This window comes from Pteronotus mesoamericanus, unplaced genomic scaffold (assembly GCF_021234165.1).
Source record: "Pteronotus mesoamericanus isolate MK-2021 breed Mesoamerican mustached bat unplaced genomic scaffold, CSHL_Meso_final scaffold_21, whole genome shotgun sequence".
NCBI lineage: Eukaryota > Metazoa > Chordata > Mammalia > Chiroptera > Mormoopidae > Pteronotus > Pteronotus mesoamericanus.
In genome coordinates, this window is record NW_026555310.1 from 30,568,863 (window position 1) to 30,713,041 (window position 144,179).

Genomic DNA, 144,179 nt, shown 5'->3' on the forward strand with positions numbered 1-144,179 from the left:
GGAATTAATGATACCTGGTACTTTCCATGAGGAGGTATAAGTGACCTGAAAACTGAAAATGTGCTTAAACATCCATGTAAGATACAGGTACCCCTTGCCCTGTACTTTTTCCTCTACTCCATAAAACTGAGTTTCCCTGTCTTATCCACTCTCATACAAGACTTCCTGAGGCAGTACAATGGAGGACTGATCTCCAGAGCAACTAATCAGCTGATAAGAGGGGAAAAAAAACCCTACAAATATTGACAATGGAGTTTTCAGTGAATTACCCCAGTCCATGAAGACTACAATATAATAAGCCCATCACATATACACAGAGGTTTAACAAAATTGATTTGTTATCACACTCTTAAATGGGTACAGGTAACCAAGGATCATCAGATATTTGAAGAAAGCTGACAACATGAAACACTGAGAAAAAAATAAAACACAGATGAGCAATTTAGAAAAAAGCAGAGCTAACATGCTGAGGAAATTTCAAAAGTTCTATAAATATGCTTCCTGGTGGAAGTGTAAATGTGGAAAACAGTTTTGACAATTTCTTATAAAGTTAAACTTACCTCAATCAAATCTATAATTTTATTCCTAGGTAGATATTTACCTAATAAAATTCCTAAAAAAACATGTCTACAGAAAGACATGCACATAAAAGCAGCTTTATTTACACTCGCCCCAAACTGGAAGCAACTAAAATATGTACCTACTGGTGAATGGTTAAATAATGTGGTGTATCCATGCAATGGACTACTACTCAACAATGAAAAGGAATTAAGTACTGATCTGCACAACATGTATGAATCTCAAAAACATTATGCTAATGAGGACTTCCAGCCAAGATAGAGGCATACGTAGATACACTTTGCTTCCTTGTACAACCAAGAGAAAGACAATAACCAATTTAAAAACAAAAAATAACAAAAACTGCCAGAAAATCAAACTGTATGGAAGTCTGACAACCAAGGAGTTAAAGAAGAAATATTCATTCAGACTGCACCACGATACAGTGAAGTGGGTTGCCCTGCTCTGGCAAATACCTAAAGCTCTGCCCCTTACAAAGGAACAGGTATGCCAAGACAAAGAAATATGGCCTAAATAAAAGAACAGATCAAAACTCCAGAAAAAAAACTAAGCAACGAGGAGATAGCCAACTTATCAGATGCAGTGTTCAAAACACTGGTAATTAGGATGGTCACAGAAATGATTGAATATAGATGTAAAATGAAAGAAGAATTGAAGGCTATACAAAGTGAAATAAGGAAAAATATACAGGGAAACAATAGTGAAGGGAAGGAAACCAGGACTGAAATCAACAATTGAAACAAAAGGAAGGTATAAACATTCAATAGGAACAGAATGAAGAAACAAAAATTTTAAAAAATTAGGAGAAGCTTGGAACTTCTGGGACAACCTTAAGCATTCCAACATCTGAGTCAGGGGTACCAGAAGAAGAAGGCGAAGAGCAAGAAACTGAAAGCTTATTTGAAAAAATAATGAAAGAAAACTTCCCTAATCTGTTGAAGGAAATAGACATGCAAGTCCAGGAAGCTCAGGAGTCCCAAACAAGTTGGACCCAAGGAGGAACACACCAAGACACATCATAATTAAATTACCAAAGATTAAAGATAAAGAGAGAATCTTCTAAGCAGCAAGAGAAAAGCAGAGTTACCTACAAAGAAGTTCCCATAAGACTATCAGCTGATTTCTCAAAAGAAACCTTATAGATAAAAAGGGCTGGAAAGAAGTATTCAAAGTCATGAAAAGCAAGGATCTACATCCAAGATTACTCTATCCAGGAAAGTTATCATTTAAAATGAAAGGACAGATGAAGTGCTTCCCAGATGAGGTAAACTTAAAAGAGTTCATCATCACCAAGCCCTTATTATATGAATTGTTAAAGAGACTTATCTAAGAAAAAGAAGAAGATCAAAACTATGAACAGCAAAATAACAACAAACACCACTATCAACAACTGAACCTAAAAAACAAGAACAAACTAAGCAGCCAACTAAAACAGGAACAGAATCACAGAAATGGAGATCGCATGGAGGGTTACTGCAGGGAAGGAGTTGTGAGAAAGGGGGAAAAGGTACAGGGAATTAGGTACAAGAAGTATAATTGGTAGGTACAAAATAGGGGAAGGTTAAGAATAGCACAGAAAATGGAGAAACAAGAAAACTTATATGTATGGCCCATGGACATGAACTAAGGGGGAGAAATGCTGGAAGGAGGAGGGTGCAGGAGGGAGGGGGATAAAGGGGAGGAAAAATATGGGACAACTGTAATAGCATAATCAATAAAATATATTAAAAATTTTTTTTAAAACCAAAAAAATCCCACTATGCTAATGAAAGAAGACAAAGAATGTATATTACTCGAATTCACTTTTATTAAACTCTAGACCAGGCAGAATAGTTCAGGATGACAGAAAGTAGGTTAGTGACTATCTGAAGCTAAGATTGTTGATGTGGTGAGGATAACTTGGAAGGCACACAAGTGTCTTTTGAAGGTGGTAAATATATTGTGTATCTTAATTTTGGTGGTATATAGATATATATTTGTTAAGTACAATAAACCATACAGTAAATGTGAGAATATTATCTTGTATTTAAATTACACTTCAATAAGGTTGACTTGAAAACATAATTTAAAAAAACCATCAGAGAAGATGAGTTTTCTATACACATAAGAATAGAATGTTCTAAAAAAGCCTTTAGAAAAACAAGAATTTGTTGAAATAAAATAATATTAGGAACATGTTTTCTGATAGGAAAATTAAAAGAATTTAAGAAAAATCACCTATAAAATGTAAGAAAAAAGATATAGTGATAAAAATTGGGAGGTTTAATATTTTAAAAATAAGAAAATTCAGAAAAGGATATGAAAACTCTAGGGGTAGATGGAGAAGATAATGAAAAGAGTTGGTTTCCCATAGCTAAAGGACATGAGTTGATCACCTTGTGTTTGCCCTCCTTACTTTGTTTTTCATAATTTTTATATCTTTTATTTTTAAAAGTAATCTCTAATATTTATGCCACAACATCTCCCATAACATCCTTTTTAAATTTCCTCTTGACCCAGTGGCTCTATTTATTCAAATAGTTCTTACTTCTCATGGCTCTGCTTTCTGCCACCACAACTATGCTCTCAGCTGTCTCTGGTTCACTTTCAGCTACACCATTCAGCTCCAATTCTGAAAAATAAAGTATAAAAAATAAAATAAAAAAAACACTCTGTCCTAGTCCTCTTTTTACTTTCTAACTATTCAGATATTCCCAGTATTTCTGACTTGATTTTTATAACAGATTTTTTCTTAATATACAAACTCTTTGTGACCCTTTACAAAAATGAAATTCAAGCAACCTACCCAGATGCATGTAAAACAATAAGAATCTTATTAACAATTAGTAACAATTGTTTATTATTGGGAAATATGTGACTGGACATTAATTGCTTCTCCAGTTTTATAAGCTCCTGAGGTCAGTTGCCTATGATATTAATTGGATGGTGACAATGTGATACCTCTATCCATACAGTTCCTTCATGAAACATCATAGAAAAAATGACTTTATTTGGGAAATTTGTCTCTAAAACATAATGTACTAACCTGATGTCTAAAATTCTGTAATCGGATTTGTATATGTGGACTGCTTTTCCTTCATCATTTGAATATGAAATACTTTGGGGTAAATGAGAAAATTAAAAATTTCACATATTTACAGAAGATGTAATTTTATATTAAAATCAAAAGGACTTAAAAGCAAATTTAAAAACATACAAAAATATTAAAATATGTAAATAAAAAGTTATAAATAAAAAAACCAATCTCAGGAATGCCCAAGAAACCATATATCCCATAGCAATAAAGACATTTCAGTAAATATGATTTTGATGTTTTCAAAAATTATCTTCCTACTGCATCAGTGTGGTATCTAACTTTCTAGGGACTGAATTGCTGAATAAAACAGATCTGCAATTATGTGCTCTGGAGTTATATTATGTTGAAATAAGGAGTCTTATTCCGTCTTAAAAAGAAATAAATGTTTACGACATCACTGAGTAGAGTGTGATGGTCCTATGAATCCCACAGCATATGTCTATTTTATATCTTTTAGCAGTTAAATAAAAACCCTGGAGAATCATTCTCATGTTATTATTGTTTTTTCTTCCCCCAATAGCCTATAATCTCAAAAATATATAAGAAATGCTATTGTGGTAACACCAGGAATCTGAACTTTCAGAGGCTCAGACTACAGTCTTTTTTTATACACTACAATGATCTTACAAACTAAATAAGACAGATAAATTTAGGGTCTTGCAAAGCGACTTTACTATGAACTAGCCCTCCATAACTGAATCCTAGAAGAGTCTAACAGCCTTGAGTTGAAGCCAGGAGAACCCACCAGGATAGTTGAATAGCCTTTTCTTTAGCTTGCTTGATCCTGCATAGAGGACCTTACCTGTTCTCTTGAGGCTGCAGCTTTCCTGGAGTTTCTTTGACTTAGAAGAATTTGGAAATTTGAGAGTAGCATAGGTTACTTCCTCAGACATTACTGAACAAATAGAGCACAATTCAATCACTCTGAGTGCTGTTCGGAGAAGCTGCTGCTGTTGGGTAATTCGCGCATGCAGGGACTAAAGTGTGTGAACTGCCTTTGTAAAAACAAAGCAAGAAAATAGTGTCAAAAACAGAACTGTTACTTCTGCACATGCCTTATCTCCTTTTCCTAACTTCCTCCAGTAAAGCATCAAGTTGAAGAAATGGACTGAAGAGAAAAATGTGGGTTAGAAACAATTTTTTTTTTAATTTGTGGAAAAACCATATGGATATCCAGACTTGAGACAACCCTGAGAAAATACAAATTCAAGTGTATTTATTTCTGTGTATATAAACTTGTTAATCACATTGTGCCTGTGAGAACAGTGTCATAATACTTAACTTACTACTAACTCCCAGAAAACCACAGGTGAGTTAATTCTCAACAAAATGTTTTTGTTTTCCTTTTTTACTTCCTATTTTTCTGAATTGAAGGGAGCCCTGGGAAGTGAAAAACAGTATATTAATGGACAAGAAAAAAAGGCTGATATATTTTAAAGTGACAGTCATTTATTTAAAGTATATCCATCAGGATAGGATATGAATTCTAATTATCTGAATTTTGGGAGGAAGGTAGTATATATATTTATAACAACCTATTTTAAAGATTGCAGAATTGAAATTCAGGGAGACCAAGTGCCTTGCTTGTGCTCTCGTACAATATTAGTCAATGGAGCGCATGCTCACTGTGTCCTGATTATCTAGAATAGTGATATCCATATGATACATCTTCAATCAGTATCTCTAAATGGGTGAATTATTAATTCATTAATAAATAATCACAATATAAAAAAATTGTGAAATATTTTTATTAATAAAGAAACTGTGAAATATTCTTTTTAATAAAGACACCTCTATTGACTTTCAAGAAAGATTAAGCATTGTGCAATAGGCTTACAGAAAAAAATCTCAATAAACAATCTAACCTTACATATAAAGGAACCAGAAAAAGAAAAACAAACACAGCTTGAAGTGAGTAAAAGGAAGGAAATGATAAAGATCAGAGCAGAAATAAATGAAATTGAGACTAGAAAAACAGTAAAAAAGATCGATTAAACCAAGAGCTTTTTTTAAAAAGGATAAACAAAATGGATAACCTTTTAACCAGACACATCAAGAAAAAAAAAAATGAAGAGCCTAACCAAAAAAATGAGAAAAATCCAAGATGGAGGTAGAGTAGGTGGAAGTTACATTTACTTCCTCCAAAGACCTAACTGAAATTGAAACTGAAATATAGAGCAAGTAACCTGAATAACCAACTGAAGACTAGCTCAGGAGAAGTCTTATAACCAAGGATTTACAAAAGAAGACACATTGACACTACTAAGAAGGGCAGAGACATGCAAAGGGCTGGTCCTGCTTCCATGGGCAGTGTGGTTGAGATTCCTGAGGGATGGCTCATCTGCAAATGTTCCCCCTGATAAGTGTGACATCTCAGCTCCAAGCTAGACTCCTCAGCCTGGAGTATCAGAGCTTGGAAGAGGCATCGTCATAACACCTGGCTGTGAAAATGGTTGGGATTCTGTCCAATAGGGAGAGATGTGAGTCTGCTAGAGACCAAGGCACCCCTTTAAAAGGCCAAAGCACAAAGTCTTGTTCACAGCCATGCACCCTGGACCCTCGAAAGGGAGCAGAATGAACTAGAGTCACATGAATGAGGAGAGACTGGGGTTTGAGGCTTTGGGGAGGAAGGTTAAGAGACAGCCATCAGAATCCCTATGCTGAGTCACTCTCCTGCTCCGCAGACACCCTTTCTTGGGTGGAGCACTACCCTCTACAGGGCTTCAGCCTGAGGGAAAGCAATAGCCCCAACCTCTAAACTCCCTCTCATCACACCCTGCAGAGCTAGTGCCCTGCTAGCAAGTCAGCTGCCTGGGTAGGGAATAAAGGTCTGGGCAGATTCAGGGTGTGTCCATGACTGAGTTGTATGGTTTTGGGGTGGAGGGACATCGCCTTACTTTCCCATAAACCTGACTGGCCCCTTCCCCTCATAGGAGATTCACTAGCCCAATTATCCTAGTGTCCCCTTCTCCTGAGTCCTGGTGGCCCCACATGCCAAGATCTGGATGGAATCTGGGACAGACTGAGGTGTGTGGCTCAGGGGCCATCTCCCCTCCCTTCCCCCAAGCCAGACCAGCACCTCCCACTCACAAGAGATTTACTAGATCCAGCCTCCCAAATCCTGGCAGCTCTCTCCTTCTGAGATCAGGTTCCTGGCAAAATTTGGCTCAGACTGATTTGTGTGGCTTTAGGACAGGGATCATTTTTGCCTTGCATGCCCAACCATTGCAGAGCCCTCCCTTCATATGATCAAATTTTGGTCTGTTTGGGCCTGATAAACTCTGCTGGCCTCACCCTGATGACTCCCTGAGACCTTGCCCCACCACAAAAGTGTGGGAGCACTCGATGGGTAGCAGCTAGGTATGGTATCCCTGGGACATTTGAGGAGTGGACTCAAACCAAGCACTAGCACAGAGTTTGAATCTGTATCATTCTGGCGAACACCGCATGCCCTTACTCGGTGACTCACTGAGCACATAAGTCATGCTTCCCAAGTACTGATGAAAGCTCTTTCAGTAACTGAGCTTATGAGACAACTGACAGGTAGAGGCAAGCAGAGGAGGATCTCAAGGTGTTTGGGGAATTTGGCAAGGCCTGGTGCTGGTAAAAGCCAGCTTTTGAAATGCAAATGTAGCTTTGCATTTCAAAATGCGGTATTTTGAAAACTGGGTCATTCATTCTCAAGTGAAAATATTTTCATTCACAACATTGGGGTTGCAATGAAATTCCTTAGAAATTCTTCCACAAAAATACAGAACTCTTTACAGGACTGCAATCACGTACCTGTGGACAGACCAAGGACTACTGTGGGTTGGCAGGCTAAGAAGCCAGCAAGATGAGCTGCATGTGGAGAAGGAGGAGATGATAGAGAACCTGAGGCTGACCATGCACTTCAGCTTTCACCTGTCATTCTATTTGGCTAGAGCAACCTTTCAAAAGTAATGCTCTCTGCTTCAATTTTGCCTTCCAGTAATTCTATGAGTTTCCTTCATTGCCTAATTCCGACCAGTACCTAAAGAGGTCAAAGGATTCTGGGAAATACGTTTCCCGGACTTAGGAATGTTTATTTTAATTTAACCACAGAAAATCCAGGGCATTCCAGATTTTAATAACATTTAGCATTGCCAGACTTTAATTTTAGTCATTCTGGAGGGTACCTCACTATATTTTTACTTTAAATTCTTTTCTGGCTAATAGTGATGTTAAGCAACTTTTATATGTATTTAGGTTATTTGAATATCCTTTTTTAACAAGTACCTCTTTAAGTCTTCCTGCCCATTTTTAATTAGCTATTTTTCATTATTAATTTGTAGGAGTTAATTATATCTTTATGGTAAGTCTTATGTAAATATGGATATGTATATATTAATAGAAAAATGTAGCACATATCAAAAAATTCAGCACATATCTCTTTTAAGGCTATTGTATTTTCATCCTCTAATGGTGTTCTTATTTATAAAATTTAATTTTTTATCTTTTTCATTATTAGTGTTAATTTAGTCCTGTTAAAAAAATCTTGTTCCCTTTCCATTTAGTTGATGTTTCCTTTAGCCATGCAGAAGATTTTTAGTTTGATATAGTCCCATTTGTTTATTCTTTCCTTTATATCCCTTGCCATAGGGGATGGAACTGTGAAAATATTGCTGTGTGGACTCTCTGAAATTTTCCTGCCAATGTTCTCCTCTAGGACTTTTACGGTGTCACAACTTATATTTAAGTCTTTTATCCATCTTGAGTTTTCTTCCGTATGGTGTAAGTTGGTGGTCTAGTTTCATTTTTTTGCATGTAATTATTCAGATCTCTCAACACTATTTTTTGAAGAAGCTATTTTTATGTTCCACTTTATGCTCCCGCTCCCTTTGTCAAATATTAACTGACCATATTGACATGGGTTTATTTCTGGGCTCTCTATTCTGTTCCATTGGTCTATGTGTCTGTTCTCGTGCCAGTACCAGACTCTTTTGATTACAGTGGACTTGTAATCAAAATAATTTGATGTCAGGTATTGTGATCCCTCTAACTTTGTTTTTCTTTACAAAATTGCTGAGGTTATTCAGAGTTGTTTATGATTCCATGTAAATTTTTGAGATATTTGTTCTATATCTGTGAAATGTGTCATTGATATTTTATTTTTCTTCTTGCTATAATAAATGGGATATTTTTTCCTAACTTCTGTTTCTGATATTTCATTGTCGTACAAAATGCTTTCAATTTCTAAATGTTGATTTTGTACCTCCCAGTTTTGTCAAATTCATTTATTACGTTGAGTAGTTTTTTGGTGGAGTCTATAAGATTTTCTATGTATACTTTGATGTAATCTGCAAACAATAACAGTTTTACTTCCTTCCCTCCAATTTGGATGCCTTTTATTTCTTTTTGTCTGACCGCTGTAGCTAGAACTTCCAATACTATGTTGAATAAAAGTGGTAAAAATGGACACCCTTGTCTTGTGCCTGATCTTGGAGGAAAAGCTTTTAGTTTTTGCCCAACTATATGGGAAAACATATTTGCCAATGATACCTTGGACAAGGGTTGATCTCCAAAATATATAAAGAGCTCACATGACTTCACAGCAGGAAGACAAACAATCTAATTAAAAAATGAGCAAAGGACCTAAACAGACCCTTCTCCAAGGAGAACATACAGAGGGCCCAGAGATATATAAAAGGATGTTCAGCATCACTAGCCATCAGAGAGATGCAAATTAAAACCGCAATGAGATACATACCACTTCACACTGTTCAGAATGGCCATCAGTAATAAATCAACAAGCAACTAGTGCTGGTGAGATGGTGGAGAAAAAGGAACCCTAGTGCACTGTTGGTGGGAATGCAAACTGATGCAGCCACGATGGAAAACGGCATGGAATTTCCGCAAAAAACTAAAGATGGAACTGCCTTTTGATCCAGTGGTCCCACTGCTGCAATTATACTCTCAGAATCCAAAATCATCAATTCAAAAGAACCTATGTTCCCCCAATGTTCATAGCACTGTTATTTATAGTAGCCAAGTGCTGGAAACAGCCTAAGTTTCCATCAGTAAATGAGCGGATCAAAAAACCATGCTACATTTATACAATGGAATACTATGCAGCAGAAAGAAAGAAGGAACTCCTACCTTTCACAACAGCATGGATGGACCTGGAGAGTATTATGCTAACTGAAATAAGCCACACAATGAAAGACAAATACCACATGATTTCACCTATAAGTGGAACCTAATCAACAAAACAAACTAGAGCAATGAGCAAACTAGAACCAGAGACATGGAAATAAAGAGCAAACTGACCATGACCAGAGGGGAGGAGTGAGGGAGATAACAGGGGAAGGAAGGGGAAGGGACAACCCAAGGAACACGAACAGAGCACTCATGGGCACAGACAATGGGGGGACTGACTGTGGGGGGGGGGCGAGGCAGGGGAGAGCAATGGGGAAAAAGGCAGGACAACTGTAACTGAACAACAATAAAAAAAAGGAAAAGTATATGTAAAAACTCAAGATTTTCCTTGGGGTATTAATCTGTGTAGTTAAGACTTTTTATTGTTAGTTGTTTCTTTCTCATAGAGGTAGGCAATTAGATATAAAATGAAAGAAAAAATTCCCTACATGACCGCCTTCTGGTCAGCACATGGGACCTGCTGCCATGGAAACATCTCTTTAATCAGAGAAATGATGACAAAGCATAGTTCTGATAAATCAGGTTCTTTGCCCCATGCCTAAGGTTTCACCTCCCCCACCCCCACAATTGTCAACCATGTCAGTTGTACTGGAATGTTTCAAAACATCTGTAAAATACTGATTAAAACAGACACAATGGTACCATAAAAAAATCTTGTTCACTGTAAAGCCATAAAAATATCCTCTTATATTTTATAAAATTTTTATATTTTAAACATTCATATTTAATGTTATAATCCACTTTGACTTAATGTTTATGTATGACATAAGGTAGATATCAAATTTCATTTTTAATTAAGATGTCCAGTTGATTTAGCTCCACTTATTGAAAAGCTATCATTTTCTTTCTCTAAAGGTAGTGATATATTTTTTATATATAAATAAGGTAACTATATGCACATGAGTATGTTTTCATGTTTTTTATCTTGTCTTTTGGATGTATCTCTATCTTAGTATCAAGTCAAAGGTGTTCATTATTGTGGTTTTTGAGAACATCTTGATAGTACTGCAATTTCTCCAAATATTCTTCTTTTTCAATATTGTCTCAGCTATTCTAAATCCCAGACATTTCTATGTTAATTTTAGAAATTTAAAATTTTAGAATTTTAGAATTTTAGAAAAAAGATTCATATGAAATGTTCAGGGATCATTTTGAATCTACAGGTAAATTGGAAAACTTAACATCCCCAAAATACAGGGTGCTCTAAGCCAAGTATACTACAACCCCTCCACTTTTTAAAGTTTTCCTTAATTTTATCAGCAACTGAAAGGCTTTGTTCCCAAGAAGCAGACCATGAAATCAAGGTAGGCATGATGAAGATAGCAGGGAACACCCTTGGTATTGCCACCTGTGGGAGCAAAGCGAAGGAGACAGGATCGGGCAGACGGTTAAATTGGACTGTGATGCATCCTCGGTGAGGCCTTAGTGCAAGGTGGAACTCTGAAGCTAGAATATATCTTTCAAGTTTTCCCCAGTTAGAGCAAGGCAGCCAAGTCTTTACACTCTTACATTGCTAATCATTGAATATAAGCTTCCATGGAAAGGGAACAAGACCTTGAGTGAGTTAATTCTCTTGATCACAGAACACTTGTGTGTTGGCAGCTCTCCCAGCAACTGAGAGACTAAGTCTTACAGTCTTAAAGGAGAATCTGCAGGGGACACATTGAGAGTGCACTACAGTTTATCTTTTTCTCAGTCTAGATCCACTTCTTCATAGAAGAGAAGCAAGTCCAGATTGAAGGTATGTCTCTACTCTTGGGATAAATTTGTAAGAGGAAAGTGTGTAGAATTAAATTACAGTCCTTGGTGCTGTAACTGAGTTCCAAGTCACAACGAATCCTCTTTATCTTCTTCCTTTACTATTCATTCTAGATTTTTCTCACCTCTTTTAACACCTCTGCTGACTTTAGTCACTTACCTGAGGTTTGAGCTCCTGTTACTCATATCATTCTTAAGCTGTGACTCCTGAATTTGTCTATATGCCATCAAAATAATAATGGATTATACAGATCTACTCTCTTCTGGTCAAAATGGTGGTATATGCAAATGCAACACTTGAATCCTCCTACAACTACATCAACATTACAACTTGTTCTAGCCAGGTGACTCAGTTGGTTGGAGTGTCTTCCCATACACCAATAGGTTGTGGGTTTGAGTCTCACCTAAATTGCAGGTTTGATCCCTAGTCAGGGTGCATACAGGAGTCAACCAATGTTTCTCTTTCTCTCTCTTTTCCCCTCTTTCTAAAATCAATGTCCTTAGTGAGGATTAAAAAAATGACAACTAAATTACAAAACAACCATTATTCAAAACTGCCTGAAATCTAGCTGAATGGAAGTACTTCAACTAAGGATTTAAAAAAGAAGCCACCCCTGGCTGCATAGCTCAGGTGGTTTGCACATTGTTCCCATTCACCAAGATTGTGGGTTCAATCCCTGGTCAGGGCACATATAAGAATCAACAGATGAATGCATAAATAAGTGCAATAACAAATCGATGTTTCTTTCTCTTTCTCTCTAAAATCAATTTTAGAAAATTTAAAAAGAAGCCACATCAAGACTGACAGGAGGGATGAAGACCTGGAACAGGCTGGTCCCATACTCGTGTGGCAAATAAAAATTGGTAGGGATATCTCACCTGTGGAGGTTTCCCCTGAGGAGTGAGGGGCCCCAGTCCCATACCAGGCCCCCAGTCCAGGGTTCCAGTGCCAGGAAGAGAAGTCTCTATAACTTCTGACTGTATAAACCAGCGGGGATGTGGCTGAGTGAGATGAAGGGCCTCTGGAGTCCCAGGAGTTCCTCTTCAAGGGCCCCCACACAGACCTACTCATACTTACTCCCTTTGAACTCCAGCACTGGAGCAGCAGCTCAAAAGGCACCAGGGATATACAAGGAGAAACTGAATTATCTGGAATCAGGGTAAGAGCTGAGGGGACAGCTTTCTCCTGGACAAAAGTACTGGTAGAGGCCATTTTCTTTTTCTGAACCTCCCTCTACAACAGAGCCAGAGGAAGGTGCCATATTTGAGTCTCCATCAATCTGACTCCCACTGTTTGCCCTGCCCTGTTGAATCCCTGAGACCCCTACCCCACCCAACCTGTGGGCCCATCCAAGCTGTTTCCAGTGGCTGCATACAAAAGGTCATGCTGTCCATACAAAAGGCTGTCTTGGCTCATGCTTCAGATTTCCTATAATCTCTCAAGTAAGTAGCATTGGGTCTCAGCATGCCCCTTACCTGTTGCAAAGTGGTCTCAGGCTTGCACTAGCAGCAGCCAGGCTTGGTTAGCAGCTTAGCCTCACCTGGCCACCTCCAAGCCTAGCCCAAGTAGCTGCCATCTGCAAATTGATTTGTAGCTCATACCAGGTGGCCCCAGGAAGAACACAGGTGGTGGGTGACCTTGGCCTGTACCTGTTAAGAAGCCCCAGAGCCAGCACACCCAGTACACAGCTTCAGACCACATTGAAATACCATTCAACCACCTCTACAAGTGACATACTTAAGGTGTAGATTCAGTGGTCACCAGAGCCCCACAGAAGTAAGTCCTGTTCTGTAGGGAGGGCCCCTGTACAGCTGATCCTCCACAGTGGTCAGTGGTCGCAGCAAGCCCTTGCAGCTGGGGGGTAAATCCTTTCTGTTAATGTGTCAACAGCAATCAGGGCTCAACTGCAATGAGAAGGTATACACAGCCCACACTGTGGGGTGCATCTGGAGTGCCCAGCTTGGGTGATCAGGGAAGTTGTGCCACTGGAGCCTATAGAATTGCTACTACATAGGGCTGCTCTACCAAACCCAGGAGACATAGCAACCCTACCTAATACATAGAAACAAAAAAAGGGAAGCTGTCAAAATGAGGAGACAAAGAAACATGTACCAAAAGAAGAACAGAACAAAATTCCAGAAAAAGAACTAAGCAAAATGGAGACGAGCAATCTACTAGATGCAGAGTTCAAAACACTAGTTATAAGGATGTTTAATGAACTTAGTGAAAACTTCAACAATATAAAAAAATATGGAAACCATAAAAATAACCAGTCAGAAATGAAGGATACACTAACTGAAATGATGAATAATTTTTTTAGAATATAACAAGTTTTATTCAGGTAGAGAAAAAGAAAGAGGCCAGAGCACATGCATTGTTATGAAGGAAGCTATTAGTACATGTTTGAGTAGACACGTGCCAACTTGAGAGTGAATTGAACCAAATGAAGATTAATTTACAGAAATCAACAGTAGGGTAATGAAGCCAAGAAGTAAATCAGTGATGTGGAATATAAGGAAGGAAAAAACACCCAATCAGAGCAGCAATAAGAAAACATAATTAAAAAAAATAAAGATAGTGCAAGGAGTCTCTGAGATAACTTCAAGTATACCAACATTTACATCAACAGGATGGTGAAAGGAGGGGAGAGCAAAAAAATGAAAACCTATTTGAAAAAAAGGACAGAAAATTTCCCTAACCTGGTGAAGAAAATAGACATACAAGTCAAAGGAAGCACGGAGTCCCAAAAAGATTAATCCAAACAGGGCCACACCAAGAAATATCATAATTAAAATGCAAAAAGTTAAAGACAGAGAATCTTAAAAGAACAAGAAAAAAGCAGTTAGTTACCTGCAAGGGAGCTCCTATAAGATTGTCAGCTGATTTCTCAACAGAAACTTTGCAGGTCAGAAAGAAGTGGCAAGAAATACTCAAAGTGATGAAAAGCAATGACCTGCTACCAAGATTACTCTACCCAGCAAAGCCATCATTTAGAGTTGAACAAGTGAAAAGGTCTGTCAGAAAAAGTCCAGCTATTGTTAATATAATGAGAATGGTTTGCATGATATTGATGTAACCTGGAAGTGAAGGAGAGTGGACTGGAATGTGCATGTGTAAACAATGATGAATTCACTGTACTAGTCAGTGGGGGCAAAGACGCAGTTAGGTGAGCATGTGTACTATGTGGCCATCACATTCAAATGAGTGAACAAGTAAAGCAATGAATCTCTGTCAAATTTTGCATTAAGCTTAAACATTCCTCTGCAGAAACTATTCAGATGACTCAGAAGGCTGCAGCTATGGGTGACTGGTTATTGGCAACCTTATCACAAAACATGCCTACTCATGCATCACATCTCATGCAGAGTTTTTTTTTAGCAAAGCATCAAATCACCCAGGGGACTCAGCTTCCCTAAATCACAGATTTGGCAACCTGCGACTTCTAGGTTTTCCCAAAACTAAAATCACCTTTGAAAGGGACGAGATTTCAGACCCTTGATGAGATTCAGGAAAACATGACAGGGCAGCTGATGGCAATTGGGAGAACTGTGTGAGGTCCCAAGGTGCCTGCTTTGAAGGGGACGTAGTCATCATTGTCTTATGTGCAGTGTTTCTTGTATCTTCTTCAATAAATGTCTCTATTTTTCATTGTTTGTGGCTGGATATTTTCTGGACAGACCTTCAAATAAAGAGCTTCCCAGAGAACAATAAGTTAAAGGAGTTCATTACCACTAAACCAGCACTACATGAAATATTAAAGGATTTTTTTAAAAATAAGGAAAAGAATACTAGAAATATGAACAATAAAATGGCAATAAATACATATCTATCAGCAATTGAATTTATAAAACAAAATAGAACTGAAACAGATTCATAGATACGGAGAACTTTTTGATGGCTGCCAGATGGAAAATGGTTGGGGATGGGTGAAAAAGGTGAAAAGATTTAGAAGTACAAATTGGTTGTTATAGAATAGTCATGAGGGTGTAAAGCATCACATAAGAAATATAGTCAATAATATTCTAATAACTATGTATGGTGTCAGATGCATACAAATTTATTGAGATGATTGCTTAATAAGTTATGTAATGTCTAATCACTGGGGTGTACACCTGAAACTAATGTAATATTGTATGTCAATGTAATTAAAAAATACAAAATGATAAAAGATAATAATGTACTCAAATGGGTCAACTGTGTGTCAAACTATTTCTTCTTGTCCTTATTGTGTAACAGAAGTCCTACCTTCTCCTGTTGATCAGTCATTTGCTCATTCCACGGCAGTTATTCATCCTAAGAGATGTGTCCCCGGTGAAAGGACTTGTGTTTTAGGGACCAGGTTCTCTAAACCCATAGAATTCAGTTAGTCTGACCGAAGGCTCTCGTTTCTTGAGTTAATGGAAATGATGGTAAGCAGGGTCACTCCTGCTTCTGCTCTTTGTTCCCAGACCCATGTATTCCACCTCCTGAAGACAAAGCACCGCGTAACGGTTATCGATTTAAAGCAAACACACTGTCTCAGAAGATGGCATCTAGTTCTCATAAATATTTACTCAGAGCTGACTTTACATATGTGCTTTCAAATAACCCTTAGTTTTTTCCATTGTTCTATCTGCTTCAGCTTTATTTTGCTTTCGTTCATGATATGACAAGTGGATTCCATGGTCAGTTGTCCATTCCCCTACATCCATGCTCGAATGTGTGTCCCTTGGTCAGACATGAGGTTTCGTAAGGTTTTATTCATGTTGATCAAATATTCTCTAAGCTCATGGATATCCATTCTGGCTGAGGCCCTGTGGGCAGGACAAGCAATTCCATTTTCTATCTTTCTTCTTACCCTCAAAATGTAAATCAATCTGTATTACTAGAATAAACCTCAATTGATCATGATTTATTATGTTTCTATACATTCCTAGATTCAGGTTATTTCTGATTCAACATAAGGTTGGTATTTACCTTGTTTATGTCTGGAAAAACAGGGAAAAATTACTTTCATTTTCAGTATTCTCACCCAAAACTCTGTATCAATGATTAATATTATCTGGACTATATCTAAATTATATGATTTGACTTTAGGTCTCACTTTAGGTTTCTTTTACTTACAAAATGAGGGGAAAGAATAGATTTGAAAATGTAAATTGTTAGGCAAGAGATAGAAGTTTAGGTTCATAGCATTTTTGTTCCATTCTTGTGGTCCACAAGATGTATGTCTTTTAAAGCTGCCTTTGCTTGCAGGACATCTGAGGCAAAATAGTTACACTAACTACATGCTTCCATCTGGTTCTTCATTCATTAGTGTACTCTCAATCTTCACTGGATTAGCTAACTTCTCACATACAGTATCTTTTGAGGAAGTGCAGGAAGCATAAAAAACATACTTTGTATTTCTTGTATAGCCACAAAACATTCCATCATTTAATTCATTTGTGTTTCTTGTAAACCTGAAAGAGAAAATAAAGAATTATACTTAGCTAGTCAAACATTTGAAACATATTCACACACACAAAAATTACTTTTTCAATATATCATTGTTCCTAGGCTCTGCATTGCCTAAAATAAATTTTAATTATCATTCAGAATATCAAGAGTGTCCAAGTTACTCATTTTTCTTGACACATACAATGGCAAACACTGCTTTATTTTTCTCTGCCTTTTTCTCTTTCTCACATATGGAGTATTTGCTGTTCTTTCAGGCAGTACCTCCCTTCCTTAATACCTAATATGATTTAGAATAATGCAATTCCATGAGATTCTCTAGTGTAGCTGACTCAGTAGTAAATATTTGACACTGTCCTACTCCAGTGTTTTTCATAATCACCAAAATTAGGAAGTAACCTAACGTATGGTACCTTAAGTTTGACATCAGTTATGAGTAATGTATCCCTCAAGCTATTTTTTAGAGATTCTACTCAAGTTCTGATTTTTACCAGCCCCTTACCCAAGGTTATTGGTTAGGGATTATGCATTGACAAATTTCTAAATTGAAAATATTATTTTTTGGAAAAAATGTAGTATTAACACTAGAGTTTATAAATAATGATCATTAATCAATAAATAAGTTCATCAATTAAGTTGTCAAAAATGAAAATTCCTATTTGAGGTGACATAATACAAATGTCATTGATCAGACCCCTTTTCAGAAACAACCTCAAAAATAACACTGGGAATAAAAAACAAAAAGGAATTATATATACATATATATGTAATTATATGTTATATACAAATATAATGTGTTATATACACATAATTATTATGTAATTTTTATTTTAGTATTCATTATAATTAGAAATATCTATTATGTTTTTAGCCCATCATAGGTTATCTTTCAATTAGCAAAAATTATAAATAAACACATGGAAATTCTTCTTTTTCAAAACAAGATTCCATATACTCTCCTCCCTCACACACACACTACCTTTATCCTTAGTGCTTCAATCCAAAAGAGATTTTTAAACTATATATCCTTTTCTCCTCTGTTTGTACTTATCACCTATTCTGTCCTGTCATTGCAAACTGCCGAAGATAGAGCTGCCTTGCCTTTTCAACCCATATTCCTACACATACTATCTTTATTGGAAGAAAAAAACCAACCAGAACAAAACAAAAAAGCAATCAAAGCTTCTGTCTGCTGCCTGTCCAAGGCCGCGCGTGTGTAGGAATGACAGAGTTCAGATTCAGTGCTGCGGCCCCAGCAGGCCCGCCCCGAGGTCACTCCTGCTTGGTGCGTCCTTGACCAACACAGATGTATAAATTCATGGGCTTGCAACAGTATCCAACAGGTAACACTCTGGTTTCTTTCTTTAATCTAATTTTATCTGCTTCCCAAATGGAATGGATTATAAACTACAAATAAAATTTGACCTTATTTTTCTGTAAGTCTTGTATTTTTCCCATTACAAGCATAACAAAAACAACCTATGAATACATTTATGATCACATTTTTAATATATTACACAACAAAATATTTTCATGTAGTATATATGCAATAATCATGTTCAAGTTCATTTTGTTCTCTTTATCAGAACTGCTATTCTAGTCTATCTCTAAAATTTCCACTCAAAAAATGGCCATTTCAAGTGTCAGTTATAACACAAATTTCAAAGATAATAAATCATGAGCTTATAAATTGAGCTTATAAATAATGATCGTTAATAAAAAGTTCAAAGCTAATATAAAATGTGTTTTTTGTTATTCTGACTGAAGCATTATCATGTTCTATTCTTTTTTATCTATAGATTTTTAAACTTAGTCTGATCATACAATCAATGATTAAGTAACTAAGGGCAGAATCACTCTTTCATTCACCTATGAATCCCAGCACTTAGCATCACTTTATGTTCGAACCCAATAAATTTTGTTGGCTTCCACAGTGCTCTTAGGTAAAAACACTATTCATAGAAATTCCTTCTTGTTTGACTACTATAAATTTGTTAGTGGCTTGTGAATATAATGAGAACACATTTGTGACAACTTCTTGAATTATTAGATACATTAAGGAATACTTACAGAAAAGAATTCTTTACAGATGCAGTTTTAATTGAAGCCAATTTTAATTGTAACCTGCAATGCTCCTAAGGAAAACTCCTTTATTCAGATCAACTAGAAACATTCAAGGAGAACTAAAGACTTACCAATCAGAGGAGATAAATATCTCATCCAAGTTTTTGTACTTTGTGTAAGTTTTTCTGGGAGATAATCCTAGCCAATAGTTATATATGTTCTGGGACTTTATAAATTCCTACAGAAAATAGAGATGGTTTGTTAAAATAACTATCTCCCATTTCTGTATATTACCTCATAACATAAATTCTTACAAATAACTGCGTTATGATAACATTTTTTTCACATTATAATACTAGTTTTCAATATCATTAAAGAAAATCGAGAGTGTTTTTTACTCTAAGATTTCCTCCAGCATTTGCACATCAGTTACTGTCTTATATAGAGAAAGATCTACCAATCCATGCATAACCTTAATTTAGGGTCAATGTAGTTCACAAACTTCAGGATTCAAATATTGACCAGCAAATATTCAGTCTGTGGGCAGAGAGGTGGCTAATTACTATAAATATATATTAATAGAAACAGACAGTAGGAGAAAAATGTAACAAAGTCAGATGAGAGTGGTTATAGAATAGAATTTAAAACCAGTCCAGATTTTTGTAGCCAAAATAATAGTTTTTGAATAAATAACTGTGAATGGATCATCTAAGGACGAGCTATAGATTGATTTTTGCCTTTTTTATAAAGAAGGACAAAGTTGCTTGAGTAGTGAAGCTGAGGTTTTTGAGAAAATGTAATTTTGGTTTTAAAAATAAATATGTGATTATTATCTGAGAGACCAGAAATGTTGAGTAATAAGTAAAATAAGAAGATGCCATTTAGATAGTTTTTAAAAATAAATATATAAATAAATCTTCCAGTGAGCTCACTTCTCCTTGGATTCAGGGACTCCATGCAATGTATCTACCTTTGTCATTCCATCTTAATTCTGTTTTTTAATACATATTTTATCAAAACTATGATCTTATTTTAGTATATGTTGGCTTTTTCTCTTAGTTAAAGAAATGCAAAATGGTGGAAATAAAGATTCTCCTCCTATGTACATTTTATGGAATTGGTAAACCTCAAGAATAATTTCCAGATTTTCTGTTTTTTGATAAATGCTCATAAACTGTGTTCAGCAAGTTGATCCTCACACTTGGAAATGTTTACAGACCTGATTCTGGGTGTCCCATTACTATACATCTGCCCACTGATGCTAAAGTTCTAAGCTTAAAGTTTTATATGCTGTTCCTTGGCTATCCGGCATAAATGTGCTAAGACTCAGTCACTTTATACCCCAACTAGAATAAGCGAGAATCATGCCTGGGTTAATACATGTCCTCCCCAAAATGCATCACTCCTCATATTCTATCTTGAGAAAAGTGACTTCCTTCCTCACAAGCAGAGATCCATAAAACCTTACCAGTACACTTTTACTCTTAATCTTCAACAAGCTGGCATTGTGAGCAGAACATGTCATGTTGCTCTTTTGCCATGTGTCATACTTTTTAAATAGTTTATAACAGTGGTCTTCATGCCATATCCATTCCTTTGGACAAGGTTTACATTTATGCTCTAGAAGAAGAATACAGTTTCATTTGGTGTGTGTTGATAATCTTCATCATTCTCATTATTCTCATTGTCCTCTATGTTAAATTAACCAAATGTACTTGTCTTTATTCTTCTTACAACAAAGACAAAGAAAATGCATTTATATGTTAAGCCCCTATATACCTCCACAGTGTTTCAACATATTGGGTTGGCCAAAAAGTCCATCTAGTTTTTTCCATAAAAGACACATTTTTCATTTTTCCCAATAACTTTATTGATTTGGAAATTTTGAGTATGTCAGCTATCTCACACTATTAGCTTCTAGAGGCCAAGGGTGGCTGCTAAACATCTTCCAATGTGTAAGACAACCCCACGGCAAAGAATTATTTGGCAAAAATGTCAATAGTACCAAGGAACTTTGGAAACCACTTTTGACATGTTCGATCAGTCACAGTACCTTCTCCATATAGTACACAAATCTTTTTTTGCATTTCAGTTAATTTTTACCTTTCTTGAAATAATAAAGCATAATACAGCAATAATGTTGCATATTTTTTCATCTTCAATATTAAAATGGCTGCACAAAAATTCACCAATTTAGATGTTTTATTTTAAAATGCAAGCTGATATGACAGTTGTTACAATACAATCTAAAAAAATTATTTGAATGAAGTTAAAGACAACTAAGCACCACTAGAGCTATTGCACAGAAAAAAAAAACAACTAAATAAATTTTTTAGCCAACCCAATAATTTGAACAACACACTTCAAATTAAACAGTTGGATTCCAGTATATTTTCTTATCTCAGGATCCCTGGATAGATATAGAATTTTGTTCTCTTTTTGCTATTTTTTAAAATTACTACTTAATAATAAAGGCTAATCACAAGAAACATTGGGTGGTGAGAATCAACCCCACAAACCAACATCAATCCTGCCTTTTCCAACTAGACCATTTCTAGCTCTAACTTGTTGAATATTTGGGTGACTTTGCAAGGGCACAAAGAACATACTTTAGTTATTACAGTGATAGAAAGTGTTAGAGATATTAAAAAAAAAATTTCTTCCAATTCCAAGAGTAAGGCTTAACTTTACTTACTCTTGACTCTCATTAAAAATGCACTGAGGTGAGCAGTGGGGGAAAGGGTGAAACAACAGTAATTTAACAATAATAAAATAAAATAAAAATAAATAAAAAACAAAAGTGAAAAATTCACTGAAATTTAAGAATGAGGTCACCTATAAAGAGATAACCTTTTCTCCCTACCTTCTATTGACCTTAGTACCCCACAAATCTAGCAACTGCCACATTAGAGAAACTGCATATTGTTTAATATTTCATTAAGTTATTTTCATCCCCTGTAATTTTGGGGCCTATGTTATTATTACTTTTTCTGTTATTCTTCTAACTGAATGGAAATATCAAATCCTCTGTCAACTACATTTAATTCCTTTTCCCCTAAAATGACTTCCTAGGAAAAGACTGATTCTCAAGTGACACTTAGGTTTAGTTCATTGTCTAATGAATAACAAGAGATGAATATAGGATTACCTGGTTCTTTTCTACATAGCTCGTAACATAATTTGGTGGCCATTTCTTGAAGTGTGATAGAGAGGTTCCTGATCTTCTTGAAACTATCCATATTATATGTCAGTTGTAGAGAAACATTTCTCTGAAGTTCTTCTTTGAGATTTTGTAGATTTTTAAATTTTTCTGTTTCTATCTTTGAAGTTTTATGAACTCCAGATCAGAGAAAGAAAATGATAAAAAAAATCCCTTAGTAGAACCATCACTTCCGTTTTGCTGAAATAGTATTAAGCATATTAGAAGGATCCAAGATGTTGGAGGAATGAGTGGAAGTTACACTAACTTCCTCCCGGAACCAATCTGGAATTACAACTAAATTGTGAAGAAATCATCCACAATAAACAACTGAACAATAGTGGGAGAGTAGCCTTATAACTATGTACAGTAGGAAGAAATAACTTCAACACAATGCGACTGGTAGGGATTGTGGGGGGAGCTGCAAGAGGGCTGGCTGGGCCCCCACAGGTAGTGGCTGAAGTGCTGAAGGGATAGCTCAGTGGTCGGAAGAATCCCCCTGAGAAGTGTAGGGTCTAAACACAAAGCTGGGCTCCCCAGCCTACAGCACCAGAGCCCAAAAAGTGTACAGGTAACATCTAGCTGCAAAAAGCGGCAAGGTTTCTCTCTGCTACAGATGGATGGCTGGAGAAGCAGAGAGGTGTTTAAAGGGCTAATGCATAAACTTTTCATATGCAGCCACTTACCCTGGGCTCTGGCAAGGTGGGAAGCAGAGTGGACTAGAGATGCTTGAAGAGAGCCTGGAAGTGGTAGCTTTGGAGAGAGAACTGAGAGAGCAGCCACCTAGAACCAGTGCTGAGTCATCTCCCAGACTGTAGGAGCCATCACGCTCAGGCATACCACTCTCCTCTGAGTGGCATCAGCCTGAGGGAAAGCCATAGCCCCACCCCTAGGAGATACTCCGCCCCTCATTGTGGTGCTTAAGACTGACTACTGAATTCAGAATGGTTAGATTAACAACTGAAGGAGTCAGTTACAAACAGTAGATTATGGTAGTCTCGAACAGGCTGACTAAGATCACACAGGAACATCATCTGACATCACCAGAGGTGGATCCAGAATTTAAAAACAATGGTAAATACTAGATGCTACCAAGACAAAATCCACCATGGTCTTCTCCATGATGTGCAATATTTTCTTTACTGCATAGTTTTTTTAACATTCATTTCTTGTCCTTCAAGTCACTTCAAGTATGCATATTAAGTCACTAGATTTTATATTATAGTTTGTTTCAATTCTTACATTTTGTTCCTCCCTTCTCTTACCCCATTTTACCTTCTTCTTTCATCTTATTATTTTCATTTTAAATTTTGTTTTTTCTCTTGCTTGCTTCCATTCAACACTCTTACTATTTCTCTCCCATCTAGCCTCTCAAAACCAATTTTCTTGTCAATGGTAATCTCACAGTCTTTTTTCCTGCTCGTAAAATACCTGTGTTCTCTCTCCACCTTTAGCAATCTTTGATTATTGTTTGTGGATAAGGTGGTTGTTGTTACGTTTTTTTCCAGTTTTATCTCTAGATCTTCATTATCCTTGTATTTCAAATCTCAAATTTTATCATTCCCATCTCCTACTCTATTCTGCCTTCATACTGCCTGTTCTTTTTTATCTCAAATTTTAACTTTTTTATCTTAGCCTCTTTTTTCTTCTTTTCTACTTTTTCTTTCACCTCAAATTTTCATGTCAAATTTTAATTTTTCACTGTCTTAGTCTGATTTTCACTCCTCACTTTTAGCATTCCTTCTCCTTCTATTATCTCAAAATCACTTACCTTTCCTCTAAACATCTATTAAGCTTTTTTTTAAAAAAAAGAATTTATCTATTTATTTTTAGAGAGAGAGGAAGGCAGGGAGAAAGAGTGGAAGAGAAACATCAATGGGGTTGCCTCTGGGGACCTGGCCCACAACCCAGGCATATGCTCTGATTAGGGATTGAATCAGCAACCCTTTGGTTTGCAGGCCAGCACTCAATCCACTGAGCCACACTAGCTAGGACTTCCTTAAGCGTTTTTTTTCTTTCTTTTTCCCCATCTTATTCCCATCCCATCTTTATTAATCTTAGCTCATTTGCTGTTGATAGTACTGTGGGGGATCTTTTTTCCAATTTGTTTCCTAATTTTTTATTATTTATTTACTTCTTTCCTTTTCTTTCACTCTCTCATTTCTTTTTTTTTAAATTTTGTTTAAACCTAATACCATACACTTCCTTTCTCTTACTCCATTCCACCTTCTTCATTCTCTTTTTATTTATGATGTCAATTTTACTTTCTTTCTTCATATTGCTCCTATTCCCTACATTTATTAACGCATCTTCCTCTACTCCCTCAAATTCATTTTTCTTTCAGTTAGTCATTTCATATTTGCTTTTCCTTTTTTAGAATAGTCTTAATCTCTTTATACCCTATTAATACTGGTTCATTTGCTGTTGATAATGGGATTCTGTGGGTTTGTTTCCTGGGCTTTGTATTTTTGTTCTGGCAGCACCTGCACAAGAGCATACAAGACATGATGCATGAAGTGACCCTTGGTTAGCCAGCTGGAAGAAAGGACCCACCAAAAATGTCTAAACAGCAATCACAACCCAATTACATCCAAAGAACGAACATAAATGGCATAAAGAGCATCTCAAGAGCATCGAGTTCAGAAGATCAAGGAATCTGCACAATTGAATACCACAGGTCTCTTACCATAGAAGTTCACACCACAAAGACAGGGAGTCAAAACAGATCAATTTGAAAAGTAGAAACAAACAAGAAGAGCCTCCCTTAAGATGGGGAGACAAAGAAACAACCCCTAATCAAAAGGAAAGAAGGAATCCCCAGAAAGAGTGCTAAGTAAAATAGAGGCAAGTAAACTATAAGATATTGAGTTCAAAACAATGGTTATAAGGAAGCTCAATGAAACAGGAAGCTATAAGGATCTTACTGCGAACTACATCAGCATGAAAAAATGACATAGAAACCATCAGTAAGAGCCAGGAGAAAATGAAGAATACAGTTTCTGAATTGAAAAACACTTAGAAGGAATTAAAATCGGGGTAGATGAAGCAAAGGATCGAATCTGTGAGCTGGAGGACAAAGTAGAAAAAATATTCCAGAAAGAGCCAGAAAAGGAAAAAAAAGACTAAAAAAAAAAAAAAATGAAGTGGGATTAAGGAAACTGTAGGACAACATGAAATGTAGTATTATCTGTCTAATAGGCACACCAGAAGGAGAAGAAGAGCAGCAAAGGGTAGGAAACTTATTTCAAAAGGTAATGATAGAAAACTTCCCTAATTTGATAAGAGAAAAAGTCACACAAGTCCAGGAAGCACAGAGGGTCCGAATCAAGGTCAATCCAAAGAGGCACACTCCAAGACACATCATAATTAAAATGGCAAAATTAAAAGACAAAGAGAAAATCTAAAGGCAGCAAGGGAGAAACAGGAAGTAATATACAAGGGAACCCCAATAAGGCTATCAGCTGATTACCCAACAGAAACACTACAAGTCAGTGGGAATGGCAAGAAATATTCCAAGTTATGAAAAGCAAAGGCCTGCAACCACAACTACTCTACCCAGCAAGGCTCTCAGTTAAAATGAAAGGTGAAATAAAGAGTTTCCCAGATAAGAGAAGGCTATGAGAATATTCCTCCACCAAACCAGAATTGCAGGACATGCTGAAGGGACTGCTTTAAAAAGATGAAGAAATAGAGTGTGAAAGTAAGGAACACAGCTACAAAGGGAAAACATGGCAATGAATAAGCACCTGTCAATAATAATCTTAAATGTAAATGGATTAAATGCTCTGATCAAAAGACATAGGGTAGCTAAATGGATAAGAAAACATGACCTGTATATATGCTGCCTTCAAGAGACCCACCTGAGAACAAAAGACCTATTCAGATGGAAAGTGAAGGGTTGAAAGAAAATATATCAAGAAAATGGACAGGAAAAGAAAGCCAGGGTTGCAATACTAATATCAGACAAAATAGACTTCAAAACAAAGGCCGTAAAGAGACACAGAAAGACACTTCCTAATACCCAATGATAGAAGTCATTAAGAAGACATAAACATTGTAAACATATATGCACCCAACATAAGAACACCAAAATATATATAGAAAATCTTGGAGGACTTCAAGAAAGATATAGAGAGCAACACACTTATACTAGGAGATTTTAACACCCCCACTGTCAACAATGGATAGATCTTCTAGAGAAAATCAACAAGAATATTGTGGTGCTGAATGACACACTAGATCAAAGGACTTAATTGATATATACAGAACCTTTCACCCCAAAGAAGCAAAATACACATTCTTGTTAAATACAACTGAAACACTTTCAAAGATAGACCTTACATTATGTCACAAAACAAGCCTCAAAAAATTCAAGAAAATTGAAATCATATCAAGCATTTTCTCAGATCACAATGGCTTGAAACTAGAAACCAACCTAAAGGAAAAAAACTCAAAAACAGTCAAATTCATGGAGACTGAATAACACGTTATTAAACAATAAATGGGTTAACAATGAGATCAAAGAAGATATCAAAAAGCTTCTGGAAACAAATGAAAATGAACACACAAGAACCCAAAACCTGTGGGACACAGTGTAGGCAGTCCTGAGAAAGAACTTCATAGCAATACAGACCTATCTAAGAGAGATAGAAAAACTTCAAATAAACAACCTAGCCATATGTCTACAATAACTGGAGGAACAACAAAAAACAAAGTCCAGAGTGAGTAGAAGAAAGGAAATAATCAACAGCAGAGAGAGAATTAAATGATATAGAGACTAAAAGAACAATTCAAAGGATCAGTAAATACAAGAGCTGATTCTTTGAAAAGATAAACAAAATCAACAAAATCGACAAGCCTTTAACCAGGCCCATCAAAAAAAAAAGAGAGAGGATCCAAATGAATAAAATCAGAAAAGAAAGAGAAGAAATTACAACCAATACCTCAGAAGTACAAAGGATCATAAGAAATTACTATGAATGCTATATGCCAAGAAATTTGAAAACCCAGGTGAAATGTACAAATTTCTAGAAATAAATAATCTTCAAAAACTGAATCAAGAACAAACAGAAAGCCTGAACAGACCAAAAACAACTAGTGAAATTAAAGAAGTAATCAAAAAACTCCCGGCACCCGGAAGGCCTGGTCTAGATGGTTTCACAGGAGAATTTTACAAAACATTTAAGGAAGAGTTAACCCCTGTCCTTCTCAGACTATTCCAAAAAATCCGAGAAGGAGGAAAACTTCCAAACTCTTTTTATGAGGCCAGCATCATCCTAATCCCAAAACCAGATAAGAAAGCTACAGGCCAATAGCACTGATGAACATAGATGCTAAAATCCTCAACAAAATATTGGCAAACCAGATCCAGCAATACACTCAAAAAACCATACACCATGATCAAGTGGGATTCACACCAGGGATGTAAGGATGGTACAATATTTGCAAATCAATAAATGTAATAAGTGTAATACATCAGATAAACAAAAGGAAAGACAAAAATCACATGACCATATCAATAGATGTGGAAAAAGCATTTGATAAGATATAGCACCCATTTATGATAAAAACACTCAGCAAAGTGAGAGTAAGGGGGGCATTCCTAAACATAATAAAGGCCATATATGAGAAACCTACAGCCAACATATGCTCAACAGGAAAAACCTGAAAGCTTTCCCACTAAGATCGGAAACAAGATGTGGTTGTCCACTTTCACCACCTCTATTCAACATAGTATTGGGAATTCTAACTACAGTGATCAGACAATATAAAGAAATAAAAGGCATCCAAATTGGAAAGGAGGAAGTAAAACTGTCATTGTTGCAGATGACATGATAGTGTACATAGAAAACCATACAGACTCCACCAAAAAACTACTCTACATAATTGGTGAATTTGGCAAAACTGCAGAATACAAAGTCAATATTCAGAAATTGAAGGTATTTGTGTATACTAACAATTAAATAGCAGAAAGACAAATTAGGGAAAAAAAATCCCATTTACAATAACAGCAAGAAAAATAAAATGCTTAGCAATAAACCTAACCAAGGAGGTAAAAGACCTAAACTCAGAAAACTACAAAACACTGAAGAAATTAAGAAAGACACAAATAAATGGAAGCATATACCATGTTCATAGATTGGAAGAATTAGCATCATTAAAATGTCCATAAAGGAATTTATAGATTCAATGCAATCTCTATTAAAATACCAATGACATATTTCACAGATATAGAACAAATATTTCAAATGTTTATATGGAACCATAAATGGCCCAAGATAACCTCAACAATTTTGAGAAAAAAGGAACAAAGTAGGAGGGATTACAATACCTGATAGCAAACTATTTTGATTACAAATCCAGTGTAATCAAAACAGCCTGGTACTGGCCTAAGAAGAGACACATAGATCAATGGAACAGAATGGAAAGCCCAGAAATAAACTCATATCTCTATGTTTGATTAATATTCAACAAAGGGGCAGGAGCATTAAATGGAGTAAAAATAGCCTCTTCAAAAGATGGTGTTGGGAGATATGAATAAGTACAGGCAAAAAAGTGAAATTAGACCGCCATCTTATACTATACCAAAAAATAAACTCAAAATGGATAAAAGACTTAAGTACAAGTCATAACACCATAAAAGTCCAAGAAGAAAACATAGGCAGGAATATTTCAGATATTCCATGCAGCAATATTTTCACAGATATGTCCCTTACAGCAAGGGATATAAAGGAAAGGGTTAACAAATGGGACTACATTAAACTATAAAGCTTCTTTCTGCATGACTGAAGAAAACATGAGCAAAATGGAAAGGGAACCAACTGTATGGGAAAATGTATTTGTCAATGATACCTTGGACAAGGCTTTGATCTCTAAAATATATAAAGAATTCATATGACTCCACATCAGGAAGACAAACAATCCAATTAAAAAATGGGCAAAGGACCTGAACAGACACTTCTCCAAGGAGGACATACAGAAGGCCCAGAGATACAAAAGGATGCTCAGCATTACTAACCATCAGAGAAATGCAAATTAAAACCACAATGAGATACCACTGCACACTGGTCAGAATGGCCATCATTAATAAATCAACAATCAACGAGGGCTGGTGAGGTTGTGGAGAAAAGGAAGCCCTAGTGCACTGCTGGTGGGAATGCAGACTGGTATAGTGATTGTGGAAAGCAGTATGGAATTTCCTTAAAAAACTAAAATTGAGGAAAAACTAATTGAACTGCCTTTTGATCCAGTGATCCCTCTGCTGGGATTATACCCTAAGAATCCTAAAACACCAATTTCAAAGAACCTATACACCCCAATATTCAGAGCAGCATTATTTATAGTAGTACAGTAGTCAAGTGCTGGAAACAGCCTAAGTGCCCATCAGTAAATGGGTGGATCAAAAAATTGTGGCACATTTACACAATGGAAAACTCTGAAGCAGAAAGAAGGAACTCCTATCCTTCACAACAGCATGGAGGGAGCTGGAGAGCATTATCTTAAGTGAAACAAGTCAGGAGATGAAAGACAAATACCATAAGATCTCACCTGTAAGTGTAACCTCATCAACAAAACAAACAAATGAGCAAAATAGAACCAGACACGTGTAAATAAAAAACAATCTGACAGTGAGCAGAGGGGAGGCGGGGAGGGGGATAATGAGAGAATGAAGGGCAAGCGTCAAGTCAAGGAACGGGTATAAAGGACCAATGGACCAAGACCACAGAGGGGAGGATTGAATGTGGGAGGGGAGGTTGGGCAGGGGAGAGTGGAGCAATGGGGGAAAATGGGGACAACTATAATGGAACAATAATAAAAATATTTTAAGAAAAGAATATTAAAAGACTAGAGAAGCATTCATTTCATAGGTGTGAGGGAGACTACCATACTGTAAACACTTCGTTATATGTCCTCTTTTTGTTTATATATGACATAATCATTCCAAAGCTTCTATTCAAAGATTGAACTTCCTTATAAAACTCATAGAATTCTAGGTGTCTTTCCTTTCAATCAAAACATTGGTAATACATACATATGCTTCCTAAGACGCCCAATCCAGTCATCAGCAGAAGGCACAGAAGAATAAGAGCCAAGTCTCTTTGATGCCACCCATGGGAAGGAGCAGGAGGTGCTGTGGAAAGCAAAATTGACAAAGAGAACTGGAAATCTTTTACATCTTAATTTGACTGATTCATTCATTCATTCATTCTGTCTGCATATTTTTCTTTCCTAATATATCCCTGTTAAAGGAATGAAACTCAAGGATATTTTAAAATACTTTAAAAAATGTCAAGAAATAGCAAAAAACATTTTGTTAGTTATTTTGCATGCAAACTAGTTCTCAAGGGGAGTTTGTTAATTGGTAAGCTGATTCAGTAAACACAGGCCAAAAAAGATTTTAAAAAAAGAGAAGTGAGTAAACCAATCTGGATACAATATATCTTTTCTGTAAAAATTGGAGGAACTGAGTAGCTGGCAGCTAACAGAAGTCAATTTGAGTATTCTCTTCAGGGGACAATTGTGGGGTGTCAAAGAAAATAATTTCAGTTATTTATGTTTTTCCCTGAAAATCATATCTCTGGAACATAAATGATAGTCTGTCTCCTTGTAATTTCTCTGGATGTCCTTACAAAAACTATATCATTTATTCCTTAAAAGTTTGTATTGTTTTTTAACAACAAACTTTTGTTGATTTATTTTTATTAAAGGGTAAAGTCTTAAGCAATTTCCTTATTTAAAAAATGCAGGGGGAAGTGGTGGTGGGAAGGTGGAGGCAAATGTATTTGAACAAAAAAAACTAAAAAATTAAAAAAAAAATTTAGTTCTCTTAATAAAAAATGATTTATGAACTTTATATGCTAAATTAATTATTGTACTTAAGTAAAATAAAAAAAGGGAAGAGGAAATGTTACAACTGATACCACAGAAATACAAGATCATAAGACACTACTGTGAACAATTAATTATATGCAAACAAAGTAGACTAAAAATATTAATAAATTTTTAAAAGCATACAGTCAACCAAGACTTAATCATAATCAAATGAAAATTTGAACAGACTTAGTACTTATAAGGAGATTGAATCAGTAATAAAAAATCTCTCAACAAACAAAAGTCCAGGACCAGACAACTTTACTAGAATATTTTACCAAATATTCAAAGAAAAATTAACACTAATCCTTCTTAAACTCTTTCAAAAAATAGAACAAGAGGGAACACTTCCAAACTCACTTAAGAGGCCAGCATTACTCTGATACCAAAAGCAGTCAGGGATACTGCTAGAAAAGAAAATTACAGACCAATATTCCTTATGAATATAGATGCAAAAATCCTGAACAAAATGAATTAAACAATCATTTAAAAAGTTATACACCCTGATTAAATGGAGTTTATTCCAGGGACTCAAAGATGGTTCAACTTCCACACATCAGTCAGTGTGATACACCACACTAATAAAAAAAGAACAAAAATCATATGATCATCTCAATAGATGCAAAAAAAGTATATTATAAAATTCAACCTCAATTTATAATAAAATTCAAAGTGGGTATAGAGAGAATATACCTGAACATAATAATGACCATATACAACAAGCCCCTAGCTAACATCACACTTGCTGGTGAAAAGCTAAAAGATTTTCCAGAGCAATTCAAGGATTCCCATTCTTGCCACTTTTATTCAACATGGTATTAGAAGTCCTAGCCATCCAAATTGGAAAGGAAAAAGTACAACTGTCACTTTTTGCAAATGATATGATATTATATATATATAGAAATCCTAAAACATTTTTTAAAAAGTTAGAACTAATAAAAAAATTCAGTAAAGCTGTAGGATACAAATTCAATATGCAAAAATCTGTTGCATTTCTATACACTAAAAATGAACTATCTGAAAGAGATATTAAGATAAAAATCTCATTTACAATGACATCATAAAAGAATAAAATACCTAAAAATAAATTTAAACAAGGATGTGAAAACTTGTATGTTGAAGACTGCAAGACATTAAGGAAAGGACTGATGAGAATATAAATGAATGGAAAGTTATTCTCTGCTCATGGATTGAAATAATTAATATTGCTAAAACATCCATGCTACTCAAGCAATATATAGAATCAGTGTAATTCTTATTAAAATTCTAATTGTATTTTTCTCAGAAATAGATCAAACAATGCTAAAATTTGTATAGAACCACAAAAAGCCACAAATTAGCAAGAGCAATCTTCAGAAAGAAGAACAAAGCTAGAGACAGTACATTCTCTGATTTCAAAGCACAACTGAAGTTTTTCAAGGAAAAAAAACACAGTACAGTGAAGGGATATATTGAAGATAGTAACAGAGGAAAATGTTACATAATATAAAGTTCATGTTATACAATATAGACTTTAAGCTGGATATTGAGAAAAATTGACAAAATTCAGGAGCAAGTAAGACATGAGTTCAAGTTTTCCAGAGTCAAAGAATTTCTAAAGTGGAAATTTAGGATAAGGCAGATTAGTAGAACAAAAGATGAGAATGAATGTAGTAGGGGAAAAAAGATCATTGTTTGTATATTAAATTAATGTTGTATTCATCTTCTTATACCATAAAATGGAGAAATACAAGCAAGGAAATTAAGATAGAAAATATTGCAAAATTTTTAATTGTTCCTTCTTTCAAAGAAATCTGTATTAAAGGAAAATCTTACAAGATTTAGCTATTTTTTTCCCAAATTTTACAATGTTGATGATAAATAGGTCCAAGATCTAACGACAAAGATTGTATTCAGAGTAATATTAGCATTTAAAAGAATGTTACCTTTTTGAGAAAAATAAGAAATAATATATGAGAATTCTTCTATTACTCCCCTCTCAAAATTTCACTATTTCTGTAAACTTCCTGAGTTCTCCATAACTACTGTTCACATTATTTCTAACCTAAATACATTGAGTTCAAGTATGGATATGCTTGGGCAGATTTCATTCAAAAGGCCAGGAGCCAGCAGATAGGAACTGTGTATAATAAGGGGAATATGGGATTACAAGTAGGATGGAAATTAAAGAATATTTTAATGAAATACAAACTGGTAGTCAACACAGGTATTCCATTTATATCATGATTTAAATTAGAATGGAAGAATACAAAGCTTCCAGGTATAGTGTAGTTTTGAATCTTTTATCTTCAAATATTTCTTTGTCTCTCTTTTTCCTTAATCCTTTAATGTGTCCTTTTTTTAATTTAAACTCTTCTATATTTTAGTAACTTGGGAAAAGATTGCCAGAAGAATAGGAGAAGTATTAGGACAATATATGCTTGACTTGGTAGAATATCATATAAAATCAAGTGCCTCTGTCTGTGTCTCTCTCTCGGTAGGCACGTGCACACACAAGCATTTTCCTATAAAAAAGAATATACAAAATTATGACTTGTCTTGGTCTCCTTTCATGGGGAAAAACAAACATTTCACCATCCAGCCATATAAAAATACTATCCTCTTTATTATCTTCAGGGTGATATTAAAAAATAGAAAATTTATAAAAGATTGAATGTTTAAGATGCTGATCAGTGCCTTTAAAAAACCCTTTATCATAACTTTATATGAACACTTTCGGTGCCTTTAATAAAAATGAGAAGCTTAATTAAAATTTCAAGTTGAAAGATCATTGTCAATTTATTACTATCTAAGGTGCCGGGCTACAACACTTACCCTTCTATCACCTTCTACGCTCTACTTCTATCAACTTACAAAACATCCATAGTTCAAAATCTTACCTTTTACACCAACTTGGTCAAAGTTCTGAGTACATTTTATCTTGCTGGAGTCCTGGAATTTTAGATCTGCATAAGTAACTTCAGACATTGATGGCTATGAAAAGAAAGCATGACAAACTGAAAAAAAAAATGAAGGTAAACTAACAGTTGAATGTTAAACAGCAGTTGTGATTTTTGAATTCTGTTTATAAACTGAAATTTAAACTTACAAGTTTAAACTCCTGTTTTTTAAATCCACTGTACCAACCTCCCACAGATGTTCAAATGAGTTGCAGCCCTATTATGGGCTCAGACAAGAACAGGGAGCTCATGCAAAATGGAAATCCTTCCTCTTTTCTCTTCCTTTTTCTTATTTCTCTATATGTACCAGCTACAGAGTAGTTTTCAAAATTGTGTCTGGGTATTATCAGTGTTGTGCAAGGGGTATGACTCTCTAGTGCAAAATGATGAAGATATAACAGAATTTGTTGGAGAGAGTGATAAAAAGGACACAATCCTCAAACACTCGCTACTCTACAGAAATGTCCTGGCACAATGTTCTGGACTTGTGATGGCAAAGGTTCTGATAGAGGGGGTTTGCTGTAGCCAGGAAACTGCACGTACACAAAGAACACTCCTAGAGAAAGGAAGAGTATAAGTTCCATCTTACCACCTTGTTACAGGAGCACAGGTTAAACTAAGAGGAGGCAGGGCACACCTAGTTTCTTAGCATCAAAAAATATACTAAGGGACCCCTGGGCCCAGGAACCACGCTGGGGAGTATGCATATTGATGACCAAAGTGGGAATATCAAAGGCCCTAAAAATAGCTTTGCAGGCCTGGAAAGCTGAGATCAGCCATACTGTCTTTCTGCAGACTGGCTCTATAATTTTGAGCCAGCTCTCAGCTAAGCTACCAAAAGGATGAAGGAAATGAGTTTCCTGGGTTATGCAAGCAGGCGTCCAATAAGTATGATAGAGCATTCTCGAGAGGCAGAGGTTCATTCGTTTCTTGATCAAGTATGTGAGGTGGAGGTGGAGGTTGTAGGATGATTGTTTTTGAGTGTGGTAAGTTCTTTCAAATTTTCATTAATAAATCTAACCTTAAAATTCATATTGGTATTACCACACATAAATACCATATAATAGGTGTTTTGTTTGTTTTTTACTAAAGAGACTGCCTAAAGGTTTTTTAAAATATTTAATAAAAAGTTAATTGTTTTATTATATATTAGGATAGACAGTAAAGATAAAATAAAAAAGGTCTCTTTTACAAGAGCTATTAAGAATAAAAAAAAATAGAGATTCAAGATAATTAAGAATATGCACAACCAAAATAAAGAAAACTTTAAAACTTTCGAACAAAAGAAAAAATTAAAAATAGGAAAACATGTTTCTGGATTATAAGCTCAATATCATAAGAAAAAAGTCACTTTTCCTAAATGTATCTAAACATTCAATATCAACTAAATTAAAATACTAATAGGTTTTTCCCCTCGTACTGGAAAAAATGCTATCAAAATTCATCTGAATATATAAGAGTGAACATCTTGCCAGCAACATTTAAAAGAAAAAAATATGCAAAACATATAATGGTTATCTCATCCTAAGCACTTTACTAGTGCTGGTTTCATCTTTAAAGTTCTGTAAAGTATTATTATTATCACCTTTATTTTACAGATGGGGAAGTGAGCCATACAGAGGTAATATACTTATCTAATATCACACAGATGTGAAGTGCTAGAGTTGAGAAACCTGACCCAAGCATTCTGGCTACCTAGTTCAAATAAAGATCCACGGGCAATAATACCTCACATAAAAAAAAGAAAAAGCTTCTTGTGGAGGAAAGAGACTAGCTCTTCTAGCCCTCCTTGGTGCACCATATATTTGCACATAAAGAATGAAAATATTAACATTTTAGAAGAAAATTCACATTGGTGGATTTATTTATTATTATCTTGAGGTCGGAAAGAATTTTAGAAATGAGAGAAGAAAAGTCATTCAAAAGATTGATACAGTTGACAATATAACACTAAATTTGTTTATATGCCATAGTATAATAAAGTAAAAATACCCATGGCAAGCCAAACAAAATTATATATAATATATTGTCTCTCAGATTATACCACAGCGAGTCTTAAAAAACATGCAAGTCATTCCTCTGCTCTGGTAACCTAGCTGTTTTTGGGTGGTGGGGCATGTCCAGCGAATTGTTTTTCATTGTCCCACTTTCTTTGCCTTGAAATGAATTTCGTTATCAGAAGGCATGTTGTAAGGAATGTCATAGAAATTAATGAACCGGCTTGTAAATCCAAGACTAATGGTGCTCTCAGATGCATTGAAAGAAAGGAAGACAAATCTGTGGCTGGATCAGTACCTCAATTATTTTTTTAAAGCTCACTTTTATCCTGTTTTGCAAATACCACACACACACACACACACACACACACACACACACGCACACCCAATCTCGCCCTAGCTCGGTAGGGTCTCATCATCAACCCAGCCCAAGCTGAATTCTTCTCTTTCATTGAACAAAATGAGTCTAACCAAATTCAACAAAGATGATATTTTCACTACATCCATTAAATATTTCTTGTCTTTTAACTTACAGGTAGGTAGTTTTTCTGGGACATTTACTTGGGGACAGTATCATAGATACAGATGCAACAATATTTGCTTAGCTGCTTTCTCTTAGAAGTATTTGATGCCAATGGCTACTCTTGCCTTCTTAAAAGTATTTATCTCTTGGATTCCATTTTGCTGTCACTTAATCCTTAATGAAATTATGTTCAATTTCAATTATGATTTATCCCAGTTCTAGAACTTTTATTTGACTCTTGAATTATTTCCATGTTGTTGCAATTCTTTATATTTTTCTCTAGTTGAACACAAAAATAGTTTTTATTTTAAATTTCCTTTCTGATATTATCAGTGTCTGAAACATTTGGCTTGTTAATTGGTGTTTTGCCTTTTGGTCTTTTTTTTTTTTTAAGGCTTCCTCATAATTTTTATATTAAATGCCAGGCATTTTATACAAAAACAATAGAGACTATGAATGCAATCGTTCTACAAAGAAGTTACTTTTTTTCTTGCAGGCGGGTAAATTATAAACAGTAAGTCATGACCAATTGGAGTACCTCAAGTTATGTTTTAGTTTCAGTTGTTTTAGAATTTTGTCCAACTTTTATAATAATATCTTTGTAGGGGGTTTCATGCAATATATGTCACAGGTCAATGGTTAAAACTGGAGATCTCCCTATTGCTCCAGTTGCTTTGGAAACTTACAGGAGCTAACCCCGATGCAAAATCAGTTTTGATAAGTTAGTTCTTTCCTCTCATTGCAGCCTTGACTCCAAAATGCGGCTGACATTGACCCCTCTCCAGCTGAGCCACCGCTTCAACGTCGGGGCCTCTGCAGCCCACAGCCACTGGAGAGGAAGACTCGGGTTCACTCGGCATGTAGAAAACTGGAAAGGGCGTCATTCTTTTCACAACAACTACGTAAAGCTAGGTAATTTGAAAACTTAAAACTTCTCTTAAACTCAGAAATCTAAGGCCACAGGGCAGTCAACTGAACTGAAAACTAAGGGAAGAAAGGCCCCTTCAAGGAGATACAGGGCATGAAAATTTGCTTACTTGGGGTAACAAAGAGCAATTCCTATAAACTGTTACAAAAAATTCAGCTGATGTTTTTAACACGTTGCTGAAGGCAGAGCGTGGGTTTCTATGAGCTGTCAGAGCTGCAGATCCAACAGTAAATCTCACCCACTTGAAGGGACTTTACTGGAAGTGAAAGTTGCCCTTCTGCGGCAGGCCTAGGGGTGGTGAAGAGCAGTCCTTGAACAAAAGACGCAAAGCCTGCCCTGGTAATTTCTCCCCTGAGGAACAAAAGCCTGAAGCCACTGGGAGCAAAGCTGCAAACAACCTCTCAGGCCAGCGGAGAAAACATTTTCGCTGGTCGTGAAGTAGAAAGTTTATACCCCTTGGGGAAAGACAGGAAACACACCGTGACAGTATTTACACTGGTTTCTAGAAGACCTCTGCTAAATTCAGCTCTAGCTACTCTTAGTGGTGACTTGCTTGGTATTGCACGCTGTCACAACTCTCCTTTCAGTGGTGTTCACCTTCCAAATAAACTGCTCTCACTGGATTCCTCAGGGCCTGCTTCCAAGCATCTCCTGTTGTCCTTTATTACCTTCTCTTTTTCCAAGTCCTTTCCACTCTCACAGGAGCAACAGTCTACGTTTCCTTTGCTGACTATTCCTTTCCTGCCCCCAGACCCTGGGCTATATCACTAAGGGTTCACAGAGAGGTGTAAGCAGAAAATTGAGTGAAACCCCACACCAAGCCATGGAACACCTAACAATTTAAAAGATAAGAAAGTTTGTTGTTAACTAAGCAGGACTGTCAGGTAAAATAAAATAATCCAGTTAAATTTAAATTTCAGATAAAAACAGTTTTTTTTAGTGTAATTCTCATGCAAAGTTTGTATTTATTGTATTTGCAATGTTTTTTGTTGATCTGAAATTCAAATTTAACTGGAAATTCTGTTTTTTTAACTTGCTAAATCTCTCTACTCTATGCATACATGAGTAAACTCGCTAGAAAAATGAAGACAAGTTTGTATAGGCAGCAAAAATTCTTTTAGTGAGAAGGTTTATTCTGACCACTCAAAAGTGTACTTTCCATACACATATCAGTCAATCTATCCATTACCCAATTCCATGCTTTTCATAGAATTTGCCGTGTATTAAGGTCCAATAAATGCTTTTCAAGTGACTGAAGGAGATCAGAAAATTCATTGTGGTTTGTTTGTTTGTTTATGTGTTTATTTATTTATATTTATATCAGGCTGTGGCCTTCACAAGTCACAGAAACCTTAATAAATGAAACAGGAACACAGCTACTAAGATTTCTGCAGTCGGTTAGCTAGTAAACGAAACTGCATAGCACAAACTTCTAAATCTAGGCTGTTACAACAAGTGGAATGAAATAGTAAAAAAAAGTTAAGGTCTATGTACTTATACAACAGAATGTTTGGTCCAGTCGTGACCATCTCTACCTTTGCTTATATCTAAATGCCACTGGAGATCCGGTGGAGAACAGCACCCCACATGCTCAATGTGTCAGTCACTGGAGGTGAAAGGAATGAAGAAATGTTGCCAGGCAACAACTCAATCCTCGTCCATCAGATCTTGCATGGTAGACACTGCAGGCTGCGATGGCTATCTTCCATACTCTTGCTCACTGCACTTCAGGACAATTGGATTCCAAATTTCACAAAATCTAGCTATCAATAATATTTTTTTTTTCATTTTCTACTCTGGGTCTAAAACATTCAAGTCTTTCTGCAATAGCTCATCTAAAAATCCAGTACCAGAAAACCTGAGCAAAATGCGGCGGGGGGTGGGGGGGGGAAGCAAAAGACTAGATACAGTACTGATTCGAAAGTTTAAAAGAAGTAATACATTCTGACAGACCAGAGGAAACATTTTCTTATGAAACGGTTAATGAAATAAATAGGAGAAATCTTCAAGACAACCATGAGAGTCCCGAACATATTTTATTTATTTAAAAAGTAATTTGCATGATTGGGATATTTCTTAAGGTCCTGCCTCCCCTCCTGCCCACCTATCAGGAACTGACATCACCAAGTTTTTGGTCAAGGAAGGACCATTAACCCACAACCCTCAACCACATAGAAGGAAAGAGTGTGTAGGCAGGCATCAGAGAATGGGGGATGGGGGCGGGGAATGGAAGTGAACCATCAGATGTTTTGAAAGGACTGTAGCTCTGTATGTTCACACAGAAATTAATTTGATTCTTTTGTTGCATTAAACTCACTTTGAGACATTTTCACACATCTGGATAGTTGGGAGTCAATGCCATCATTTTATGGTCCTTTTTAGTAATAAGAACAGTATCCATACAGAAATTTTATGTCTAGCATAATATCAAAACTGAAATCTCCTCTATGAGAACTGATTCTCGAATTTAAAACCTCTTTCCTCCTCTGACCTGAACTATTTCAGGTCTGGAAGCATTCAGAGGACAGAATGTTCTGCTTGCTTCCTGTTTTTTCCTTAGCTTCATTAAATCTTCTATTTAATAGCTACTGTTTCTGATGCCACTTGGGGAGAGAAAGCTGTAGGAAGAAAAGCACAGACGGGTACTGTTGATGGCTTCCTTACTGAATCATTTTGTGTGTTTTTCAGAAATCACCTTATCTGGCTCCTACTTAGTTCCTGTTAGCAATACTTCTTTTCAGCTGATTCCTCCTCAGTTTTGAGGACTGTATTGGCACTCCCTGTATTATTATTTCATTGCCTAGAGTCCCATAGGATACGTTTTCTTTTTTTTAATTGTGGTAAAATATACATAACAAAATTTACCATTTTAATCATTTTTAGAGGTGCAATTCGGTGGTGGTATAGACCTCCAGAATGGTTGTACATCCAATCTCCAGGGCTCTTTTCACATTTTAAAACTGAAACTGTGTACCCATTAAATAGTCCCACTATCCTTGAACCCTGCCAACCGCCATTCTATTTTCTGTCTCTATTAATTTGACTGGCCTAGGTTCCTCATAAAAGTGAGGTCATGTAGCATTTGTCCTTTTGTGACTGGCTTATTTCACTTAGCATATTGTCCTCGAGGTTCATCCATTTTAATGTGTCAGAATTTTTTTCCTTTTTAGGTCTGAATAGTATTCCATTGGATGTATATACCACATTTTGTTTTCCATTCATCAATTGATGGATACATGGGTTACTTTCATTGCTTAGCTATTGTGAACAGAGTTGTTATGAACATAGGTTTACAAATATTTCTTCAAAACTCTGCTTTTAATTCTTTTAAAACTCTGCCTTACAAGTAGATTTGTTAGATCATGTAATAATTCAATGTTTAATTGTTTGAGGAAACACAATACTGTTTTCCATAGCAGCTGTACCATTTTACTTTCTCACCAACAGTGCACAAGACTTGTATTTTACCCACATCCTCATAAAACTTCTTATTTTCTGTATTTTGAAAGTAGACTAATGCTTATCCTAATAGTATTATACCTTATTGTGGTTTTGATTTGTGTTTCCCTAATGATTACTGATGTTGAGCATATTGCCATGTAGTTTTGGTTACATACATGTCTTCTTTGGAGAAATGTCTGTTCAAGTCCTTTGCCCATTTTTTTTTTTAAATCAGGGTTGTTGCTTTTTTATGCTGTTGACATGTAGGAGTTCTTTATATATTCTAAATTTTAATCTCTCATTAGATATATGATTTTCAAATATTCTCTCCCATTCTGTAGGTTGCCTTTTCACTCTATTGGTATGTTGTTTGATGCACAGGATTTTTTTAAATTTTTGATATAATTTTTATTATTGCTATTTATACTTAACTATATTTTACTTTTGTTGCCTGTGGTTTTGGTTGTATATCCAGGAAATCATTGCAAGATCCAGCCTCCTGAAGCTTTCCCCCTAAGTATTTTATAGTTTTAGCTCTTGCTTTAGGTCTTTGATCTATTTTAAATTAATTTTTGTATACAGTATAAGGTAAGGACTCAACTTGCTTTTTTGGCAAATAGTTTCCCCAACACCATTATCGGAAAAGAGCATCCTTTCCATGATGAATGGTCTCGGCCCTCTTGTTGAAAACACTTGAGCATATATTTGAGGATTGATTTCTGGGCCCTCTATCTTATTATATTGGTCTATATATCTGTCTTGATGCCAGTACCACACTATTTTGATTTTGAAATCAAAAAGTATAAACCATCCAACTTTATTATTCTTATTCAAAATTGTTTGTGCTATTTGGGATCTCAAGATTCCATATGAGTTTTAGAATGGATTTTTATATTTCTGCAAAAAACACTGGCACCATTTTAATAAGGACTGCATTAATTCTGTACTAGATACATTTTATAATCACCCTATCCCAGTTTCCCAAAGTGAGATACACACGTGGTTTCCCTTTGTGATTGGTGGAAATAGGTTAGCTCCCTTGCAGTCCTTTATCACTGTTCTCTGTCAGCTTCAGGTTACTCCATAAGTAGCCTTTAGACTTCCGTAGACTTCCATATGGTCACTACTCCATTAAAACTCTGGGGAACACATTTGTGTCCATTGAGTGCCCCCTTCATAACTCTTCTCATTCGTTTGGAGATGAGTGTGGAACATTTTCCCTCCTTCAATGTGGATCATTAAGGTGATACACAGCATAATGACACCTCTTTCCACATACATTTCCCTTTTGTCCTGTTTCACTTAAATATCTGTGTACTCCTAAGGAGAATCACAATTTCATGAAAGTCAACTTAATTTTACACCATCTTAGCTACTTCTGCATAGGTGATAGAGCACCTGGCTTTAAAGATGCTTAGCACTTCTGAATTATTAACCCTTGATACCTCAGCTGAAACTGAACAGGATGGATTTCTCTTCATGACTTTATTATAGTGTGTGTGAGGAGAATTGGTACTATGTCTTTCTTTGTGTCTTGCCATTAGTAAAAAACCACTGGCACAGACACATTTTTTAAAGCTTTTGGCAATAATACCGTATCAGACACTATTGGTTACATATTCCAATACCTTCTTCTCTTCCATATTTTAAATAAAGCCCTATCTTGGGGGTTGGGTGAGTGTGCTGTGTATACTCCCTTCTATTAATTAATATAATAATTGATTTAACTGAATAATAGATATCAATTTAACTCAAATTACATACAGAAACTGTACTTCTCTACCACTTTGCATTCTTGTATTCAAAGTTGCTGTTTTTCATATTGTATATGTATTTACATAAAAGCAGGTACTGCATGATCTCATTTATATATGTAATCTAAAATTGTCAAACTTATAGAAGCAGAAAGAAGAATGGTGTTTCTCAAGGTTTAGGGATAGGAGGAAATGGGGAGATGTCAAAGGGTACAAAGTTTCAGTTATGAAAGATAAATTCTGGAGGTCTAATGTACGGTAACGTGATAATAGTTGACAAAACCATATTGTATACTTGGAATTTGTTAAAAAGGTAAATCTTAAGTGTTATCACCACAAAAATATAAAATAAGATAAAATAGAATGGTAACTATGTAAGCTGATGGATATATTATTACTTGGTTGCAGTGAGTATTCCATAGTATACACAAATATCAAAACATCAAATTGTACTCTTTAAATAGATACAATTTTTATTTGTCAAATTTATCTCAATAAAGCTGGAAAAAAATCTATGTCAAGCAAGTCTTTTTTTCTATTGAATTATCTGTTTGACTGACTTTAAATGTTCCCTAATCTACTCTAATCCACACATTCATTTTTATTATAACAAATGAAAGAAAATACTCCAGCAATAACCTGGCATCATACTTGAAAATTTATCTGTATTTAAATCCTGCTTTTTCCTTTCCTTTTATCATAGATGATCCTACTAGTGAGGTTGTACAGGTGTTTTTGAAAATAAACCAACTCAGATCTCTGAATACTGAGTATAGTGCATACATTATAGTAGTAAGTCTTTAACTTGTCCCAATTACCAGATTGAGTAGAAAAATAAAAATGTAGATAGAATATCCACATACACACACACACATATTACAGGGGCTCTACCTTCATCGCATCATTAAACCTAATTACTGCTCAAAATCCTAATTTTCTAAAACCATCATATTGGGAGGAAGGGTTTCAACAATGAATTTTGAAGTATACATGTACTACATAATATATGTATAAAATAAAATATATATATATTGAATGTATGTTTATATGTGTATATATTTTTAGGTTCATTGGCAAAAGAATGTGTGTATGTGTGGAGGTGTCTGTGAATTGTTTTGTATGCTTCTGATAATGAACAAATTTTATTTACCATGATTAAATTAAATAACACCATTATCCAACTACATGTTTTACATGTACATTTAAATTTCAGTTTACATGTTTGTGTACATTTATATTTACAGTACATTTATTATAAGTAATTATATACTGTAACTTAAACTTCACTGCTAATTTTTAAACTACAAATCATTATATATACACATATATGAGTATATGTATGTATAAATGGGTATATCTATATATATATGGGTATATATGCATATATGTGGGTATAACATATATGAGGTCTGTCCAGAAAGTATCCAGCTGTGTAGTATGAAAAATAGAGACACTTATTGAAGAAGATATAAGATACAAGAAACCTTGTACATAGGACAATGATACTTCAGTCCCCTGCAAAGTAGGCACCTTGGGACCTCACACAGTTCTCCCAGTGCCCATCAACTGCCCTGTTATATTTTCTTGAGTCTCATCAATGGTCTGAAATCTTTTCCCCTTCAAAGATGACTTAAGTTTTGGGAAGAGCCAAAAGTGACGAGGCACCAGATCTGGGCTGTAGGGGGCCTGGGTCACGTGGGTGTTTTGATTGTTCACCAAAATAGTTTCCACAAGTTGTGATGCATGAGCAGGCACGTTGTCATGATGAAGATGTCAGTCACCAGCTGCCCATAGCTTCAGCCTTCTCAATCACCCAAATAGTTTCTGCAGAGGAATGTTCAAGCTTAATGCAAAATTTGCTGCAGATTCGTTGCTCTACCTGCTCAGTCATTTGGAATGCGAAGGCCACATAGTATCCATGCTCACTCAATGACATCTACTGCCTCCACGGACTAGTACAGTAATGTGGTCATTGTTCATGCATGTACATTCCAGTCAACTCTTCTTGGCTTCCAGGTTACATCAATGTTGCACAAACCATTCTAGTTATATTAACAATGGTTGGGCTTTTTCCAGTGTACACACACACACACACACACACACACACTCATTCAGATATACATGGTGATCAATGACCTACCATGTCACTTCTTTCTAAGTCTGTTAATGACTGATTAATGTGCATCTTTTATCAATTAACATATAAACAATTAAGTGTAGTATGTTACCACTTTGTCTTGCAGTGATAAATTTATGTAACACTTTACAAAAATAGATCACCAAAAGGAGGAATTCCTGAACAATAATTAAAATGCAGCAAAGAAACAAAACGTGATAATGCTAAAAGTGAATATCAAATGGAAGGTAAAAGGACTTATAAAAGAAATAGCTCATCAAGGTGGGTACCAACACTCCCACTATGGAAAGACTCTCTCTCTCTCTCTCTCTGCAACCAGGGGAATTTAGTGAAGGCAAACACTGACAAAATTAAGGAAAGTGTTTGCAATGAGAAGCAGGACATATCCCAGAGAAGTTACATCCACAAAAAGTATTTACATCAAAGGAATTCTCAAAGATATTTCATAACATTTCTAAAGCAAAATATCCAATGTTAGAGACCCAAACTTAGAAGTACAAAAGTTTGAGAGAATATAAAAGATGCTTGCCCAATATTGTAAGTTATACAACAAGAAGCCAACCTATTCCAAGTACCCTTGATAAGCCTTTTTTCTTTTTCAAAATAAAATGAAATACTTGAATTCCGAATGTTTCGAATGTTTTAAGTTACAGTGTTCTAAAAAATGTTAGTTGTACTGATTTTCTATACCATATATGTTTTTCATGGAGGGTAAGAGAGTTTTCAATGTTTCAACAAAAATTTTTAAAGGTCAAGGAACAATCAGAATTATTTCCCTTTGATTATTAAAATAACATGCTATAGGTCTAGCTTGTACAGCTATTTTTATCATCCTGCTTTACTGTGCAAAGTGAGAACTCCTTGCATATGATATGAATCTTCTTCATTCAAGTACTGTTGAAACACATTAAGAACAATGAGTTTGTTTCCCCAAATATCCCTAAGCAGTCCACAGGAAAATTAGAACTCAGAAGTTAACAACACAATAATTTATTTTTTAAAAAGTGGGGGGATAGGCAGAGCCACATTGTGGTGCTGGTGAGTCTGCACAGTATACAATCCAATACCCATATGCTGTAAAATTGTCTCGGGTGTGATTTTAGGGAGACTTCATAAAGCACCAGCAATGGAGAATGTGGGCCTATCCATTCTCTGCTTTGAGTAGTTAGCAGGTTGGAGGATGGCAGGAGCCAATCAGAGGTTGAATTCTTAGAGCCCTCACTGTGCTCCAGCCAATCCCAGGCCATGGAGCCACAACCACTGGAACAAAGGAACAGCTGGCTTGCTTGGTAGCCGTTACTGCCCCAGCCTGTTAAAAATGTCAGAGGAAATGGCAGTTGACATGAGGACTGACTGTCCTCAGGGGCATCTGACCCAAGTCCAGTCGCGGGCCTGAGTGGAGGGCTAGATTGATGCGTAATTTTCACTTCAGCCTTGCGACACCACCCCCTGAAAAACTGCTGTCTTGGTTTCTTGCAGCGCGCAACAAATATACTTAGCAATTTGCAATTCAGCCCCAGGATTATCTCTGCGGCTGTGACCACAGATGAACTTCTCCGTTAGCGCAAAGGAGATGGAGAGAACAGGGACCAAAACTCCGGATGGAACGGAAGCTGTGGAGCAGAAGGCCAAGAGGCAAGGTACAGGAGAGACAGAGCTTGGCCATCGAGATAGGAACTAAGCCTCCTATTATCGTCCCAGCAGCCTTTCTTTTGATCCCAGTTTGCACCCTCAGCATTATGTAAAAATATAGATTATTCATAATATGGCCCTTACATACACGTCCCTCACCCCCCCACCCGCCTTTGAAAAAGACAGTCTTTTATTAAAAAGTCCCAGGATGACATTTGGTTTTCTGTTCTGGAAGCAGGGCCGAAGATTAGGGAACACAGTTCTCAGAAAGTGGCACCAAAAAGTGGAGCCAAGGGAATCTGAGGCTGCTGCTGCTGAAAATGTAGACCTTCATACCCTTTCTCACCTTCCTAATATACTAATTACTTGGTTGTGAACAGAACATGGAGAAGACAAAGGAAAACACAAACATTACTTGTGTTTTTTGTTTGTTTGCTTTTCTGTATAAGATAAACAATGACATGTCTTTTCCCTAGGTATAGTATCGAGGAAAATGCTAGTCATGTCAAGTATGATATGTGGAGGCATCGCCTTTCTTCTTTGGGCCATGTTAGGATTTCCTAGAAAATGTAAGTAATCAACTTCTGCTAAAAATATTAATGATATTATTACTGATTCAGTCTTATACCAACAACTAAACTTTCCATCCCTTGCATTGAACAATTGGAACAAAAAGTATTCTCCCAGCCAGAGTGTCTATTTTCTCTTCAAATTTAATTACTTGTTTTGCCTTCTGGAATGACTATTCTTTCAGTAAACACCTATTGAACTTCAGGCAAGTATTATAGTAGGTGGTAATGATACCAAAATGAAAAAAAAAAAAGGGGGGTTTCTGGCCTCAGCGCAATTCACCTATACCTAAGAAACAAGCATATGAGCTAATAGTAGTAACACAATCAAATAATTACAAATAGAAGTATGTCCAAGTTGAAGCAAAAAAGGAGGTTATAAGTTTGCATTTGGTAGCCAGGTAAGCCTTTATGAAAATTTTTGTGCTCAATCTTAAGGTCATGTAGGCATTTTTTCAGAGCACTTCAGATGAGAGAAAAAACATGAGTGTCAGAGGATCATGCCAGGTGCAATTACGGCAATTATGATAGGTTAAAAAGAAGTGGGGTGGAGACTGGCAATTGTATTAGATTTCCCTGGTGCATTAACACTCTCACTCTCATAGATAATTATTTTACACTTTCTCCTTTCTCTTCAAACCTTTAATGCCTCTCTCCTCATCTTCACTCTCAAATCTACATCTTTGCTTCCAATTTCACTTCAGAGATTCTACATTAGTAGAAAACTTTCACACACTTTCATCATCACACCTACTTACTTACCTCCATCTCTGTCTGTTCAGACTCCTGGTACTATTGATGAAGTATTCATGTTCTACACTAAATCCTATAGCCTTTCACCTGATCAGTAATGTTACTTTAGTAATTCTCTTTCTCCTACATCATCAGTTTGTGTGTGTGTATTTAATGAAAACATCCCACCAGCAATACAACCCAGTAGTATATACCCTACTTAAAAAATAATTGCATCTCCTTTAGTTTCCAATATATTTATTTTCTATTCTACAGCAAGTACCTTGACAAATTTTCTTTGCTGTTTTTGTTCCTAATTTCTATCTTTCCTTTTCTTTGTTTGTGTGGTATTTTTTTTTTGAGGGGTTTTTTGATCAGGTTCTCACTTCTTTTTTTTCCCACCCAATTTGTCTTTCATGTTGCTAAATCCAGTGGTCCATTCTCAATCTTCATCTTACTTTATCTATTTTCATCAATCAACACTCTTTCTTCCTGGAAATAATTTGTTCATTTGGCTTCCAGAAAACCATTCGCTTATGGCTTGCTTCCTATCTAACTTGTCACTCATTCCACGTTTCCTTTGCTTGTTCTTTCTTTTCTCCTTGACCTTTTAATGTTGGTGTGCTCCAGGGGTCAATACCTGAAAAAGTTCCCTCTTTATCTCCCCTTACAACTATAAATGTCACATAAACACTGATGACCTCCAAATACTCATCCCCATTCTGGGTCTCGTTCCTGAATTCCAAATTTCTACCTGATGGTCAAATACCTCAAACTTAACGTTGTCCAAGTTGAAATCTTAATCTACCTATTACCCATTACCTCTTTTATCTGTGGTCTACCTCATCTCATAAAATTGCAGCTTTATCCTTCCAATTTTTAAGCCAAAAACCTTATAGTCATGCTTTGATTCTTTTTTACCCCTCTCAAACTTGAATGTAATCAGCAAATTCTGCCTAGTCCTTCAAAATATAACTGGAATCTGAATACTTTTCACTATCTCTATTACCACCCTGTTCCTAACAACATCCTCTCCTTACTAAATGTTTCTCCCTTTTCTTCCCTTGACCTTCTAGAAGAACATTTTCCAGTGAAAATATGTTAGCCACAAATGTCACATTTTCAAAGCCACATTTAAAAAGTAAAAAGAAACTAATGAAAATTGTTTAATTGTATTTTTATTTAACCCAGTGTAGTCAATATAGTATAATTTCAACATGTAACAAATATAAAATGATTAACGGGATTTTACATTTATTTGCGGTACTTAGTTTTTGACATTTAATATGTACTTTATACTTACAGGACATCTAGATTTGAACTAGCCATATTTCAAATGCTCAACAACTGCATGTGGCTAATGGCTATCATACCGGACAGTATGGTTCTAGAGTATATTTCTTAACAAAAATTTTAAACAAATCAGATCTGTTCAACATGTTGCAATTTTTTTTTATTTACTTGGAATAATGCCAAAAGCCTGCAAATAGCCTACAAGGGTCTATTGGATCCAGCCCCCCAATTACCTTTGTGATGCCATCTTCTACTACTCACCCTTCTTCAGTCATATAGGCACCCTCACTATTTTGTGAATAAGCCAGACACATTCACCTTGGTCCTTATCTCTTCTCTTTGCTTGAGAAGATCTTCCCTTGTATGTGCTAATGCCTCACTAGCTCACCTCCTCAAGCCTTCAGTGCATCTCACCTTCCCATTGAACCCTATCCTGACTACTACATTAAAATTGCAACTCTTTCCACCAATAATCCCGCACCTCTTTACTCTGATATATTTTATGACCAACTAATAGTTTACTAGACACATAAGTCCTATAGAGCAAAGATTTTTGTATATACACTGTTGTATTCCTAGAGCTACAAAATCTAACCTGGTAGTTGGTGAATGAATGGGTGAATGAATGAATGAGTGAATGAGAGAGCTTGGCTTTCTGGTAACTCAAGTTCTAAACCAAATACTTGATTTTTGTGCTAGCTGTTAATTTAAACTTGACATTTTTAAATAATTTAAAACGTGTTACTTTTAAATAATGTTGGTAACCGGATTGTTTCACATGGCTTTTGTACCAGCCCCACACTGCTCATTTACTGTCCCATCTGGAGATCTTCCCATCCATAGGCTTAACTATGAACCAGTAATTCATTTCAGCTGTGGACAGGAGGTAAACGTTTTTTTCCTCAGGGTTATACCTTAACAAATAACTTCATTTACCTAGTTGCACTAAGTAGGAGAGTAAAAAGTAGAGAGTAAAAATCTAGTACAATTTCAACATTTTTTCTTCCATTGTTTTGTGTTTAAAGACGAAAAAATAACTTCAGTTTCTGGGGAAATGCAGTTGTTGAAACACAATCAGGTCTCAGTTAAGTCAGCAAAAAGGAGCTATCCGTCTACGGTTATGGAAATAGAATACTGGTTTATTTACAGTGAGACATGTTCCAGATGCCATAGGAAGTTACAAGGAAAGAAAAAGATAAATAGAAAAAATGACAGTAATATGAAGAAACTGGGAAAGTGACTAGAAAAGTTTGAGTTTCTGGAAATATGTTTATTTGTTTATTATTGTTATCTTATGCATAGATATGAATTCTTCAATCATGATTTTTAATGCTTTATTCTTGATCTTTAATTTTTCTGAGTTGATGTTTAAAGTTAAACCATTTGAACTGAATATGGAAAAATACACTTTTTTCAATCTGAAGTATATGATAATCTTTTTCCCTGAAAGTTAAACTTATTTTTCTCTTACACTTCATTCATTTTTTTCCTTATCACTGTGTTAATTTTAGTTAAAAATCCAAGGAACTTTAAAGAAAAGATGTGCACTTGGGATGGAACTACATGTCCACGAGGCTGGAACCAAATCCATAATAAATGCTTCTTTCGATCTGAGCAAGAAAAATCTTGGAGAGATGGCCAGGCAAACTGTATGGCCTATTATGGATCTCTGCTCATATTCAGCTCCCAGAATGAAGTGGTTAGATTTTTCTTCTTTGCAACATAAGTCTCATTTAATTTATTGAGCTACTATATGATAGGTATACTTCAAGGATATGATACCTCGTTCAACAAAACAAAGATCTTTGCATTTATGGAGCTTACATCCCAAGGAAGGACAGGGAATAAAAAAATAATCATAATAAGTCCATAAATTATGTAGTGTATTAGAAGTTAGTAAATTTTATGCAAAAATATATATTTATACATTAAGTGGTATTGTGAGTGTTCCATGTGGGTAGGCTGTAGGAAATATAGTCTTTTCTCATTGAGATGATGACACTTGAGCAAAAATGTAAAGTATATGAGGGAGTTAGTTAAGGGAATCGGGGGATAAACGTCTTAGGAAGAGGAAACACCTAGAACACAGACATTAAGGTAAGTAGATGCCTGGAATATTTAAGAACAGAAAAGAAGCAGCCAGTCAGTGTGCCTAAAATAAGGGAGTGAGTGAGGGATATGGATCATTAAAGGTTTGTACACTATTATAAAGATTGGGTTTTACTCCCAATAAAATAGGGAGATATTGCAAAATTATGAACAGAAGTATGACATGATCTGACTTAAGTTTTTAAAAAGTCATTTTCTTTGCTCTGATGGGCTGGCTAGTCAGTGGCAAATATAAAATCACAGTGTCATTACAAGGCTATTGCAACAACCCTAGCAAGAGAATACTGTGCTCAAAGAAGGACCATAGCACTGGAAATAGTGAGAATGAGAAGATCAGGAGAGATCCATTACAGCATCTCTGTATTTTGTAAAAGGACTTTTTGACTCACTATCTGGGAACCTCTTCGTATTGGATTGGATTGAAAAAACAAAATATAAGTGAACGCTGGATGTGGGCAAATGGAGATGCATTAAGCAATAGGTAAGCCTTAAAACATTTATTTGGTATTAAATATGTTAAGCACGGTAAGGATTCTGACTCTATAATCAGCCACCTCCATAGTTTCCCCCATACCATGTCCTCAAAAGGCCCTCAACAAATAGATGGCAGAGACAACCTGCAGACAAATATATGGTCTTTAGTGAGGGTTTGGCATCAGATAACAATATATACTTCTATGTGGTAAATTAGACTGTACCACATGTGAGCCACAGGTATTCCTTTCATCCTAGACTAAACGAAAATCTAAGTAGTTTGAGCCTTGCCTCTTTCCACTGTATTTTGCCATTTGTTTGTTTGTTGTTACTTTAAACTCTCATTGATAGGGGAGTCTTAGGAAATATACTCAAGTTTACACCTACCTCACCCATTGGTGGCCTGAAATGGAAGAGAATAAGTGAGAAATAGTAAATGTTTGTTCCTCTTGGCTTTTATTTAAAATTCTAGAACTATCCTATGTTTCTTATCTTAAGGAGCTGATTGTATCCTTAGACTGCATTTTTGTTCTTGAAAAACTTCAAATGTTCCCCAACCTCAGGGGGGAGAAAGAAACAAGAAGGGTATTGTGTTCCCTGCAGGGGGGCCACTAGCTGCCCTTTATGGAGCACCTGCTATGGACAGGCACTGTCCTTGGTCTGTGGCAATCTGTGCCAGGTATTGTATAAGGGAGATGGCATAAAAAGAGTAGCAAGGTGTTCTGTGATATTTCCTAGATTATAAACTAGCATAAATTTAGAGAAACTTCTGTTACCATTGTGTTTAGGAGCAATTTGGGGTGAAAATACACAGGATTTGGGGGTAAAATATAGTTGATAGTTATGTTCTCAACTTTGAAAAATGTAAGAAAAAATACAACAAACTTTCTGACTACAAAATCTAATATGGTATTTTCTTGATAGAAAATATTGACAGCTTGACATACTATATATTATATGTAGTTCACTTAAAAGTTGAAAGAGAAGTAAAAGAGCTTTAAGTTGCTTAAAGTTGGTGCATAGTTTGCTTGGGCTACTGTAATACACAGGTATTACAGTACCTTAGACAATAGTTCTGGAGGTTAGGAGCCCCAGACCAAGGTGGCAGTTGTGTTGATTTCTTCCAGTGCATCTCTCCTCGGCTTGTAGATGGCCATCTTTTCCCTTTGTGTGTTCCCATGGCCTTCCCTCTGCATACACTTATGTGTATTGAATTTTCTTTTTCTTATAAGGACACCAGTCGAATTTACATCATTTTAACTTAATCGCCTTTGTAAACACTCCATCTTCTAATACAGTTACATTCTGAGCTACTGGGGCATAGGTCTATAACATAAATTTTGGGGTGGTCATAATTCAGCCCGTAAGAGCTGGCGAGTTCTCAGTTGACACTAAAGAATACATAGGCACAGAAACACACATACAATTTGAAAACAGGAAGGATAAAATTTTGAAGTTAAGAAAGTGTACAGCAAGTGCTACAAAGTTCCCCAAACAGGGAATGCTGAAAACATTTTAATTACCACATAACCAGAAATTCATGACTCACCATTCTATTTTTCTTTTCCTCATTTTGAATATTTAATTTCATATATTTATATATGACTTAAAATAGTTTAGAAATTATTTCTAGATATTTTATTTATAAGTATTTATGTGTATTGTAGGCAGTCAAATACAAAAAACCCTATTTTGCTATGGTGATGGTTACAAAAGGTGAACAAGTGAACACCTGTTTCAGCCTTAACATAGGCCAATATTTTTAATGTGTGAAGGATGGCCAATGAAATATCAGTTACAGTCTCCCTCTACATCACCTCTAAACAGCTAAATAAATTGATTTTTACTTTTCATTTGAAAGTATAAAAAGAAGACTATAATCAACAAAATGATTTACAATGTTTACTACATTATAAAGCAGCATAAAGCTCCAGGACTGCCTAGGTTTTGAAGGCCCTAGAGTTCCCTAGTGCTCATTTCTTCCCACCACACGGTCCGAGTTACAGTTTGAAGGCAGAGCTGAGTAGAGGAGCTGCTCATGTTACTCCCTTTACGCCTCCCCATTGCTCATTTAGAAACATGGTCACCAAAGTTTACACTCTGTATTTTAGGCTGTGCCTAGTTATTTTTCATGAAGTTCAGTGGGAAATCTCTTTGTTTTGTTTCAGATTCACTATTGAAGGAAATGGAAAGTGTGCCTTCATTTTTAAGAAGAGCATAAGTAGTGCCGATTGTGGCGATGCAAAAAAATATATATGCAGCAGAAAAGGCATTTGTCCTTAGATTAAGAGCTTCCCCATAGAAGAAATAAAGTAATTAAAGAAAATTTACCTTTTTATGTATTATAGAGTCATATAGATACATTGTCTTTCCCATCAAACATATGTTTTAAGTTTACTGATACAATTTTAAATGATTTTTATCTTTATTTCAATACATAACTAACAAGCCAAGAAACTAACCTGATATTTGAATCTTTCTAGAATGAGGACAGGGACATCTGCCTGTTTTGTTAATGAATATCTCTCATACACACAGAATAATGTCCAGCACATGTTTCACAGTCTACAGATGGTAAAAGAATCAAGAGATGCATGTATACATACATGTTTTTACAACTTATACTATTCCACATCAATTTGTCCATCTAAGACTATGGGTGTAATGGTGCTCTTGATCATAACTGATAAAGCAGCATGCCTCAGTGGAACAGATTGGATGGTAAAAAGAGGGAAGGAAAGATACCTCTATTTATCCAAAATTCAGTTAAATCCACCTAAAGGAGAAGAAAAAGATGAAACTTGAAGTGAGCATTAATGGTCCACTCAGCTTTGAGTAGAGATGTACCTCAGGATTTGGAAAGGAGGCTCTTGAGAAATATTCAGAGATTAATTAGGGCTTTTTTATTTTGCATCATAATCAAAGTCATAAATTTGGCTTTATTAAAATACTTTTATCATTCTACATAAACTGTGAGAAAAATGAAAAGTTAAGCCACAAGCTGAGAGACAACATTTGTAAAACATGTAGGATGAGGTGATAAGGTATGTCAATATAAAATGCATAATAAACTCTTACAACTAAATAGAGACTAATAATCCAATTAAAAATGGGCAAAGTATTAAACATTTCATCAAAGAAGATATCAAAATGACAAATAAGGACATAAAAGATGCTTAACACAATTAGTCATTAGAAGAATGTAAACTAATATCATAAGAGAGATCAATATACTTCTATTAGAATAGCTAAGAAAAGAGTCTAACAAAAGTCTTGTGGAATTGAGGAGCATCTGAAACTTTACATACATTGCTGATGGGGGCTGAAAATCACATGCCCATTTTGGAAACTAGTTTGGCATACACACACACACACACACACACACACACACACACACACACTTTCCCTTTGATGTAGAAATCCCATTTCTGAGGATTTATCCAAGAGAAATAAAACATGTACACAAAAAGACTTGTCATGAAATGTGCAAAGCAGGTTCATAATAGTCGATAATATGTGATGTAAATACAAAATGAGAATACTACTCAGTAAGAAAATAGAATGAACTACTTACATGGATAACTTGGATGAATTTCAAAAGCATTATTAAAAGTGAAATTAAGCCCAACACAAACAGTATATATTATTCCATTAATATAAAATTCTAGGAAAGACAAAACTATATTGACATAAAGCAAGTGAATTCTTGCCAACAGTCAGGTAAGATATGTTTTACACATACAGAACAACTTGTAGCTCTTAGATATGTGTTATATGAGACATCTTTAAGATACATTGTTAAAAAAAAAAGGTACAAGATGATGTGCATTATATGTTAACATTTATATAATAAAAATATATACACCCCTATGTGAGCATATATATGTGTAAATATATGCTGAAATATATGTGATTATATACATTTATATATATATCTATATATATATCTTCCTTTAAAATTTACAGAGCCTGAAACCAGAAAACAAATTGAGGCTCGCATCACCTGTGTTTAAATATTCTCATTAATAATTAAAGCTAACATAATTTTATACTCTATCCTACATGGATAAATATAACTCCATAATCATGACATTAAAACAGTGTAAAAAGAGCATAGGAGTGATGAAGGGAAATGTCTTGCTTCTGTTTTTATTTTAATTAACCAGGAAATCAAGATATGTTTCCTGTATAAAATAAGAATTAGACTTTTAAGTGCCCTGTTTAAAATTATAGAGGTGACCACTGGGAATATATGTGTGTGTGTGTATGTGTGTGTGTGTGTATTTATATATACATTGTATGGAATTGAATAAGGAGAAGGGTTGGTGTTTCCAGTCATCCTCAGTTACCAATAAGGAATTTTAAGTCAATATATAAAGACTAATATAAGTGAATTGTTACTTTATTAATCACTAGAAAAAACTAAGAATAACCTGACTTCAGTTTTCATTCTAGTTTTGATTTTTTATTTTATTTTAAATGTACTTTATTTCATTGACAATATTTTGAAAAAAAAATTTTTTTTAAAGCAAAACAAATTGCCAGTCTTTCTCTTGGTGCATTTTGTGTTGTAAAAGGTTGGTAGACTTCTTTTCCAGTATGGGCCCATCCCAGATAGCACTGCTTCAGATTATTCATTAACCAATAATAAAGCACAGAGCAAAATACCTACAAAGTCAGCCAAGAAACTCACAAGTAGATATAAGCAAAATTGCATGTTTAGATTATTTAAGAAAAAATAATGTATTTATAAAGAAGTTTTGATATATGTATTAAATCACTGCTTACTGAGAATCTGGAATGTAGAAAATATCAACATCTTTGTTTCTGGACATTCCATGGTTATTCTTCCAGGCCTTTACCATGATTGAGCAAAACTTAAGGGATGTTTGCTGTTCCCCATATATAATTTTACAGAAATAAATGGAGGGATGGCTCTGCACACACAGCAAACACAAAGTATGCACAGAGTTTTGGTTGTCAAATTTGGGCATATTTATATATACTCGAATCCAGAGAGAAATACTGACTCTCACCAGGAAGGTAGATCAGTCATCTAATTTCTGAATTGAAAATATACAATTTTGAAAACATAATACAGCTTCATACACAAAATGTTCTGTGAGGGATACATAGTTCTATTTTAGCCCATATATATGCTGTAATGCATAAGCAGATTTAAAGTGATAAAAGTGTCCTGAATATGTGGATAAATAGATGATAGATAGAAAGATGAACAGATAGATAGACAGATGGAGATACATTTGGCATAAATGCGAGGCATCATATAGTATCTTATTTGATCATTGTAATATTCCTATAAGGGAAGTTTTGCTCTCAACATTGCAGAAAAAAAAAATACCCTTAGTAACAGAGAGTTTAGGTAACTTTTTGAAGGTCACACAAGTAATAAATTCATTTCAACCTGTAAAGGATGAATATGTGTGTGTATAATTATTTATGATTTGTGCATAGATTTTCTATAAAAAATGATAAATTGAAACTGGAAAAGCCAGCTTTCGAGCTGCCTGTCACCTGCCAGACCCAATAAGCAGAGACAGGGATTGAATCTTTATGTGCGATTTATTCAGATGACCGGCTATCTGTGAGAGGACAGCGGGTTTGTACTCTAATGGACCGTCCTGCACTTCTTTGCAAGCCAGACTTTTTATAACAGAAAACAAAGTGTGGTGAGGGGTTTGGAATTCAGGGAAAATTAGATTAAAAAAACTGCAGCATTCTCGCCCTGGGAAGCTGTCTCTCCCTGGAACACGAAGGCTCAGCCATCTCTAGCTGTGCCCCACGCAGTGGGTTGTCTTTAGTTGCCCTACTTTACCCCAGGTGGCCGAATGTCTCTACCTGGAGCACAGTGACTGAACGTGGGCACCTTGATTGCTTATGGTCTCTTGAGAAGCCCAAAGATCAATCGCTGTGATTTCCTGGGTCAGGGTGGACCTTATCTGCAGTTCCTGAAACAACAGTTTTTCACATGCATTTACTACTTAGGCTTATCAATTTCCTAAACTGAAAATTTTCCAACTTTTGAGCCCCCCCATCTAAATGAGATAATTCCAAGAGATAACATGGAGTGCTATAATAATATGAATTCCATAGTCCATGTGGTAGCATGCAATATGCCAAGTAACATGATTTTTCTTGTCTGAAGATAAAAATATTTTGCTAATTTCATGATACTCTTTTTATGGATGAGGCAATTTTTCTTTCGCTTTCCTGAACTAACAAGTCTGTCTAGTTTTAGCTCATACCAAAACAAGTTTACTCATACTCTTTCTGGTTTATCACATTTGCCATCATCATCCCAGAGCTACGTGACAGCAGGCAAGACAGTCTGTTTCACTGGGTGAGTGAGAAAAAAGGGAAAAGAAATAGATGAAACACAGGACAGCTTAAGAATGCCGACTTATTTACTTACAGAAAACTACTAAAGTAATTGAGGAAGTAGCTCTGTAAAGGAATAAAAGATTTAGGAGAAATGTAAAGTATATCTGCAAGAGCGGGAACGAGCTTATGTATATGAGGACACTTGAAGTAAATTATATGGTATGTGTTTTACATCCCAATGTGTTTTTTTTTATAGTACTTTTACAGAAAAGAAAGAAGTTGGTGACCACAGCTGTGCCCCATCCTATAACCAAGAATGTTTTTTTCTGTCTCAACCTGCACAGCCCAAGGATGGGTAGAAATAGCTCACTTCTGGCTTATACGAATAAAGATATTTTTAAGTAATCGAGCACATGTCCTCTCTTTTAGATTTTTTGAAAATGTAGAGTACAAGCAGTAGCTGTTACCGGAGGCTGTGGTTCTTCAGTGGTGTCACAGGAAAAGTATTTTAGGGACACTGGCAAAAGAGATTAGCGGCAGTGGCAAGATTAGAGTGAAGAGCAACAAGTGATACTACCCTCTCGGGAGAGGCAGAGCGCTGGCCGGCTATAGGGTCCTTGCTAAGATTGCATGTATTTCCTTGGGTTTTTGGGAAAGACAAGGCTTTCTTTCAAACTATCTGACCTTCTTCTTGGCTTGTCCTGTGTCGGTGCCCTCCCTCTGTTCAATCTCTTTCCTAGACTTTCCCAGGTTAGTCCCCACCCCCCCCCCCCCCCCCCCCCCGCCCCTTTATTGTGGCCGCCAGTTTGGCTCCTACTGCGCATGCCTCATAGTCTGCATCATCACTTGACTTCCACTGTGCATGCGCTCAGCGTGGGAGGTATTTCAGGTAACTTTTTCTTTCTCTCTCTGTTAATTCCGGGCAGCAATTCCCATTACACCCTAGGTGGCTATAAGGTTGTCTTTCCTGATAAGCTGACTAAGCAGGATGTCATCCAGAGCAACGCCAGTGACTCCCCAAGGTGAGTGTGAAACTGCTGCTTCGCAACACAATTAGGTTTTGTTTGTTCCTTCTTGTGTTGTGAATAACTAACTGCCTACTCTGACATTACCGTTTCAATAACTATAATATTTATTTCAATTTTTTCATTTTTCTCATTAGATACACGGCATTTTATACCTTCCAAAAATCTATTTTCTTTTAGTTTATAAGTATTTTGGTGTTTTAATTTACTAGAACTGCCATAACAAAGCATGACAAACTGGGTAGCTTAAATATCAGATATTTATTGTGCCACAGTTCTGGAAGCCAAATGTCTGAAATTAAGGTGTTGGTGAGATTGATTGCTTGTGAGGGCTGTACAGAATGAAGGATGGGGTCCAGCCACTCTCCTTGGCTTGTAGATGGTCGTTATCACGTTGATGGGGCATTTCTGCGTGTATGTGAATCTGTCTTCAAAATTTTCCCCTTTTTTAACCATCATTTAAACATTTTTTAAATTGTAGTCGACAAATAATATACAATATTATGTTAGTTTCAGGTATACAGCATGATTCAACATATATATGCCTTACAAAGTGATCACCACAATAAGTTTAGTAACCATCTGTCACCGTACATAGTTATTAACGCTATTGATGCAATCCACTGTGCTATACATTATTATTTTGTAACTGAAAGTTTGTACTTTTTAATCTTCTTCCTTTTGACACCCTACCTCCCACCCCTTGGAAAACCATCAGAAATATTTAAAAATTGGAGTGATCACTTCTTGAGGTATATAAATGCCTAATCCCCATGTTGTTAAGGGACCAAAATTCTGCCACGCCAAAGCTGTTTTGGGGGATATTGATTAAGAAACAAAAGACTCAGAAAGAAGCTTTGACCCTTGCTACCTTTTGCCCAAGAGATTCAGACAGAGAAACCTAGTTCAGGAAGGAAAGTTTAGGATGTCATTTTAGCCTAATTTGAATTAAGTATAGTAAACAAGATGGCTTCAGGCAGGTGCCTGTTAAAATGCCTGCCCGTGTCCCATTGCTTCTGAGTTGCCTAGGAAGGGTTTTCCTGCCTTGTGTGTTGTCCTTTCCTCAACTACTTGTAAATAGTCCATTCTCTCTTCTGATATCTAATACCTTCCCTTTCTCCTTTGTCCAAAATGTCTTATATACCCAGTGCTGCCTGCCCCACTATCTAGAACTACCTCACTAATAGGCTTAAAAAGTGAAACCACATGATTACTCAATAAATGTATATAAAGCATTTGGTAACATTCAGTGACTGAGATAAACCCTCTTGGGAAACTAAGAATAAGAGAATACTTCCCTAACTTGCTAATGTTATATGTTAAATTTATACAGCATTTTTATGTTGTTTAGTAATGAAATTTTACAGGTTTTTTTTTAAGATTAACAACAAGCCGTAAACAATTGCTCACTGGTACTGTTTAACATAGTGTAGCATTAGCAGTTATAAGCTATCATACAAGAAAAGTAAAGGAAATAAAGTTGCTTCTGTCGTTATTTCTTCTTATATAATCAAATTGTCTGAAAATATTGCAGATGTATTTCTTCTATTAGAATCCTTTTCACTTTTAGTGTGAGCATGGAACAGAACGAAACCAGAATACATCACCCCAAAGTATGCTTTTTGACATAAAAATTATTTTGAGCTGAAGGTTATTAGTAAGCAGTAAATGTAGGAAAAACTTGCCCTGCCCTTCCCCTCTTGTTCTGTCTAAAGACAGAATATGGATTCTCCCTTTGCTGGAGACAGACTCTTATCAGTCCAGAGACAGTGCATCTTACTCTGTTAGTTCCCTCCTGATTATTTACCTTCCCGGAGTTGCCACCCTTGGAAGCCTGACATTGCTTTTTCTTTGTCCTCTCATTTCTCTGTAGATTTTTTTTTTAATTTTGTTAAAAATGCTATATAAGCCAGAGTTCTAAGCCACTGCTTTGAATTCCTCTTCTTTTAGGTTTCTGTCATGCAATGTGTCCTACACCAGTTAATACAGTGCTTTACTCTTACCAATCTGGGTTTGTTTGTTTGTTTTTTATTGTTTGTTTTTTGTTCATGCCAGCTGAAAACGTAAGAAAGATGGGTAAAGGTAAAATTTATCGCCCTGACAAAACTCAGGTTTCACTCACTAGGCCTGCTCTGCTCTTTTTTATTTTTTTCTTCAAATCTTTTTCTTCTGATATTTAAATATCTTTGTGTGTGTACACATTGTACACACACATTCCTCCCAGATTGTTTCTGCATCTACTAATAATGTATCAGACAAGATTATCTTAATCATTAATAAAATTTTTACTGTTTGTTCGTAATCTCCTAACATTTCCACGAGTACCAAATCCCACCTCCTTTCTAATTCATTCTCCTCACCACAAAATACTGCTTTTATTGACATTGTCTTGCTCAAATGCATTTAACTTCTTCCCCTCATTGCTTACAGGATAAAGAAAACAATTTACCCCGCAGTTATATTCTTCTGTTATATGATCTTATGACTTTCCTTTTTTCCCCATCTTTTGTTTTTATAAATTGATATATCTGTTATAGCCATTTGTCTGGTCATAGTCCTTTTTTAAACAAATTTTTTTTATCCTCACCAGAGGACATTAGTTTTCCACTTTTTATAAAGAGAGAGGAAGGAAAAGAAAGAAACATCAATGGGAGAGAGAAATATCAGTTAGTCGTCTCCCCTGTGCACCCAGACCAGGGATCAGATGCGCTTGGACCAAGGATTGCACATGCCCGGACTGAGGACCAGACCCACAACCCAGGTGTGTGCTCTGATCAGGAATGGAACCCACAACACTTAGGTTACAGGGTGACACTCCGGCCTGTAACCTGTAATGAGCCACACTGGCCAGGGCCAGTCATAGACCTTTTGATGACCCTTATGCTTTCTTGATTACAATCCCCACTCATAATGTTTCCACATTTTGAAATAGCATTGCCTTTCCTCCAGCCTTCCATCATGTCTAAGTGATCTCTCCATCCCCTGCCACCCTTCTGAACAGCGATACCAATCATTGCCACTTAGCCCTGTTAGCACCTTGTACGGCCATTCTATCTTTTATTACTTTAAGAGATAGATTATTTTAATGAGTTTCTTGACTGATTATTATGGAAGAATAAATGAATTATTATGGAAGAATAAATGAATAAATAAATACCCACTCAGAGTTTCTCTGGAAATTTTTTTATAAATGTTTTATTTATTTTGCAGTTCACAAGTCAAAGAGCAACTGGGTGACTCTTACACTCATCACTTTTACTGTTATTTCAGTGGTATTTATAATAATAGGTGAGTGGATTTAATTCATAAGCTTTCTGTGGTTATATATGGTTAGCAAGCCCAAACATACATATCTCAAGCTCTGTGTGCAATCTCTCAGTTCTGGAGTAATAAATAGGTTTGTAGAGATTTTTCCTTGGGTTCCTATCAGTTCTCAGGTTTTACAGTCATCTTCTTGACTTTAGAGGAGTTCTTGATCTTGGAGTAAAATAATCATATATTCTCAGATGATAACAAGATAGCAACATCAATAACTATTTTTTTAATTGAGAGTACTTTGAATTAAAGAGCTAATGTCAAATACATTACTTTTAATATTTATATTTAATTCTTACAAGACTATGAAATAGGTATAATTATGAATTCCATTTACAGACAAAGAAATAGAGGGCAGAGTGAATAAGTTGCCTCTCACAAATAAATTCCGGAGCCAGAATTGTGATTCTTGTATAACTCCTGATATTTTAACCACCATGCAACACTCCCTCTATAATTACAGTATGTCTTTACTCTCATTTCTGTTAGAGCAAAAGTAAGTAATATTACTAAGAGTGGTTCTATGAAGTATTTGTTTATTTCTACCCTATTTTGATGAAGAAAAAACCAAAATAATAACATGTGATATGTTGCAAGATTTCCTCTGTTAGAGTAGATTTGTAAAATGGAAGGTATTTATTTTCTTCTACGTGCTATGGATTCATTTTGTGAAAAGAATTCAAAGCTGGGTTTTAATTACTGAGCTAGGGCCTAATAGTCTTCAGTACTTGATTGTCCATTTGTCCATTGCATGCTTTGCTTAATTTAGCACTTAAATTGGCACTTAAAGTAACACTTTATACTCTTGATTCTTGTTTCCTTTGTCACTTACAAGAGTACTAGATTTACTTTTTGCTCACAGCTTCCTCTGTCACCATAGAATCCTAGGAACTCATTGTTAATCAATATTTAAATATCTGCAATTTAAACATTTGTAGAGAAGGGTTTCTATAAGGGGTATTTACATACATTGATTAATTTGATTTTTGAAAGTGTGGAAACAATATATTTTATTACCCACATGTAGTAGCCTCGATCCGCTCTGAATATTACAAAAATAAACAGTCATTGCAGAGTGAGGAGAGACAGCTTTGGAGTTAGCCCTACATTTGAACATTTACTTGGCTCTTTTTTTTTTTTTTGAAAGATTTTATCTATTTACTTTTAGAGCGGGGGAAGAGAGGGAGAAAAAGAGGAAGAGAAACATCAATGTACGAGAGAAACGTTGGTTGATTGCCTCTCACATGCTCTCAAACCGGGGACCGGGCCCACAAACCAGGCATGTGCCCTGGCCTGGAATCAAATCAGCAGCCTTTCGGATTGCAGGATAAACCTCAACCCGCTGAACCATACCACTCAGGGTTACTTTGCTCTTTCTTAGTCTCATTAAGTTATTCAAACATTTGGAGGGCAGGGACAGTATCTTATTCTCATTATTCAACACCTAACTAAAAACCTGAAATAGTAAATTCTCAAAACAATACACATATATTCATTATTATTCCAGTTCCTTTGGCGCTGAATATTGTTGAAGTAGAAGAGATGTTTCACTAACTCATATTTCAATGACTTGTTTTTAACTTATGGCAAGTTTCACTTCCATAGCTTTTATATCCTCTTTTGTCTATGATCTTCTCATGTCTTCATGGTAAAATGAAGCCTTCATTTGTTACCTTAATCCTTGGGGCTTAAATTATATCCAGGTCTCTAGGTCTCTTCCTTAACTGCTCAATGTTATGCGTTGTTTTCCTAGGGTGTCAGTAGAGACCATGAGAGGCTGGTGGTTCCATTTCTCAAAACGGAAGCCAGGAAAAGAAGCTAAAGTATTGATTACCTGACCACTAAATGTCTTCTTTGCAGACAGAGGAATTGAATTCATTCACTTGTGCATGAATGAAGCTCAAACCATGGGAGTAAAAAGTAAAATTGATTCACTAGAATGAATAGAAATACATTTTAACTTTTTAAAAATTTGACCATTTCTTTCTCTTTTTTCTCAGTATGCATAATACTGTCTTCAAGAAACTCCCAAGCTATAAAAAATCCCCAAACTATAAAATGTCCAGGAAAATGGATTGAAGTAAGATATAAGTGCTTCTATTTTTCTGATGATACCAGAAATTGGACAGGCAGTAAAACATTTTGCAGTTCACAGAGATCAGAACTTGCTTGGATTGATACACATAAAGATCTGGTAAGAAAAGGAATAATTTTCAATTATTTCAGAGTTTAAGTTTGCACAAAAAGGAAGAAAAATGGCAAAAGTTAATACTCAGTAATGGAAGTCAGACTGTTTTAAGCAATGAAACTACAAAAACTTATGTAATCTTCAAACAATGCTTGTGAAGTAAATGTTCAAATATCCCTCTTTAAAAGACAAGGAAAGTAAAGCACAGAGACGGTATGTAACCCAGTGATGTCACACAGCCATAACATGTTGAACTGGGATTTAAACACAAGGAAGTTAGCTTGTGATGGTATGTCCTTAATCACAATGTATATTGTTTATATAGCTAAAGTCTTGTTCAGTGTTCTTAAATTATTAAATAGATTGTTTTTAATACCTTTACAATTGTATTCTCTCAAGAATAGTCTGGGAAAATTGAAATAAACCAAAGATAAGGCTCTTGAAATTTAGAAATGAAAATGCAAACAAAATCCATACAGTTTGAAGAAAATGAGACAATGAATGGAATAAATGAGAGAGGACAAAGAAATAGGGACTTGGACTCCAGAGCTAAAGGTAACAGAGATTGTTTGTAAGGAAAAGCTGACTGTTGATCTGTGGTCCTATAGTGAGGATCCCATAGAGGAGAGACTCTACTCACCACTCAATATTTTGTGTTGCAATAAATGATATTCAGAAGTTAACTAGGTTTCTGATTCTATGAGAAAACACAATAGCAGTGACCTTCTTATTCTGACATTTAGTCAAAATAATTTATTACCGAGTTTTGATATTTTAGCAATACTTATACTTTCAATTAAATCCTCTACCCTCCCCCCAAAAATCCCACTTCCATGATTTTGAGAGCAAAGCTGTGCACAAAACAAAATATAAGCATTAGTTCTCTGTCACCTTTAAGAACATGCTGCATTAGTTCCCATAAAAACTGCTTAGCTCCTGATTTTGCCACCCAGATAGGCATAATATCATACTCATTTATTGTCTGTGTCATTCCCTCTGTGACTTAAACATACTGATAGTTTATGCATAAGAACTAGAATAGGAAGTCAAATGTTTTTCTAATCAATTTCCCAATGGAGACATTATAGTTACCTTTAAAAATAATTCAAGTCAGGGCAGCCCAGAGAGTGTAAGAAATAAAAGAGCAGAGTAAAAATCTTCCAGGTAAAACCAAACTAAACATCTGTGCTGTTTGTTGCTGTAGAGCATTAGGGCATACAAATTAATACATAAAGCATAAAATCTGACTGGGTGAAAATTATGTTCAACAATGCACTCTAAACTACTAAAAAGAACGCACTGTGATTTTTTGAAAGGAATTTTTGAAGAACCACACAGGAACGCTTATGCACTGGATTGGGTTGAGCAGAAAACAAGGAGAGCCTTGGAGATGGACAAATGGCCAAACATTCAATGCCTGGTGAGTTTCAAATTTAGTAGGAAAGATTTATTCTGATTGTGGAAAAAAAATAAATCATTTTGAGTTGCAATATGTGCCCTTTCACACTGAAACATACTCTAGAACAACCCTCTTCCTTCTACCTTGCTAAATGACACAGTGAAATTTTTTATTTTATTTTTATTTGCTTCCCATTTTATTTTTTCATTGTCAAACTTTTGGTAATCAACCCTCCTATTGCTAATTCAAATTTGACTATTTTGCCATTTCCAAGCCAAAGCACAAATATTTTTTGCACCTTTTCTAACTACTTGACTTTATATTATACAAGATCTTTCTTCTTTATTTTTTAAAAGTTTTTATTTACTTTTAGAAAGGAAGGAGAGAGAATGAGAGAAAGAGAAACATCTATGTGCTATTGCTTCTCACATTCCCATTACTGGGGACCTGGCCCTCAACCCAGGAATGTGCCCTGACTGGGAATTGAACTGGCAACCTTTAGTTTGCAGGCTGGTGCTCAATCCACTGAGCCACGCCAGCCAGGGCAAGATCTTTCTACTTTAAATAGAGAACATCTAGTTGTCCTTAACTTTCCAAATGTCCATCACAAGCAATATTATTTATTTAAGAGCTTCTTGAGTGAATGTTGTTTTCTCACTTACACACCATTTACCTGCAAGAACTATAATTCTTTCCTTTTCTACACATCTATTCCTGCCTTAATATTTCATTAAGTGCTAGTTAAAAATTAAATATTGAAATATGTACAGTAGGACTAATTATGTTTATTACAATAAAAGGGGAAATTTCAGTCATCAACAGAATAAATGAATAAATACAATATTGTAAGTAGTCTTTTTTAGTTTTTATCTGAGTATCCTGCAAAAGTACCAAATAAATATAAATCTTACTACTTTCAAAAAGAAACATTGGCTAAAAATAGACCAGGAAACTGCTATTTATTTATTATTTATTTATATTCTTCAATTACAATTTATTTTTAAAATTATTCTATATTAGTTTTAGTTGTACAGCATAGCAGTTAGACAACCATCTACTTTACTGAATGTGCCCACGATATTTCCAGTACCCACTTGACCCCATACATAGTTATTACAATTTTATTGACTATTTTCCCTATGCAGTAATTTATATCTCTGTGACTGTTGTGTAACTACCAGTTTGTATTTTTAATCTTCTCACCTTTTCACCCAGAATTCCGGCCCCTCACCCCTTGTGAATCATCCATCTTTTCTCTGTATCAATGAGTATGAGAAAATTACTTTTTAAAATTATTCCAGACATCTATGGATTTAGCAACAGTAGATAGATAGAGATAGATAAATAGATAAGAGTAGATATAGGTAAATGTATATAGATATGGAGGTATAATTATTTTTTTATTAAAATCATATTTAATATGGTATTTTAAAATACAAAAATAAGTATGACATAGAAAACTAAAAATAATTTTAAATATTTGCCTCTTGAGGATTGTAGTTGGGGAATAGTAAGAAGACCTCAGGATTTCCCTAAACATTGTAACATATTTGGCTTCCTTTTTTTAAAATTTTTAAATTTTTTAAAAAAAATTTTTATTGTTCAAATACATTTGTATATTTGTCACCATTTTCCTGCCACCACTTTCCCCTGCTTCTCTCCCCAACCTCCCTCCCTCAATTCTTTCCCACTTTGCCTTTGTCCATAGGTCCTTTATACGCATTTCTTGGCTTGACCTTTGCCCTTTTTCTCCATTAACAGCCCGCCCTCCTCATTACTGTTGGTTTGTTTTTTCTTTCAATGTTGCTGGTTATGTTTTTCTTGCTTGTTTTGTTGTTTAGGTTCCACTTATAGGTGACATAATATATTTGTCTTTTGCCCCCTGGCTTATTTCACTTAGCATAATGCTCTCCAGTTCCATCCATGCTGTCATGAAGGGTAGTAGCTCATTCTTTCTTTCTGCTGTGCAGTATTCCATTGTGTAAATGTACCATAGCTTTTTGATCCACTCATTTCTTGATGGGCACTTAGGTTGCTTCCAATACTTGGCTATTGTAAATTGTGCTGCTATGAACATTGAGATTCATAGGTTCTTTTGAATTGGTGTTTTGGGATTTATAGGGTATAATCCCATCATCACTGAGTCAAAAGTCCCATTTTCAGCTTTTTGAGGAAATTCCAAACTGTTTTCCACAGTGTCTGTACCAGTCTGTATTCCCACCAACATTGCACTAGGGTTCCCTTTTCTCCACAACCTCACCAGCACTTGTTGTTTGTTGATTTGTTTATGATGGCCATTCTTACTGGTATGAAGTGGTATCTCATTGTAATTTGCATTCTCTGATGGCTAGTGATGATGAGCATCCTTTCATATGTCCCTGGGCCCTGTGTATGTCTTCCTTGTAGAATGTATGGTCAGGTCCTTTGCCCATTTTTTAATTGGATTGTCTGTCTTCCTGGTTTGGAGTCGTGTAAGTTCTTTAAATATTTTGGAGCTCAAACCCTTGTCTGAGGTATCATTGGCAAATACATTTTCCCATACGGTTGGTCTCCTTTTCATTTTGCTGATGTTTTCTTTAGCCAAGCAGAAGCCTCTTATTTTGATGAAGTCCCATTTGTTTATTCTTTCCTTTATGTCCCTTGCTCTAGGGGGCATATTGGTGAAAATATTGCTGTGTGGAATATCTGAGAGTTTCCTGTCTATGCTCTGCTCTAGGACTTTTATGGTGTTGTGACTTATATTTAAGCCTTTTATCCATTTCGAGTTTATTTTTGTGTATGGTGTCAGTTGGTGGTTGAATTTCAATTTTTTGCATGGACCTGTCCAGATCTCCCAGCACCATTTGTTGAAGAGAATATTTTTACTCCCATTTTATGCTTCTGCCCCCTTTATTGAATATTAATTGACCCCAGAGACATGGGTTTATTTCTGGGCTCTCTATTCTGTTCCATTGATCTATGTGTCTGTTCTTATGCCAGTAGCAGACTTTTTTGATTACGGTGGCCTTGTAATATAGTTTGATGTCAGGTATTGTGAGACCTCCTACTTTGTCCTTCTTTCTTAAAATGGCTGCAGCTATTTGGGGTTGTTTATGGTTCCATATTAATTTTTGAAATGTTTGTTTTATACCTGTGAAATATGTCATTGGTATTTTAATAGGGATTGCGTTGAATCTATAAATTGCTTTGAACAACTTATGGACAATTTAATGATGTTAATTTTTCCATCCATGAACACAGTATATGCTTCCATTTATTTGTGTCTTCCTTAATTTCTTTTTCCAGTGTTGTGTAGTTTTTTGAGTACAGTTCTTTTACTTCCTAGGTTAAGTTTATTCCTAGGTACTTTATTTTTCTTGTTGCTATAGAAAACGGGATTTTTTTCCCAAGTTTGTCTTTCTGATATTTCATTGTTGGTGTACAAAAATGCTTTCGATTTCTGAATATTGACTTTGTATCCCGCTTTTTTTCAAAATTCACTTACTAGGTCAAGTAGTTTTTTGGTGGAGTCTGTGGGGTTTTCTGTGTACACTATCATGTCATCTGTGAACAATGACAGTTTTACTTCCTCCTTTCCAGTTTGGATGCTTTTTATTTCTTTTTCTTGTCTGACTGTTGTGGCTAGGACTTCCAATACTATGTTGAATAGAAGTGGTGAAAGTGGACAACCTTGTTCCCAGTCTTAGTGGAAAAGCTTTTAGTTTTCAGCCATTGAGTATGATGTTGGCTATAGGTTTTTCATGTATGGCCTTTATTATGTTGAGGTATGCCCCCTTTATTCCCACTTTTCTGAGTGTTTTAATCATAAATGGGTGCTGTACCTTACTTAGCAAATGCTTTTTCCACATCTATTGATACGATCATGTGATTTTTGTCCTTCCTTTTGTTTATGTGATGTATTATGTTTATTGATTTGAGAATATTGAATCATCCTTGCATCCCTGGGATGAATCCCACTTGATCATGGTGGATGATCTTTTTAATGTATTGCTGGATGTGCTTTGCCCATATTTTGTTGAGGATTTTAACGTCTATGTTCATCAGCAATATTGTCCTGTAGTTTTCTTTCTTTGTTGTGTCTTTATCTGGTTTTGGGATTAGGATGATGCTGGCTTCATAAAAAGACTTTGGGAATGTTCCTTCTTCTTGAATTTTTTCGAATAGCCTGAGAAGGACAGGGATTAGCTCTTCCTTAAATGCTATGTAAAATTCTCTTGTGAAACTGCCTGGTCCAGGGCTTTTCTGTGCTGAAAGTTTCTTGATTACTGCTTCAATCTCACCAGCTGTTATCAGTCTGTTCAAGCTTTCTGCTTCTTCTTCATTCAGTGTTGGAAGGTTATATTTTTCTAGAAATTACTCCATTTTATCAAGGTTTTCAAATTTCTTGGCATATATTTTTTCATAGTAATTTCTTACAGTCCTTTGTATTTCTATGTTATCAGTTGTTATTTCTCCTCTTTCATTTCTGATATTATTTATTTGGGTCCTCTCCCTTTTTTTCTTGATGAGTCTGCTTAAAGACTTGTTGATTTCTTTTATCTTTCCAAAAAATCAGCTCCTGGGTTTGTTGATCCTTTGAATTGTTCTTTTACTCTCTATGTCATTCAATTCTGCTCTGATCTTGATTATTGCCTTTCTTCTACTCACTCTGGGCTTTGTTTGTTGTTGTTTCTCCAGTTCTTGAAAAATAAGGTTAGGTCATTTATTTGAAATGTTTCTACCTTTTTTAGGTAGGTCTGTATTGCTATGAATTCCTTCTCAGGACTGCCTTTGCTGTGTGCCATAGGTTTTGGACTGTTGTGTGTTCATTTTTATTTGTTTCCAGAAACTTTTTGGTTTCTTATTCAACCTCATTATTGACCCATTTGTTGTTTTTAATAGCATGCTATTCTGTCTCCATGAGTTTCAAATTTTTTTGCGTTTTTTCCTTGAGGTTGGCATCTAGTTTCAAGCCCCTGTGGTCCAAGAAAATGCTTGTTATAATTTCAGTTTTCTTGAATTTGTTGAGGCTTGTTTTGTGTGCTATCATGTGGTCTATCTTTGCAAATATTCCATGTGCATTTGAAAAGAATGTGTATTTTACTTCTTGGGATGAAAGATTCTGTATATGTCTGTTAAGTTCATTTGATCTAATGTGTCTTTCTGTTCTACAATATCCTTGTTGATATTTTGTTTGGAAGAGCTATCCATTGTTGACAGCAGGGTTTTAAAATCCCCTACGATCAGTGTGTAGCTATCTATATCTTTCTTGAAGTCCTCCAGGATTTTCCTTATATATTTGGAAATATATATATTGATGCATATAGGTTTACAATGTTTATCTGTTCTTGATGGATTCTTCCTTTGAGTGTAATGAAGTGTCCTTCTGTCTCTTTTTATGGCCTTTGTTTGGAAATCTATTTTGTGATATAAATATTGCTACTCTGACTTTGTGGTGTGAACTTCTATGGTAGGAGACCTCTAATATTCAGTGGTGCAGTCTCCTTGATCTCCTGAATTTGATGCTCTTTGGATGTCTTTTATGTGGTATATATTGGCTCTCTGGAAATAATTGGCATTTGATTGTTGTTTGGTCATTCTTTGGTGGGTCTTCCCCTCCAGCTGGTTGACCGAGGGTCACTCTGCCCACCACATCTTATGTGTTTTTGTGCAGGAGCCGACAGAACAAAACCACAAACCCACAGCCTCAAAAATAATTCTCCCTTGTAATTCCACTATCTACAGCAAATGAGCCAGTATTAATAAGGCTGTAAAGAGATTACGACTATTAGAAGATAGGCAAGAAATAAACTATTATTATAAAATCTAATGACTTCATATGCACAAACTTGATGGACCTGAAATGAACGTTAAAAAACTGTGTAGTAAAGAAAATACCACAAATCATGGAAGAGACCATGATGGATTTTGTCTTAGTAGCCTCTAGTATTTACTGCTGTTTTTTACTTTCTGGATCTGCCCCTGATGATGTCAGATGTTGATCCCTTCTGACCTTAGGTAGTCTGAGACTTCCAGGAAACTACTGTCTCTTGCTGTCTCCTTCAGTTGTTAATCTAGTCATTCTGCACTCGGCACTCAGGCTTAGGCACCACAGGACCAGGGTAGAGTCCCTACTTGAGGGTGGGACTGTTGTTTCCTCTCAGGCTGCTGCTGCTCAGGGGAGTGGTCTGCCTGAGCAAGATGGCTGCTGCCATATGGGAAATGAGTCAGCACCAGGATCCCGCTGGCTACTCTCTCAGTTTTCTCCCCAAAACCTCTTTTCCCAGTCTCTCCTCATGCATCTCTAGTCCACTCTGCCCTGCCTTTGCCAGCACCCAGGGTCAGAGGCTGCAAACAAAAATCTATGCATTGGCCCTTTAAATGGCTCTTTGCATCTCCAGCCCTCCTTCTCTGGCAGAGAGCAACCCTGCTGCTTTTTGAAGTTGGCTGTTATCTGTGTACTTTTTTGGGCTCTGGAGCTGTAGTCTGTGGTTCCCCACTTATTGTTTAGACCCTACTCTTCTCAGGGGGATCCAGCTGGCCATTTAAATATCCCTCTGGTGTTGCCCTGCGGGCACCCAGCCAGTCTTCTCAAGTCTCACCACACTCCTTACCAGTCAGGTGGTGTTACCAATCAGGTTGTGCTAAAGCTGATTCTTCTCTCTGTCCGAGGTTATAAGGCTTCTCTCTCAATATTGTTCAGTTGTTTGTTCCGGGTAGTCTCTCCACAATTTAGTTGTAATTCCAGATTAGCTTGGGAGGAGGTTAGTGTGACTTCTTATTCACTCCTCCACCATCTTGAAACTCCTCCTGGAGGTATAATTATATCACTGATTTATCCATGTCTATCCAAATCATCTTCCTATTGTTCTGAATAAGATTACACATTACACTAATAATAAATACCTACATTCAGTGTTACTTTCCTTTAATGTCCCAGATATTTTTGTGTGGCTTATGGTGATGGGTGAGTATGGAGCTCAGTGTTTTGTATAAAACATGTAGAATCACTCTTTTTAATTTTATTTTTTGATTACAGCTGAAAATGGTTTCCAAACTGATTTTGGTTATTCCTTTTTTTAGGTTTGAAATTAGTGGGAATGGATCTTTTGCTTTTCTGAATGCTGATGGAGTCTATAGTTCCCGAGGATTGGATGATATGAAATGGATTTGCAGCAAACCTAAATTTTAATAGAGGAAAAAATTGGGAAATTTTTACTGAACCCAGCCAGTGGGGGTCCCAACACTAGCTGCCATGCAGGCAAAACTTTTTGGAAACAAAGCTCTGTAGAAAGGAAAAAGAAAACTTTTATTTAATGTCCATACAATTTGAAATAAAGGTAGGTTTCTGCCCCAAAACCCATTCCTTTGTAAAAAAATATCCAAAGAAAAATAACGTTGACACCCTCGGCCAGGCCCGACTGGTTGTAGGCCACACCTGGAATTCCCTTTCCCTTTAGAAGTGCCATCCTTGGGAAACCACAGGTGGCTTAAGCATGCTTCTGGTCATGGTCTGCTCCAGGTGTCCCTTGGTCCTGCATCCGTGCGTGCTGCTCCTCCTGCTTCTGTCTGTCGGTCCAGTCCTTGCTCCCTGTCCCTTCTGCGTCATCTCACCAGTGCTACTATGCTCCTAGCCAGGCAGCTTCCAGACCTGGCTGGGGAAGCTGCTGACCACTGCTGCAAATACACAGTGGCACTGTCGTGCAAGCTGTGGGCCTGTCACCGGCAACCTGGCTACATGACTTCCAGAGCCGGCCAAGGTGCAAAGCACCAACTGGCTGAGCACCTTCAGGTGCGTCTGCGTGGTGGGTCCAAGGCCCTGCTCAGGCTGGAGCAGTTGGAGCAACAATGGCAGCTCTGTTGCTCACTGAATCTGTGCTGGAGTAGCACATGTGGGCAGCAGGACCGGTGGCTGCCAGGCACAGCTTCCCATGGTGGGGGCAGGGTTTGCTGCCCAGCTGCACAGCACCCAGAGCCCACTGACCTGGGCCCATTGCTCTCCAGGGAGGCCCGGTACTGCTGCAGAAGTGGTGTTGGGAACGCCTCTGGACCACGCAATCTCCTCCTGCCAGCCTGGATACCAAAGCAACTGGTGAATGACTTGGGCTATCAGGAGAGGGGACTGCAAATCCTGTGGCGTTTCCACACACTCTGCTTTTGAAGACTCCCCCAGAACCCCCTGTGTGGTGGAAGTAGTCATGTGTGCTTTGTCCTGGTTGCCAGGGCAATATACACTTGTGCTGTCCTTAGTACCTCCCAAATCCTCCCCCATTTCTGGCAGATGTCCCTCCCATTGCAAAATGACGGAGAGCTTGGAAGATAAAGTGAAAGACTAAAATTGTTTTTCACTTCTCGTTCTGTGAAAGTGAGGCAAGATAGGAAGAATTAGGGAAAACTAACCAGTGGAATGAGGAGGTTAGTAGGACAGCACAGGCAGATAAGCCCCTAGCTTCTCTCATCAGAATCCCCACCTCCAGGCATGATCAAAGGAAAACAGTTATGGTAGGAAAAACTCCTTTGGTGACCCCAGAAGTAAACAACAACAAGGACTGGCTACAAACATTAATCCAAAATGAAGGAAACATTGACCAGCAAGAACATAAAGGGGAGATAAATGGTGATGTCGGAGATTTGACTTGGAGTGGTAAACATAAAATGCAGTAGACAGATGATGTGCTGTAGAATTGTATACCTGATACTTGTAAAATTTCACTAACCGATGTCACCCCAACTCAATTTAAAAAAGTAAAATGGCACCCTTACTCATACCACAAGTAGAAGGGGAACGGGGGCGGACAAACGCCATGACACTGCTAGAGCACACCATTGTAGGGAAAAGACCCTCCTCCCAATCAGAAGAGAAAGTCATAATTTGGTGCTACAAAATTCAGAAACAACCCCGTCTTATAAACACATGAAATCCCAAGAACAGACCACACCTCATGAGTTCATCTGCCCCCACTCTGGGACAGCCAGTCACAGGCTCAGCCTTTGGCCCTGTCCCAGTAACTTAAGTTCTACGTAAATAAAACTTGCTTTTCTTCTAACTCAGACTGTTTTTTTAATTCTTTCCTGCATGGGTCAGGCACCTCAAAGACCCATACTGTATCAGGGCGGGGTCCCCTCAGCTCAGAACCTGTCTGGTGACATAAGGAGCTAAAAATTATTGAATGAATAATTACAGGCAAAACCTCATCAATTCAAGACACATAATTGTCCATTATGAGCACAAGTCAGGAAGTTTCTATTACAAAGGAACAAAGAAAGCAACAATAAACAATTAGATGCCCTGTGACTGCAATGATGGTTATAAAAAGCAAATTTAAAATGGATCTATATTGATAGGCCACCCAAGACTTAGAGCTTAAAAGTTAGAGAAATATAAGTGCTCTATATGTGTAAATATTATAGAATACTAAACATAGTGTCTTGGACTTCATCCTAAAAACATGGGAAAACCCACCAGGAAGTACCCTGACATTAACAAATCACAAATAATTAGAATTACACATTAAAGTTACAAATCTTAGACTGTAGAACATATACTAGAATAACATCAAAAGTAACCAAACAATAGGTTTTTGTAAACATTTAATTTTACAAATAAGGACAAAGAAAGATGCATTTGACATATGCCTGAGTGTGTCATAAAATTCAAATTCTGCAGAGCATTTGAAAAATTATATCAAGGCTGTATTTGTTACACTAGCTTGAATTTACTTTCCTTTCTAAGTACCAGTAATCATGAATATAAGAAGGAATGTGAGTGTAAGTGGAGAAAGAGACATTTATCAGGGAAGAGAATCTGGAGAAAAAGGGAGTATCTAATTTACAACACAAGTTGTTTTATACCTTTACTGAAGGCTTAATTCCTTAATTGCAGGTGAAATTTTCGGATAAATGATAAAAGGAGAATTTTATGAGCCCCACCCGTCATTGCTTTTACCTGGCATTTTATGTGACTGCAAATGACTTCTAGTAATCCTGGCAAAAGTCAGCATGCAATCAGGTACGGGCACTTTACATCTGTGCATCATGTAGTAACCAAGAAAACTTGAAAATGATCATTTTTAGACACTTTTGTATTACAGATGTATTAAATTTTGATTCATAATATAGATTTTTATTGTAGGTTCATGATTATAAGTCAGTTCATGTTAATTGCTTAGAAATTCATAATAACAACCTTTTTTAAAAAAAGTTTACTTCAGAGTTCCTAGGGTAAAAATTACTGATGATTTAGAATGAACTACACACAACTTCCTGAAGTTAAAGAACTACCCTACTTATATAATGGACGCAAACTGCTGCATCTGTTCTAAAATTTGTGTTTTAAATAAATGAGAAGAAAAATAAACTTTATAAACTTTCAGTTAGAAAACAGGAAAATTTGCAATATAATATTTAAAATAAATTTTATTAAAGAATTGTGAAATCACATAAACAAGATTATATATTACTTGAAATAGACACGCTTACAACATCTAAACATTTTTATTATCATTTGAAAGTTTGATTTGTTTTTGATAAAAATTGAAGACAATCAAATTGAGGTAAATGCCCACAATAAAGAAAAAATGGTGTATCTCTATTTGGTGCCTGGTTTATTCATCAAATGGTTAGAAAGAACCCAAGGGATAGGGCACATGTGGGGAATAGACAGGATTAGGAAAAGATTAAATTTTATTTTTTAGACATGAAAACAATAAGGAATCATGTGTCCGTGTTTGAAAATAAATTTTATATTTTCATTTGAGTCTTATTTCTGTATAAAATATTTTAAAAGTTTATATTTGAATAAAAATACAGATTTGAATTACTCTAACGAAATGAACAGCCAATGTTAACATCTGTCCATACATACACATTTCTTCCAGTTTCTTATTTAAATGCCCAGATTATCTTCTATTCGGACAACATCTCTGGCAAACGCCATAAAATTTGGAGTTACAGTCTTCGGAATTCACTTGATTTCATGTTGTGACAGCACAGCTCATGCTATCAGTTGGTCCAATAACTGAAAAGCTAGAATATAAAGGGTAAACTTTAGATAATTTAAACTATAATAATAGTTGTATTTATTAAAGTTTTCTCCAGCCGAACTCATATAGGTAACTCCTCATCAAAATGTTGCAGAGGTTTTCAAATGGACCCTTCTGGTGATGCCAATGACTGTAGTTGGTCACTCTTGATTTGCTTGCCCTCCAAGCCCCTCCCCTCATCCTCGCACCTACCTGAATGTCCCTCTTATTTGAGTAACATCAACATAGAAGCTCAGACTTGAAGATTAGAACCATCCCTGTTCATTCCTTCCCTCTAAACTCTTGCCTTACGTACATCAGCAAGTCCTGGGTATTCTTTCCCCAGGTAAGTTCTCATATTCATTCACTTCTAGCTTGGGCTACTGGTACCTCTCCATTATATCTGGTCATTGTCTTCTAACTAAACTTCAGTTTCAATTTTACTTCCTGTATATTAATTTTCCACATAGCAGCATAAATAATTTTCTTTGAAAGGTAATTCAGCCAATGTTAGAATGGCCGCAGCCTGAAAGGCGCCAGTGGCATACAGGGAAAAACTGAAGTGTCTGTTATCAAGGGAAGCAGAGGCCATTGTCCCTTTTCTAAATCCTCCCCGCACAGAGCCACAAATCCAGCAAGCTGGTACCATTTTGAGATTCCGTCAAACTAGCTAACACTGTTTGACCTGCCTTGGAGACCCCCAGAGTCTCTGCCCCACCCAACATATGGGCCCACCCAAGCTGCTTTCCCATGTAAGTGGCTGATCTTGGTTCATACTTCATAACTTCCTAAATTCTCTCAAACAAGCAACAGCCAGCCTCAGTGAGCCCCCATCCACTCTACCTCTTGCTAACTATCACCGGGCCCAGCACCTCCAGCTTAGATTCACAGCTCGGCTTTGCCTGGGAATCTCCAAGCCCAGCCCAAGTAGCAGCCATCTCGGATTGCTCTGTAGTTCAGGCAGGGTGGTCCCCAGGAAAACACAGGTCGGGGAAGACCTTTGCCTGCACCACCTGGGAAACCCCAGTGGACAGCTACAGACCATGTTGGAGCACCACCAACCTGCCCTTGCACAGATGATCCTCTACAGGGAGTGGAGGTTTGTGGAAAGCAGTCACAGCCAATCATTGCAGCTGACTTGCCTGGTTAAATCCCTCCCATTGACCTTCCAACAGCAGTCAAAACTCAACTACCAGAGGAGTGTGTACTCAGCCCACACAAAGGACGTATCTTGAGTACCCATCTTGGGTGCTAAGGGAAGCTGAGCCAATGTACCTTTAGGACACCTACTATATTAGGTCATGATACCAAGACAGGGATTCAAAGCAGCTGTACCTAATACATAGAAACAAACACAGGGAGGTTGCCAAAATGAAGAGACAAAAAAACATGGCCCACATGAAAGGACAGATGAAAACTCCAGAAAAATAACTAAACAAAATTGAGGTTAACTAATGTATCAGATGCAGAGTTGAAAACACTCATTTTAAGAGGACAAAGGAGGAAAAACTGGGACAACTGTAATAGCATGATCAATAAAATAAAAACAAAGATGTGTTGCCCTAACAATATCTTGATTTCCAAATTAAAAAAAAAAAACAACCAAAAACCTACACATTTCTTACTAATTTTTTCAAAGACTACCATCAAAATAGGTCCAAAAAATTGAATAACACTTCATGTTTTACTTTTATATTCATGAAAGATGATGGATAGTAGGAGTATAAATATCCAGATTAAAATGAACAATCAGTCCATGGCTTTTGCTTTCACTTGCCAGGTCTCTGGTGCTCTTTGCCAAGTTTAACTGCCCTAGCAGTGTAAATTGCAAAGAAAATGAGGGCACAGGGGAAAACAGGTAAATGTACATGACACTTAAGAATTATGCCCTGGCTGGTGTGGTTCAGTGGATTGAGCATCAGCCTGCAAACAGAAAGGTTGCTGTTTTGATTCCGAGTCAGAGTACATGCTTGGGTTGCAGGCCAAGTCCCCAGTAGGGGGCGCTTAAGGGACTACCACACATTGATGTTTCCCTCTCTCCCTTCCTCCCCCTTTCTAAAAATAAATATTTTTTTTAAAGAATTTTAAAGCACTCTTGCATACATTACTTTCTGTTTTTCACACAAGAACATTGTAAGAGAAACTTCTGTTATCAATAAGCTTGAGAAAATTTTCTAAGGGCAAATTTTTTAATTTAAACCTTTAAAAAAAAAGTTAGCATTTATTGAATGTTTATACGATAGGCACTATTTATAGTAATTTAAAATATTTTTAATTAAAATTTTTTATTATTGTTCTATTAGAGTTGTACCAGTTTTCCCCCATTGTTCTCCCCTGCCCTGCCCACCCTCCCACCCTTTGCTCCCACAGTAATCCCTACCCTGTTGTCCACGTCTATCGGTCATTTATACTTATCCTTTAACTAGGCCCTTCCCTTTCTTTTCCCCCCTATCTCACTCTCCTCTTCCCTCTGATCTCTATCAGTTTGTTTCTTGTTTCCATGCCTCTGGTTCTATTTTTCTCGTTTGTTTGTTTTGTTCATTATGTTCCTATTATAAGTGAGATCATAGGGTATTTGTCTTTCGCCACCCAGCTTATTTCACTTAGCATAATGCTCTCCAGTTCCATCCATTCTGTGGCAAAAGGTAGGAGCTCCTTCTTTCTGCTGCATAATATTCCATTGTGTAAATGTACTACAGTTTTTTGATCCACTCATTTACTGATGGGCACTTAGGCTGTTTACAGCACTTGGCTATTGTAAATAATGCTGCTATGAATATAGGGGAGCATAGGTTCTTCTGAATTGGTGTTTCAGGATTCTTAGGGTATGGTCCCAGCAGAATTGCTGGGTCAAAAGGCAGTTTAATTTTTTATTTTTTTGAGAAAATACCATGCTGTTTTCCATAGTGGCTGCACCAGTCTGCATTTCCACCAGCACTGCACTAGGGTTCCCTTTTCCCCACATCCTTCCCAGCACTTGTTATTTGTTGATTTGTTAACAATGGCCATTCTGACCAGTATGAAGTGGTATCTCATTGTGATTTTAATTTGTATCTCTCTGATGCCTAGTAATGTTGAACATCCTTTCATAAGTATTTGGGCCCTCTGTATGTCTTCCTTGGAGAAGGGTCTGTTCAGGTCCTTTGCCCATTTTTTTATTTGGATTGTTTGTCTTCCTGACATTGAGTTGTATAAGTTCTTTATATATCTTGGAGGTCAAACCCTTGTCTGAGGTACCATGGGCCAATATATTTTTCCATACAGTTGGCTCCCATTTCATTTTGAAGATGTTTTCTTTAGATGTACAGAAGCTTTATAATTTGACATAGTCCGATTTGTTTATTCCTTCCTTAATTTCCCTGGCCTTTGAGGGTGTATAGGCAAAAATATTGCTGCATGGGATATCTGAAATTTTACTGCCTATGTTTTCCTCTAGAATTTTAATGGTGTCATGGCTTTTGTTTAAGTCTTTTACCTAGTTTAAGTTTATTCTAGTGTATAAGTTGGTGGTTGAGTTTCATTTTTTTGCATGTACCATTCCAGGTCTCTCAGCACCAATTTTGAAGAGGCTATTTTTTACTCCATTTTATGTTTCTGCCCTTTAGACAAATATTAATCAACCATAGAGACATGGGTTTATTTCTGGGCTCTCTATTCTGTTTAATCAATCTATGTGTCTCTTCTTATGTCAGTACCAGATTGTTTTGATTACAATGGCCTTGTAGTATAGTTTGATATCATGTACTGTGATCCCTTCTACTATGTTCTTCTTTCTCAAGATTACAGAGCTATTTGGGTTCATTTTTGATTCCATATAAATCTTTGAAACATTTGTTCTATATCTGTGAAATATGTCATTGGTATTTTAATAGAGATTGTGTTGGATCTATAGGTTTCTTTGAGTAGTGTGGACATCTTAACGGTGTTGACTCTTCCAATCCGTGAACATGGTATACGCTTCCATTTGTTTGTATCTCTTTAATTTCTTTCTCAGTGTTCTGTAGTTTTCTGAGTACAGGTCTTTTACCTCCTTGCTTAAGTTGTCCTGTAGCTCCCTTAAACCCTCTTCATTCTTTTTGAGTCTTTTCTTGTTTTGTTGCTCCGTCAGGGAATTTTTTTCTACCTTTTCCTCCAGCTCACTGATTCGATCCTTTGCTTCATCTAGCCTGCTTTTAATTCCTTCTACTGTGTTCTTCAATTCAGATATTATATTCTTCATTTCCTCCTGGCTTTTATTGATAGTTTCTATGTCCTTTTTCATGCTGACGTATTTCACAGTAAGTTCCGTGTAGCCTCCCTGTAGTTCTTTGTAGTTCTCACTGAGCTCATTGAGCTTCTTTATCACCATTGTTTTGTACTCGATGTCTGACAGTTTATTTGCCTCTATTTCATTTAGCACTCTTTCTGGGGATTCCTCCTTTCCTTTTGATTGAGGGTTGTTTCTTTGTCTTCCCATTTTTAGGAACTTTTCTTGTTTGTTTCTGATTCTTAGATTGATCTGTTTGACTTCTGGTCTTTGTGGTATGACCTTCTATTTTAGGAGACCTGTAGGGTCCCTGTGGGAAATCAGTCTCCTTGATTTCCTGAACTTGATGCTCTTAGGATGCCTTTCATGCTCTTTTGTTAGCTTTCTGGTTGTAATTGGGTTTTGATCATTTGGATATTTTTTGGTGGGTCCTTTTCTCTAGTTGGCTGACTAAGAGTCAGTCCATCTACCATGTCCTGTTGTGCAAGTGTTGTTAGAACCAAACCACAGAGACCAGGAAACAAATCCACACCTGCAAAAAAAAAAAACCCCACCCAAAATCACACTATCAACAGCAAATGAGTCCATATTAATAAGGGTATAAATAGAGTAAAATTATTCTAATAACAGAGAAATGAATATGAGATGACTGAAAGAAAAATGATTTTGAGAGGGTAGAGGGAGGAACAATAATAAGAGTAGGGAATTGGGGCAAAGCAAAGAGAGAAAGTAAAATTTACATTGTAAATAAAAAAGGGAATGAAGAAGGCAGAATGGAGCAAGAAAAGGGAAGTATATAGCATTAGGTTTAAACAGAAATTAAAAAAAAATATATATATATATATAGCAAGAGAAAGATATATAGAAAAATAAAAAAAATAAGTAAACAAATAAAAAATAGGAACCAAATTGGAAGAAAAGGTCCACTACAGCACTATCAACAGATGAGCTGAGATTAATACATGTGAGATGGGAATAAGAGGGGAGAAAAGAAAGAAAGAAAAGCTTCAGATATGTATGGAAGAAAGGTAAGTGATTTTGAGATGATAGTGGGAGAAAGGATACTAGGAGTGAGGAATGAAAAGCAGGCTAAGACAGGGAAATATCAAAATCAGAGATGAAATAAAGACAGAGAAGAAAGCAGAATGGAGAAGGAGACAGGAATGGTAAAAATCTGAGATTTGAAATACCAAAATAGTGAATATCTAGAGATAAAATTGAAAAAAATGCAAAAACAATTACACTATGCATAACCAATGAGTAAAGACTGATAAAGGTGGAGAGGGAATAAGGGTATTTTAATGGTGGCAAAAGAATGTGAGATGGTCAATGACAGGAAAAATGGTTTTGAGAGGCGGGAGGGTGGAGAAGTAGTAAGAATATGGAATGGAAACAGGTCATAGCAAGACAGAAAACATTTTAAATGAAAATAAGAAAAGAAGAGGGTAAAATGGGGTAGGAGAAGAGAGGAGCAAATTATGAGATATGAAATAAACTATAATATAAAATCTAGTGACAATATGCACAAATTTGAAGGACAAGAAATGAATGCTAAAAAGCTATGCAGGAGACATAATATCACACATCATGAAGAAGACCATGGTGGAATTCATCTTGGTTGCATCTAGTATTTACCACTGTTTTTTCTTTCTGTATCTAGCTCTGGTGATGTCAGATCGTGTCCTAGTCTGGCCCTAGGCAGCCTGTTCAAGACTACCAAGGATCCACAGTCTATGGCTGACTCCTTCAGGTGTTAATCTAGTCACGCTGTACTCAGCAGTCACAGGGTTGGGCAGAGTAATTCTTGTTGGCAGGATTGCTATTGCTTCCCCGCAGGCTGATGCCACTTGGAGGGGAATGGTCTGCCTTAGCAAAATGGCTCATGAAGTATATGGGATGACTCGGCACCAGGATCCTGGCAGCCGCTCCCTCAGTTCTTTCCGCAAAGCCACTGTCCCCAGTCTCTCCTCAGGCACCTCTAGTCCACTCTGATCCTCCTTTGCCAGAACCCAGGATAAGTGGCCGCAAATGAAATTTTATGTGTTAGCCCTTTAAAAGGCTTCTGTGACTCTAGCAATCTGTCCCTGGCATAGAGAAACCCTGCTGCTTTTCACAGCTGGGTATTATCTGGGTTCTTTTGGGGCTCTGGTGCTGTAGCCTGGGGAAACCAGATTGGGATTTAGACCTCACACTTCTCAGGTGGAACCTCCTCGCCACTGAAATATCCCTCTGGCACTTCAGCTGTCGTCTGTGGGAGCCCACCCATCCCTCTTGCATCTCCTCCACACTCCATACTAGTCATGTTGTGGTGAAGCTGTCTTCTGTCTGTCCATGGTTATAAGGCTTCTTTCCTGCTATTGTTCAGTTGTTTATTCCAGATGATTTCTATACAATTTAGTGGTAATTCCAGATTGGTCCTGGGAGGAGGTTAGTGTAGTTTCCACTGACTTTTCCATCTCCTCAATTCACACTTTCTGATAGCAACTCATGAGACATTTTTACATATTCTACGTGCTTTTATTTGTAAATTTATGTTATTTTTGCATTTACTATCTAGAAAATATTTGTTTCAATATATTTTAATGAGATTCAAGTCAGCTTAATAATTTTTAAAATAACCATTTTTTGACAATTCATAATTTCCAAATGCCATAATGAATACTTTCTAACCCAATTTCTCAACATTACTGAATGTTAAAAAAAAGAAGAGGAAGGAAGAAAGGAAGGAAGGAAGGAAGGGAGGGAGAGTGGGAAGGAGGGAGGAAAGAAAGAAGGAAAGAAAGGAAGAAAGGAAGAAAGAAAGAAAAAGAAAGAAAAAGAAAGAAAGAAAGAAAGACAAAAAGTGGTAGAAACAAAAAAGGAGAAAAATAATTTGAAAAGAAGTGAGGCAAGAAAGAACAAAGGTTAAAAAAAACCTTGGAAATCAAGAAAGCTTAATTAAAAATACTTTTCTATAATTAAAACAGCATCATTATATCATCCTTCTCCCTCAAATAATAACTTACTTTTTTTGTTCCACAAAATGGTGTTAATTTATCCACATCCATTCTTTTCTTGGGGGCATAATGTATAGTCCAATCCAACTAGGCTGTCCAGGTTTTAAACTATTCTGTACGAATTCCTACAGAAGGAATAGTTCATTCATTCATTCAAAGACATGTCAATGTCTTCTACAGAGTAAGGCATTATGCCAAGCATTAATGAAAAAGTAAATAATTATTTCTTTCCTAAATAAGAGCTTTCTTATAATAAACAATAGTAATTAAATTAGGGCTAATGAATGTTCAAATCAATGACTGTAAGTTACCCACACTTGTTAGAACTACACCTAACAATTCCTCCTTGAGCACTTAGATCCCATTTTTGATTCCTCACCAGCTCTTTCAAATTGTAAATCACTGGCAAATGTGCCTGAAGCTTTGTGCAGTCACGTTGGCTCTCATTCCAAGTTTTAGAAGAAGTTGAAAACTTGTAACACTTCACTTGGTTCAACAGCCAGTCATTTTGGCACATACAATTATTTCCTGAAAGAAAATGTAAGAAAAATTAATTAAACTCTACAAAGTTGATAAACTTTGTACCAGGGCAAAAGTTGTTAATTCTAAATAGTTATATTTTTGCAAAAAAAAGACTCAGGATAACTGGATTCTAATTTCACCTGAACAAGTTCATAGGTGTGTGCTAAGGGATGTAAAATAAGTTCAAATATACCTCCCAAGTTAAATTTGAGAGGAGCTATTTATTTACTATTATTAGTGAGAAGGAATCATTTGGACCAAATGATTCCTTTAAGTGGATGTTGATAGACAGGTAAATAAAGTACAGTTCAGAGCTGCAAAAATGTATTTAAAAAGTTCAAATGATCAGTGTAATATGCTAAACCACCAAAACATGATTCAAAATGTGGATGCCAATTATCCAAAGAGCTATTAGAGTTAACTTAGCTTCCAGCCTTATCTTCTATAAAAAGAAATATTATAGGGATGAGGATGGAGAAAAGAAATTTATTTAGCCACACTTTGTATAAATTCTCGTCTCAAATGTTTTACATAATAATAACAACAAACACATATAACCATTATTGTGGGTTTCTAAGCACCCAGCATATATTTAGTTTTTAAAAATAACTTTATTAAATAATGGAAAATGTTAAATGACATGATTGAAATATAATCAGAAAAAAATCCAGAGTATGAGATATTATATGAAACCATGACCCATTTTTTCCAACAAATAAATGGCAAAGAGAAAATAAATGAAATAAAGAGGACCTGAAGATTAAGAGATTCAAGAGACACTGAGACATTTTAAGCATATACATACAACTGTGGTCTTCCTTCTGATTGTGATTCTAACAAATCAAAGGAAAATAAAAAGACATTATAATTCTGACTAGATAATAGATGTATTAAGAAGCTAATACTAATTTTGTTAGGCATTGTGGTAGACAGAATTCTAAAATGGTTCCCAAGATTCCTGCCCCGTGGTGTACATGGTCTGTGTAATTCCTCCTCTTTGAATGTGGGTGAGACCTGTGAATAATATGGGATATCACTTCCATGGTTAAGTTTTATTATATGTCAAGGTGAAGGGATTTTAAAGACAAAAAAAAAAAAAAAAAAAAGAGTCCCCAGTCAGTTAATTTTGAGTTCATGAAAAGAGAGATTACTCCAGGAGGTCAGGACTTAGTCAGGTACAAGACTTTATAAAACGGACTAGGCCTTCCTTGAAGAGAGAAAGAATTCTTATTGGCTCTGAAGAATTAAATTTCCATGTCTCAAGAGTATATGTGAAAGTACAGATGGCAAGGAAATTCAGGAGCTTTGAGCAGTCCTGGGTGAAAGCCAGCAATAAAGCAATGATCTCAGACTTACAACCACAAGTAACTGAATTTTACCAACAACATAAGTTTGCAGGGGGAACCTCAGCTCCAGAAATGTGTGTGGTCTGACAAACATCTAAACTATCCCATGAGACCCTGAACAGGGGACCTAGTTAAGCTGTGCCCAGTGGTAAATGTGTGGTAATCTATTGTACATCAAGAGAAAACTAACACAGGAGTTTTAATGATGTTGTGATTGTGTTAAGCACAAAGAGTCTTTAACTGTAAGAATCATGTAGTGAAATATTTAAATATTAAATGGCATGATATCTGGTAATTGCTTTAATACAATCTAGTTTGGGAGTGTGTTAAAGGAAGAGATATAAGTGAAATAATACTGATTATATACTAACAATTTTTGAGGCTGTTTGAAAGGTACCTAGTTTTACTTCTAGTGTTCATAATAAAAATCTAAGAATATAATAAAATAAACTTTCTAAAGTAGATGTTATTATCACCCCCAATTTACAGATGAGAAATTGAGTCACATATTGAATAATTTTCCTGAAGTCATAACAACAGATAAATAGCAGATACAGTTCCAACCTAGTTGTCTCTGCGGGCCATCTGGTCAACTAATGCATCATAATGCCTCCATATTATATTACCTTGTGTATTAGGGAAATTGAATGAACAGAGAGGGAAAGAGAGAAACTTATTTCAAGGAATTGGCTCACATGAAGAGCAGGTTGGCAAGCTAGAGACCTCGGGAAGAGTTGATGTTGCAGCTGGAGTCTGGAGTATGGAGGCCAAATCCCCTCTCCCTTTGGAGACCCTCAATATTTTTTCTCTTCAGCTTTCCAGTGGATTGAATGAGGACCAGTCATATAATGGAAGATAATCTGCTCTACTTAAATCTACCTGGTTAAATGTTTATCTCACCTAAAAAGTACTTTCACAGCAACATCTATGTTAGTGTTTGACCAAATATCTGGGTATCACTCATGGCCTAGCTCAGTCGACATATAAAATAAACCATCACATCTGGTTTAAACTGCACTGAATATTTACTATGATGTGGTTATTATATACCCATTTTAAAGTATAGTAAACCTTATATTTAATTTGTGTGACACATTGGTTGAATTTTTTTATTCAAACATAAAATAGCGCATACCAGACAAAAACATATTACCTGCTTGACTGTTGACATTTACATTCTTTGAGAAATCCATTTTTTTATCTGTATTCAGTGCAAAGAAAAAATATAATGAGTAACATGAAGAGCAACTTAGGTATATGAGAATAAAAAAACTGAATGTATTTATCTTCTATTAGGCACCTACTCCTCTTCTTCCCCAGAATTAGCCACTTCTTCTTATATTTTTATTCTGTTGAATGCTAATCACAATTCTAAATATTGTATGCATTCTTAAACCTCATACCTATTGCTTCTTTGTATACTATTTTTGATGTTATTTTATTTGTTCCAGATACACCTTTTGTATCATATCAAGTGCCTTCAGCTTCTTAGCTGCATTATTCATAGATTGTTTTCATGCAGACTAAATTATTTGCTTTTCTGGAACACAGAACAGCTGATAACCTGCAATGTCTTTTCATTACATTCTTGGGCTAGTTTTACTATGTTTAATATTAGCAATGCTCCTCCTTTATTTGTTCCAAAAGAATGCATAGAAAAAATTATATTAAACAAGTTAAATGAAGTTCAGAACTACTACAGTGGTGTCATTTTATATATATTTAAAAATCTGATGCCAATTTGTTTCTTTTTGCCTTGGGAAAAAAATTATTCTTTATGTAAACATTTAGGATTGTATCTTACCCATTGCATCCTGAAATATAAGGAGGATTTAGCTGTCTGTTGGTCTACCTGTCAGTCTGTCTATCTCACCTATTTATCATCTATTTATTATATCTATTTTTGAATTTTATTCTGAATTTAGTGGGCTGTCTGTTATAAATTGAAATTCCTGGTGTTTTTGTGTGTTTGTTTGTTTTACTGAGACTTTTTAAGTATATATATTTTTATTCTCTCTCGTGTACTTTTTTCCCCTCTTCTCTCCTGGAAATTTGTGAATGATAGTGTTCTTCCTGGGACAGTATGTTGGGGTTTTATCTCAGATATTCTCTATTTAAAGGCCCAGGAAATAGCCAAATCATGCAATAACCCAATATACAATTCTCCGGTCCCCTCCAGAACCAAAACAAGGAGACCAATAACTATTGCACCAACCACCACTCGTAAAAGAGGAGCCCCCGCTTGTTCTAGTTATATAGCTGATTGTTTTAAAAGGATTTTGTTAGCCTTTTTTGTTGTTTCTTTTTTTGACATAATATGGCACCAAATACCGCGGCATGAGTGGAGTAAGAAGATGTCTAGAGAGCAACCAAAAAGAACATTTTTTAGAAAGTCTTTTAGTTAATTACTTTGCTTTAGACCTTTCCTTACACCCCAGTCATCTCTGAAAACAGAGTCCTGCCTGGGTTTTGCTGTGAGGAATGCCTTCCATCCCCATTGTTGCTCTTTGTTCTTTCAACTGTGGTTCTCTCCATTGATTAATTCAATAGCATTATCCCATCTGCTTTTCAGTTTTATAAATTTTTCTTTCTTTCCACCTCTGTGCTTTTAATTTATTTTATTTTGTTATCTTTTACTGTTCTAATATGGAATCTTGGGAAAGAGCAGATAGAAATATTTATGATCAATACTTTGTTTTGAAGTGAAAGCCATGAAAAATATTTTTAAACTGGTCAAAGTACAAGCACAAATTTAATAGAAACACAAATATTAAAATTGTCACTAACTTATTAGAATTAAAGATCACTATGAAAAAGTACTGTCCCCATTTATATTTCATCAATGCGTCAAATTTTACTGATTTCTTGTAAAAAACATCTTTCTCTAAAAGAATGATGATTGCACAAATTATGTCATTTTACCATTTATATTTTACAGGGAGGAAAACTCAGTCACAATAGATGAGTGGTGGCCAGAAAATATCATACTTGGTGCCCAGAAAGAAACCATTTGCTCCTGAATTTAGGGTCTTTTAAAAAAAGTTTTAATATTACAGTGTAGTCAATATCTTAAATTACTGGTTAAGTGATGCTCATTTAGATAAACTCATAAAAAGAAATAGTCACCTAATATTGAATGTTAAAGAAGTGGAGAATTTCATATTATCAGTAATTGATTTTAATATGAGGGGTGAATATATTAAGGGATGATTGGTTGACAACTTCTCAACCAAAATGCTATTCAAAGTACAGGAGAATTATCTAAAGGAGAATATTTATTTGATCTTATAAAAACCTGACATTTTCTATCATTGTATTAGGAAAAATACAAAAACAAATATAATTGTCCAATATAAATAGACCCTTTACTTCTTTGTCTCCTTTAGAGAACTTGCTTTAGGGCTCGTCTATATTTAGACATCTCATTGCAAAGGCCCCCAAAGTTTATGTTCCATGTTGACATTATATATGGCATTACCCATTTTAGCCTTACATTTTCAAGAACTACAGTTTAAAGAGAAACACAGAAAACTGTAGAACCATGTGATGGTCTGGTTATTTCGGAAAAATGAACACAGAATACACACATTAAATATGGCTTCAGGGGGAAAAAAAGGCGCAGAAGTCCACCTTAAATGGTTTCCAAACAGGTCCTTTTTTTCTTTAACTAACACATTCATACATTTAAATTATTATTTTTTCAAAGTGATGCCGATGAGCACATAATAGTCTGTAAAAATACATCACTGATTCTTTTAATAATATTATAAGTCAACCTTTTACTAGAAGTTTTTTAAAAGATGCATTATAAATGCTTATATTTGAGTGCTTCTTAATTTTTCTTAAATTTAAAATAATTCTGTAACATGACATATGAGTGGAAAGTTTAATTTACCAATTTTGGACTACATTGTGGACTTGATTTTAATATTTAGAAAAATTAAAGATCAATTTATCTTCAGAAAGTACAAAAATAAGTAAAAACTCCATACGCACTTGAAAAGTTTAGGCCAATCACTGTCATCATGAAAATAAGGATCCCAATGCATCCAACTATCAAAATACAATAATACAATAATACAATAATAATATGGATACAATGCAAAATCTGAAAAGTTGAGATTTTTTTTTCATGAATTTTAGAACTCTTGTGACTATCCACTTTAGAAACATTTTTCTGCCTTGCTTTGTTATTCGGTAATGTTTCAGATTACTTAAAATTATTTATTTAATTAAATATATATAATCTATAATATATAGTGTTATATATGCTACATACTAATATATAAAATATAACTTAAATATATAAAATTTATATTATATATAACAACATTAATATAAATATATAAGATAATAATATAAATCTAATATATAATACAAATCTAATATAAAATAATATAAATATATTACATATATACATATATGCATAATAATTCATAGTATATAAATATATGCACATGTAATATTCTATAAATCATATATATTCTATGTAAAAATAGAAATTATATATAATATATGATAATGCTGTATAATACTATTATAAATGAAATTGTTTTTCTTAATTTCATTTTTGGATTGCTCAATGTCGAGTGTATATATATGTTATGTGTATTATTTATTTTAATGACTCACTGTAAAAAAATAAAAGAAGGAAGGGAACATTTATTGAAGTTCCACTATGTACCAGTCACTGTACTGGGAATATTCACATGTTATCTCACCTTTAGATATGACAAATTGTGTCTCCTTGGCTTTGATGTTTTGGACAGGAATCAGTGTCAGCCTAAGCAGCATAGATCTACAATTAATGCTGCTTATATTGAACTTTAGCCATAGAACTACCCTGGATCAGAGTTAGCAGGAATGACCTCTTTAAAGAGAAATAAATGGGAAACCTCCAGAGACATAGGAATATTATTTAATGTAATCATAGGACTATTATTTAAATCTTGAAGAATTCTAGCCAATTTGTCTTGCCTAGTGCCCAAAGGAAAAGCCAAGTAACTTAATACTCAGATAATTATTCCCTAGGTTTTATTGGTTTATAAATAAACATACATTTAATTTCATCACTGTAGTTGTATATTTCACAAGTCATTCTAAGTCAGCAATTTCCAACTGGTGTGCCGCAAGAATTTTTAAAATGCTTAATACCTGACATTTTAGTCAGGGGCCTGACCTCTTTTCCCTTAGATTGTCAAATAAAAAAAATGACAACAGCCAACACAATAATAGCCATTCGGTGTGAATGAATCAAAATTATACCTATTTTTTGTCAGATGAGAGAAAACTACTTTTGGTGTTCCACAGAATTTTAGTAACTATTTTATGTGTTCTATGAGATGAAAAATGTTGAAAATTGCTGTTCTAAGTCATAATAAAAGAGTTCTCCTCAAATCTTTATGTTTTATTTCAACTGATCTTTATGGACTTCGTGCATCTCTTTATAGCACATAGTTCCAGGATGTGCTATATGTTGTAAAAAGTTTTGTAATGTACCCAATTGACACTATTACAAAATAAATATGAAGTGTGTTTCTATTTTTTTCTTGCCTGTGGATATATCTGCACTCAAACAAAAGTGGAAAGACCTTCTGCTTAACTGAAAAACCCTCAAAATGTACTTCTGCAAGTTCTGAGGGCATACCTATCTTAGGCATATTTATCTGACGTTAACTGACCCCATACTTACCAGGAAGAAAAAGTTTTAACTCATTGCCAAATCATATTATAGATATAAATTTAATATTACTTTACCTAAGCTACAGTGTGCATACTATGTGCCAGGTGAACGGAGGGCTGAGAACCTTGAGTTCCTGCATTGGCCCATTCCAGAATTGCTGGACTCCATGCCATTGGCATCCACGGGGCAACATTAAGAAATGCTCTATGAGACTTGTTATCATCACTGTTGCTAGAATACTACTTGTATTATTATATCTGTTTTGTGATGGGAAATTTTTCTTTCTGGATTTAGTAACAAGATTAATTATATCCACCTATTTTCCATAATTATATTTTTATTATATTGAAATATATAATTGTGTTAAGTGCTGGTGAGAAAATAACAGGTACTATGAGAGTAGCAGTCCCTATTTTGCTCTCTAAATAATGCTCTAGTTGCTAATCTGTCCTCATGGTTTTACATGTTTTACGCACATCAAATCTCCAAATTCATCCCTAAAATCTCAGCTCTCTTTTCAACTTCAGCTCCCCAACTTCCTATGAACATCTCCTTTTGAATGCTTTATTAATGCTAAAAGTATTTTTGCAAACTCTCCCACAAGCCAGCAGTTTTATTCACCCAGGAACTATCAGTATTTGTTTGGTTTACTCATGGCTGTAGCATTTTTCCCCCCTTTTTTCTATCCTCAACTTTGGCCTCAGACTTGCTAATTTTTTCTGACATTTTCCCTGATCTAGAGTTTGGTTTTTACTTCAGTTCTTATACTCGTCTAATCTTTGCTTTGCTTCTAATCTTGTTTGGTTAATACTTTTAGTCTACTGTCATTGTAGGTTTTATACCCATCTTAAATAGTAGGTGTAACTGTCTTACAATGTATGTCAAATAACTGGTTGGATTACATTTACTCATCAGTTATAAAGAAGCTTAGAAACAAATTTGTGGCAGGCAAAAATATGTTTACAGTAATGTAATTTTTGCTTAATTACAGGTCTAATTCATGTTCCTATCCCTATTCTTCTTTCCCTAATAATTTAAAGGACTGTTATCCTGCATTTTATGTACCTAACTTCAAATTTTATATATCTTTACTCATCTGTCTATTACAAAGTGATTTATACATTTTTTTAAAAAGTTGATAATTTAGTTTAACCACTACATCTGTGGGATTTAGAGTCCAATTCAATTTAATTCAAGTCCAATGATCCTGGTTTTCACTACATCAAAATAAATTACTAGTGAAAAAGGAAGTGTTAGTTTCCTACTATTAACACCATGAAAAAGACCTTGGGCTTTTTCCATCATGTTTATGGAAAAAATGTTGAATTTGCTGGATGTAAACTGGGATAATACATGAAGATGTACAACAAGGGTCCATATGGCAGAGCTGTGGTTTTTCCCAGCAATTCTAAAATTTTGGGTCCATGTCATCCCAGCTTCTATCCTATTTTAACAGGACTACCTAAAAAATTGATTATAAGCCTACTGGATTTAGACATCGTATGTTGTATATTAATCTTGCCTGTAAACCTGTAACAGATTGCAAAGCAAAACAACCTTGACCAGATACAACAGTCCTAAATAACAAAGAACGATGTTCTCTTTTATTTTGCCCTTTCTCATTCCCAATAGACTATTCTGCCATTCCATGGCTCCTTTGAGAAGATTAGTAAAATGCAATATGTATACACAAAAATACTTTTGTAAGCTGTAAAACACTATGGGACCTTTGCTACTCCCACCATGAGCACTAGATCTTTACTTCTCAGTATTGTAAGCATCTTCAACAGACACCGTACCCAAATAGCTGCTTCAAGAATCTTATGTTTTGTAGGAGGAATAATTTTTTGTAAAAATGCTACCTTTTGACTCTTCACTTGAAAATTACCTTTATATTCTTATTATACCACATTGAGGAGATTATATACTATCTCATTAGCATTTCTCTGGCTCCATGTCTGCAAAAGTACTGTTTTTTGCTTGTTGGTTGCTGATGCTTACCTGAGTCTAAATAAACTAACTTTTACAGCTTATGACCATTTTTTTTAAAGTCCCAGAATAGAGTTAAATTTAACACTTCAAAATTATTCAAATATAATTGTCTTCCTAAGAGAATAATTCAATTTTAAACTGCAGTCTGATTGAGGAATAGCCATATTCCTACCTTTAGATCTCTGCCTGTACTTGAAATAGTTTTTTTCCATTCAGCATCATGTAGCCATCTTCAGCCTCCATCTCCTTAAATGTTTTCATGTGATATTACCCAGAAAAGAGTAAAAGAAAATGGAGAAGAGTTTCAGCCTTGGATATTTCTCTTAGCACAATGTACCAAAGACTAAAAGAAATCCAAAAATAGTCTAAAACCACACAGGATGTGTTGGTGAATAAAAATGGATAGACATGTTAATTTCTGGATAAAATTCTCTATGCTGCACGATGAAAGTGGCTGTTTTTTTTTTCATTATTTTCAGCAGATATTTATTGGGTACCTACTATGGACCTGCCACTTGTGTACAGTATATTAGAAACATAAAAGTGAAGAGAACAAACATATTTTCTATATCTTATATTCTAGTGAGAAAAATGAAAAAATATCTAAATACAAAACAAAAAAGTAAAACCAGTGCCTGGCTAGATAAGAATGAAGATTTTAAAGGATATTGTCTTTACCACACTTGAGTGTTGTGCATGAATACACACAGTAAAATGTCACTTTCAGAGGCGATGGGTAAGTCATGGGCCAGCAGTGTGGAGCATATAATGAAGGCCTGAGGAAAGGTAACATCAGGCTTGCATGAAATCAGTTGTCATAACAGTAGTATAAATAATTGTCCAAAACCCCTGAGAGAGGTATGGCTATGATGGTTTGAGGTGACTCAAGAAATGATCAGTGCAGATACAATGGTAAATTGAATACAGGGAAGATGGAACCAGCATATTATGAGTTCTCGTGTTTATGCATGATGATGCTGAAGAAGAACTGTGGGCAGGAAATCAAATTCATTATTTAAGAGTCTACTTTAGTAAAAGCAGACTAAAGCATTGTCTTCTCCAATATGATAGTGTTAATGTAATCCGTAACCTAGCCATCCAGCTCTCCCTCCCAGAACTGGTATGTCATCTGGAACCCAGATTTGCCCATTGTATTTGGCAGATTGAACACTCATTAGTTCCAGGGCGATAACTTGTGGTTATCAGTATAACTGTGGTTATCAATTGTGGGTATTTATGTGGGAATTGCCTTCTTCACAAGCCCCTGTACATTCCTCTCCTCCAAATCTCTCTGTCACTAATTTTCTAACTTTGTTCTTTTTGAGTTTTTGACCAGTCTCTGAACCTATTAATCTCTGATTATGAGTCATTTTAGATTTATATCTCTGGATACTCATCTTTCCGGCCAGATGGACAGCCAGATGTATCACTCAAATTTCTGTTTAATGTAAATATTTAGCTCCACTTCTGTCTTTCAAGGCCACCCCCTGAATGACAGTATACTGTAGCATCTATTACTAGTTGTCATACATTTCATAATCTGTGATAAAACTTTTTTTTATTTCTCCACTATGTGATCATTTGGAACCCTTTCCAACACTTCTCTCTCCTGCCTCAAGGCCATATACATGGTTGAGGTGAAGAGAGAAAATTAATAAAGAAATATATCTTGGGAGTCCGACCCATGTGCTAATGCAGTTTACTGTACCTTTTTGGAACTGCTCAGGCTTAGCTTACAATATGCCCCTTTTAAGTTTATGATAGATTGTTGTTGTTCATGTCAAATATTACAGTCCACTGGGTCAAACTGGTCACAAAAGATGTGATTCTTGCTGGTGAACAAATATACTAAAATTATAGAATGTTTACTGCTTATTCTTCACCATATACAATTAGCACACTATCATCAATGTAATGAACCTATTTTACATAGTAAAGTCTAAGCTATGTCATATTCTGAGATATGTCAAGATAATCTAGTTCTCAGTAAATTATGGCAGAGATCAAGAGAACTGACATATACCTGGACAAGACTAAAGAGATACATTTGTTTTATGAAATTTTATGAAAAGACACTCTGCAAATGATGGGAAGTATTTGTAATACACATATCTGACAAAAGGATTATTTCCAAATTCTTTATACATTATCTTATTATAGGTATATATAGATATAGATATAACTGTATATCTCTATATATGTTATAACTCAAGAAGACAAATAATCCTATGAAGTTGACAAAATATTTAAATATTTCAAAAAATACATATATTAATTGCCATAAGCACATGAGAAAAATGTTCAACAGATTATTAAAAATATGCAAATGAAAAGTACATTTAGATACCATCATAAACCTACTTGAGTGTTAAAATTTAAGGCTTACCTTATCAAATACTGCTGTTAGAATGAAGCAACTGGGACTATTCTACGTTAATAATGGGAACGGTACAATCTCTTTGGAAAATGTTATATGTTTATAAAATTAAACATTTCTTTTAAAACACAACTTTATTTAAATATAATTTATACACAAAACACAGAACATATTTAATGTCTGCAATTTGATGAGTTTGACATATGCAAGCACCCATGATACCAAGACCACAAGCAAGACAATAGACATATCCATCACCTCACAGATTGCATGTTAAGTATTGTTATCACAAAAATAGAAGGGGAGAGAGAAACCTATATTTTCTATATAACCTAACAATTCTACTCCTAGGTATCTCTTCAAAAGATTAGAAACTGTGTCCACAGAAAGACTTTAACAGAAATATTTATGTTAATTTTATTTATGATAGCCAAAAATTGGAAACAACCCTTTGGGGTAATGAGTGAAGAAATTATCTTATATACACGTAATAAAATACTACTAGTTAATAAAATGAATGAATTGTTAGTCTATGCAAGAAGACGGATGAAACTCAAAAACATTATGCTGAGCAGACACCAGACTTACAAAAGTGCATACTATGGGGTTTCATTTATGTAAAATTCTAAAACCAGCAAAACTCATCAATATTGGTAATAGGTTAATGGTTGGCTGGTTCCAAAGGTACGGGAAGGAACTGCAAAGGTACATCAGGGAATGCTTTTAAGTAATGGAAATGTTTTATATCTCTAGTCACTTTTTTTTTACTATTTTCCCTTAGCAACAAAAATAAATTTCACTCAACCATGATAGCGCAATCTTTGTATTTTCCTAATTATTCATCCTTAGTAGTTACTTCTATGAACAGAATATTTTTGGTAATGACATAGGTAGAATATGTTGTATTTTTCCCCAGACAGTTAGTCTTCTTTCTGTCTCCAGATGGGAGTAACAATTCCATAATTTCTCTTTCCCTTCTGCATTTTACCTTGCATAATTTTGTTTTGGGTGATGACAGAACTGACCGGAGATGTATATTTGCAGCCACCCAGAAGAGTTTAATCCTGCACTTTTCATTCTCTTCACATTTTCTTTCTTTTTTATTCTTTTGTACTCTCTTTTCTTCTGTTCTCGTTTCTTTTTCCCCTCAGAGTGTCCCAGTCAGAACAAATGCTATATTATTCTTGAAGCAGCTTGTAGGAATCAACCTTTTCCCTTTTGTTTCCTCCCTTTTATATATAATATATGAAGTCTGCCCAGAAAAAGTCCAACCATTGTTAATATAATGAGAATGATTTGCATGACATAGATGTAACCTGGCAGGCAAGGACAGTAGAATGGAATGTACATGCATGAACAATGATGACTTCGCTGTAGTCAGTAGGGGCTGTAGATGCTGTTGAGTGTAGATGTGTATTGTGTGGCTGTCACATTCAAAACGACTCTGCAAGTAAAGCAATGACTCTGCATCAAGTTTTGTGTTAAGCTTAAACATTAATCCACGGAAACTATTCAGAAGATTCAGAAGACTGCAGCTATGGGAAACTGGTGACTGGCAGCTTCTTCACAATAGCATTCCTGCTCATGTATCACATCTTGTGCAGATATTTTTGGTGAAACAGCAAATCATCCAGGAGATTTGGACCCTCTACATCCCAGATTTGGTGCCCTGCAACTTCTGACTTTTCCCAAAACTAAAATCACCTTTGAAAAGGAAGAGATTTTAGACTGTCGATGAGATTTAGGAAAATACAACAGAACAGCTGATGGTGATTGGGTGAGTTGTGTGAGGTCCTGAGGCTTGCCTATTCTTCAGTAAATATCTCTGTTTTTCATATTACATGGTTAGATACTTTCTCGTATAATATTGAGGAGGGATATGAAGTAATTTGAAAATTCTGATGAGGACAGATTTGCAAAGAAAATTGTGTCCTGATAACCTAACACTAGCATAACATTATCATCTTGAATATTCATGCAAACATTCTGAGGACTTTTTTTACTACATTTTTTTCCTCTTTTTGTGATGTGAGTGCATGCATATGTGTGTGCTCACATGATGTTTGTGTTTCAAAGAGAAAGTGATTTTTGTTCTTATTTCAGTAGCCAGTTTAAAGCATAGCTTTCTGTTTTTTGCTTTCAACACCTTTTAGATGGACTTTCTTAACATATGATGATTAAATGATAATGTCCCAAAACAGGCCTTTTAATTAAGTAGTATTTTTATCTCCTGTAGTTCTGGAACAACAGTAGTTATGTACCATTCTTGGGTGAATTAAAAACTTTTCCACGTTAATATTTTTTGTTCTGTGGTTCAGATGTGGATTCTTTATTGTGAGATAAGAATATATGAGCTCCAATAGCTGCCTGGGAGAACATGGACTCCCTGCAGTGTCCAGGCTTTCCTGGTGAGTGGGAGGCTTCATTACATCTGTGGTCAGGCTGTTGCTATGTTTGTAAGACACCTGTTCAGATATATAGTATAGTATAGTCACTATGCCACTGCCCATTATTCTGCTGCATCTAAACAAAATAAACTGCAACAGGTAGAAAAGGAATTGTTGAGACTAGTACAAATCATGAAAGAACCAAAAATGGCTGTTTTAGTTATGAATCCCTATACAAAGCATTCCAATAAAGTGAAGAGCCAAAACAACATCACCACAGAAAAGAGGTTATTTCCCTTCACGTCCACCCTGATCCACTTGCTTGCTGAAAATGCTCACTTGAATAATATCCCTGGAGTCATTTCTGCCTTTTCTAGCATGATGAATACCTAGAGAACTACCTAGTGACTACCATGGAGAAGTGCCTTGTACAGCTTCCACTCCATCTCCTTCTGATGAAGCCACTCTTTCTGAATTGAAAACAGTCCTGAAGATCTCCCTAAGTAAAGCCCAAATATTAAAATTGGAAGTTAAGGCTGATGCATCAATCATGGGTGGAATTGTTGTCAGTGGAAATCAGGCTCTTCCATGGGATTGCAAGGAAAGCATTCCAAGGACCCACACATGGGAAATTGTGGTATGGCAGGTGGTTTATTCATGTAGAAGGCCTTCCATGGGTCCCCTTTCTTTCTGTCCAGTTATGAAAAAAGTTCAACTGTGTCCTAAGCCAGGTCAACACAAAAGCCAGTGTCCGGAGTTTTTGCTTCATATTAAAGTTTAGCCTGTTTGAAGCCCATGCAGTCTTCTGTAGGCCCCAGTAGCTGCTAGACCCACATGGTCACATGTTCCTGGGTGAGAGAGAACAAGCAAATGCACAGGGCAAGTGTGGGTAAGAGAGAGAACAAGAGCTTCTTGGTTTTCTGGGATGATATCAGGTTGGGTTTGGAACAAACCAGGTGCTTTTTAAAAAATAACGTATGAAATTCCCAAGCTTTTGACAGGTTCCTTACCTTTAGTGAGACTAACAGGCCTCTATGATTAATCACTTTCCACTGCATTCTCAAAAGTCTGGCACCACATGTGGGGAAGGGAGGAGTATTAATCCCCATGGCAGAGCAATGCTGTGATCCCCTGGAGTGTGAGGTTGTAGTTTTCTGGAGAAACAAGCAGGCTTCTGCTCCCCAGTTCATTAAGCAAAATGTCCAATTCCCTTTGCTTCCATTTCTTATTAATGATCAGCCAACTACCTATTGTAACATTCACCCCTGAAAATCTTAATCCTTGTACTCTTGCAAGGGTAAATGGATGAAGGTCTCATTTTTTGTAATTGTTTCTTGCTGTCAAGAGGGTATAGTTGTGTCTATTCCATTGTCTAGAGGGCATAGTCATGTCTATTCCAAGGCCCAAAGGAGCAAAAATGGAAGGGGAATCTTTATGCATGGGAGAAGGATTTTGAAAAGTCCAGGTTAATCAGCTCTCCCTGGAAAGTGGCATATGTGATGTCTAGAGTATGGTGTTGTGTAGAAGATGGCACTGCTGGAAAAGATGGCATCCTGGCTATATTCTACAGTTGACAAATTTGACAAGAATGTTGAAAGATGCAGTCCAAAAATGAGAACTATAGTAACTAAAAGTCTAGTGAGAGGTAAAAACCAGGTGACAGAGGGAATAATTTTACAGTGTTCAAGATTAAGTTGGAAGAGTGGTTTCCCTGGAGGAAAATGTGTCACATCTGTCCAAAGTCTTCTTGTTTATCATATTCAACACAAGTTATGATGAGGAGACCATTCTAAGATCCCCCCACCCCTGAATAACTGTGGGCCTTTTCTGCCTGAACAATTTGGTCAGAAAAGGGAAAGTAGTTTTAAGTGAAGTTGATAGATCATCCCATACTGTAAAAACTCAACTGTTTAGTTCTAAAAAGAAGTGAATGCGGCCAAACTGCTGAGTCTTATTTTACGATGTTGTGATGCAGACAGACTTTTAAAGTGAGGCTTATACTACATAAACAAGTGATTAGTTAAATATGGTCATAGGCATATATGCTGTGAAAACAGAAGGAATAACATAAAGGTTATTGAACACAGCAAGTCATAAACCAGCTTCTGAGTCTGCAAAGCTCAGTTGAGAAAATTTCCATGTGTAAGCCTTGATAAAGTGAAGTTAATCTGATCCTTCTTGTTTGCAGTTTGAATATCTCTTGTGATGTCATCAGGTATTAAGATAAATTCTGTTGACACATATGGAGACAACCTTAAAAAAAGTTTAGTTTTCAATGAATTTTAGCCCAGAAATGGGAGGAAAAAATGAAACATTAGCTTAAAGGGTTGAGTAACACTAGAAGAATTCAAGAATCATTCAGTTTATAAGTAAAAACAAAGTTTTGAAGATAATTTACTGAACTAGAGTTCAATATGCACAGCTTGGCATTGTGATTTCCATGGGAACATATTTTTTTCCCCCAAAATTACCCTAGTTATAATTTGGCCTAATTATTTGCATAAACACAACAAGAATAGCAATCATAGAGGCTTTTAAAATCTGCTTTGCTGGAATTTTACAAGGAATTTTCAACATGAGCTTTACTCAGCCCTCATGGTATAGAAGCTAAGTCACACAGTCGCCATCAGGCATTGCCTGTAATACCTATAGCTTAGGGTAAAATTCTCAAGTTTTTGAGGTTGCCAGAAAGTCTTGAAGTTTCCTTCTTGACATCTTTCAGGAAAGCAACATGTGCTCCTAAACTGGAAAGGCTGTCATAAATCACATGACCAAGCAAAGTACCAGGGTATTTCTGCAGTGGGCTTGTTACAGAACAAAAATGGAAATTTGGCTGCTGGCTGCCATCAAAGGCAAACTCTAGAGCCAGAGGCTGGTGAGAAAAGAAAGAAGTTTTTTTTATCTGAATGCTGAACAATCTCAGATAATGGAGACTCCTTGTCTCAAAGCTCATCTCCTCCACATCCTCAGCAAGACCAAAACAAAAGGTAGTGCCCAGAGTTCCTGCTCTATTTTAAAGTACCATCCTTTGGGGCCCAAGTTGGCTGCTAAGCAGTTATCCAGGCAGCTTAGCTTCTTCCCAGATTCTCTCTGGCTTCAGACTCCGTCCTGAAGGATGGATGTGGAGCTGGTGCCACCATTGGCCATGTAGCTTCTAGGGCCACAAGTTTCCATGCTCCCAGGCCTGAGAGTGTGGTAACACACCGGCAAATGCTCCACTAGGCCGGAGAGAGAGAGTCTTTCTCTTGGAGACTATGGGACACATGAGTACTAAGGCCATGTGGCCCATGGAGAGGACAGGCCATTGCACTGTCCAAGTGCAGGTCTTGAACAGTGACCAATGAGAGAGAAAGATTTTCTCAGTTCCCCTCAGTTTATATTATATTGGGGTGTGGATGGACCAGGTGGTTTCTCAGAATGACCAATTGACTTCCTAAACCTTTGTGCACTTTGAGTGGGTCCAAATTCCTTTTCCCCCTGGCTAGACAGGCCTCTTTGGTCAAGCACCTGCCCTGCTGCAATTTTAATTTCTATCACACATATGCCTGTCTTCCCCTAGTCCCACGCCCTATCTGGTGCTCTTTTCCCTTTTATCCAGTTATTTGGTTAGCTTTGTGCATGCTCAGTGTAAGAACCTCCTCCTGCTGCCATCATGGCCAATGGGGAAGACTCCCATGGTGCTCCATTAACTCCATGCCTCTCATGCCCTAATCCCTGTATGAAGCAAGTTGCCCGCATTCGGAGCCCACCAGCACAGAGTGACTGACGCAAAATCCTAAGCAAAGGGACCTTGGAAACGCTGCATGGCCCCTCAGATGGCTCTGAGGGTGGCTTCTCAGGCAATGCTAAGTACTGCCTGAGCAGGAGAGGTAGGGCATCTGCAACCAGGAACAGGACCTCCACACCAGGGGCAGAGGATCCACAAGGCACAAGCTTTGTTCAACGCAACCTCAGAGTCCTGTGGAAATGCTGTGAAACTCAATGTCCTTGCCAGTGTCCCAGGTAGTTCACAAAGGTAAAGCATATCTGGCTGCATGCCATGCCCTCAGTGCTTGAACCTTCAGCCTCTGTCCCTGGAGGCCATGGCTCTGTGCACAAGTAGCTCCCAGTTTCCATTCCCATGGCCTTCCTCCATCTCTCACGGTGGTCCCTCTTATTTGTGCCCTCAGCCCAGTGCCAGTAGTCTGGGCAGGCTGTCTATTAGTATCAGGTTTTTATTAGCTTTGAAAGTCAATCTCAATTCCTCATGGTTTTTTTTTGTAACATCAAGAGTCCAGGAATGTTTTCCTTAGACCTGACATTTCAGTCAAATTCTTGATTAGTAAAACAACAATTGGAAACTGGTCCTATTGGATTTATGTAAAGAAACTTACTGCCACTACTCATTAAAAATTGCAAAATATAGAGGGATCAGCTAGGAAGAAAAATATAAAGCAAAAGAAAAAATCTTGTCTCTTTAACAGAGTGAAAAGGACCAAACTCTAACTCTGTATTAGACTGCTAAAAGTAGGCAATTGGCATTCTTTAGATTGGCAAGCACATTTCATAATTTTTAGAAATATGCACTTCTCCGTTGGCAAACACATTCACACTTTTGAGAGAGAGATGTTCATGAGATAGGTATTATAGCACAAAGTTCACTGATTTACAAGGTTATAGGTGAACTAAGTTAAATTGATTTTCTCAAATGGCTAAGGTTTTCTTCACTCTTGAATAAGGTTTATCTTCCAAGAATTTGCATTTTAAAAGATGACTCAGATAACAGTTTTTAGAGACTAGGTATTTGCATTTTAAAGTCATACTTTGGTTACACAAAGCCAATTATCTTTAATCCCTTTCCTTAAGGAATTCAGAATTAAATTCTTAACAGGAGGAGAGCACCTTAGGTCTCTTGAGGCATTGTAAATGGAGATTATATTGCCTCTGTCTTTGGGGGGAGAAAACTTTCATCCTTATAAAAGAGGGTAAGAAAATCTTCATCCTCATAAGAGAGGAGGAGGGATAAAACCTTTTTTCCTCATAAAATAGGGAGATATTGGTTATTTGAGGGACGCAAGAGCATTCTCCATGCTCCCTGGCCTTGGTCACAGACAAAAGCTAGGAGTAGCCTGTGACCTCTTTGTGGGCCATGGCGTTTCACAGCCTGATCCTGCCTGTGCCGGTTGTTGGTTCCCCCCCGATAGCCTCTGCCTTGCCCCTCCCACACTGGGGGTAGCGGCCTTCCCCAAGTGGCAATACAGTTGTCCAGGTGTAGAGCCTTGTTAAAAGTCAGTGGTGAGCAAGCACCGTTTAGTTGGGTTTGTTTAATTCCACATGAGTGATTCTGATGGACTCTGGCCTTTCTGGAGGTTTCCACCTTAATACCTGTAAGAGGTGCCTAGTACCTCCACTACCTTGGGTAGAAATCTGGTCTTATAACTGACCTTAAGCAGTTAGGCAAGTCCTAGGAGCCTCTATTCTGTAGGAGCCCTGCTAAAATGAGGTAACCATTTTCTGTGAGCAATTGCATCTGAGGCTTTTTACTTATTGTTTATCTGTAACAGCATTAGTGAGGACTAAGAATTCGGTGCCCTAGAGGCACAGACAAGCAGCTGCATTTCCAGAAGCTGAGATTTACCCAGGCTCCAGACTACAGGGCTGTGGCCAAGCACGAGCAGAGGACAGCTGTGGCTCCAGCTGTCTTAGCAATACGCTCTTGCTAGGAGCCTCGACCTTGGGTCTCGGCTAGCTTTCTCCGCTGTCTCCTCCTCCATGGCGCGCAGACCCAGATTGCTTAGAGGCAGGCATGCACGGAGCTTTGGCCTAAGCCTGTGGGACTAGGAGCACCAGTGACTGCGACTGCCTACATAGGGGGAATTCCCAAATCCCAGTTCTGGACATTGGACCCACGAGCTGTGGAGGTGGTAGGGCCTGGATACTGAGCCGCAGGAGGCGTGGAGCCTGCGCAGACTGAGCAGCAGGGACAGGGCGTTGAAAGGCAAAGGAGGAACTGAGCTGGGTGCTCGTCTGGCTCACAGCTTGACTGGGCTCATCATTGGCTGAGGGAGGCCTCCCATTCCAGGAGCAAGGTTGCGGCTGTCAGAGGATGGGGATGGAACAGCTGGGCCTGCTTGGGTTTTGGTGCACCAGGAGTAAAATCCAAGGCAGCGGTGGGTGTGTGCCTGCTCCTCGCATTCTGCCGTCCCCTAGCACCCATCTGCCCATTGCCCCACAGGAACTCACAGCGCTGGGGCCATGTTGTGCACAGGGAAGGACATTCCTAAGACTCAGTCTGAGCTGCGCAGGCTGGAACAGAGAGAATATATATAACCTGGAGAAACAGCAAGTTTTCTTTATCAGAAGCCACAGCTTCTCCCACGCCTGCTGGCTTACCAGATGTTGTAGGTAGAAATCAGGTTCTTCCGTGGGACTGCAAAGAAAGCAATACAAGGACACACGCATGGGATATTGTGGTGTGGTATGAAAGTTTATTCGCGGGAAGGCTGTCCCTTGGGTCCTCTTTCTGTCCATCCACCGTGGGAAAAGTTCAACCATGCCCTCAGCAAGGCCAACACAAAAACCAGTGTCCAGGGTTTTGGCTTCATATTAAGCTTAGTCCTTTTGAAGCTCACAGTCTGCTGCGGGCCCCTGTAGCTGCTAGAGCCACCTGGTTACGTGTTCCCTGGTGAGAAAGAACCTGTGAATGCATGGGGCAAGTGCGCCCTCTGGTGGGCGAGTGAGCCAGAGAGCGCTTTCCCTGGCTTGGGTTTGAAAGGTACCCGGTGCTTTATCAAACTAACCAGTGAAATTCCCAAGTTTTCTAAGGGTTTTGATACAGGTCCACAACCCTTAGTTAAACCGACAGGATTCTATGATTAAGCACCTACTCTTGCACAGTCCAATAATCCGGTCCTGGAGAGGGGGAAGAGAGAGGACTGTTAATCCTTTTGGCCAAGCAATGCTATGATTCCCTGGGGTGTGATGCTGTGGCTACCTGGTGAAGCAAGCAGGCTTCTGCTCCCCAGTTCATTAAGCCCAATGTCCAATTCCCATGGCTTCCATTTCTTATTAATGATCAGCCAACTACCTATGGTAACATTAGGACTGTCCATATTGGAGAAAAATATGTTGATAAGTAGCAAAAACTAAGATTCAGAAGCTGAGCAAGGCATGCGGGATGTTTTCTGAAAGTGCTGATTTTCTATCAGTGAAAATTCTTAAACTTGGAGGAACAATAGAATGTTTCCTGAAAAACAAAAGAAAGAATATATGATTTTTTATTATTCCCTTTTTAGTTTTTTTTTTTTTAAATTTAACTTATTGGGGTGACACTGGCCAATAGGGTCACATGCGTTTCAGGTATACATTCCTATAATACATGATCTGTATATTGCATTGCATACCCATCACCCAAAGAAAAATCATTTTTTGTCACTATAATTTGGCTCCCTTTACCCTTTACTAACCCCCAACCCACTCCCTCTGGTAACCACCATACTGTTGTCTGTGTCTATGAGTTTCAGTTTTTTATTCCACATATGATTGAAATCATATGGTTCTTAGCTTTCTCTCACTGACTTATTGTGTTTAGCATAATATTCTCAAGGTACCATCCATGTTGTTGCCAATGGCAGTATTTCATTTTATGGCTGAGTAGTTTCCATATCTGTCATATCTTCTTCTGTCCAATTCTCTATAGAAGGACACATTGGTTGTCTGCATTTTTTTTTATTTGCAAAATGGTTATTCTTTAATGGAACTTATTGGGTTGACACTGATTAATAAAATTTATAGGTTTCAGGTATACAATCCTATAATACATCATCATTATACTGTATTGTGTGTTCATCTCCCCTAGTCAAGTCTCCATCCATCACCATTTATCCTCTTTTTACCCTCTTCTACCTCTCTCTACCTCCCTATCCCTCTTGTAACCATCATACTGTTTGTATCTATGGATTTTTCTTTTCTATGAAAAGAAAGAAAAGACCACATATTTTTAAACTAAACTTCCTGTTTTTTTCCTTCACAACCAGGAAACAGTATGACTCAAAATGATAGTCATGTGATTACTTTCATTTTGAGAAAAAGGTTTTAAAGTTTATTTTCCTTTACAAAAGTAGTTTGAAACTGTGTTGTAAAAACAACTATAACATCTTTGCTTTACAGTGAAAACTTTGAAGAGAAGTTTTGAAGATATGACAGAAAGCATCACCTTAGATGCCCTGCCACAGCCAGAAAATGGTAACAGTAACCAAGAAATTGATGCAAGAAGACAAGGTAAGACCGAACGCTTTGCAGTTTCATCATTCAAGGAGAAAAAAATCCAATTTTTAGTTAACACCTCCATAAAAGAAAATTAGTACATCAAAATTAAGATTTATAATTGAGTATTTTGTTCTTTTAATTTAGATTCACTTTATCTTATCTTAATTAATAATGGAGAGGAATTAACCATAACTTAAAACTGTTCAAGATTTAGTTTCATTTTTACTTAGTATACAATAATGACATCACTGGAGAAGATGTTAAATACAATCTAAATAGTCATTCAATGCCAAGAATGCACATAAGATATGAAAAAAATTCCCAATATTAGTAATTTCTTAACAGATTGCTTATGGACTGTGAAAAAGTAAAAATAAACTAGATATCAGAGGTAGTTAATAGCAGTAAGATTATCTCCTTACCTTACCCTAATCTAAATAATTGCTGGTACCCTGATATTTTTAAGGATGTCTCTGGCATCCTTAAAAAGGATGAGTACAGAAAATGGACTAAAAAATATTAGAAAACAACTTGGTATTATTGGGTATATTAAATTACAACCTCAAAATATGTAAGATCCCTATTCTAAATCTAACAAGAAAATCTTTTTAAATTATTTCAACAGGGCTATTTACAGTCAAACTAAGGTAAAGATGGGAGGGAATGAAGCTAACATGACTTAAATACACCAATCCATGATTTAGGGACTGTGGTGAGCCTTAAATACTTGCCATTTCATTTTATTTGAACCTACCAGTACATGCAAGTCAGAAATTAATGTTGCAGTTCATATTAGAACACATAAATACTTTAATCTTTTTTAACAATTTAATAATTATAAGATTAGATCAAAAGGAGTTGGAGACAATGGTATTAAATATTATATAGTAACATGAAAATATCTGAACCAAAGTTTTAAGAATGCTTTCTAGCCCCACATGAAATCAGTGTTAAGTTTTATCTTACATATCAATCAACATTGAGAATTCTTTCTTTGTTATTAACTTTTGACAGTTTTAATGCAATGTACCTTGGAGAAGGCCTCTTTAAATTTAGGTAACTAGTTTTCTTTTTGCTTCTTGGATTCAAGTATCTTCCTCTTTCCGTAGGTTTGAGGAGTTCTCATCAACTATTTGTTTGAATAGGGCCTCTGATCCCTTCTTCTCTTCTTCTGATATGTTTATTATTCTTATATTGTTTTTTCTGCTAAAGTCAAGGAGTTCCTGAAGAGCTCTTTCATTTTTTATGCTTAAGCCTCTTCTTACCTCTGCATCATTTCTAGATTTCTAATTTTCATATCACCAATTCTTTCCTCCATCTGGTTGGCTCTATTGCCTATGCTTGCTAGTGCATTTCTGATCTCTTTTATTGAATTCTTCATCTCTAAAATTATCTGTTTGGTTATTTTTTAAAGTTTCAATCTTTTTGGTAAAGTGCTTATTTTGTTTATAAATTTGTTTTCTGAGTGCTTTAAATTGCCTCCTGTATTTTCTTGCATTTCCCTGAGTATTTTCAAGACTGTAATCCTGAATTATCTGTCATCTCCATGTATTCAACTTTGCTTTCTGAGGGTCTTTCATTTTCTATCTGAGCTGTCTTGCTACCTTGCTTATTCATGGTATTTGATGGGGTCCTTCTCTTTCTAGGCATTTATGCATAAGTGGGCCAAAGAGGTCTTTCTATAATTTTCCAGTGGATGGTGCAGAATCACAAGTTATTATTTTAGCTCTTTGAACTCCCAAAGCTGACCCCGTGGGCTGGCGTCAGTGTAGCTGTAATGCTTCCGGGCGGTATGGCCTTGGGAAGCCCAGCCGTCTTCTTTGTTTTGCCTTCTTGGTAATGGCAACCTCAGACTTCTGCGGGGCCCTCTGCCTCACACGCCCCAACCAGGGATCAGTCACAGAGTGTATCTCTTACTCAGGGAAAGTAGTGATTCTGTAGTAATAGTTCTTGTGTCGGTAGAAAAGGTGATCCGCAACCTGGGACCAAGGGTGATGGGAGGCAAATTTGGGAGTCTACAGGGCAGTGAATTTCCATGGCTTGCTTTCTTTGTCTGCACTGTCAACTGCTGGACCACCGTGGCAGAACCCCTGTGCTGTGTTCTTTCCCAAGTCTCTCAACTCAGCAACAGCTCACATTTCTCATTCCTGCAAGAATGTCCACCAAATCTCTCTGCTCCTCCTGGCTGAAGAAAGTGCCAGCCACAACCAGTTTTCTCCCCTCTCCTGGCTGAGCTCCTCCATGAGCTCCTGGCTGCAGAGCCGCATTGGTGGCTAGTCTGAGTCCTCTTCCCTCCTTGTCTCTTGCCCACCTTAGGATGCTTGTCCACTTTAGGATGCTTCAGTGTGCAGCTCTTTTAGGTATGCTTTTATGTTGAGCAGGTAATCCTTTGCTGAGTTATAGCTATTCAAACCATAGAAATTTCAGGAGAGACCAAGGGGATCTCTCATGTTGCCCTTCTTCTGATGTTGCTCTGCTGAAGTGTAGTTTTTACACATAGAAGCACTCACAGGAGACAACCATCAAAGAAAGGACGGCTGATTTTCAACTGCCTCACAAAAGTTAATATCCCTTGTTGCTTGGAAACAAAAAAAGCTGCTGGTGGCTGCCTGGATTTTTGTCACTACTAATGAGAGAATAGCCCCTATCAGCAGGAGCTAATGACCCAATTGGGAACATTTTGGTAAAAGGGAACATAGTCAATAATATTGTGATAAATTTGCATAGTTGTGATTACTAGAGTTAGTGAGGTGATCACATCATAAGGTGTAAAAATGTTAAGTCACTATATTGCACACCTGAAACCAATAAAATATTGGATGCCTACTATACTTAAATAAAAAATTAAATAAATATAAATAAAAATTTTGGCAAAGAGTTGGCTCGCCCAAACGAAAACTCTCAAATAGCTCTCACAAACATTTAGTATTTACAGTCTGAATGTCTTCGTGATAGCTGAGGTGCTTATCATGACAATAGGTGAGATGCTTGCTTGCTGAAACAGCTTACTTTATTCTCATATCAAAACAACTTTGCTTCCAAAAGAAATTTTTTTTTGTCGTTGTTTTAAACATGTAGATGAAAGTAACTTGACTAAGTCATAAATAAGTGGATTTGAAATTACATTAAATCCATACAAATCATATATATTATGTATAACACTATATAGAAAATATATAGATACATAATTTGAAATTATAAAGGCCATTGTAATAGTAGTAACCTAGTGTGTGAAATGATTCATTTGTTTATTTATTTTGGATTTTATTTTTTAATATTTTCTTATTTCTACTTTTTGGCATTTTATGATATTTATTTTCTATAGCAGTAAGCTACAAAATAGGGTATTTGACTTTAAATTCATTGGCTCTTTTCTCTTAACTCTCTTTGGAGAAGATAAGATTCAGAAACTGAGAGAAACTAATTAAACTCATAAAACTTCCCCATAGGGAAAAACAATTGGAATCCTTTGCTCTTTTCGATTATTATAGAGATTAATGTAGTACTGTTTTAGTTACACTGTGTTAACCAAAGAAGAGGTTCAGCCTATAATGAAGAACAAAAAACACTTATCTTAGCAAAAGGAGCTATAATTCTGGAGACACAGATTCAGGTAACAACTTAAATTTCTCTCCAGAAAGAGCAAACAGGGCAAGGTTCATAAAGGCAAAAACCACAAAGTGTAATTTTTTCATACATATAAATGATTGCTGGCTAGATTAACAAGGATTGGTTAGTTTCAAAATGCAAACAAAGAAGAAAAAAACTACAAGGTGGAGGTCAAATCCTTTTCTTTAATTGTTGTTCAATTACAGTTGTCCCCATTTCCTCCCCTGCCCTCCCCTCCCCCAACTCTCATATTCGATCCTCCCCCTCCCTGTTGTTTTTGTCCATGCGTCCTTTATATGTGTTCCTTAGCCCTTCGCCTTCTTGGCCCCGTTGTCTCCCTCCTCCTTCCCCTCTGGTTACTGTCAGTTTGTTCTTTGTTTCCATGTCTCTGGTTATATTTTGCTTGCTTGTTTGTTTTGTTGTTTGGGTTCTTCTTATAGGTGAGATCATATAGTATTAGTCTTTCACTACCTGGCTTATTTCACTGGCATAATATTCTCCACTTCCATCCATGCTGTCCTAATGGGCAGGAGTTCCTTCTTTCTGCTGTGTAGTGTTCCACTCTATCAATGTACCAGAGCTTTTCCAATCCACTCATTTACTGATGGGCACTTAGATTGCTTCCAGCACTTGGCTGTTGTAAATTGTGCTGCTATGAACATTGGGATGCGTAGGATCTTTTGAATTGGTGTTTCAGGATTCTTGGGTATAATCCCAGCAGTGGAATTGCTAGGTCAAAAGGCAGTTCCATTTTTAGTTTTTTGAGGAAATTCCATACTGTTTTCTACAGTGGCTGTACTAGCCTGCATTCCTACCAAAAGTGTAGTAGGGTTACCTTTTCTCCACAACCTTGCCAGCACTTGTTGTTTGTTGATTTATGATTTCCACTCTGACTGGTATGAAGTGGTATCTCACTGTGGTTTTAAATTGTATTTCTCTGATGCTCAGTGATACTGAGCATTCTTTCATGTATCTCTGGGCCCTCTGTATGTCCTCCTTGGAGAAGTGTTTATTTAGGCCCTTTGCCCATTTTTTAATTGGATTATTTGTCTCCCTGGTGTGGAGTTTTGTGACTTCTTTATACATTTTAGAGATCAAAGCCTTGTCCAAGGTATCATTAGCAAATATATTTTTCCATCTGGTTGGTTCCCTTTTTACTTTGCTAATGTTTTCTTTAGCAAAGAAGAAGTTTTTTAATATGATAAAGTGCCATTTGTTTATTCTTTCCTTTATATCCCTTGCTCTAGCAGACATATAGGTGAAAACATTGCTGATATATAATATATTATATGTAATATATAATATTATACTATACATAGTATATATAAAATTATATATATAATCTCCTTTCATCCCAAAGAAGCAAAATACACATTCTTTTCAAATGCACATGGAGGTCAAACCCTTATGTGACCATACAGTACTTGGTGTTCCAGGATGTTATGAGTCAGTCTTGAGCTGTATTTAGCAACAGGTTAACAATTTAATAGCATCTCTGAGAACCAAGGCACAAGATGTGCATAGCCTTCTCCTCTTCCTAAGTGGTCTCCAGGTTCTATTTTAAGTAACTCTCTTAGCTATGCTTATTCCATTGTATATTCTCCATTTTTAATTGTTAATTAAATAATTATTTTTTGTTGAGCTGCCCTAAGATGTTATCTGTTTATTACATTTCTTTGTTGAACACATTATAAGAGCTGAATAACTCCTTTGAAATTTACCTTTTTTAAAATTAAAATATAGTTGACATGCCATATTATATTAGTTTCAGGTGTACAACATAGCGATTTGACATTGACTTGTATTTATCTTACCATGTGCTCACCACATTAAGTCTAGTAGCTATCTGTTAATACTAATTTTTTGTAGGAAACCAGCATTATCTGTTGTTTTCTTTGATAAGAATAGAAAGGAGAGCCTTATAAAACGAAAGCTTTTTATACTGAGCATAGAAAACTAGATTTTAGTGCTCAGAAGGAAAATATTACAAAAAAACCTGACTACTTAAAATAATGAATAGAAATGTATTTAAAATTTCCTCTTATAATGGCACTAAATAATCTTTATCTCCCTCCCCATACATAATAATTGAAATACGGAAAGATAGGACAGGTAACACAAGAAAAAAATAATAATAAATTTTTCTTTTATATAATTCTGTTATAAACCAGACCTTCTAAAAACAGCACATAGATAGATAGATAGATAGATAGAGATATATATTCTTTAGTTAAAAAAGAGGTAGTGTTATTTAATGGATGAAGAGATATATGCTAAAAAGGGATAAGAAAATAAAATTATACATAGTAAATATTTATTTATTTATTTATTTATTTATTTATTTATTTATTTATTTTTTCCTAATCATTTGGCTACACCAAACTTCAACTGGAGATATGTACTGCTACACATGAAAAAAGAAGGAAACTGGAAGTTTGGGCCCAGCCCCAGTAACTCCCCCAACTAGTGATAAGAGTTGGGACTCCTACTGCCATGGAGTTTCTATCTCATGCAAGATAGACAATGACCAACCCCCCCCCAACAAAACAACAAAACAAAACGAAACTAAATAAAAACCCTACTAAATAACAAATGGAATCGATTTCAGAAGTTGATGAATATAATGAAGAAACTCAAACAGCTTAATGTGTTGAAGAGTGACTGGGTGGCTACATTTGGTGGAAAGAGAAGGACTCTCTGAGGGAAGTGATATCTGAATTGGAAGATGAATGACAAAAGTCAGCCATAAGATGATTTTGAGACAGAGTGGTCCAGAGGAATCCAAAATAACTATTTCCATTCCGCTGAAAGAATAATAAACATCTTGGGAAAGGGTGTTTCCTTTCAATCAGTTTCTACAAGATTGAATATGGACTAATGGCTGGAAAAAAATTGATGGTGCACAATGACTTCTTAGACTGAAGGAGAATCCTTCATAAAATTTCAATAAACAGGATTTTGTATGATGTAGAATGCCCTTTCCACCACTAGAGCCCAGGGCTACTCAGTTAATACTTCTCTAACACTACTTCTAGTATTAACTAATTAGAAGATTAGTTAATACTTCTCTGGAAATACTTGGAGGAAAGTCATGGAAACCGTAGAAAGAGGACTCAGCAGAGAGGAATGGCTGGGCAAAGAAAGCTGCTGAAGGGCTTGATATGAACTGTTTGGCTACGTGACTCATTCAGAATACCCAAGATTTTGGTGAGACGGAAGGTATCAAGCAATACAGGAGAGAACAGTGCACTGAACCTCTGTGATAAACTAGCTGTCAGAAAAGATTGTCAAAATATCCAAGGTGTAAGCAAAAAGCTCAGGAGCTTCTGTTCAGGACACACCCAGAAAAATAAATATCTGTGGAATTCATTGGATGGAGTCGGGAGAAAAGATCACAGCTTTTGAGGTTTTAACCTTCCTAGAGAGTTGCCAAACCTGGAGGCGGGGATGGGCAGAGAGACTAACTCTCCTTGGAGAATGGAGTGAATACTCCAGTGGCACCTTGGAGCACTCATTCACCAGGACCCTGCATCAGCCAGGACCTGAGGCAAAGACGTGGTACCTGACAACATTAAGCCCCCACAATAATTCAGCATGTCCTCTATTCACCTGATCATGTTTGGCTTCTAGTTACTGGGAGCCTGAATCTCCCTTCCCTTCCTCGCAGGACTCAGAATCACTAGAAACCTGCCCTGCCCTTCCCCTGTCACTAGCAGACAACAGAGGGCTGCACACTGCCTGCCTCTTTGAAAAACCTACACATTCTTCTCTGAGCCCTCATTGGTAGGTGAAAGGACTTGTTCTGGAATAGGGAAAAGAGGATGGAACTTGTAATTAGGGAATCTGTGTTTGAAATTTGGTTTTTCTTAGACTGAATTCCTTGACAGAGTTTCAGTAAACCAGGATTTTGTATGAAGTGAAATGCACTTCCTACCACTGTGTAACCTTAACTAGAATGACCCTCTGGTCTACCTGCCAAATTTCTTCCCTTTGCCCGTTGCCGAGAGCCACTATTTCTACCTCTGACCCTTTCCCAGTCACAGGAAACCCTGTTTTTTTGACCTGCTTGCTGCCTGATGATTGACACTGGTAATATCCATCTTCTTAAGAGCAATCTTGCCCATTAGCAACTTGGCAAGACTTGCCCTGGGCCTTCAACAAGACAGTCATGATGTAACAGCCCGATAAGCCTAATTGAACAAGAATCACATAGTTTTGGGGTGGCAGATTAGGAATAACCTAGGGCTGTTACTTAAAATTTAATCTCAAATTCTAAGAAGTTGCCAGGGATATGTGTACTGAATACTATATGGATTTTTGACAAGCAGTATTTAGCACCAACTTTGTAGCAGATGGCTTTTTGTCCTACATTGCATTCCCTTGGCCCATCTCTGATTCCGTTGTAGTTTCAGTGGATAGTTCTGAATAAATTCAAAAGAGTCCCACCTTAAGCACATGATCAGGGCTTTTTTCTGATGTCATGGCAGTCTGCTCAGCCAGTATAAAAACACAGCCTGGAAATGAAGGGAAGCTAATGCTCCCTGACAGCCTTCCATCAAAAAAGGGTAGAGGCCAGGAATACATGCTCCAGCTGCCCATTACTTAGATAGGCAATTATGGGGGCATTTGGTTGGTGAATGTGGAGATAATGGCAGAGTTGATGTCTGTTGCTTCCAACTATAACTTTTGGTAAGACATTCTTCTATTGGCTTTTTTCTTTCTGTTTCACTACCACTCTTTCCATTCCTGCTTCCAGGGATCACCTCCTGTGGTAGGCAGAACCATGGTCCCCACATGCTCACATTCTAATCCCCAGAATCAGTAAATATGTTACCATAACTGCAAATATGGCAAAAGAATTTTGCAGATGTGATTTTAAGTTATGAATCCTGGGTTATCCAGATAGATCCAATGTAATCATAGAGGTTTTATTAGAAGGAGGCAGGGGAGTAAAAGAAAGTGATGTGACAATGAAAACAGAGGTCTGAGTGATGTGACCATGAGCCAAGGTATGCAGGCAGCCTCTAGAAGCTTGAAGAAGAAAGAGAGATTCTCTCCTAGATTCTCTAGAAGGAATGCAGCAATACTGACACCATAATTTTAGCCCCATTTACTAGTTTCCTAGGGCTGCTGTAACAAAACATCACAAACTGGGTGACTTAAAATAACAGAAATATATTGTCTTACAGTTCTGGAGGCTAGGAGTAACAAGTTAAGGTGTTGGCTGAGCGATGCTCTCTCTGACAACTTCAGGAAAGGCTGCTTCCTTGCCTCTTCTAGCTGTTGGTGCATAGTAAATAGTTAATCAAGATTTTGAACCTGTGATATTGATAACATAATACCCTTCTGTCCACTATACTAATTCATGAACAAACAAAATGCCATAATGACATATCAACTTATTGATGGCATAGGATATGGAAAATAAGTATTTGTTTTCTTGATACTTAATATTTGAAGAGAATTGATAAAGAATTAGAGGAAGTAATAAGGTGATATTTGAAAGGAGATTAAAAGCTTGAACACAAGTTCTCACTTGAGCCATATGACAGCACCAAAAAAGACTGAAAAGCAGATGCATTAATAGAGAACTTTTAAAATCACAAATCTGCTAATGGCAAAGAGCCAGTAATAAAATTCAATGGATTCCCACTACACATAACAAAAAGATCAAGTTCTTTTCCAGCACCTTCAAAGTTTACATCATGTATCTCCTGTGCTATCTCTTACTTAGTCACTTCTTATACTTTGCTACATTCTTTTATTTTCTTTTCTCATTCAAGGCAACTATGCTTTCTGTTCTCTTTGCTTGAAAAGCTCTTTCTTGTTTTTTTGTTGTTGTTTTTGTATGATTAATGTCCAATATGTCCATGGAAACATTTGGTCCATAGTTAATGGAAATTTTGCTCATTGAAAGATTCAAACCCAGACCCCTCCATCTAAGGTGACTGGGTTATTTGGTTATGAAGGATTATTTTGACAGTAGAGCTGCAACACAATTATTGGACCAACAAAACATGTTATTTTTAATGTATTAATCCTGTAAACTCAAAGTAGAAATAAAGTTATGGGATATTTGAACCCAGGGTTATTTTCTTAAGTGTGGACATTTTGGACAAATACAAAGGACCTTTAGTGGATTTAGTGAAGACCAAATATGCTGATGGACATTTTGAACAGGACCAACTACCAAGGACCTTTAGACACAGACTAAAATGTCTTTGTGAACATTTTAGACAGGACCAAATGTCCTGCAAGATTTGGTGTAGGTGGCTACTGCTCATATTTTAGGTCTTGGTTTTAATGTAATTTCCCCAGACTGAGCCTCCGGCCCATCCTTTTTAGTCTCTTCCCAGTTCTTAATTCAGAGCACTCTGATTATTGATTTTCTCGCTCTTTTGCAACTTATAATTTTAAATTCATTTTTATCACTTTCTCAGTCTTGTCCAAATGTATGTTCCAGGAGAAAAGGCATTATGCCTTTCTGTTTATTATTATATTAATGGAAACTAATACATAGTAGATGATTAATAAACATTTGTTAAAGGATGAAAGAATAAATGCAGTGCTGCGTCAGAGGTGGCACTGCAGTTACTAGACATTATGCTTATTGTGTAGCTTTGGAATTTTGGACAGGCAGAAGAAATGTACAGCTAAGGACAAGACTTTCCAAAAATCTGGAAGAAATATACAAAATTAGACACAACTCCATAATTATATTTCTCAGTTAGATGAAATAATAAAAGCTGGGTGACTCCAAAATAATGCTGATATTCTTTTGCTGCATTTCCTTTCCTTCCTTGTAATAGTCTTTAAAAATTACATAAAACATATATATATATGTTTTATTCCAGAGAAAAAGAGAAAGGGAAAGAAAGAGAGAGAGAAACATCAAAGTGACAGAAACATCAATTCGTTACCTCCCACATGCACTGCAACGGGGGACCAACCCTGCAGACTGTGCAAGTGCCCTGACCAGAAACTGAGCTCATGACCTTTCGGCACTTGGGGACAACGCTCTAACCAACCCATCAGGCTGTTTCTTAATCTAAAAGTATTTGTCTTTTGTTTTTCAGGTGTCAACAAAAATAAGGTGCTGATTTTTGTATTTGCAACGATTTCTGTATTCTTAATGATTGCTTTAGTTATTGTACCCAGTGAGTAAATTACATACTTTATTTCTTCATTTTTTTCCTTGTTCAGTGCTTTCTATTGCATGATTATTTTTCTTTCTGTCTCATTCACGATCTTTTCTTACTATTCCCACTCCCTTCCCATTAGTCATGATATATTTAATGGGTATCAACGAATGAATTATTATGAAAAACCTGACCTATGTAAGGCATTGGAAGATGCAAAAATTAAGACAAAATTGTTCACCCCGATAATGGTAATCACTATTTTGACTTCTGTTTTGTAAGTTAGCTTTTCCCACTAAAAAATTTTAACATAAATATAACCATGCAATTTGCATGCATCCTTTGCATCTCATTTTTTTGGTTGTTCCACATTGTGTTTTATTCTTCCTTGTCATGACAAGTAGGAAAATTTCATTGATTCATTATTGTAGAAGGGGGTTGGAAATTTTTTTATACAAAGAGCCACATAGTAAGTAACTTAGGTTTTCTTAGGAATACAATCTCTGTTGCAACTACTCAACTCTATAGTAGTGTAAGAGCTGCTGCAGAAGATGCATAAACAACCGGCCATGACTGTGTTGAAACAAAATTGAACATGGAAATTGGAATGTTATATAAATTTCATGTATCACAAAATAGTATTCCTCATTTTACCATTTTGGCTAATTATTTTTATTCTTTTTATCATTTTACAAGGTAAGATTTTTAGCTCTGAATATGGCCTTAGGTTGTAGTTTGCAAATTCTTGCTGTAGAGTATCCTATGCTATATATAACTACTAATTTTATTTTAATGGACACTTGGATTATGTCACATTTTGACTATTGCAAATTGTACTTCTTTGAATGTTTTCATACTTTTAATCTTTTAGTGAATAGCGGGGTATGATTTGGAATATACCTATAAAAAGAATTATTAAAGCCATAGGGTGTGCATAAGTCAGGTTTAGTAAATAATGCATGGATAATAGATAATCCAATGAAAAGTGTATGAGAATGTGAGCTTCTGTTCATACTTGTCAACACTTTATTGTCAGTTATGCCCATTGTTGCTATTCTTACAAGTATGTATTGGTACCTTTTCATGATCTTAATGGGAATTTTCTTGATGACCAATACTATATTAAGCTTCTTTTTTTATTTATTTTTCATTTAGCCACAGTATTTTATGATAGGCATGTTCACATACTTTGACCATATGTTTATTAAGTTAGCTCTTTTTTTGTTTAGTTCATGATTTCTTTAATATAGTGGATAAAATATTTTGTGTTTTTATCTTAAATATCTACTCCACTATATAAATATTGTAGGTATTATAAATACCTGCTACTATTGATCTCAAATTTATCCTCTATATAATGGATTTCAATAAACAGAGTTCTTAATTTTAAGATAGTGTAATTTTTTTTCTTTCTTCTTTAACCCTCAACTAAGAGTGTGCTTTACCAATTTTAGAGAGAGAGGAAAAGAATGAGAGAGAGAGAGACATCGTTGTGAGAGGAAAACATTAATTGGTTGCTTCCCATTTATGTCCCAACCAGAAATCAAACCTGCAACCTAGGTAATGTGCCTTGACTGGGAATCAAACCCACAACCTTTTGGTGTCTGGGACAATGCTGCAATCAACTGAGCCACTCAGCTAGGACACATAATTTTATTTTTTATTTTGTCTCTATTTTTACATTTTGCATATTGTTTAAGAAATTCACTGTACTCTAAAGACTTGAATATATTACTTTAGAGTTTCTATTATAATATTTAATATATTTTTATTTCATTCCACATTGAGAACTATAGTTCCTTTGAAATTGATTGTTATTAATATTAGAATGTAGTAATCAAGATATATTTTTTCATTCAGATAGTCTTTCAATCTAGAGAAGTTTAATGAAAATTCCATAGTTTATTCCTGATGTTGTACATTCTATGAGTTTGGAAAAATAAATAATGACATTTATCTACTATTTTGGTATCATCCAGAGTATTTCCATTGCCCTAAAAATCCTCTGTGTTCCACCTATTCATCTCCCTTCTTTCCCAACTTCTGGCAACCACTAATTTTTTAATTTCTCCAAAGTTTTTCCTTTCCCAAAATGTTATGTAGTTGGAATCCTATAGTACACAGCCCTTTCATAATGGGCTTCTTTGACTTAGTAATATGCATTTAAGGATTCTCTGTGAGTTTTCATGGCTTGATAGCTCATTTCCATTTTGCACTGAAGAATATTCCATTGTCTCGATGCATCACAGTTTATTTGTCCATTCAACCTATCAAAGGACATCTTGTTTGCTTCCAAGACTGAGCAATTAAATATTAAGTTGCTATTAACATTTGTGTGCAGGTTCTAGTGCGAAAATAAGTTTTCAACTCCTTTGGGTAAATACCAAGCAGAGTAATTGCTGGATTATAGTGTAAGAGTACTTTTAGTTTTGTAAGAAACCACGAGGTTATATATAAAAGTGCCTATACCATTTTGCATTCCCATCTACAATGAAGAGTTCCTGTTGCTCCACATTCTTACAGCGTTTGGGATTTTCAGTGCTCTGTATTTTAGCTATTCTAATAAATGTATAGCATCTCACTGTTATCTAAATTTTCATTTCCCTGGTGACATATGATGTAAAGCTTCTTTTCACATATTTTTTACCATCTGTATATCATCTTTGCCTTTTTTAAAATTAAGTTGTTTTCATATTGTTGAATTGGAAGAGCTGTTTGAATATTTTGGATAGCAATAGTTTATCAGATATATCTTTTTGCAAATATTTTCTTACAGTCTGTGGTTTGTCTTTTTATTATCTTGACATTACTGTCATAGAGCAGAAGCTGTTCATTTTCATGAAGACCAGTTTATCAATTATTTCTGTCATAAATTGTGCTTTTTCGTGTTATAGCTTAAAAAGTCATCAACATATTCACGGTTATATAGGTTTTTTCCTATGTTATCCCCTAGGACTTTTATAGTTTTGTGTTTTAAACTTGGTTTTTGAACTCTTTTTAGTTAATTTTTATGAAAGGTATACGGTCTGTGTCTAGATTTATTTTATTGCATGTAGCTGTCCAGTACCATTTGTTGAAAAAACTACCTTTTTTTACATTGTATTGTCTTAGTTGTTTTTTGTTTTGTTTTGTTTTGGTTGTTTGTTTGTTTTGGTCAAGGATCAGTTGACTGTATTTATGGATGTTTATTTCTGGGTTCTTTATTTTGTTCCATTGGTCAATTTTTCTATTGTTTAATGAATACCACACTCTCTTATTATACCTTTAAAGTAAGTCTTGAAGTTGAATTGTGTCTGTCTTCCAACTTTGATTTTCCCCTTCCATATTGAGTTGGTTGTTCTATATTTGTTGTCTCTTCACATAAATTTTAGAATCGGTCTGTTGATATCGATAAAATGACTTGCTGAGATTTTGATTGGGATTTCATTGGATCTATAGATCAAGTTGGGCAAGAACTAACATAGTGAAAATATTGAGTTTTTCTATCCCCGAACATAGGTTATCTCTCCATTTATTTAGTTCTTTAATTTTTTATCAGTTTTGTATTTTTCTTATATATATCCTGTATATATTTTATTAGATTTATACCTAAGTATATCATTGAGAGGAAGGTTCTAATATAACTGATATTGTGTTCTTAATTTCAAATACTACTTGCTCATTGCTAGTACATAGGAAAATGATTGACATTTGTATATTAACCTGTATCCTTCAAGCTTGCTATGATCACTTATAAGTTTCCAGAAGGTATTTTATCTAGTTCTTTCAGACTTTCTACAAAACAATCATGCCATCTGCAAAGATTATTTCTTCCTTCATAATTGGTATGCCTTTTTGTTTCTTTTCTTATTGCATTAAGTAGATCTTCCATATTCAAAAGGAGTGGTAAGAAAGGATATCCTTGCCTAGTACCTGATACATACTGGGAAAGCATTCAGTTTCTCACTATTATGATATTAGATGTAGTCTTTTTTTATGAGAGTTTTGACATGAATGTTAGAATTAGGCAAATTTTTATACTGATATGACCATATGATTTTTCTTTTTTAACTTGTTGATATAATGGTTACCATTAATTGATTTCCAAATGTTGAAGCAGCCTTGCAGACCTGGAATAAATCCCACTTTTTGATGGTGTATAATTTTTTTTATACATTATTGGGTTTGATTTGCTAATATTTGGTTGAGAATGTTTGCATTTATGATCATGAGGGATATTGCTCTGCAGTGTTCTTGTAATGTCTTTGGTTTGGGTATTAGAATAATATTGATCTCATGGAATGAATTAGGAAGCATTCCCTCTGATTCTATTTTCTGAAAGAGACTGTAGAGAACTGGTATAATTTCTTCCTTAAATGTTTGGCAGGATTCACCAGTGAACTCATCTCAGTGTGGGGCTTTCTGTTTTGGAACATTACTGATCATTGATTCAATTTCTTTAATAGATATAATCCTATTCAGATTTCTGTTTCTTCTTATGTGTGTTTTGGAAATTATATATTTTAAGGAATTGGTTCATTTCATCTAGATTATCAAACTTGTGGGCATTGAGTTATTCAGAGTATACATTTTTATCTTTTAAAGTTCCATGTGATCTCTAGTAATGTCCTCTCTTTCATTCCTGATATTATCAATTTGTGTCCTCTGTCTTTTTTTCTTAGCCTGAATAGAGGCTGATTGATTTTATTGTTCTTGGTAAATAAACAGCTTTTGATTTTGTTGATTTTCTCTATTAATTTCCTGTTTTCAATTTCATTAATTTTTGCTCCAATTCTTATTAGTTCTTATCTTCTTTTACATTGGGTTTAATATTCTCATCTTTTACTAGTTTTCTAAGGTGGAGCCTTAGATTGTTAATTTTTGAACATTCTTCTTTTCCAATGTATGCATTTAGTGTCATATATTTCCCTCTAAGAACTAATTTTGCTGTGTTTTCATTTTTATTTAGTTCAAATATTTTAAAATTTCTCTTGAGATTTCTTTGTTGGGCCACATATTATTTAAGAGTGTGTTGTTTTATCTCCACATATTTTGAAAAATTTTAGTTGTCTTTCTGTTACTGATTTCTGTCTAGTTTACTTTCATTGTGATCCAAAAGCATACAACCTACTATTTCTTTTAAATTTTCTGAGGTGTATTACATAATAACTATTGATTTTAATAAATTGTCTTCATTTTTATTTGGATGTTTATGTCAGCATTTAGATTATCTGTGGATAAAAACAATTTTACTTATTCTTTTGAAATCATTATACTATTTTATATATTTTTATTGCCTTATTTTACTGGCTAAAATTTCCAGTATGAGTTTGAGAGGAATGTTTTTCATATTTTCCTATTAAGAATGATTTGTGAACATTCTCAATCAAATTAAGGGAGTTCCCTTTAATTGCTAGATGGCTAAAAATGTTTACCTTGAAAGAGTGTAGAATGCTACCACATGTTCTTGAGATACCTGATTTGTTTCTTTTTTCTTTTAATGTTAATGTGTTAAATCCCACAGATTTTTTCATGTTAAATTAACCTTTCATGCCTGAAATAAACACAATTTAACTATAAAGTATTAACCTTTTAACACTCGAATTAAAAAACAACAACAACACTCCAATTAAACTGGCTAGTATTTTAAGATACATGCACATATGTTTCTAAAACACTGAACTATAATTCCCCTTTCTTATATTATTACTGTCAGGTATCAATATTGAAATTACCTTGGCCTCAAAATTTGGGTTGGAAAGTATTTCCTCCTATTCTATTCTATTTTCTGAAGGAGGCTGTGCAATATTGTTATATCCAAAAGAGTAGAAGCATTCACAACTGAAGCCATATGGCCTGAGTGGTTTCTTTGGTGAAATTTCTAAATTAATGATTTAATATCTTATTTTTTTAGTAAGATATTACTTTTTTTACTATTTTTCATTTTTAGTTGTGATAAGTTGTGTTTTTCAGAAATTCCTCTTTTAAAAAAAATTCATAGAATTGCTAATCCCTCTTTATAATTTAAATTTAAATCAGTTTTTCTACTGTTCTATACTATTGTAGATTATTGAAAAAGCCTAGTTATGAGTTTCCTAACTTTTTCCACTTCTGTTAATTTTTTCCCAATTGATTTCTGTTCTTATTTTTTAATTATGTTTTACTGCTTTGGTTTTAATTCACCACTCTTATTAACTGTTTTAGATAATTACCTTTTTAGAAAGACTTTCTCCAGTTTTATTTTTTAAATTTAATTAATTAATTAATTAATTATTTTTAAATTACATTTTATTGATTGTGCTATTACAGTTGTCCTGATTTTTCTCCCTTTGCCCCTTTCACCCAGCATTGCCCACTCCCTCAAGCAATCACCCCACCGTTGTTCATGTCCACGGGTCATGTGTATAAGCTCTTTGTCTACTCCATTTCCTATATTGTACTTTACATGCCCATAGCTATTTTGTAACTGCCTATTTATACTTCTTAATCCCCTCACTTCTTCACTCATACCCCTACAGTCCCATGTCATCTGGCAACCATCAAAATGCTCTCTGTATCCATGATTCTGCCGCTGTTCTTGTTTGCTTAGTTTGTTTTTTAGATTCAGTTGTTGACACACATGTATTCTTGCCATTTTATTATTCATAGTTTGATCTTCTTCTTTTTCTTAAATAAGTCCCTTTAACATTTCATATAATAAAGGTTTGGTGATGATGAACTCATTTAGATTTTCCTTGTCCAGGAAACTCTTTATCTGCCCTTCAATTCTGAATGATAGTTTTGCTGGGTAGAGAACTCTTGGCTGTAGGTCCCTGCTTTTCATGACTTTGAATACATCTTGCCAATCCTTTCTAGCCTGCAGCTTCCTCTGGGAAATCAGCTGACAGTCTTACAGGAACTCCCCTTTAGGTAACTAAATTCTTTTCTCTTGATGCTTTTAAGATTCCCTCTCTATCTTTAACCTTTGGCTTTTTAATTATGATGTGTCTTGAGGTGAGCCTCTTTACATACATCTTGTTTGGGACCCTGTGTACTTCCTGAACTTGCATGTCTATTTCTTTCACCAAACTAGGGAAGTTTTCTTTCTCTATTTTTTGAAATTGATTTCCAATTTCTTGCTCTTTCTCTTCTCCTTCTGGCACCCTCATGATGCAAATGTTGGGCTTCTTGAAGTTGTTCCAGGGCTGCTTATACTATCCTCACTTTTTTTGGATTCATTTTTCTTGTAGTTATGAGTGCTTGTTTTTTTCTTCCTTATGTTCCAAGTCATTGATCTGATTCTCAGCTTCATCCACTCTACTGTTGTTTTCCCTGTAAATTGTTCTTTATTTCAATTAATGTATCCTTCATTTCTGCTTGGATCTTTGTTATGCTGTTGAGGTCCTCACTAAGTTCCTCAAGCATCCTTATAAACAGTGTTTTGACCTCTGCATCTGATAGATTGCTTATCTCCATATCATTTATCTTTTTTTCTGGAGTTTTGATCTGTTCTTTTATTTGAGCCATGTCTCTTTGTCTCCTCATTTTGGCACCCTTCCTGTGCTTGTTTCTATGTATTAGGTAGAGCTGCTTTGACTCCGTGTCTTGGTAGTGTGGCCTAATAGAATAAGTGTCTTGTAGGGTCCAGTGGTACAACAGCTGGTTACTTGAGGTGAGCCCTTTGTGTGGTCTGAGTACACCCTCTACTTGTAGTTGAGCCTTAATTGCTGTTGGCAGATCAATGGGAGGGATTTACCCAGGACATTCAGCTATAAGGTTTGGCTGTGACCACTTACCACCAACTTCTGTCCCCCGTGGAAGATCAGCTGTGCAGGGGCAAATATGGTGGTGCTCCAATGTGGTCTGTAGCTGTGTGCTAAGTGCACTGGCCCTGAAGTGTCCTGGGTGGTGCAGGCCAAGTTCCACCCTCACCTGTGTCTTGCCTGGGGCCACCCTGCCTGAGCTATAAAGCAGTCTGAGATGTCTGCTACCCATGGTAGACTTGGAGATTCCCAGGCAAAGCCAAGCTGTGAATCTAGGCTACTAGCTGCTAGCTAGGTACTAGCTGCTGCTAGTACCAGATGTGGGGCTCACTAAACCGAGGTATTGCTTGTTTGAGAGGATTTAGGGAGTTGTGAAGCATGAGCCAAGACCATCCATTCATATGAAAAAGCAGCTTGGGTGGACTTGACGTTGGGTGAGGCGGAGTCTCTGGGGATCTCCAAGGCAGGTCAAACAGTGTTCACTAGTTTGATGGAATCTCAAATATGGCACCAGCTTGCTGGTTCTATGGCTTTGTGTGTGGGGAGTGGGGGAGTTTAAAAAAGGGACAATAGCCTCTGTTCACCTTGATACTAGACACTTCAGTTTCTTCCTGTATGCCACTGGTGCTTTTCAAGCTGCTATCCTGATGACGTAGCTCAGAGAGAGTGAGTCTGAGAGAGTGAGTTTTTGTGTGGGCTCTTTAAGAGGAACTGCTTGGGGTTCCAGCAGTTTCTTCCACTGACTCAATCCCCACTGGTTTTTGTAGCTGGAAATTGTGGGAACTTATATCTTCCTAGCACTGGGACCCTGAGTTGGGGCTACTGGTGTGGAGTTGGGACTCCTTGCTTCCAAAATATCCTTCCTGAATTTTTATCCACCACATGTGGATGTGGAACCAGCCCATTGCACATCTGCGCCCTCCTACCAGTCTGGGTGGATGTGGTTTCTTTAATTCTGTAGTTGTCAGATTTCCATTCAGATCAATTTCTGATGGTTCTGAGTAATCGTTGCTCAGGATTTTAGTTGTAATATTGATGTGCTTGTACAACGAAACAAGCCATATCTGTCTATGCTACCATCTTGACTGAAAGTCAAAAAGTCTTTCTTCTTTTTTAAAACATAAATTTAAACTAGTAAATATTCCTCTAACTTTTAAGATGTTTTATTTCCTACAAATTTAGTTGTATCTCTTAAGTTTTGATATAATATATATCACATATACCAAAATATATGTAACTTTCTTATACTCCAAAATATTTTTTTACTTTCCACATCTCTTCTTTGATTCGTGAGCTATTTAACCTTGCTTTACTTAATTTATAAATTTTGGTGATTTTTAATTTTTATTGTTGTTACTTTTATATGGTTCAATATTACTGGACTCAGGTGACATACTGTAAGTGTCTTCAATTTTTAAAATTTTGTTATTACCACTTTATTGAGCTTCATTTTGGTAAATGTTTCATGTACATTTTAAAGAATGTACAGTATGTACTTGTTGTATGTAGCTCTCTGTCTATGTTAACTGGCTTAATTTGTTAATCGTATTGTTCAGATGTCATTTTTTTATAATAAATTTATTTATTTTTTCAAATACATTTATCTCTGCCTTCCCCCGACCACTTTCCCTTGCCCCTTCCCCCGCTCCATCCCTCAACCCTTTCCCTTTGGTTTTGGCCATGAGTCCTTGCTATATGTTTCTTGACTTGCCCGTTCCCTTCCTTTTCTTCCGCCCACCCCTCCCTCCTTCCCTCTTGTCTCTATTGGTTTCTTTTCCTTTCGGTGTTGCTGGTTTTATTTTCCTTGCATCTTTGTATGCTGGTTAGGTTCTGCTTATAGGTAAGATCATATGATATTTGTCTTTTGCCCTCGGCTTATTTCACTTAGCATAATGCTCTCTGGTTCCATCCATGCTGTCGCGAAGTTTAGTAGTTCTTTTTTTCTTTCTGCTGCGTAGTATTCCATTGTGTATATATACCATCATTTTTTGATCCAATCATCTACTGATGGGCATTTAGGTTGCTTCCAACACTTGGCTATTGTAAATTGTGCTGCTATGAACATTGGGGTGCATAGGTTCTTTTGTATTGGCATTTTGGGGTTCTTAGGGTATAGTCCCAGCAGGGGAATCACTAGATCAAAAGGCAATTCCATTTTCAGCTTTTTGAGGAAATTCCACACTGCTTTGCACAATGGCTGCACCAGTCTGCATTCCCACCAACAGTGTACCAGTGTTCCCTTTTCTCCACAGCCTCACCAGCACATGTTGTTTATTGATCTGTTTATGATGGCCATTCTGACCAGTGTGAGGTGGTACCTCATTGTGGTTTTGATCTGCATTTCTCTGATGGCTAGTGATATTGAGAATCCTTTCAAATGTCTCTGGGCCTTCTGTATCTCTTCCTTGGAAAAGCGTCTGCCCAGGTCCTTTGCCCATTTTTCGATTGGATCGTTTGTCTTCTTGGAGTGGAGTCGCCTGAGTTCTTTATATATCTTGGAGATCAAACCTCTATCTGATGTATCATTAGCAAATATATTTTCCCATATGGTTGGCTCCCTTTTCATTTTGCTGATGTTTTCTTTTGCCGTGCAGAAGCTTCTTATTTTGATGAGGTCCCATTTGTTTATTGTTTCCTTTATGTCCCTTGCTTTAGGAGACATATTGGTGAAAAAATTGCTGCGTGGGATATCTGAGAGTTTCCTGCCAATGTTCTCCTCTAGGACTTTCATGGTGTTGCAACTTATATTTAAATCTTTTATCCATCTTGAGTTTATTTTTGTGTATGGTGTCAGCTGATGATCCAATTTCAATTTTTTGCATGTAGCCGCCCAGCTCTCCCAACACCATTTGTTGAAGAGGCTATTATTGCTCCATTTTATGCTTCGGCCCCGTTTGTCAAATATTAGATGCCCATAGAGACCTGGGCTTATTTCTGGGCTTTCTATTCCGTTCCACTGGTCTATGGGTCTGTTCTTGTGCCAGTCCCAGATTGTTTTGAGTATAGTGGCTTTGTAATATAGTTTGATGTGCAGTACTGTGATCCCTCCTACTTTGTTTTTCTTTCTCAAAATTACTGCAGCTATTTGGGGACATTTATGGTTCCATATAAATTTTTGAAATGTCTGTTCTATTTCTGTGAAATACATCATTGGTATCTTAATAGGGATTTCTTTGAATCTATAAATTGCTTTGAGTAGTATGGACATTTTGATGATATTAATTCTTCCAATCCATGAACACGGTATATGCTTCCATTTATTTGTGTCTTCTTAATTTCTTTCTTCAATGTTGTATAGTTTCTGCGTACAAGTCTTTTACCTCCTTGTTTAAATTTATTCCTAGGTACTTTATTTTTCTTCTTGCTATATCGAATGGTATTTTTTTTTCTGATTTCTTCTTCTATGTCATTGCTGGTGTACAAAAATGCCTTTGATTTCTGAATATTGACTTTGTATCCTGCTGTTTTGCCAAATTCACTTATTAGGTTGAGTAGATTTTGGTGGAGTCTACAGGGTTTTCTATGTACACTATCATGTCATCTGCAAACAATGATAGCTTTAATTCCTCCTTTCCTATTTGGATGCCTTTTATTTCTTTTTCTCGTCTGACCTCTGTGGCTAGGACTTCCAATACAATGTTGAAAAGAAGCGGTGAAAGCGGACATCCTTGTCGTGTTCCCGATCTTAGTGGGAAAGCTTTTAGTTTTTGCCCTTTGAGTATGATGTTGGCTGTAGGTTTTTCATATATGGCCTTTATTACGTTGAGGAATGCCCCATTTACTCCCATTTTGCTGAGTGTTTTGATCATAAATGGGTGCTGTACCTTATCAAATGCTTTTTCTGCATCTATCGAGATGATCATGTGGTTTTTGTCTTTTCTTTTATTTATGTGATGTATCACGTTTACTGATTTGCGTATATTGAACCATCCCTGCATCCCTGGGATGAATCCTGTTACGATCCCCGCAAGTATGAGCTCAGGAATTAGAGTTTGATCACACACTCTTTATTATTTGGCCAAGTTTTACCTGCGCAGGGGCCGCCATTCCCTCGAAAGGAAAAAGGCGCGCCGCTGTAAGGGTATACGGGTTTTTATAAGCAGAGCAAGCAAGCAGGATACAAGGGCGGGAAGTGGCAGTTAGCGATAGGCTACTTTAGGCAGCTTCTTTTCTACTGATTGGGTTCAAGGCTGTTACTGGGCCCCCCTACTCTGTGGTCAGGCTGTTTATCTGAGGCAAGGCTCAACCGTTGTCCTATCTTGTTACTAAGGGGGGCCCCAATTCTTCCCTTTATCTTGGGGTATTGTTTGTTGTAGTTTGGGTCAACTTGTTCCCCTTAGTCTGCTCACATCTGTGTTGTTCTTGTCCCATCTGCAAGTTGCAGCACCCTGAGGTTGTTTAGTCTTTCAGCTTAGTTCCTAGTTCCTGTTTCTTGTTTCGGCCTAGACTTGATCTAGTTTTAAAGTTTGGCCCCTTCAAATCCCACTTGATCGTGGTGGATAATTTTTTTAATGTATTGCTGGATGCGGTCTGCCAAAATTTTGTTGAAGATTTTAGCATCTATGTTCATCAGAGAAATTGGCCTGTAGTTTTCTTTCTTTGTAGGGTGTTTATCTGGTTTTGGGATTAGGGTGATGCTGGCCTCATCAAAAGAGTCTGGGAGTCTTCCCTCCTCTTGGATTTTTTGGAACAGTCTGAGAAGGACAGGGGTTAGCTCTTCCTTAAATGTTTTGTAAAATTCTCCTGTGAAACCGTCTGGCCCTGGGCTTTTGTGTGCAGGAAGTTTCTTGATTACTGCTTCAATTTCCCCAGCTGTTATCGGTCTGTTCAAGCTTTCTGTTTCTTCCTCCTTCAGTGTTGGAAGATTATACTTTTCTAGAAATTTGTCCATTTCATCCAGGTTTTCAAATTTCTTGGCATATAATTGTTCATAGTAGTTTCTGACAATCCTTTGTATTTGTGTGGTATCAGTTGTTATTTCTCCTCTTTCATTTCTGATATTATTTATTTGGGTCCTCTCCCTTTTTGTCTTGATGAATCTGCTTAAAGGCTTGTTGATTTTATTTATCTTTTCAAAGAACCAGCTCCTGGATTGGTTGATCCTTTGAATTGTTCTTTTCGTCTCTATGTCATTCAGTTCTGCTCTAATCTTGACTATTTCCTTCCTTCTACTTGCTTTGGGGTTTATTTGTTGTTGTTTCTCCAGTTCTTGAATTTGTAGTGTTAGGTCTTTTATTTGAAATGTTTCTATCTTTTTTAGGTAAGCCTGTATTGCTATGAACTTCCCTCTCAGGACCGCCTTTGCTGTGTCCCATGCGTTTTGGACTGTTGTATGTTCATTTTCATTTGTTTCCAGAAACTTTTTGATTTCTTCTCTTATCTCATTATTGACCCATTCATTGTTTAATAGTCTACTGTTCAGTCTCCATGAGTTTGCAAGTTTTTGAAGTTTCTCTTTGAGGCTGATTTCCAGTTTCAAGCCCTTGTGGTCCGAGAAAAAGTTTGGTATTATTTCAATTTTCCTGAATTTGCTGAGGCTTGCTTTGTGTCCTACCATGTGGTCTATCTTTGAAAAACTTCCATGAGCATTTGAAAAGAATGTGTGTTTTGTTTCTTTGGGATGTAAGGTTCTATATATGTCAGTTAAGTCTCTTTGATTCAGTGCGTCACTCAGCCCCACAATATCCTTATTAATGTTTTGTTTGGAAGATCTGTCCATTTTTGACAGTGGGGTGTTGAAATCCCCTACTATCAGTGTGTTGCTGTCGATATCTTTTTTGAAGTCGTCCAACGATTTCCTTATATACTTGGGGGCTCCTCTATTGGGAGTATATAAATTTACAATGTTTATGTCTTCTTGATAGATTCTTCCTTTAAGTAGTATAAAGTACCCCTCTGGGTCGCTTTTTATGTCCTTCGTTTTGAAATCTACTTTGTCTGATACAAGTATGGCAACACCTGCTTTCTTCTCTTGCCCATCTGCTTGGAATATTTTTTTCCATCCCTTTACTTTCAATCGGTGTAGGTCTTTGGCTCTGAGGTGGGTCTCTTGTAGGCAGCATATGTGGGGGTCATGTTTTCTTATCCATTCAGCTACCCTGTGTCTTTTGATTGGGGCACTTAGTCTATTTACATTGAGAGTTATTACTGATAGAAATTCATTTTTTCTCCTTGTACCTGTGTTTTTCTCTTTCTCACTCTTTTATTTCATCTTCTTAAACCAGTCCCTTTAGCATATCTTGGAGTGCTGGTTGGGTAGAGATGTATTCTTTTAGCCTTCTTTTGTCTGGGAAACTCCTTATTTCCCCTTCTATTTTAATTGAGAGCCTTGCTGGGTAGAGCAGCCTTGGTCGTAGGCCCTTGCTTTTCATTACTCGGAATATTTGTTGTCATTCCCTTCTGGCTTGTAGTGTTTCTGTTGAGAAGTCAGCTCCTAGCCATATCAGGGCCCCCTTGTATGTTACTTTCTCTTTCTCCCTTGCTGCCTTGAGATTCTCTCTTTGTCTTTTGTAGTTGCCATTTTAATGATGATGTGTCTTAGAGTGGACCTCCTTGAGTCCCTCTTGATTGGGGTCCTCTGTGCCTCCTGGATCCATGAGACCCTTTCTCTCCTCAAATTAGGGAAATTTTCCATCATTACTTTTTCGAGGAGGTTCTCTATCCCTTGCTCCTCTTCTCCTTCTGGTATCCCTATTATGCGGATATTATTGCATTTCAGGTTGTCCTACATTTCCCTAAATGCCTCTTCATTCTTTTTGAGTCTTTTTTCCATTTCTTGTTCTTTCTGGGAGCTTTTTTCTACCTTATCCTCCATTTCACTGATTCAATCCTCAGCTTCATCCAGCCTGCTTAGGATTCTTTCTACTGTGTTCTTCAATTCAGAAATGGGATTCTTCAGATCCTCTTGTGTCTTCTTGATAGTTTCTATGTCCTTTTCCAGACTGATATAGTTTGCTGTAAGATCCTAATAGTTTCTCTGCAGTTTCTCATAGTTGTCTTTGTGCTGGCTGAGCTCATTGAGCTTCCTTAGAGCCATTGTTTTGAATTCAATATCTGATAGTTCCCTTGCCTCTGTTTCACTTAGCTCTCTCTGTGGGGATTCTCCTTCTCTACTCATTTAGGGGGAACTTCTTTTTCTTCTCATTTTTGTGAGAGTCCACTATTATTTATTTATTTATTTATTTTTGCGTCTGCTTCAATTGATCCGTCTAGATTTCCTGACTTTGTGGATTAAGCTTCTATGGCAGTAGGCGGGTCTTCTTATTTATTTATTTATCTTTAGTTTTCTTTCTGGGCCTGCCTCTGATGATGTCAGTTTTGATCTTATATGACCTTGGGCCGTTTGAGCTTTCCAGGAACCTACTGTCTGTGTCTGACTCCTGCCTTGGGCAGCTCTGTGACCCCTTCGGCTGGGGATCCACTATTTTTGCGGATCGCTCTGCAGTCTCATGCTGGCTCCTTGAGCGCACTCGTGGACCTGCGAGCCCGGGCCCTCGCCCCCTGTACTTCCCCCGACCTCGTGTGCGCCCCTGGCACTGGTCAGTTTAGGGTCTCTATTGTGTACTTTCCCCGTTTTTGGTTTTTTGGAGGCGTGGTCTGCCCACACAAACGGAGACTATGGAAATGGGAAGAAGTCAGCTCTGGGACTCTCTGGTTAATCCCAACGCCAGTCTCACCTGAAAGGTCTCTGGGCTGCTCTGTGATCCCTTCAGCTAGGGATCCACTATGTCTGCGGACCGTATTTGCGAGGCTTCTGGCTCTGGCACCACTTCTGCCTCTTTGCGGGGTTGGCCTGCCTGCGCAAATCGGGACTACGGAATCGGGAGGGAGTCTGCTCCGGGGATCTCAGCTAATCCTCCAGTTCTTTCCCCAACCCCTCCATCTCCAGTCTCTCCTCAAGGGACTCTATGCAGCTATGTGTCCCCTTTGGCCAGGGATCCTCTATTTCTTCCAGCCAGTCTGCACACAGCCCTTAGTCCACACGCCCACAAACTGTGTGTGGAGTACGCAAAAGGCAGGTTAACTGATTCTCTTATGCCTGGGGAAGGTGGTCGTTGCAGAGTGGGAGGTGAGTTATGACCGGGGCTCCGCTGGCCACAGTCTCTGTTCTCTTCGCAAAGTTTTCCTCGCCAATCTTTCCTCAGGCACCAGCCCACTCTCCTGCCGCCTGTACCCAGAGATTTAGGAAGGCGGCTGCCACTGCAAATTTTTGCGTTAGGCCTTTAAATGTCTCTTTGCATCTCCAGCCACCTGTCTCTGGCAGAGAACGCCCCTAAGCTTTTCGGGCTTGCATTTTGTCTGCGTTTTCCTAATTTCAGCTGTTGTAGTCTAGGGGTCCCTGTTTATGGTTCAGACCCCGTTCTTCTCGGGGGGATCTAACTGGCCGTTTCAATGTCCCTCTGGTGCTGGTGCCCATGGGCGCCCAGCCCACCCTCTTGAGCCTCCACCGCACTTCTCACCCGTTGGGATGTGTGACTTGAATCCGCTGTCTGCCCACAACTCCAAGGCTCTTCTCCCTCTATCATTCCAGTGTTTTCCAGGTGATTTCTCCACTATTTACCCGCAATTCCCGTTGGTCTTGGGAGGAGGAGGTCAGCGTGACTCCCATTCACTCCTCCGCCATTTTCTATCTGAGTCTGATGTCATTATTTTTATACTTTTTGCTCATTGTTATATCGGTGGTTAAGAGAAAGGTGTTATAAGCACTTGGCATCAAGTGACTATAGATGATAATTCAATCAATTGTTTTACCTCTGTGCACCCTTAATCATCAGCATCTCATTTACAACTGGTAATTAGATGAATGCCTTTAAGGCAAATGACACGGGAAAACCAAAATGATGATATCTCATCCTTAAGGTTGTTTCTTCAGAACCACTTTTGGTACCAAAAATTGGTTCTGTCTGTGTGTGTTCAGAAAAGATGACGCTGCAAATGTTTCAAGACTAGGACTCTATTATGGGAATTAGGGATCACATGATTGTGGGAGGAGTTGGGGACCGATGGTCTGGAAGGTTCTATCACTAGAGGAGTAATAGTAACTAAAAATTTTGGCTTAAAGCAGTAATGTGTTTGGAGAAACCAAAGATTAGAGGAAAGATTAGAGGAAGCTAACACATCTAGCTGTCAAGACTGGAAAGAGGAAAAGGCGTGTGAACTTCCCATGCCCAAGGTCTCTAAGAATAATGGCTTCTGCTTCACCTCCACCTTCCAAATCTCATGTGGTTTTACACTGGTTTGCCCAGAACCATACAGTGAGGGTGGTACCTACTTGACAACGGGAAATCCAACACATATCTTCTTAGTTATATATTGTTTTATTATTTTCATTGCTTCCATAGTGTTTAACATATTTCCTAGATTCTTAAGAGTTAAGTATAAATTAGTGATTTTATTACTTGCAGATAATGCTAGGATTTTGTTATATTTCATTTACCCAGAAATGGCAAGGGCAACCTAATACAGGTGAAATTAACACAAGTTACACTGACTACTCTGGAATGTCAATGTGTTAGAGTTAAAATAAATATGCATGTCTGTCAAATCCTGAACTGCTGTCATTTAACATAACATGAAATTTTTAAAAAACTTGTTGAGTGATGGATATGCAATTGTAATCATAACCATAATCATAATCTTTTACACCACAACCCTGTCTTTCCCCAATAATCTCAAATACAGAGGCAAATTATTTCATCTTGTTCCTAAAATATGTATTTGTCTCATTTCCAGGTATATCATATCTGTCTACTCAGTATTTTTGCCCGGATGGATGGATTGGTTTTCAAAATAATTGCTATTATTTCTCTACACAAGAAAATAATTGGAATTCAAGCAGACACAACTGCTCTACTCTACATGCTGACCTCACCGTGATTGACACTACAGAAGTAATGGTAAGTAATCGAATACACATTCATTATGAATTCTATGGCATAGGCTTTGAAAATATACTTATTTTATTATGATTTAAAACATTTTTACACATACTTGTTTATATACATGGGATATTGAAGATTTTTATAACATGCCATGGAACATATCTGATGATATTTTTGTTTTGAACAGTGTAAGGCTTACACCAAGTAGTAAACCTGATGGTTATCTTTGTATTTTAAAAAGTATAAATAGAAGAGGTTGAGAATATTTGGAAAAGTTAAAAGCCAATAGTCCACAAAGAGTAAATTGCCTCAGGAATCAGGGCATTCTTTATTCCATCTTCATCCGATGTCTCCGTCTTGCTTTGCTCTCTGTCTCTGAGGCCCCATGGCAGCCTCCATCACAGGCTCACTGTGCAATAGATACGTGATGAAAAGTTTCACCCTAGAAGAGTATGAGCTTCCAGTGAGCAGACACTATGTTCTATTTGAAATTGTATCTTTTGCTGTAGCATAATGGCAGGCACAAATGAAAGCTTAATGGATCTTCGTTAAATAAATACTAATTTACATGGCAAAAATTTTAGGAGTAAAGAGAATGCCCAAGAGCTTTAATAAGAGATTATGAAACGCTGTAGCTCTGAGCTTGGGAAATTTACTTGTCCAAGTCACTTCTGTGGTAAGCATGTGTTACTGCTTTTGTTAATCTCTTTAAAAGGCCCAATATAAGAAATAATGTAACGATTTAAATATATCTGTGAATAATGTACAATGAAGGAGTGCTTAAAATGTGAAGAGTACAGCCATAGCAGTCAACATTGTTAGAATTGTGTGTTATTTCTGTGGTGAACAAAATTTATTTATGTGATTATCCTAAAGATTGGTTCAAATTTAAGTTAGGAAATTAAAGGAAACTAAACTATTTTGGAAGCAAGAAAAGGCATGGAAACCTGAATGATGTGAAAATCTAGGTATGATAAGAGCAACCAGAAAAATCAAATCTGCAGGCTCACTTAAATGGGAAGAGGTCCTGTGGCCAACAGTTTCACTACTGAATTTTGCAAGACTTCTGCAATAAACATTCTGAGAAATCTTTCAATTGTCTTTTACACTTCCTCTTGGGAGAAAAGAGGCTAAATTAGCAGCAAGCTGGGAAAATAACAAGTGTTCATGAAATGTTTAAGGGATCAATAATTAACAAGACAAACTTTTTAAACTCTGTACTTAAAGGAATCATGTTGACAATGACTGAAAAAAGTAGTGAATATCACAGAACTCATGGAACAGAAGTACACAAAAATAATTAATTTTGAGTTTAAAAGAAATCCTCAAATATTTCAGATAAGAATGATTATAAGGTTTGGATAAAGAAAAAGACATCATACAATGTCCTAATGTATTTTGAAGATCATAGAAACCTATTATGTACTACATAATCTAGGCAAAATTTAAGTGGCAAAAAGTGGTAAACCTATCTGTGAAGGAGTGTTAAAAGTAATATATTTTAAAAGGCTCTTTACTTAAAATAGTTTAAAATATATATTTATTTAAATTACAAAATGTCACTCTCAGTTAAATGAGATAAAACTTGTTTCATGAAATATTTTTTGTACTTATTTCTATCTACTTAAAATCATCTTGCATTATTAACAAGGGGTTTCTTGGGCCTCCCTTTGTTGAACAAATAATGGTTAATATTTATCATAGAACAGGCTCTAGAAAATATGGTCAGCAAGACCACACCTACTAAACATTATCCAATTTTATTATCCAATAACATATGTATGTGTGTATCCAGCCAGTTTCCAATACATTTATTCTTTCTTATATATTTTTCTGCATTCAAGGAAGCTCTTTACTAAGTCTAGACTATGAATGTCCTTTTCTCCCTTGCTGCCTGTGTTTGTCATGGTACCTCCTCTCCCAGATCTACCCTTTTGATAAAGCACATCCTATGTGAAAATCTCCCATAAAGACCAGACACTTTTTCCTGTAAACTCAAATTTTAATTTGCATTTATTATATTCATTATATTCTCCTTAAGAATAGGATATTTTCTAACTCTATGTTCACATCATTTTAAATCCAGAGAGAATGTTTTATTAATCTATTCCTTTGTAATCCCATAGCTTAGCTCAATGAATTGAACTCCTAAACAATAAATTCATAAAACATTGCAGAAGATGGTATATTAAAATGCCAGAGGTTACTAAGTGTCACTGTTATTAGGTAGAAATGAACCGCAAGTGTTGTGATGTCATGATTCCCATATATTTACCATAAAATTGAAACATGGAGCAATATAATGTAAAACGTATGGTTTCCCAAGTATTTAGCAGCAGAGGAGACTCAGTGAATTTTAACATACACTATATTTCTATGGTAAAAATGAGCTCTGAAGCAGCAAGAAATTTTAACATTGAATGAATAAGAAGAAGAAAAGGAAAAATATCAGGAGAATTATATTTTCCCTGAATGATGCCTTTAAAAATTGAAATATTTGCAAAAAGTAAAATTTGATAATTCTGAAAGAACTAGTAATATCAGGGGCATGTATATTATGCTTGTGAGCATACGTGTGTGTGCATATGTGATAATTTTGGAAGAGAAGTTGAAGTAAAATACAATGAACTCAATATACTAGTAATTACTAGGAACAGGAAAACCATTACAGTAAATATCTGATGATTACAAAGAGCTTCATGACAAACTCTGACTTTCCATAAGTTTATTATTTAAAAATCCTGGAAGAAATGATATTATACCAAATATTTATCTATTTGGAATCAGAAACTATCTTGAAGAAAATTTATCTCATATTTTTGTTTCACAAAAAAGAAAACAAGGTTTGAGGGTAATATATGTTTTTCAAAATATCATGTGTTTCTCATGTAGCTAGGACTTGAATGCTAGTAAAAAAATAGAAGTAAAATTATGAAATTTATTTTGTTTTGAAAGGATTTTCTAAGAGCACACAAATGCACTTCTGATCGCTGGATTGGGTTGGAGATGAAAGGAAATCAAACAGGAAAATGGGTAAATGGAAGCATATTTAACCAATTGTGAGTGTTTTTTCTTTCTGGGATTATTTAAATTTAGATAGTGCAACCAGAAGAACCTGTGCAGTAGCTACATTTCTATAGAGCCCAAGATTTGAGATAATGTTGAAAAGATGAAATGGGGAGATTGTATCATGTATTGAGTTAGCTCCAAGTCAGCCAGAGCGTTTGGAAATCCAGATACAAGGGGAAGATCTCCTAGTTGGTTATTTGGAAAATAAAGACCTAAGATTCATAAACACAGTCCAAAAAAATTAAATGTTTGTCTTATTCTATTTATCTTCTCCAACTCTATATTTATTTTTCAAGCTTTATGCTACCTGTTTACAGTTCATGGTAAAGGTGTTGTTTATTTTAAGCTGATTTTATTTGCATTGATACACAATTTATCCTGGCCTTTGTATTTCCCATTTTGTACTAAGAAAAATTGGATCTCAATACCTGAGTTCACTGCACACATGATCTTAGTATGACCACCCCAAATGATGAGTGCCAGCCACCTTACCACTTAGTTTATATTAGATTTCTCAACTGACTCAATAGATTAAATAATTATTGGTTGTAGGGAGAGGGCACTTTTTTGTGCATCATAGGATGTTAGCAGCATCTCTGGCTTCTACTCCCTTCATTTGTGACAACAAAAATGTCTCCTGTTATTGCCAAGTGTCCCTTGGGAGGAGCAGGGGGAAGGCAAAATTGCCCTGGGCTTAAAACCATGGGTGTATATGAATTGATAGTTCCACTGATTACATGTAACATTTAATTATCATTTTAACAAATATAAATTTTTGAAGACAGGCTCTTATGGTCCAATGTAGTACAAATATCTTAACTCTGGCAAGAAAATACTTTGTGACAATACACTTTTTTGGGACTCAGATATTTTTAAAAGATGTTATTGGGCAAGGAAGAATTTATAGAACTCCCTAGCACATAGTGTTTAATCTCCTCTATTGCAGATTTGAAGTGAGAGGAAGTGAAAAATGCGCTTACCTCAGTGATGATGGTGTTGCAACAGCTAGATGCTACAATGAAAGAAAATTTATTTGCAGAAAGGAAAAAAGCACTAGGTAAATATTTTTAATGACTGATCTATAACCATGGATAATATAGTTTTATTTATATTTTTAGATTTATTTATTTTTTTAGAAAGAAGGGAAAGGAGGGAGAAAGAGAGGGAGAGAAACATCAATGTGTGAGGGAACCATCGATTGGTTGCCTCTTGCATGCCCTCAACTGGGGACCTGGCCCACACACAACCCAGACATGTGCCCTGACTGTAAATTGAACCAGCAACTTTTTGGTTCACAGGCCAGCACTCAGTCCAGTAAGCCACATTAGCCAGTGCATGGGTAATATAGTTTTGATATCTGTAACCTTTTTCCTTTTCCTACATATAAATTCATTTTTGTTAAAGTAAATTTCTTCAACATTTTTTTACTTTACAGATGGCTTGAATCTTTGTTTTTCTATATAGACTTTAGAAAAGTCTTATAATTTCATAGATTCTACAGATCAATGTTGGGAGTGTGGTATTTATAAGATTATTTTCTTATTAATTTATAATGTGTATCTTGTATTGATTTTTGTCTTATTATATAACTTACAATTTTTGTAAACAGTTACTGAAAACTATTTACTACATGCATCCTTACTTTTGCTATTGGCATTATGTAATTTTATTATCTTTTAAAATATTTGTCTCTATATACATATATAACTGCTTTTGGTTATTATTTTGTTCAACATTGATACTGAAATCTCTTGTAATTTCTAATAATCTGTGGATTATGTTAAGTGCTGCAAAATACAGTGTCTAATAAGTTTTATTTTTTTTTTGTTTTATAACTATTACTTCTTGTCTAATTAAAAAGGACTGCTAAGAAAATATTGATGGCGACTATTCTTGACTTGTTGCACATTTTAAGGAAAATGTCTAACATTTCAACATTAGCAATGTTTTATCTAGTTTTCGTTAATACAATTTTTAAGTTAGTTCTTTTTTATTTCTCTTTTGTTAGGTAAAAGAGGCAAGGAAGGATTGTGCATCTGAAAGAACATGACCTAGCAGACAACTTGATCTGTGACTTCCATTTCTGGAAATACAGACAATAAATTTGTTTTTAAATATGTGATTTGTGATACTTTGTTACATGATTGCTAGCAAACTAAGACATTTTATTTTCAAGATCAGCTTATTTTATTTCCGTGTCCCATCTTTCTCAGATTCATGTCGGAGCTAGAATATCCCTTTCTTGTTTCAAGGTTCTTCTTTAAATTAAAGAAAATATATCCTCCGTGCATATCTGTCCAGCCTAACCTAGTTTTACCCATCATACCACAGGTGTGCACAGGAGCCATGCTCACTGAGTCACCCCTATCAGTATAGCTATACCTGGCGATTGATTCATCGAATAGCTCTAGTGTCCTCTCAAGACGGATTTAATATTTACCTTCTATTTCCTTCTTCTTTAAATGCTGTTTTCCAAAATTTCTGTGATACCATATTCCCTTTTGATTCTCCTTGCTCCCTGACTTCTCTGCTCTTTGCGATTTCAGGACACTTTTATCTGTCTCTGCTGTGTATATATTAGCCTTCCTCTTGTTTTAGGACTTCTTTTCTTCTTCAATTGTACCCCTCCCTAGGCAATCTAATTTACATATGGGGCTCAATATCTACTCTAAAGGATCCCAAACTTCCATACTAACAATGAAACTTTCTCTGAGTTCCAGATTTAACATCTAACTTCATACTCCACTTCAATGTCTAAATTATATCTTACTCTGAATGTCTGAAATTTAATTTATAGTCCCCACCCCCAGTCAGGTTCTCATCGGTGCATTAAATGGAGCCGCTATCCAACTACTTGAATAAAATCAGAAACCTGGTATTTTCCTTAACACTGATTTCTTCTTCATCTACCATTTCAGTCAATCAATAAATAATATTTATATTTCAATTTCATCTCTTTATCTTCAAAGTTTTTGTCCTAGTACATCATCTCTTGCCTAATACGGAAGACTCTTAAGTATCCACTTCCTCATATTTCATTTTCCCATAATGTAGCTAGAGTAATGATTTTGAAACTCAAAACTGACCAAGCTACTCTGCTAACTGGCTTCCAAATGCTGTTTAAATGAAAGTGGAAATACATGGCATGACTGACTCCTCATATTTTCCACCCACGTTTCACACCCAGTTTATACTATCTTGGCTCCCAGTAACATTTACTCTCTTTACCTTTTTTAAAAAGCACAACATACTCACTAAACTCCAAAGGCTTTTTTTTTTTTTAATCTATTGGTGCTTTATCTGGAGCTAAGTAAGTTTCTTCCTTTTTCTACTTAATTCTACTCCAGATACAAGTTTGTTGATAACATAATTAATAAAATAGCTGAATTCAGTGACAACATCAGGTCCTCCTACTTTATATTATCATAAATATTATGCAACTATTATTTATAGCACCTTTCAAAATCAATTCCACTAATGTTTATTCAGAACTTACTGTGTTTCAGTCATTGCTTTAAATAATGAAGACACAACAGATATCCAAATAGGACACAACACTTGCCCATATGGAGCTTAAATACTAGATAAGGAGAGAAAAAATATATATATAATATTTTGAAAGATACAAAGAAAAGCAAATTATTTGGAAAAAAGTTTTATGTTTATATTTCTCTGGATAATTATTTTATTAATGTGTATGACTCAGGCTAGAAGAGTGATTTTCAACCTTTTTCATCTCATGGCACACATACGCTAATTACAAAAATTCTTCCACAAACAAAAAATATATTTTTTGCTAATCTGATAAAAAATAGATATGATTTTGATTCATTCACACCAGAGAGTTATTGTTATGTTGGCAGTTGTCATTCTTTTTAAATTTCACAGTCTCAGGGGAAAGAGGTCAGCGCCCCTGACCCGGGAGGCTTGGGGGTAGCACCTTGGAGAGGAAAGGTAAGACAAGGTGTCAAGGGAGGAAAGAGAATGAGGTCCACTCTTTTCAAGGGTGTTACAACACAAACAGAACTGCAGCAGAAAAACTGTGAACACCGATGAGTCCCAGGTCTTGATGTGGACTGTTTTTATTGCTACCACTATGGAGGTGTTAGGCATAAACATATGGTTGTTTCAGTCCCAGACAGGGGGAGCAGCTGATTACATGCAAAGCTGGTGGAAAAAGAAAAAGAGGTCAGTGCCCCTGACTAAGTAGTCAGGTATCATGTGCTTTCAAGATTCTTGCAGCACACCAATTGAAAATAGCTGAGCTCAAACATAAAGGCCAGTTCAAAGATTGGCAAAAATGATTACTGGTGTTCTTCTAAGGTTATTACTATTAAAAAACAAACAAAAAAACAAACAAACAAACTACAAGCCAGCAAAGAATTATGATGATCAGGCATACAGATGTCACCTAGAAGGATAACTCATGACTAGATCTGGAACAATTCTATCATCAAAATAGGAGACTATGATCCATTGAACAAAATGTGAAAATGGAATTCCACAAAGGAGCCAATACAAAAATGAACAAGTTGAAATTTTAATGATGAATGGAATATTTACAAAATTTAGAAGTGCCTCTGTCAAAGCAAAAATTGCATGCAACCATCTTACACAAGAAATAAAGACCTTATTCAAGGCTCTTGAAATAGAAGAGATAGGCCAGAACTCAGCCAGAACTAAAATTTGCTGATATAAAGGGCAGCAAGATTTTTAAGAGCTAGAATGAGGGAAGAGATCATACACCTCTGTGTTTGTTACGTGGCTTTACCCAAAGGAAAATGGAACTTTCTCAGATCTTCATAAAACAAGGTAGTTTTACAATTTGGAACTAGGTGACCAATAAAGTTAGGCTCCCACACCTCCAAAAGTGAGAAATAAGGATTCTGTCTTTCTTGATTACATTTCAAAAGGATAACTCTCAGCCACTTGAGAAAAACATTTCTGGGCTGTGAAATCTTCAAAAGGCTTAAATTTTTTTTACATCTCAAAGGGACAGAGAAAGAATTTCCAGTTACAAGTTTCTAAAGTAGATGTTCTTAAAAATAAAAAATAAAAAAAAGGAAGCAGGGTGCATGGTCAGGCAGAATGAAAACTAGGCTAAAGTTTAGTCAAGCTGAGGAGGATGATAAGGATATCTTGGTCACTCCCTACAAATATTAATTACAAAGAGAAAGAGTGACTGTCTAGTGAAGTGTGTTAAATACCACATTAATCATGTAAATAAGGTGAAAAGGATCAATTATGGAACAAGTAAGTTTGCAGCATCTGAAAGGATGCATTAACACAGTTTTTTGTGGTTTGGGGTTTTTTTGTTGTTGGTGGTGGTGGGAACTAAGATCCACATCTAATTACTAGGAGGGCACTACAAGAATCCACGCACAGGAGACTGTGGTGTGCCAAGGTTTATTTGGGTGGAAATAGAAGTTGCCCCCTGGATTTCCAATGTCCCTTTTCTCTACATCTTACCGTGGAAAAAGTCTGATTGTGCCCTGAAAGCCAAAACAAAAACCAAGGTCCAGAGATTCTGCTTCATATTAAAGCTCAGTCTTTCGGAGCCCAGGCAGTCTGCCGCAAGCCCCAGTAGCTGCCAGACCCACATGGTCACATGCTCCTGGGTGCCAACACATTCGAATGCAGAGGGCAAAAGAATTACCTTGTGGGAGGGAGAGAAGAGGGGGAAGAGAGAGAGGGAGAAAGAGAGAGAGAGAGAGAGAGAGAGAGAGTGTGTGTGTGTGTGTGTGTGTGTGTGTGTGTGTGTGTGTGTGTTTCTTTGTTCCTGGGCTCCAAAAGACTGAGCTTTAATATGTGTGTGTTATGATGGGGGCAGGGGATCCAAAAGAAAAACTGGAATTATCTTCTGAAGGACCGGCCCCTTGTAATACAGGCTTCCCCCATTAGCTGAGTGTTCTAGGAACCCATCTGTTATCAGTGCACCTGCTTGCATTGTGGTGAGAGTCTGCGTTCTGCTTCAGTGAATTTTTGTATAGACTCACTGAATGTGTT

At 36.2% G+C, this 144,179-nt stretch overlaps 4 protein-coding genes and 1 pseudogene across 4 annotated transcripts; 3 read left to right on the plus strand and 2 right to left on the minus strand.

Moving 5' to 3' along the window:
• Window positions 1–16,535: 16,535 nt before the first annotated feature.
• Window positions 16,536–34,293, minus strand: CLEC12A (C-type lectin domain family 12 member A). The gene is made up of 7 exons (XM_054590949.1): window positions 34,250–34,293; window positions 34,041–34,157; window positions 30,323–30,421; window positions 22,240–22,428; window positions 20,560–20,711; window positions 19,223–19,329; window positions 16,536–17,032 (listed from the first exon to the last, which is right to left on the minus strand). Exons 2-7 carry the CDS (start codon window positions 34,126–34,128, stop codon window positions 16,855–16,857), a joined length of 813 nt encoding a protein of 270 aa, XP_054446924.1. The 5' UTR covers window positions 34,129–34,157; window positions 34,250–34,293; the 3' UTR covers window positions 16,536–16,854.
• A 3,085-nt stretch (window positions 34,294–37,378) lies between these two features.
• On the plus strand, window positions 37,379–73,129 carry CLEC2A (C-type lectin domain family 2 member A). The gene is made up of 5 exons (XM_054590830.1): window positions 37,379–37,532; window positions 62,267–62,344; window positions 64,372–64,565; window positions 65,876–65,979; window positions 73,021–73,129. Exons 1-5 carry the CDS (start codon window positions 37,379–37,381, stop codon window positions 73,127–73,129), a joined length of 639 nt encoding a protein of 212 aa, XP_054446805.1.
• Window positions 73,130–76,835: 3,706 nt separating this feature from the next.
• On the minus strand, window positions 76,836–94,004 carry KLRF2 (killer cell lectin like receptor F2). Its single transcript, XM_054590831.1, is given in 8 exon segments — window positions 76,836–76,962; window positions 84,210–84,325; window positions 84,580–84,728; window positions 87,222–87,269; window positions 90,065–90,131; window positions 90,133–90,176; window positions 93,916–93,949; window positions 93,951–94,004. Coding segments are annotated over 8 exon segments (639 nt in total).
• A 703-nt stretch (window positions 94,005–94,707) lies between these two features.
• On the plus strand, window positions 94,708–108,943 carry LOC129084634 (ATP synthase subunit O, mitochondrial-like; annotated as a pseudogene).
• Window positions 108,944–132,948: 24,005 nt separating this feature from the next.
• On the plus strand, window positions 132,949–139,213 carry CLEC2B (C-type lectin domain family 2 member B; the record flags this gene model as incomplete). Its single annotated transcript, XM_054590832.1, has 4 exons — window positions 132,949–133,009; window positions 134,956–135,119; window positions 138,060–138,163; window positions 139,120–139,213. Coding segments are annotated over exons 1-4 (423 nt in total), but the record flags the coding sequence as incomplete, so codon positions are not given.
• Window positions 139,214–144,179: the final 4,966 nt, after the last annotated feature.

Bases quoted from the DNA above. Each gene is read 5' to 3' on its own strand.
- CLEC12A (XM_054590949.1), bottom strand. From the start codon at position 34,128: ATGTCTGAAGTTACTTATGCAGATCTAAAATTCCAGGACTCCAGCAAG. The intron at 22,429-30,322 runs GTATGTATTACC...TCTGATCTGGAG, and splicing joins GGGCGTCTTAGGAAGCATAT to TTCATAAAACTTCAAAGATA. The intron at 17,033-19,222 runs GTAAGTCTTTAG...TTTCTCTTTCAG, and splicing joins ATATTTATCTCCTCTGATTG to GTTTACAAGAAACACAAATG.
- CLEC2A (XM_054590830.1), top strand. From the start codon at position 37,379: ATGCGGCTGACATTGACCCCTCTCCAGCTGAGCCACCGCTTCAACGTC. The intron at 37,533-62,266 runs GTAATTTGAAAA...TTTATTTTGCAG, and splicing joins CAACAACTACGTAAAGCTAG to TTCACAAGTCAAAGAGCAAC. The intron at 64,566-65,875 runs GTAAGAAAAGGA...ATTTTTTGAAAG, and splicing joins TTGATACACATAAAGATCTG to GAATTTTTGAAGAACCACAC.